Here is a 144,179-nt window from a genome sequence, read left to right as displayed (position 1 = left end):
ATATATACATACATATATCTTAAGGTGGTTGACATACCAATACTCTTCCCAATTTCCCCCATAATAACAACTCTGTGAGGTGGGTTTGGTTGAGAAAAAGTGACCCAGAATCACCTATCCAATTTTTCATTTGCCATGGAACAGAGAATGGTAGTGTCATTCAAAAAAGAGAATCAGCTTGGAAAAAGTTGGTGTATTTTTAATTTCTCTGTGATACTGCCTCAAATCCTATAATGGCTTTCTGCATCTAATTCATCTATTGGTTTTTCTTTCCTGCTTCTTTCCACTCTGGCTTCTCTTCAAGAGTTTTATCTTTATCAACTTTCTGAGCTCTGCCTTCTATGAATGATCCTACAGTAATTAGACCAAATGTTCCTAATTTTTTTGTCATCGTATCTCCCTTTAGTGTAATCTTAATGCTCTCATTTCCAAACACCAAAATAAACACAGATAAACAATGAAAACAATACAAGGAAACTTTGAGTAATGTGAATCTATTGTAGCAATGTAGAACTAAAAGTTTCTTCACATCTCTTCTGGACTCCAAGGGATGTTGGATTTTGATTTAACATGTTACTTAAACTTAGAAATTCTGTTTAATAACCATTGAATGCAGGACTCAGCCTGTTGTAGTTTATTCAATGAACCATGTTTAAGCATACAAAGTATTTGGATGATTTGCTCTCCTTATATTGCAAATTACTTGAATTGCATGCCCAGTCATCATGTCTTGTTAATTGACATACAGATGAACAGAAACTAAAATATCTAGAGATAATCAGAATGGCTACCTCTGCCATACATCAGTCTAATCCATAAAAGATGTTGGTTTTCTTATTTTTATCACCACTTCTCTGTGCACATTGGTTCCTTGGGAGTCAGGCCTCATTTAATCATCTTCTTCCTCCAAACTCTTCTGCTTATTCCAAGTTTGTTTATGTTTTGGAATGAAAATTAATGAGATGTCATGAACTGACTTCACTGGAGGTTCTGCCCATTTGTTTTAAACTAGACATTTACACTTTAATGAAAGGCAATTATTTTTTTCAGCTTTTAAAAATTACTATTCTCAGTGACCTTTTTTTACTTTATTCTACCCTATCTTTTCATCCCACCATAATAAGCTCTTCTGAATCATTCTTTTCCTTGCCAATTTAATCAGATCCTTGGAGAATCAAAACCAGTGGAAGTATAAATGCTTAAAGGAAGGTTCAGCCAATTTGGCTATTCTGACTGATCCCCTTCAGGGAGGTTTCTTCTGAAGGATAAGCATTTGGAAGAAGAGTTTCTTCTAAGGAAGAGTTGTTAGTTTGCTCTCCTGTGTTATTCAGTCAATCAATGGCTTTGAAGGAAGGAAGAGGAGAAAAGAAGAATGTATAAGGAAAGACTGCAGTAAATTAGAGCAGTGTGCAAAGAATGGACTAAGGGATGCTAAAAGTTTGTTTATTGGCTAGAATTTGTTCTCCAAGTGTGGAATTGTCACCCAACTGCTCCAACTGCTGAAGAATCCCATTGTGAAATTATAGAGGTCTTCCTGAATGTATCTTCATTAAAAAGGGGGAAGCAGGCGGCAACTAAGGCTCTAAATAGGCTCATATCTAAGAATCCAGGACCTAGATCAGGGTCATGGCCAAATCAAAGTTAATAGTTCCTGAATCTGTTCCCCTGGATCTTGTCCCTGATACAGAAGTTTGATTCCTCAATCTGCAAGAAGACTATTAGTGGTGTACCAAAATTTTATGGGAAGAAAGTAGAGTCAGGGTAGAACCAGAGGGAGAGTTTTATGGGACAAGTCATTGGCTGAATTTGGACAGAGAATTTGAACACTGCCTGAGAACTTTCAATTTTTACTGTGGCAAACTTTACTGCCCAAGGCTTGTCTCCAGGCCTTCTTTGGAAATAGGAAGGAACTGAAGCTACATATATAGTGCCTTTGAATAAGCTTTCCACCATCTGTAAACATAGGATGTATCAAAAGAACAGTATCCTGTCATCGAAACCCTTTATTAACATATAGATGTGTACTATAATATAATACGTAATATATAATAATGTAATAGATAATTTAATGCATATAAATCTTTTGCATGTTTTATCCTGGATTTTTGCATAAATTTAAATATCCTGTAAAACCAAATTTTAAACTTTTGAACATGTTTCAATTAGCTGGGTGTAATTACTAAGCTGTAAACCATGAGTTCACACAACACAGTCAAAGCCAGAAAAACAGTTACATGCACTAAACTTTGTCTTATGAGAGTAGAAGAAGAGGCACCTTTCAAGAATGATATTGTCACATTTTTTTCTGATGAAAGCTGAATAGAGAAAGCAGAACTAAACATTTCTGTCTCAGTTATAGGTCACTTGTTTCTAACTATAATAAGATTTCCCAAAGGAAAAATGTAAGAGAGATAGAGGAATAGAGAGATAGATTCCAGAAGTAACTCACTGAAAACACAAGTGACCAGGGTCTTGTGGAGCATGGAAATTATGTCAGGAGCATTTGCGTAAGAAAACAAAAGGAAAAACAAAATGTCACCATGGTAGAAATTTATTATATTAATATCTATTGAAAAATCTAACTATGTCAAGAAGCAAACCAATGCCTAACCTCTTTTGCTCACAACTTCATTTGTCAGAGTACAAGAAAGAACAAAGGAGGTCTGCCATCCATGACCTTTTTCCTAGAAACAGGAAGGAATTAGTTAAGGAAGTGAAGGTAAATAGATCCTTAGGAAAAACTCATCATGTTTTCCCTAAATTCATGATATCAAGTTTAGGAGGAATAAAGAAGATTCAGATTTGTATACTAGATCTCAGAAAAAGTAGATGTTAATGAATTCAGTCAGAAAGTAGGTCATATTCAATAGCTTAATATTCTGACTGAGAAATGGGAGAAAGGGAAATCTTGCAAGTTAAGCTACTGAAGGTGCAATCATGTACAAGATACATGCAACATAGTCACCAGAAACTGAAGGAGAGACAGGCAAGGCACCAGAATATAAACTGACAGCAAACAGCATTCCTTATTAGCAGTGATGGTGTTACCTAGTTAGGGTAATGAAACATTTGCAAGAAAACAACCAAGCTCAGAAAACACAAAGGACTCCTGAAAAAACTTTGTCAGATAGACCTAGCAAAGACTTCTGAAAAAGGTTCCAAAGGACTTTTAAAAAATCCAGGTATTTCATGTCAAAACAAAGGAGTATAGATAGAGAAGGGCAAAGAGTATATCTGTCTGTTATAAAAGAGTGAATTCATAAATGTTTGTCTGATGTATATCTTTGTTACACTGGTTATCTAGATTTTTGAAGTGCAAATATAGCAAGTAATCTTGTTTAGTGATCTAGGTATTCCTGTGACCCTGAATAATTTAAGACGAGGGGATGAAATAGGAAGAGAATTCATTCTATGGGTCTAGAGCAGAGGGCTCCAACCTTTTGGGCACTAAGGACCAGTTACGTGGAGGAAGGTTTTACCATAGACAGAGGGGGCATGGTTTCATATGCTGCCTGTATCCCACAGATGGGGCTTCGCTTTTTTTGCGCAGACCAGTTGCTGGCATACCGCAGACTGACCGGAAGTTGGGGACCCCTGGTCTAGAGTGATAGAGATGTACATACTAGGATGGAGGAAAAAGTCACAACTCAATAATAAAGTAAATCTAGAAACAGCAATAGTCAAAAGGCAGTAGAAAAGCAATAGCCTCTTTCGATAGAAATTTTCAGAAATTAAGAGATGGTAGATTTCAACACAGATTTCAATTTTGTCCAGGGATGAGATAAGAAACAATGAAATATATATGCCATTTGCAGGTAATAAAAATTACTCTTTTCATCTAAACAAATCTATGCCATAATTACTTAGAAGAATTGCAATGTTTTAAGCAAGCATTGGTTTCCATATTCTAATTCTTCTGTCTGTCTGAATCTGAAAAACCCAGGATTGCCAAACTAACAAGTTCTACTCTTCTAGGTAACCTAGACCTTGAGAAATTGGTTCATTTCAAGTTAGTTTTCAAAGTACATTTTCAAGAAAGAAAATGTGTGGTATTCTGAAGAATGCTAGACAATTCTGTCTGAAAGCTCCCAAAGCAAAGATTGCTGCAAATAATTTAGCTGCATTGAGTCAATTTAATAATTCTCAGTGATTTCAATAAATAAATATTCTGAATCTCTTATTTCTGAGAAACCTTCCTGTCATTTCATCTCAGCTGTCTCATGGATAGCTGTGAAAATGGGAGGAAATCCAACTTCCAACTAATCCAACTAATAGCTTTTTCAAATTAAAATCTGAGATTCGTCAACCATAGTTCAAAGAAAAATGCAAAAATTAAGTAAAAATAGATATAAAGATAGAGGTAGCACCTAGTATTAAGTAAATTGTGAATTTAGTGCTGCAATATTTATTTTTATGGATTTTTTACTTGATATTGAATATAATATATTTAGGATATGAGAAGAAGGAAAGATGTTCTGTTGTTGCAGAATATTTCTTTGCTTCTACAGAAAAAAAAAGCCAGGAAAGATTCAGCTATAATATAATAATTGTTCTTTCTCTAATAAAAGACATCATACTAATTAGAAAAATCCTGTATTCTATACAAACATTTGTTTAACACATCATGCGAAGTCACAATATCTTTGATTTGATTCATACCATATGGAACCAGTGATATAGGTTGCTTAAAAACAGTGGTTTCTAAAAAACATGCTTAAATGAATGTTCATCCTCAGATAATGTTTTGTTCAAGATTTGTGACCTTGATATCTTATCAAATTCTATTTCCTCTACACATCTGTACAGATGGTGGAATGTTTGCTCAAGGAACATATATGCCATAAACCACAGTTTATGGCTTTATGTCACTACAATGTGGTATGTACATTAACCACCTCTTTCAAAAAATAAAGGTTAAGTGTAACCTATTATTTGGCCAAACCCTCACATGACACTTCAGTGCTGTTCTCTGGATCAGGACCTCTCATTAGAAAATGATCAATTGTTCCATCAAAGTGTGGCTCAATTCTTTAAATACTTTATATACAGTAGTTCAGCCCCATTCATTTAAGGCAATAAAAATAATCTATTAAATGTAATATGAATAATTATCTCAATATTTAGGTTTCCTGGGCTTGTCAGTTGGAAAGACCCAAGTGCCACGCAATGAGGTGAGCTCTCGTCCTTGCCCCAGCTACTGTCAACCTAACAGTTTGGAAGTATGCAAATGTGAGAAGATAAATAGGTGCCACTTTGGTGGGAAATTAACAGTCTCCATGATGTAATGCTGGCCATATGGCCATGGTCTTTGGACAGCACTTGTTCAATAGCCTCAAAACTGAGATGAGCACCACACCCTGTAGTTGGCAATGACTAGCAAAGTAAAATACACAGACACTCCTTTTTTAAAGGCTTTTTTTACAGTTCTGTAATAAATAATTTACAATAACATCAAATATGTAAAAAACATTATGGAATGAAATTAAAGTGAACTTCCTGTTCCCAAATCTGGCCTTGGAAGCCAACAACTCATTTTGCAGTTTCATGAATTTAAGCTTTAAAAACCCTCATTTGGGCAAATGGAAAAGAAATTAAATTAGGAAGGATGGAAAACCTTTAGCTAGTGTCTGTGTATGCTAGAGTCTGCTAGTAGTTGCACTCCAATAGTCATAACTACTTTCTTTATCTTTACTATCATCTGGTCATATCTCACCAGTCCCCAATGATATCCCAATGATAGTCCTCTCTGTAGATCCTTGACAGAAGGATCTGGGTAGGTGGTTCAGTGAACTGATGTTTCATTTATTCATCCATATAAAGGAGGTGGCTGATTGTACTATCACTCTTGAACTTTATTCATGTCCAGTTCTTGGGGATTCAAGCCTGTGCAGAACAGCAGTGGAGATAGTGCATCATTTTGGTATATGCCATACTTCATGGCAACTTAAGTCAGCTGTCTTGAGTTGACTTTCAGCATTGACTTCCATAGTACCATTGAGCTCTGGAGGAAGGTCTTTAGTATTCTGTTGACTTTGTATAGCACAGTGGTAGTCAACCTGGTCCCTACTGCCCACTAGTGGGCGTTCCAGCTTTCATGGTGGGCAATAGGGTTTTTATCAGATACTGAAGCACTTTCCTTTTTTTTTAATTTAACTGACTTTTTAAAAAAAATTCATAGCATTATTTAAAAACATTTTCATTAAGTTTTCATAAAATTCTCCATGACAATTTAAATTTCTGAAAATATACTATTTGTATCGCCCACGCATAAGTTTAGTTCATGTTACATAAGTGAAACTAAATGGTGCTATAGTGCGACTGCAAACAAAAGAGCCTCGCCCCAGAATACCTTGTGCATCTCCCTCCACCCCACCAAGCTGTAACAGATAAGCAGAGCTGGTAGCCGGCGCACCCCCCCGCAAACCCAATCCACGATGCACGAGAGACATGCACAGACGATGATACAAGGCGCATTACTTTGGAACCGGTGGGTGGTTAGAAAATTTTACTACTAACAGAGATACAAAAGTGGGCAGTAGGTATAAAAAGGTTGACTACCCCGGTATAGCATCACGTATTCACAGTACCATTTGTATGACTTTGAGTCATAGACATTCCTATATCAATCCAGTCTGCATTCAGATTGGTCTGTTTGGTCTTGGGCAGCTATACTGTAAGCAGCTGGTCTTTTGAGTATTGTTCCTGATACCCTTTTGAGCTTTGCTGTGAATTTGGTCCTGTAGCTTGACAACTATGATGTCTGATTGGACTTTCCATGTTGTGAGGAAGCAAGTTATTGACCAGTAGACTGCTAATGCTGTTTCCCTTGTGGGTATATTTCATGATCAGCACTGATGTTTCTTGTATTAGCTTGTCTGTGTGGGAGGTTGCCACTAGCAATTGGTTCATCTAAGCTAAGCATCCATGTACTACTGTTAGTTTCTATAGCCAGTAAGGTGCTGTCCAGCTTTCTTGACTGCTACTGTGATAGTGACTATTTCCTTTTCTTGGAGATTGCTATGGTCTGCTACTGCTTTCAGACTTTGCAATCCCTTTGTACTGATGCCTTTTCTATATCTCATGTTCTTCCACTACTGTTTAAATTCTGCTGTTTGTGGTTATGCTGTTGTTGCCCTGCAGTTGGGAGTATACCTTGGATAGTTCTTTGGAGAACAGGGCATTTATTTTCTTGGCCTGTGTTTCTGTAGTGTATCTCCTTAACCTGGTAGCCAGTTCTGTGAACCTTTGCTTAGCAGTCTTTAGGGCTTTGGGTGGTCAGGTGCTTGTTTCTTTTTAGTAGCAAAGTTTTATTATTAATCTTCACACCCTTCTTTAGCTTCATCAGCTGACTAACTTCTCTCAGACTTGCCTTGATTGTAGGCCCTCACTTCATTTTCCTTGATGGGAGGTATATATAATTCTTAATTATGTAGCCAATGTCAAGGTTCCAGAAATACCTCTTCTGCGTAAAATAAAGACTCAGAAGCATTTTTCCCTTTTCCTCTCAGAGTCCTTTACTAGCATGAGGAGACTGGCACACGATGAATGCAATTCCCAAAACTGAAGTTCCGGATTCGTTTCCCCAGTTATACAAACCCCAATAGTCCCACCCCCCTGACCCCTCTGATAGTCACACGGTCCCACGTTCCTCCAGTTCATTCGAGTAACTTCTTGCCACTCTTCCTGCAGACGTGAACACCATCCGACCTTGACCCGTTGAAGAATGCTACCCTATCCCTCAACCCCCCCCTCCTCCCCTCAGGATAAAAATGTGGCAGCGTCTGGAAACCTAAAGTTTAATATGGTTTCCAGGCCTGACAGCCAAGCATTTATAGCAGCTATAGCATGCTGTTCAATAGTTTGAGTTAGGATGGTAATAGTGGTGGTAATAGGGATTGTCTTGAGGACAGCCATGGTAATTAGTCTCAAGGGTTGACTGTAATTAATTTATCCATGATCTTACGCCTTGTAACAGTTGTTATACTCTATAATGGAAGGGGTGACACAGCATTCCTGATCCAGTTGTTTTCCCTGGTCTTCTTGAATCTGGTATGTGATGTTTGGTTGGCCTCAAGTTCTGAGAACAATTTCCTCTTCACTATGTTGAAGTGTTAAGTAACTAGCTGTTGCTCAGGATGGATGCAGATTCTCTGTCACACACATCCATCTTTATTGGGCAGTTAGCATCTGATTTCTTTAGATAGATAAAAAGACAATTGAAAGCTTAAAAAGGACAAAAAGTCTTCCAACCAGAGACTTAGTTGTATTCTTTTTTTCAAGGAATCAGTATTGAATAAGAGATGGACTTGTGTTAAGTTCAAGCTCAGCAACAACACTATAGCAATCTTTGATTGATGATTGATGAGGCTAACATTTTAATTCTAGACATCATCTGGCAAATGCTGCCATTACATACATACTTGATTCTGATATAATCATTTATGGTTTACATTTCTACCACCTTCTCTCTTACTCTGTAAATGCCCATAAATCCCAGTACATTTAAAGGATATCGGGCTAAGAAAGACTGCAATGACATATCTATTAGTAAATGCTACTGAAACTATCAATTCCCTAAAATCCATTATAAGTGGATATGGGGACAGGTTTATTTGTACTTTTTCCAAGCTGAGAATCCTGAGCTATCAGGCTTGTGTCTTTCAGAACTTGCTAGATCTTGAAAATTGCTTCCATCTCATTTCTCTTGTTTCTTTCTTGTCCATTTGTGTGTGTGTGTGTGTGTGTGTGTGTGTGTGTGTGTGTGTGTGGGGGGGTATGCAGTTGTCCCATAAGTACATAGTATTGTGCATCTCCAGTGCTACATCAGACTTTGAGGGGGAAGGAGAATAGAAATGGTAACAGAAGTAAAATTATTTCTTTTTGTATTCTGCATTTTGTCTTTTATTCTATTAAAAAGTACAAACTTTCTGTGGTTATCCATGAATTAAAAATGTGTTGAGAATAGTCTTTTCTCTATCAACATGACCTCTGCTTTCCAAACTTTATATAAAATGTAAAAGAGAAAGACCTGATCTCTGTTTATGAATGCAGGAACACACAATGAATATTTGGTACAGATGGAAACAATAGAACTGTATTGAATTTAATTCAAGAGCTTTATATTGTGTGGGGAAAATAGGAGGCAGGAATATTACATATTTGCTGCCTTTAGGTTTTTTTTATTTATATATATATATATATATATATGTTAAAATGGTGGAATAAAAATCTAATAAAAATAATACATTCAATCCATTCAGCTTCTTTCTCAACTATCTGATTACAATTTCCGTGAAATTCAAAACCCTGCAGAATTCTATCCTGGTCAACCCTTACCAGAGTAGTATTGAAGCACTGATATAATATTCTCATTCTCCATCCTTTCAGAAAGAATGGACATCACCAGTCAATGAAGAAGATGTGATCTGGCATAGCAAATGTGTGTTTCCTGTTAACAATGTTCCCGTACAATCCACATGCTCAATTTCACTCTTTTCTCTCTGTGTCATTAATGAAGCTGATGAGAAGTGAAGAGTAATTGCATTTGCAGCTGACAAGAGTTAGAAGAAGCACATTTCTAGAAAGGGCTTCTGTTTGAAGGTGAGGGAGGGCAGTCAAGCTTTAAAATCAAGGCAAAATGGCACTGTCAAAGTAAGTTTGTGGTACAAATCCTAGGGACATGATTAAGGACACATATTTTGTGTGCAATATGTACTGGAGAATATATGTTGGGTTTACAGTGTGGCTTTTGTTTGCTTCTACTTCTTAAGTAACTTTATCTTGTAAGGCGACATTTCATTGCTAACTGTTTGCTAATTCCAGCTACTTTTCTTTCTTGCCACACTTCAAATTTCATAGCTCCTGGTGGAGTTTGTGGTTCCCCCTGGCCCTTCTTAGTTTCAAGGCTGATCTGATCCTAAATATTTCTGCACCAGGGGACCAGCAAATGATATTTCCACCCAGCTCCTCACTTTAGAAAGTCTCTATTCAATAAGTACATTCAACTAAAGTGCATGGAAATTTTCATGCAACTCCTCCAATTTTTTCCCCAACTCCAGTTTCAAGAAGAGCTGATTTTGTATCCGCTTGAAATAGAATACTATTCTCTACACAGTCCAGGACTTCAAGTTCCAAAACCAACTTTATAGTTATATTTATGAGAAGATTGATCCATCAGCTACCCTATTGTATGGATGGAGATTTCATAGAAAAAAGTTAGGGATTATGGGTTTTCTTCTGCTTTTTGAGTATATATATCACCCATCTCCTCCCACTCATGACTGTTTGACTGTAATCTTGTTGCTGATATCCCTAAGATTTATATTGACTGTTTTCCTATGTCTTTCATTATGTGTTGTACCTTATGATTCTTGATGAATGTATCTTTTCTTTTATGCACATTGAGAGCGTATGCACCAAGACAAATTCCTTGGGTGTCCAATCACACTTGGCCAATAAAGAATTCTATTCTATTCTATTCTATTCTATTCTATTCTATTCTATTCTATTCTATTCTATTCTATTCTACTTTGATCACACCCTGAGTCTAATTCCTGACACCTGACTCTAATAAGTATTCACAGAAATTAGATCAGGTTTAGAAAACGGCATTGGAATAGATAAGGGTAATATGGTAACCAGAAAATTAAAGTCTAAGATCTCTGTAAATAGACTGAAAGACCAGGATATAATTAGCCTGGAGAAAATATGACTGATACAGGAAAGGATGTCATATCAGGGGTCCAATCTTGTTTCCTCCCATGCCAAAGTAAATTGACATGTAATAATTAGTTTAAGTTTGAAAGGAAAAAAATCTAATTCAATGTTAAAAAAAAAATAAACCAGAAAGTTTAACAATGAAATCAATTAGCCAGGAAGATGGTGGAATTCCCTTCACTGGATGAGTTCAAACAGAGGCTAATATGTTATCTATCTGAGATGTTCTCCTTTAGATTCCTACACTTAGCAGAGGTTGAGTTCCATAGCTTAAATGCCCAACTCAACTCCATGATTCAATGTATCTTACATAACTAGGCAGCAGGCAGACATATTTGTGTCTAGTAGATTAGCCAATAGAGAAGGAGAGGTAGGCAGGGGATAAAAGGAGAGCATCTTCCAGCACCATTCATTCTGAGGTAGATTCAATAAATGCTTAATCATTATAATCCATAAAGGACTGGGGAGATAGGTACAATTTTCCATAAACAAAGAAATATCTGCATAATCCTAAAGTACAGTGACGCAAGTATAAGTCTCCTGGTCATCTTTTTGATTTGTTTGCTTATTTTTTAATAATCTGTGTTGTTGACTTTAGCTGAATATAACATAATATATGAATCATATATCTCCTTCTCTGGAGTGGAAATATATTTTATATAGGATTCTGTTTAGAAAGTGTTACACAAATTGCCTGTCAAAATTCTTTGGAATCAATACATAGTAGCAAAGGTTCTTTTTCCCTATGATGATGATAATTTGTTTTAATTATCAAGGAATAGCACAATATAAAAAATAAACAAAATGAATCATAAGTCTGACTGGTGTGCTTTAGAGGTTCGAGTTCCAACCAGGAACCTGCAATTATATCATCATCTTCATCATCATGCATCATGCATCATCATCATCACCATCACCCCCACCATCACCATCGACTTTTTGTGGCTGTGAGAGTTTGTGGCCAAAAATTCAGTCCAGGTATAGACAGCATGGCATGGTACGTTTATGGAGATTCTCAAACATCCAGGTCATGTTTGTCCCAAAGGTGTTGTTCAAAAATCAAAAGGATTTTCATGGTTTCTTCCTTGAAAACATTTCACTTCTCATCCAAGGAGAACAGAACTGAAGTAACTTCTTAGATGTGAAGTGAAACATTTTCAACGAAAAAAAACCAAGAAAGTCCAGTTGCCTTTTGAACAGCACCTTTGGGATGTGGCATGGTGTATGTAAATCTGTTTCATTTCTTTAATTGGATGCACAAATATGCAAAATACTAGCAGAATTTAAATTGTTGTTCTGAAGTTGTATGGCCATGATAATATGACCCTGAAAGGACACAAACACTGCCAGGCTCTCTTAGTCAATAACATTTAATTTTCAAGGCACTCTTGTGCTGTGGCCCATAAAATCAGGTTTAACTTTTTCTTTCCATTTTGTCCTGGTTTCACTGTGAGGCAATTTGACTATTTGTGTTTAAGAAGAAATTGATAATTGTGTAACAGAGTATAACTTCACTTATCTAAATGGCTGGGGGAAATTCAAACACTGGGATAATTAAATTCTCAGAAAATGGAAAGTGTTCTTTATGCTGAGATATATAGGGTTATAGCAATAAGAGGAAACAAGCAGACAATGAATTTAGATAGAAGGCCAGCAAACTAAGACTTTAATACAGTATAGACTCTAGCCATATGGTGGTATTACAGACTATCAGAGAGATTATTATTTTTTTGCAGAGTGACTCAAGCCTTTGTCTAAAAAATTTTCTCTCTCTCTCCCTCCCTCCCTCCCTCCCTCCTGTCTCTCTTGCATCTATAACCAGTATCTATTTACTTTTATGCAGTGTAGGATTACAATTATCACCACAGCTCTTATAGCCAATGGAAGATGCACTGGACATTGCATTGACACAATGTCTTTATTTCAATTGCAAACTATTTTTCTTCCCAATAAAGGTCACACTGTGACTTTTAAATCAGATGACCACTTTGAAAGTTCACTTTTTGTATGATAGCCATGCACTACCATTTTTCCTTTTGGGCAATGATCTCCACCAAGCTGAGAGGGCAAGTATGAAAAACCTAATATTCTGCCAAGCTTTATGCTCTACGTGCAACACATCAGCAAAAATTAATGGGCAGCACATCCTGATCAAAAGCCACCTACGTGGAGGGAGTAATTAAACAAAGAGGAAGTAATAGGTCAAGAGCTGCTTCAGTTCTTCACACTAGCACTGCACACCTGGCTGCTGTGATTGATATTGTTCATCAGCAGTCAAATCAGTAATTGGTTGATTGCTGATGAACTATGCCAATCTTAGCGGTTGACCACACTGTAGTAATAAAGTATTCTACCTATAGAGATAAGTTACTGGACACTGGATGCCAATGATTAAATGCTAAATATTGTCTATAACTGTAAACATTTGATACTTATTAAATAACTGGCAATAACCAGGCCAACTTTCCTTATCTTACTATGCTCCGGATATTTTAAGATTGGAATACTTGAGATTGGATTGCAGTTAAAAAAATAATCTGGCAGTTGAAATTCAACACATTTTTAATCTAGTGGACAAATATGGCACCCAAAGACTACAAATTGGAGTAATTACTATGCTACATAGCAACAAACCATCAACTTTATTTCCTTTAATTGTGGATTCATTGTGAGCTTTGTCATGCACAATGCAGAAGCAAAACTTGCATAAGATAGCATGGAAGACAGGATAGATATAGTGAAAAATATGCTCAATTTATTGTTTATAAGTACATCTACCTGTATGAAAAAATGCTTGCTTTGCTTTTGTATCACATTGAACGGAACATGAAAAGGTGGTATCATTACAAAACTATCCCACTTTGATCCAAGGGCTTGTTAAAGAAGAACAATCATTGACTTGACCTTCCAAAGATGAAAAACAGCCTATTAATTGAGATCTAAATTTAAAATAGGCAACTTTGGCAGAAAAAAGAGGGGCCTTTGTATCTTTCTCTGCTAAACCCAAGGGGCAATTTACACCATTTACAAACACATTGGAAAGATTAACAATGTTTTAAATAGCCATGGAGGTGACTTTTCAGCCTACAATGTAAAAAGGGGTTGGAAAGGAGCAGCCCCACTCATTAACAGCATTGCAAAGTGACAGCTTCTACCAGCCAGCTTCATAAACTCTCTAAGAGATGAAAATGCATGCCCTTACTAGCTATACCTTTGTAGGGAAGAAAATCTATCTTTTGGAACAGCAAAGAATTTGCAAGATGTGACCTTTGAGAACCTAGAAAATGGAACATTCTAACTAATGAGACAAGGTGACATTCTAGCAAGATCCAGAAGTTTCTAGAGTTGTACACTATAACATTTGAGAGGTTGTTGAATGCTGATTGGTTTTCTCTTTCTATTAATGGTCTGGGAAAAAATTGAGGCTATCAGAAGTGGGCTGAAAAATATTTGGAACAGCAGCAAGTGGTCATCTAAATTTTGTGCCCAATTTTGTTGCTCTATATGCATGTTGATGAACCTATGGAACACGTGCCAGAAGTGGCATGCAGAACCATCCCGTGAGGGATGTGCAGCTTCACTGGCTCCTCTTCCATGTTCCTGTGCACACACACACACACCGACCAGCTGGCCTTCGGCGCGCAGGAGTGCCAAAACCCAGAAGAGCAGCATTCTGTCACGCATGCGTGCGCCAGCACTCAAACTTCCGGGTTTATGCTGTGTGCATGCATGATGGCCAGCTGATCATTGGGCATGCGTCCATGCCAGAAACCAAAACTTTGGGTGTCAGCTCGCACATGCATGACAAAACGCTGCTTTTCTGGGTTTCAGTGCTCCCGCGGTGCTCCTGTGTGTGTGAAGGTCAGCGAGGCTGCGCAGTCCAGGAGGGGTGGTTTTGGATGCCATTTCTGCAGGTCAGCACGCGGTGACGTAAAAGATTAGCCATTACTGCTCTATATGATATGCTCAAGATACAAGAGACAGAGCCAGCCCTAAAATATAAAGAAAGTGATTTTAAACATAATAATTGAATAGGCTTTAGATGCTAGTCCCTTAGAACACATAACAATCAGTTACTGATGATTTGTTTACACTATCACTTCTGCCTACAGAGATTGTACATGTGCCTTTAATAGATGTATGTAGGCAGAAATTTAACAAGAGTAGTTTTCCTACCATAGATAAAGCTTAATCTTGCCAATTTCAACTATAACACTGAGAAAGACAGTGCAGAAGCTAAACAAGATATCAACAAAATATTTCTATTTAATATATTTCCTTTAAATCTAGATACTCTTAATCTAGTTGATAGAGAAAAAAAATCTTCAGCAAGTGGAGAGTTTCCCAAATTGAAGCTGAATATTAAGGATATGTTCATCTATATAGTATAATTCAGGTATTTGTGGAAAAGGAGTTGTTTTATATTTTAAATGTAAACTACCGTCTTAAATTGGAGAGCCTGTTTGGGACAGTGGTAATTCGATTGTCAAAATTAGGACTGGGAGATTCGAATCTAGATTTCAACTACACACAAAGGGGGTAGTACTGCTTTGCCTCTCAAGATTTAAATTACGGTTTAATAAAATGAAAGACAAATACCACACAATACTTTCTAGTTGTGTTGATGTCACAATTCTCAGAAACCCAAACAAGCATTATCCCGGCCATAATAAATTTGGGCAGCATCAGCTTTGAGAAGATTGACATTCCTTCATGAAGCAAAGGGAGAATAAAATTACCAGATTAAAAAACAATTTCAATTCCATTGGGTTTTACAATATTCTAAATAATAAAATGAGACAGCTTGGACTAGTGGTTAAGGCACAAGGCTAGAAACTAGGAGACTATGAATTCTAGTCCTGCCCTGGCATGAAAGCCAGTTGGGTGACCTTGGGTAGTCACTGTATCTCAGCCCAACTCACTTCACAGGGTTGTTTTGGGAAAGAGGACGAGGAAGATATGTTGAATATGTTCACACCTTGAATTATTTGTAAAAATAATAAAGGCATATTATAAATAATAAATAAACAAATAAGGTTACCTATTGACTCAGTTTTTCCTACATTAATGTAAAACACCACACAGATTGTGGAAATCAATGTCACTTTGCAGTAATCAAACTTAGCTACTCAAAAACAGATGCCCACCTAATCACTGAAAAAAGAATGTTCAGTTGACTAGATGGAAGCAAAGCTGCTGAATGAGTCTGCTTATAATGTCTGCAGCAATCAAAGGCAATGTTCCTTCTGGTCCTGGAGTTTCAGGAAAAGAGGGGAGAAATGGCAAGTTGCACAGCAATGTAGTTGGGTTGGCTGCTGCTGAATCTTCAAGAGAAAGTTGGATCAGTTCCAGGAGCCATATTGAAGAATAATGGATAAATCCTTCATTGATCATCCCACAGTTGAAAGAGCAACGGTTAAGTAGGACAAACTGAAGTAGTGGGCTGAGCCAAGTACTTTTTGCTGCCCAATATGTGAAACAAATTAACATCCCTGCCCCCACACATTCATTTTCAAACATCAACTGGACAGGGACTCAACATTGGCTATCAGTGATCTGTATCATTCTTGCACCTGAATGGGCATCTTTGCTGAGGAGATATAAGTCAGATAATTCTCTCCTAACACCACTTTCAATATCCAGCATCTTTCATCCAGGGCAATTAACCCATTTTGTCTAATAGTAGGACTAGTTTATCAATAGCAAGATCAATAAAAGTATTATTGCAGAACAGGGAACAGCTGATATTCAAAGGAAGATGTTGGAAAATGCTGCAACATTCTTCCAGTTTCCTTTCAGATTTTCTCAAATGTCAAGTCTCCTAAAAGTTATTTTTAACATCATTTTTTTTAGCAATGATTGGATTTTTTTTTTATTATTTCAAAGACCATATTCATGTTGTGTGTGTGTGTATATATATATGTATGCACACATGCACACACACACACACACACACAATCTTTGTTTGATTTTGGGCACTCCTGAAAGTAAGTTTCTCTTCTATAAATCAGATTGTGATTTTGTTTAAAAAAATTAGCAACTTCATCATACCGTGACAGTTTCATTAAAAGCTCCGAAAGTAATCAATGTTTAAGCATTGGCTGCTAGCTTTAAATTCCAGATCTGATGACTGCAATCTAGACAGATGCAAAACTGACACAGTCATTTTGCTCTGTGTATTCTAAACACATTTTGATAGTTTTATGGCAAGAATGGTATCCTTGAAACACATCCAGGCATTATGAGATGGAGAATTTGTAATCCAAATCCAGATTTCCCAATTTAGGAAATATTAGTATTCATAGGATTTGCATAGTATTGAAAATGCTTTGCATGATTTTGAAACCTTAAAGCCTGTCTTATGAGGTATTAAAACAGCTTGTCCAAATCAAGAAATTGGAAGTTCACTTAGATAAAGGTGGGTGAATGAATGTTCTAAACTGAGTCCATGCCTCAGCAGAAATCTGTGAAGTTGAACAATCCATTTTTAAAATGATTAATGACATGCCAGTTCCTAAGCGAATTCAGCTGCGCCTTGCCACAGCTATAAGGGTGTATAGGAAACAATATTTACTTTTCAGAAAATCAGAGAGGGTGGATTGTTAGCTTTGCTATGGTTTTGGTTAGCAAATAATGCCTAACAAATTTGACAAGCCCCTGCCAAAAGCACTCAACTGAAGTACTCTCATTTTACATTGGAAGGTGGCTTTTTTGATATTTATACCAGCCTTCTGGTTTTTATTATGCATTTTTATGTGTGTCTTCACATGCAAAATACAGCTAAATGTTTATTGTGTGTACTTTGGCAATAGCTTCTATCTGCAGTTACTGAACTTAATACAGAATTGCTGTACTTCATTGCTATCTGTGTGTACCTGACTCATGAAAAATGGAACGTTTATCAAAATAAAAATATCAGGTAAAAGACCTTTTAGTAATCCAGGAGGTAGAATGGATGAAATCCTCATTCTCCAGGTTTTAAACTGGTCAGGATTTCATTGGGTTCATATTTATAAATGAAATAAACTATTTTATTTATATTGAACTAATTACACCTGTGGCTATTACTCAAATGTCCATCTTCTAAAGTCTAAGATAGTCAAAATGCATATTTTATTTATACACATAATAAAGCTATATAAAATGAAAATAAAGTCAATTTCTATGTGTTTTTCCTTCAGCTTGGAATTGATACAAAAGTAATTGAGTGGAGTCTGAATTGAAAATCCACTGCAAATGTTTATGAATTAGAAAGATGTGGATTTGTCCACCTTTTCCCAAGTTCATGGAATCAATAACTTTTTGAAACATATCATACGGAAAGATTATAAGGGTAAAGGCAAGAACCAAATTCATAAAGGCAACATTCCTAGTTGCCATTTCATCAATATATCTGTGATTGGGAAAATGAATAAAAACATTTTTTAAACTGTCTGAACTACATCAACCATCCTGAATTATTTTTGTTGCAAGCACTAGCAATAGCAGGCATACTGCTTCATAGTGCAAGCACTCTCTGAGCAATGCACAGTGTCACCATATTGCTCCCAACAATCTGGGTCCTTATTTTACTGATCTCAGAAGGGTGGAAGGGGAAAAAAAAGATGAAAGGCTGAGTCAACCTTGAGCCTATCAGGATCAAACTCCAAGTTGCAGAGTTAGCCTGCAATACTGCATTCCAACCACTGTGCCACCACGATGTAATGGTAACCATTCATATTTCTTCTATGATTAGGATCAGAGAAAAGGGCTTTGGGCTCCAGGTATAGAATGCTTTGATGATTTCTTCATATTACATATGTTAAGGGGGTGGGGTACTTGTTGTACATCACTGAATTTATGAAAGCATGAATATAGGAAACAGTCAACAATTCCAAATCACTTTTCTTCTAATGCTTTTCTCTCCTAATAATTAAGTGGATTAGCTATTATATTCTGAACACTATTCAGAAACCACCTACTGTGACCCAAGAATACAGAATAACATAACATTATCTTCCCCAAAATGATGCAAATCAGATATGTTGCACTAGAACTCCAATCTTACCCAATCATTGTACTAACAGCCATTGCATACTAGGCATAGTATGCCCAGTATAAGTTTTAGTCCAACATATATGGTTGGGAAACAGTATACTGTATACCAAAACCTCCCCAGCCTCTAGATTTGCCTTAGGAAATGAATGGTAGGATTATTTAGTCATGAATGGACTGATTGATCTGAGAAACATAAAAAAGGTGAGAAATGCTTTCATTCCCTTTGTTCTCTCCACACTGATAAAGCAGGAATTTCCAAAAGTGCTGAATCTAAGCTATCCTGCATGGGCCTAGGTTTCCTTCTCATGCATATTACATGAAACTTCTTTAAACATTTCTGCCTTTTCTTTCTTCCTCCCCATTTTCTCTCCTAATGAATTCAATGTATCTAGGAAGGTGATCTTTTCCACCTTTTGCTGGGAGGAACTGCTAAGGTACCAGTGCATTAGCCGAACTATAATGTTATATTGTAGAGTTTATATAGATAGAAATGGAATAAATATTTTCTGGTTTTCAGACCCAAAACTATGGAGAATTAGGTATGACAAGGGGGCTACTTGTTTCAATAGTGCATAATTATTTCTAGAGGTTAGTTTTACTAGGATTACAGTAAAGTCTATACTTTACACACAGATAAGCAAATTTTTCCTATTTTTTTTTAATCAAATAAGAGACATTCTATTACATGCCATAATGAGAGTGCAGTGGAACTTACTCCTTTAGGCATTTTTTTTTTCAATCTGGAGTTGTCCATGTATGTTTTGCCTGTATTTCTATATTGGTTTATTTGTTTGTTTGACTTATATAATTACCCGTCTTATTGGCCACAACTTTGGGAGGCTCATAACAATAAAAAATTAAACAGTAAACAAGAACCTGGTGCCCTAACTAACGCATTCCAATATAATAAAGTATATTCCCCAGTCTTAAGCCTCTTCTTATCTCAATGTTGTGGGGGGAGAGTTTTTATGGCCTTCTGGAATGCTAAAAAGAATGAGGGCCATCAGATCCCAGGGGGAAGGGTGTTTCAACAAGTAGGGAATGGAAACAGACAAGGCACAGAAAAGGCTTGCTTCCCAGGTCACGCTATATGTCAATATTTAAAAGAAGGGATCTGGAGAACACCAACCTATCAGAACTAGTGGAATAGGCAGATACAATCAAGGAGAGGTGGTCCCACAAATAACCTGACCCAATCCCATGCAGGGCTTTCAAAGTGATAGCCCACATTTGAACCTGCACCCCGTTTTCAGCCTGGACCTACTCCTGCAGCACCCTGCAGGCCAAAATGAGATGGGGTGTGCACATATGTGCGCAGTCCCCTCACACCCTGGTTTGGCTGCCAGAGGCATCGCAGGCCAGACCTTTGCTATTTCCCAGCCAGCCCCAGGGGCCAGATTTAAGCACCCACAGGCCAAATCCGGCCCACTATTGTTGCAGCCTTGAGTTTGACACCCCTGGTTTAGAGTGACAAATTCTAGCAAGACTCTCTTGCTGCTTGGGTTGCTGATGAAACACACTATTTCATGCTTTCAAAACTCCAGGGAAGAGTTCTTTTACATCCCTAATAGATACTAGTTATATGTTAACTCTAGATTATAGAGATAGCAGCTAACTTAATGTAACTGCTTAGACAAGAAAATAAGATTGAGAAAGTGCTTTAGAGTAGACTGACATATGATTAGCTATTGTGGAAATAGCATGCTAGACTAAGCTACAGTGGGTAAATTCAAAACATATCTTCTTATGCTCCTAATATATTGGATTCTTTATAATATTGCAGTCCAAGTGATTTTTATTCAAAAACATACTACGGTTGATCCATCAAATCACATACATGATAGAATACAGCCTTGTGAAAGATAACAAGGCATTCTTTTCCAGTTTTTTAAATCTTTCTGCCTTAATAACTATTCTCTGTCTGTAGTCTGTATCTATATCATCTATATCTGTATCTATCTATATCATCTATATTTATATCTATATCAATATCTATCTACATCTGTATAGATAGACAGACAGAAAGATAGATAGATAGATGATGATGAGATAGATGATAGATAGATAGATAGATAGATAGATAGATAGATAGATAGATAGATCGCTCAAAGGTTAGAAAGTACCTGGATGCTAGATGCTAGATAGGTAGGTAGGTAGGTAGGTAGGTAGGTAGGTAGGTAGGTAGGTAGATCAATCGATCGATCGATCGATCGATCAAAGGTTAAAAAGTACCTGGATGCTGATTGACTAATGTTTGGCCCTGTGCTATTTTTCTTCTCAATCAAAAAGCAAAGACACCTTTTACAAAGATACACAGATTGTGACAGACTTGGAAATAGATCCATTTTACTCATAAAGTTAATTTTCCAAGAGTAATTGGCAAAAAAGGCTCATCTTCGATTCTTCTTCCCATTGCTTTCCTTTTTTTTTTTTACCAAAAGTTCAGTAATCTCTAGACAAAGTTAATAAAATGCAGGGGCCGCCAGAGGAACGGGCTTGTCATAAGGCATTACTATAGACTTTGCCAACATGATTATATTGTCCTTCAACGTTGTCCTTTCCCAGCAAGAGGATTAGGAGCAGGGAAGACTCTGTGATGCAGTGGATTAATGCACTTACCTTCCAAGGTCAAACACAGATCTTCAAGAGCTTTTTGTGGCATCTATTCTTGATATGCAACACAGAAAAACTGCAAGCAGCTGAATCAGGGGTGAAATTCAGCTGGTTCTATCCAGCTTGGGCGAACCAGTAGGGGTGGCTGAGGGAGGCTCCACCCATCCGTGCGAATGTTATGACATCGCTTTTTTGCGATGATTTTAAGCCTCTGCGTACATTTGCGAACCAGTAGGGAAGGTAAGTGTATTTCACCCCTGAGCTGAAGAAAGGACAGTGTTTTTCTGAATACTGAAATAAAATCTTTATATTCCCCATTCCCCTTCCCAGATCTCCTGGATCCCCTTGATTTTTCTACCCTGTTGGATTTGCTACACTGGCAAATGTTACAACAACTTCAATGGAGATTCACTAAATCTAGCGCAAACACATTCTCTCTGTAAGACATTGCCATCCTCAGTCATGAAAGGACCATAAGGAGATTTATGATATTTCTGTGGAAGAATGAAATCATGTGGGCAATGTCAGCAGAAAGGATTATTTCTTTTCTTCCCAATGATCCTCAGGTTTGGGATTCATTTTCGGTTCTAGAAATCACAATTCAGCTGTCATATACTATGCAACTGAAAGTTCCTGTGCTTACATGATGCAGCAGTATAATTACACTATACATCTAAAATGATGCATTATACATCTGCAATAGATTTCTACGCAGACAAACCAAAGCTTCTGAACTGCACAAACCTTTGAAATCACAGCTGTTCTGATACAGACAGAAATTTGTATCTTGTTGTCACCTAATTCCATCTGTCTCAGAGTTTGTTGGCATTTCTAACTGGATAAGATCTTTTGGCAGTGCCTCCAAACTGAATAACAAAGGACTGAAATATGCCAGCACCAAAGATGACAGCAAGAGAGATGCTATTATGAAATAACACATATGTTGTGTTGGAGAACATGCTAGTATAAAAATACTGTGGATGGATCAGCCTGTTAATTTTGTACTGCTTTTTTCCCCCAACTCTTCTAACTGAACATTTTATTTGAGTCAGATGTTTATAAAATGAGTTGAAAATGTTTATCCAAATATTCGCATAGTGATATTTTAGCTTAAAAGAGAGAAACATATTCTAGTCTAGCCAGAAAAGAATCACAAGTCAGCTGAGATCTGAATTTGATTTTCTCAGACCCATTTTGCAATTCTTACAATTGCCTTGACATGTATTGCCATTTCAGGAAATCAGATAATATTTCTGAATGTAGCAGTTAGTAAAAAGCTGTTATTTTGCTTATCCTGTGGCTATCTTGGGTCGAAATGAACACAATAATAGCCTTATGATCTGTTGTTTCCAAGAAAATATGCTTAAGAGCATGAGATAGTAGGCCTTCAATTAGAATAGTAGAAAGACTACAAGAAGAGAGAAAAAGAGAGGGAGAGAGAGAGAGAGAGAGAGAGAGAGAGAGAGAGAGAGAGAAAGAGAAATACATGTTTTTAGATGTCCTTGTCCAAATGATTATCTTATTAAGTTTGATTGTAGAGTCTTACTCTTCTTCTTTGTTGACTTCCAGATATTTTTCATCTGAACTTCACATGTTTAATATGTAGTGTCAGTAATCATATATCATACATAAAGCTACAAAATAATAACAAAACCTGTTTACAGTGCACAAACATATCACTGGAAATTGTTCATCTTCATGCCAAGATGAAAAGTCTCCTTCATGCTTAGACTAATCTTCTGTCTAAGAATTCTGCAATGTTTTTTCCATTTAAAAACTGCAGCATTATTTCTAACTGAGGTACACAAAGCTATTTAAGGGATACTCAATTGTCATTAAATTGAATGGGAATAAGGTGTCTGAATCCCTAAGACACTTTGCAAATGCCATTAAAAAAGTTTTTCTTTTTCCCTGTAGAAAATGAAGACTGGCACATATGGTTACCACAATAACTGAACCAGCTCCTGATTAAATCAGAACCAAGCTCTGAGTAAGATTTATGCGGTGATTCTTCACTAACTTTACTTTTTCAATGTTGCAGCATTGTTGGAAACCACTAGCATTAATTGAGAGGACAACATTGAAGATTGCTTTGTTTTGAGTGTCTTACTGATAGGAAATAATGCATTTTCCCCAGGGGTGAAATCTAAAAAATTTCCCTACCAGTTCTGTGGGCGTGGCTTAATTGGTGGGCGTGGCTTGGTGGTCAGATGGCTTGGTGGGCGTGGGCAATAACAATAAATAATAAAAATAATAAAGTATAAAAAAACAATAAGAGATACCAAAATCCAACTTTCACACTTTACACACACAAAACACAACACAACTGACTCACACACAATGTAAAAGCAGCTGCACTTCACACTTCACATAGCCACAAAAAGCTCAAAAACCAACTTTCACACTTTACACACACACACACCACAACTGACTCACACACAATGTAAAAGCAGCTGCACTTCACACTTCACATAGCCACAAAAAGCTCAAAAACCAACTTTCACACTTTACACACACACACACAAAACAACACAACACAACACAACTGACTCACACACAATGTAAAAGCAGCTGCACTTCACACTTCACACAGCCACAAAAAGCTCAAAAACCAACTTTCACACTTTACACACACACACACACACACACAAAACAACACAACACAACTGACTCACACACAATGTAAAAGCAGCTGCACTTCACACTTCACACATCCACAGAAAAAATCAACTTTCACACTTAACACACACACACAATATGCCACATACAGCTTTCTGAGATTTTGTGTGTTTGTGTAGTCAGAGTGAAACACTACAGAAACATACCAAATCTCAGAAAGCTGCACAAATATTTTATTTTATTATTTTATTTTATTTTATTTTATTGTGGACTTCAAATCCCAGAGTTCCTCAGCCAGCAAAGCCAGCCAGTTGATCACCGAGTAAATAGATCGGCTGAGCGATTGATTCTGTCTGGCTGAAACTGAAACTGCTTTCGGGCTGTGGCCATGTGTTCATCAGTAATCAGGTAAGTGCCTTAGAATCTCTACTCTCACAAGTAAGAGTACAAGTAAGGTTCTGCTGTTTTTTACTTTTAAAGGCCTGTTTCAGCTGAAGCAAAACCGGCTTTTAAAAGTAAAAAAAAAACCTCTGCAGATGGTGCAGCTCAGCAGATGCGGGGGGGGGGGCAGGGATTTTTGCTACCTGTCCTCCGAACCAGCAGCCGCCATCGCTACTGGATTGCGTGATCCCGTCCAATCCGGGAGCATTTCACCCCTGATTTTCCACCATTTTATACTGTAAGAGCAAGCTGACTGCCTTAAACTAGAGGTCTCCAACCCCCAGGCCGTGGCCCACTACTGAGCCATGAGCTGTATAGAACCAGGCCACCCAAAGTGGTGAGCAGCACACACTCCATTTGCACAAGCGGTGGGCACACAGATCTACCTCTCATGCAAATGGAACAGTGTATATGCTTACTCACTACTCACTTGGAACCATCCTCACTCCTCAGTCCACAAAGCCAGAAAGGTTGGGGAACTCTGCCTTAACTCACTAAAATCTGGCTGAATGAAATAAGTAAGAGTTCATTTTTCCCAAATGTATCATTTGAGATTCTTGTCCAAGATGGACTTGATTAGCAATATTAGGAATGGTAATCATGATTTATAGCAGGAATGGAGAATCTGTGCCCTTCCAAATGTTGCTGGTTCACAAATCTCAGCAGTCAGAATATCCATTGTATAATTATTGAGAGTATTTTGAAGGTTGAAAGTTTGTCCCTCTAGACCAGTGTCGGCGAACCCATGGCATGCGTGCTGGAAGCGCCATGCAAAACCATCCCGCGAAGAATGCGTGGTCTCACTGGCTCTTCTTCTGAATTCCTGTGCTCAAACACACGCCGGTCAGCTGGCCGTCGCACGCGCGGGACCAGCAAAACCCAGAAGAGGGCCTGCCGGCACACATGCACAAGCCAGCACCCAACCTTCCAGGTTAATGTCGTGCGTATCCGCGATGGCCAGCTATTTGTGCTGCCATGCTGGTATCCAGGTGTTTGGGTGCCAGCTTGTGCATGCGCAATAGACTGCTGCTCTTCCGGGTATCGCTGCTCCCATGCACGTGAAGGCCAGTGAGGCCACGCATACCTCACAGAATGGTTTTGCGTGCCAGTTCCGGCACACAGGCCGGTACGCAGGAATGCCAAAGGTTCACCATCACGGCTCTAGACTATAGAGATTCCATCTTTTAAGGAATTGTGCAGCTCATCAGTGTCAAGTATTTGAATTTATAATTGTTTGCCTGGGATACTGATAACATACTTGCTCCTTAAACTGACAGAGAAATCTTGACAAACGTTGAGTCATCTTATATCAGCACAAGGATAGCGTACCCACTATTTCCAGAAAACACATTTACAACTCATTCAGATTTTAATGATGATCATGGCCTTGTCATATTTGGACCTACTCATGAAGCAAAACAGGTACTAGATTTGATATTCTCTTTCACTGGGGTCAGTGAACTGAAAGTGGAGGAGTTTTCTGTAGTTGTACTGTATGGAAGATTAATCAGATCAATTTTAGATTAGCAGTGGTTATAAAGTTATAAAGGAGTAGAAAACTGATTTAAATGGTCCAGTCAAGGTATTTGATAGGTTTGAATTTTCTTCCTTGTCTGTTAGCAATTAGTTAATCCATGGAATATAGAAAAGGCTTAGGCAACTGATACTATTGCACCTATATACCCATTTCCCTCTAGCATATCTAATGTGTAATTTTAATTTATGAAGCTACTAAAACAGCAATGATGTGCAGAAGTAGAGGATTTGAGCCCAAAGGGTAAACCATGTCAAATATGGAATGGGAACATCTTTCAGACCCTTTGGAAATCTATCCCATAGCAAGGGGTACCACAGTTAAGATTTTGTCTACCCCATTTATAACTACACAGCAAAAAAATCAACAGTGCTTTTCTGTACTGTATGGCATTCCTCTGCAAAAAATTTGGAGATGAGAGAAAAGAGTCCAAAGAGCCAGAGACACACTGTGATTGATTTTTTATTGTACTTTGCAGATAAACTCAATCAGATTTGCCTTGATTTTTATTAATAATGGGCAAGGCATAGGAAAGTAACCATAGCAACTGCTTGTCAGGTTTATATGAGTTCTTTTCTTTTTCTTTTTGTAGATCTCAAGGACATAGTGCATGTGGAGAGATGACAACCACCAGTTGCTTGCTTGATCTTCGCTCATTAAACCCAGACTGGGATTGTGAGATTGGAATAGGCAAAGAGGAAACAAAACACTTGCAATTGGATAGGATTGTTTGTTAAATAATTATCAGGTGCAGCCAAAGTCAGTGTGAGAAATGGACTGCAAGAGGTGTGTGGGTTCAGGTCTGCATACCAGATATTTAGCATTTGTAGAAAATGATCTTTGCATTTATTACAGTTTTGCAGTAAAAATTTCTGATGCATTCAAGTCAAAACCTGAACTTTTTATGAGAGCAGTAGTAGGACCTATAAGAACTGGTCCCATAGTAAAGTGAAGTGATTAATGCCTTCTTGTACCCTGGATGTGTCCTGCATACTTAAAGAAAACTTTACCAAAAAAGCTGTCCCTCCACCCAGAAGATAATTTTCATTATATGCTAGTCTGACATATTCTCCTCTTGGTTAAGGTGATTAAGAAATCATTTTAATGGCATTTATTTCCAGATTCATCGACACAAAACTGCTTTTAATAGACCATTTCAATCAGTGTTATATCTGGTAGCAAGACTACTTCAGTCATCAATATGCCAGAAATTAAATGAGGAAAATGAAGTTTCTTAATTTTAATGAGTCTCACTAGAGGGAGCATTTGGGAAAGGTTGACATTTGGACACATTGACCTATTATGGTATACAAAATACTGTCTTCTTCATCTATATAAAATCAATGGGAGGGATTATTTAGCACTTTAAAAATGGATGCATCAAGATTGCCTGTTCTGTATAACTGGTTATATGAAGAAAACAAGTTAAAATTAAATCCAGGTTAAAATTTTTATGGGTAAGGAAAATGTTGAGTCTATGATTGAGATGAAGTTTATAATAGATGGAGTTGCACAGCTGCCCAAAAAAATCAGTGTTTGGGAAGACTCCTTGCTTCTCAGCAGTCCTTTCATTTGCTGGTGGCAGCTGTGGTAAAGAACACAGTTACATAATTAATAATTAATGGTACGCTATCAGTCATCCTGAGCTGATCAGACTTAGTAAGAGTTATTCACACATTAGTTACAACCTATTCTCAGCTATTTCAGTGTACTTTATATTGATTGGGCTTCTCTCAAAAAGCAAAAGATCCAAATGTGATATCCAAGCTGTTGACGGGACAAAGAGAAAAAAAGAATCACATAATGCCTACAATGGCTACTAATTTCTGATTGGGCAGAATTTAATCTTAAAATCATATAGATTTTAAGCCTGATTTTCTGTAGAACTGTCATCCACTATGAATTTGCCTGGCGATTCACATCAGAGGGAAAGCCTTTCTCAGTATATCCCTCTTCCAAAGTATCTGACAATTTAGAAAGTCTCTTCTATGACTCCTAAACTACAGAGTTTAAACCCTTAAAAAGGTGTTTCTGCCTCCCACTCTCTCAGTATTTAGGAAGATAGTAAAAGTATATCTCTTTCATAATGCCTTGAACTGTTATAAGAAATAAACTATTATTCTAATGGTTAGTTTTAATGTTGGTATTGATCTTAATTGTATTTATTTTGATCTGATTTTCCATTTGATCTAATTTTTCATTTTTAAAATTATTATAAGGCACTTTGAATGTTGAAATAAACAACAAGAATCAGGTATAAATGAATAAATGACCCTATGTGTACATATGACAAAATGTTCTACGTTCTCTTTTTTAAAATGTTACCTTCATGTTGTTTGATGCTTCTTTTGTCTTCTCTGTGTTCACATGCCAGAATGACAAAGTAAGAATTTTGATGCCAGTTCCAACCTGTACATAACTGATATAACGCTATTCATTTCATCATTTACCCTCTTGCTTTCACTTCCTCCCCCTCACACACATTTATGGATACAATGCCAGCACTATCACTGAAATGATGTTGTATTGACCTTAGAAATTATTTCCTTAAGAGAAAACTCCACTGTTATTATGAAGGATCAATAGGAATTATCCAGAAAATTAAAGGAATATTAGTAAGATTTTCTACCGCTTTGGCTCTGTTTACAAAATCCATCTGAATCTGACTAAAGAATCAGATAGTTCAATATCAGACTTCTACATTGGTCAGCTCAGTGTTTCCCAAACCTCAAAAACGCAGGGTGTCTAGGAAGCTGATCTTTTCCTACTCTGGGATAAGGAAGGCTCTAACTTCTTCCCACGGTTGCACTATCCAGCAGCTCTTAACTAAATCATGTCATTTCTGAATAAACAATTGGCAATCACTGATACCCTTATTGACCACAAATTGGTTTACACTAAAACACCTAAATTTAGTGTCACCTCATAGTAAAGAAATGCTGTATTTAGTATCATTTCTGCCTTGGTTTTCTTCTATCTGTATAGGTGTGTAATGTAAGGAATAGTGTGTCTTCTTGCTTCCTAATCTCCTGACAAAACATCTTCTCTTTTACATTTCCCTTTGGCTTTTTCGAAATCTGAGCTGCAAAAAATATGGATGATTTGACTAGTTACCAGCAGCATTCTGTATTTCCTGCTGTTCAGATTTTTACAGCTGAGTTCTGGAAGTCTTATTTCCAAGAAGCATGTTTTCTTTACAAAATACTACTACATGTTTGTTTCTTACTTTGGTGATGTTCCCATTCCCATTCCTTTTATGAATACTATTATCATTCAGCCTCTTACATTACTTTGTATAAGTAGTCTCTGCATTGTATTTATATCTTTTAATCTGGATTATTATTTGGCTTCTATAATTTTAGTAAGATTTATTACATTATAGTCATTCTAATTTGATTATAGCACTATACAAGTTCTTCATTTTATGGTACAACATGTTGCAGGAATACAGTCATTGTCTTAGGATAATGCAGAAACTAACTGATCTTGTTAACTATCAATTTGTTTGGGCACAGTATGGTGTATAAATAAAGCAATTATGTTTTATTAACCCTGTTTAAGATTAACTGCATTATGGAACCCAAGCTACAGATTTTAGTAACAGTTCCATACTTTTCATATTTGGTGAGCCTTGGCTTGAAAAAAAAAATAGTTCTGTATCCATTCAGAAAAACTAAAGTAAAATGTTGTTGTTATTTTCTACCAATGTTTTATATTTTCATAAGGAATCATACATCCTGATACATAAAAGACAATTTATTCTCTTTACACAAATTGTATTGCCAATATTCTAATTATGATGCCAAAAGTGGATTTAGATTAGTAATTTAGAAGTACCCCTAATCTTGATACTATGGAAACTCTCCTGGGCACTCTTGTCATGCTAAATGTACTTTTCCAATTGAGTGTACAAAATAAATTTTGCAGTACAAGTTCATGTATGGAAGATAAAAGCCCTTGGGCCCAGAGAAAGTGTCCCATTCTATAAGTGAATTTGTCTTGCACTTTAGCTTCCACATATTTATAGGGATATGAGAATCTGTGTAACAAAACGTATTTCTGAAAAGAAAAACATAATTGGAACAAGGTGGCTAAGATTAATTTATGTTATCAGATGTGGTTACTAAAGCAGTAAATCACGGCTGGACATGAGAATTTATCCATATTTCCATATTAATACACAGGAGTCATGAGGTCTTATACATAATAATCAGATAACTGGCATGCTGAACATAAACTTATGGACTTCTAATCCATCTACCTTTATGGAAGAAAGGGTATTTCATTCTGAAGGATGCATATAACAGCATTTACTCTTCACCTTCTACCGTTACATAGAAAAGTCCACAGTGTTCATATATTTTCTGTTTTGTATAGTTGAGGCTCTGAAATTCAGAATCTATTCTGTAAAACTACAATTTATTTAACTGCATTGGGGACACTGGGAAGGAGCTTCATTTTTATAGGTTAGCTATATTTTTGAAATAACGTAATAATGAAAGCAAGTTTGGTCTACTGATTAAAGAACAGGCTAGAAAGAGAGAGACTGTGAGTTCTAATCGTGCCTTAGTCATGAAAGCCAGCTGAGTCACCTTGAGCCAATCAATCTTAGCACAACTCACCTCATAGGGTTGTAGTTGCAGGGAAAATAAGAGGAAAATGTTTGTTGGATATATTCGCCATCCTGAATTATTTATAAAAGTAATAAAGATGGGATACAAATAAATAAACAATGTGATGAGAATTTAACAAGTGGAGCAATTATCAAGACATCAAAATATTTCAGTTGAAAAACTGAAAGAGGGATGAATAGTGAGGCAAAATCCAATATTCAGTTCATTTTTAAAAAATATGAAAATATCTGAAAATTTTATTTCAATGTGTTTCAGTTTTTTTAAAGATATTGCTATTAAAGCTATTCTGCATTGCTGCAGAATGCCCTGGAATTAAATAAAATATGGATAAATAGCCAGTTGATACTGTTGTCAGAGCAGTGGTGGATTGCTACCGGTTCTCCCCGGTTCTTGTGAACCAGTAGTAAACATTTTGAGTAGTTCGGAGAACCAGTAAATGCCACCTTTGCCTGGCCCCGCTCCCAATCTATTGCTGCCTCCCAACTCCCAGCTGATTGGCTAGAAGGAAAAAATTCAGGACTCACTTGACAAAGAACAGGGAAAAAAAACAAGACACCGTGGCTTTAAATTGAGAAGCCAAGAAGCCTCCCAACTGATTGGCTAGAATGAAAAAATCAGGACTCACTTCTCAGCCAGGAGATCGCTTGGTAAAGAAGAAGGAAAAAAAAAAGACGCTGTCGCTTTAAACTGCCGCAGCTGCTAGAAGGATGTTTTTACTTGCAGAAACAGTTCGTCTCTGGGTCAGCTGAACAACAAACTGGATAAGAAGGGGAATTCTTATATGGTTCAATGTTTTTGAAGTTTTGGGGTTTGTGAAACATGGGCTTTGTGTTCCTAAAAAGGTTTGGGTGATTTCCATTGTAAAATATGCTGTCTTGAATGAGTTACTGCTTGCTTGTAAATGGAGCCGAATTTCTGGCTTCCACTTTATATTATCTCTAAGCACTGGTAGCTGTTTTCTGCTTACAAAGTTTCCTTTATGCAGCTGGCAGGAAAGTGGAGGGAATAGGGATTTTGAAGTAACCTTCCCCTGGAGTGGGGAGGGAATGGGGATTTTAGGCTAGCTGTCAAACATCAGCCATAATACTAATGACTGTTCTGAACAATATGCAGGTTGTATTACATGAGTGGCTATTTTATATGTGAAATTATGACTGAAACCTATATTGGTTCACACTGTCAGTAACTTTCTCCTTAGTTTTAGGTTGCTTCTCTCTTTGTTCAGTTTCCATCCATTGCTTCTTGTTTTGTCTTCTGGTGCTTTGGAAAATACATTGCCCCCCCCTTCTTTCTGGCAGTCCCTTAAAAGCCTGTTGCCTATCACACTCTTGGGCAAAGCATGTGAGCCATTTCCTCCTTTCAGTGGTCCATGAAAGTGCATCTATAGTATGTAGATAATAAAGTTGAAAAAAGGTGAACGTTTTTGCAGAACTATAGATATGTTGAGGCTGGGTGTGACAAGGAATGGCTGAGAGGGGAGGGGCCAGGTGAGGAACCTCTTAATGTGAGTGACATTGTGTTGGCCTACCCAGTCACATGACCATCAAGCCATGCCCACTATCACATGACCATCAAGCCACGCCCATAAAATAAGCCACACCCACAGAACTGGTAGTAAAAAAAAATTAGAACCCACTCCTGTGTCAGAGGCATACACAGAGTTGTCACAAAAGATACAATGGCAGTCAAAGTCACTCCTCTATGCATCATGTATGAAACACATATAAAAAGTGGAAAGGCTTTGTTCTCCCAGTTCAAGCTTCCAACTTGTTTTTTTTTTATTCTTGACTGTTGTGTTGTACCCATTTGCAGGAATGAAGGAAATACTTCCTTCCTTCCTTCCTTCCTTCCTTCCTTCCTTCCTTCCTTCCTTCTTTCCTCCCTCCCTCCCTCCCTCCCTCCCTCTTATTTTCATGCTTTCTTGCTTTCCTTTTTTCTTCTTTCTTTCCATGTGTATATGGCCAACAATCTTCCAAAGCACTCTGGGTAGTGAACAGTACTACTACTGATATTGAGACTAGCTGGATACAAATAGCTTTTCAAAATAGCTTTTCAAATTGGATGTATGTTTTGTCAATATTTTTCAAGGGAAAGAAATTCCCCAACAATTTCTCAAAAGCTGCACTCCTTCATATCAGGGACACCAATCCCTCATAAAATCTTCCTGTGGCATTGAATTCAATGATGGGCACTGTTAGATAGACAGTTGTACATAAAAAGGCAGAATATTCACCTGCACATTTTTTGTACCTGCTTAAGGAAATGCAAGCATACTCTACTGAGGGAAAAAAGCAGCTTATTACTACTGTTTTCTTTGGGGGGGAAATAGGAGCTTTCTCTTATTCTCTAGCTGTTAATTCAGGCTCATCCCAAACAAATTGCTGAATTTCTTACCGCATGGACACATTTGATAACAAAATCTCCCTCATATTTCTGGCAAAACTATGTGGGAAAACATTAAGATACCTTTGCACATCAATCTAATGTTCATTCCAGAATTATGTGACTCAACCAATTAATTCTCTACATATCTGCAGGGCTTTGAAGACAATGTTTTATTCAAAAGCAAAAGCTGGCATCCTACCAGACCATGAAATAAACAAAAAATGTTATGGAATTGCATAACATTTTCTTTGTGAATAAAGTTTTCCTTGTGAATAAAGTAAAAAGGAAGTTTGTCCCACTCTCCCCAAAAAGAGATGACTTATTGAAATTGTAACAGCAAAACAACCCCTGGGGAAAACCAACAATTGGGTTTAAACAATCATTTTATTCATCCATAGGTTACAATGTCCAGGCGAGCCCTGAGCTGAGTTTGTAATTCTATGCAGATGATATATAGAAATTTAACCAAGGGCACCTTAAACACAAACACACATCCGTAAAGAAACACCATAGATTATAACTGATTAGGATACAGAGTAGCATAATGGAAACATAGATGTGCAGGAACATAACAGGAATATTCCTGAACAACAATATAGTAGCTTTCATACACAACTTGCATGAAAGCTTTAATTATTTTAACAGGTTGTACTGTACTTTCCTGCAGAAATAAAAGAAATAGTTAATAGTGTATATTGTTGAATCTTCTGCTTCTAAGGTTCTAATAGTTATTCCAGGCACAGTTCTCCTTTGTAAAAATCATCAGGAGATGTTACATAAATGTATAATATTGCATTAATAAGGGTAAAGATATGATTTCCTTATTGGGTCACATAATTCAGCCTGAATCGTGTTCCAGCTCTTCACAAAATGTATCTTAGTTTTTGCTGAACTATTTATACTAAAAATATAAAAATATAAATGCAAACAGCTCCAGTTTTCAGCCTATTTGCATTAAAATATGATGGGCAATTCATGGGATAACTTTGGTTTTCAGCCCAGTAGTTCAGCTACTTAACAGAATTAACTGAGTTGGAAGAGACCTTGGGGGTCTTCTAGTACAATATCCTCCTCAAGCAGGAGAAACTACACTATTCTGGACAATGCCTGTCCAACCTCTTCTTAAAAACCTCCAGTGATGGAGACCCACAACTTCTGGAGTTATGCTGTTCCACTGATTGGTCTCATTGTCATGAGATTTATTTTTGTCCTTCTCTTTGGCAGCGAAAATTTAATGTCCTCAATCTAGTATATATACAAATGTTAAGCAAGGTTGCATTTTCTCTAATCCACTGAGCTGCATGTCAACATCAGCACTGTGGCCTGGGAAATATTTAATTCCACTCCTTTTCCAGTTCTCAGAGAGAGCAAACAAAGGGATATTTGTTGAAACACAGGAGGGCTACTATGAATATCTTCTGGGATTTATTCATGTTATTTGAACATGAATAAATTGTACCAGCCTGATTTATTAAGAAATGTTCATACATTTACCAAACTAGAGAATTTCTATGTGTGCTCTAATGGTATAATAATTGTGTTTAACACAATGCATAGTGTGAACAGAACATCTGTATGTTAGAATTTTTATATGCTTCAATCACATGATGTTGCTTTAGAGTGACACTAAGCATAAGCCTGTTCGATGTGCCTTACTATTTACCTTCATACTACTTTTGTCAAACATTGTGATATAGACATGGTGGCTGATACATGCATTTCATCATACATACAAAAAAGATTTTGTAGTTAATGACTGTGAAACTGCCACAGTTCCAAAAATAACTACCCTTAGTGATTTGATGCAACCAAACCTGATATTATTCCTCTCCTTCTTTTTTTACCCTGAGATACGTAATCCATTAGGGTGGAGATAAGGTACCAAGATAGACAGGAATGACTGTGATTTGCAGTTCTGTCTGAAGCCCCCGAAGAATATAGCTCAGGCTTTATAAAATAAAAGCTAATAAGAATCATAACAATATTGCTTTCTCTGCAGCCTGCAGAAAAACTAGCAGAACATGGGAATTGATAAATAAAGGCCATCAACGTCTCCTGGCACCGCCAGACTACTGCCTCCCACTGCCTGAATTCTCCTCTTCTGCTCCAAATTGTTTTGAAAACATTGTACCTCCCATGCCTATTTCATTTTTGCAATGAAGTCATCAAACATGATGACAGGGACTTTCCAAGAGTGAAATCAATCAGTAGCTTTCCCGTTTTGCTTTTTCTACTCAGCGAGGAAATAGGTGAATAAATTCTAAATGAGACAAAGAGATGGCAGAATGGGCACCAGCAGGCTTTGTAGAACAAAAAGCAGGGAAAGAAAAGGCCAAATAACACACATACACACCCGAGGCAGGAGCTTGTTTCAAAGCATTCCTTCCATAAGCCATTTGAAAGCAAAAGCCAGACCTAACATTTTCCAAATGTACAAAAAGAATTTCAATCTCCTTTGCTGAATTTGAGTCATTGCACATTGTAAATACATACATGAAAAAAAAACAAAAACAAAACCACAAAGTGCCAATGCTGAAATGAGATTGTGACTAATCCAGCCATTTTTTGTAAGTGAGCAGACAGTCAGAGTCAATTTGGCCATTCCCTCCCAATTTGGAATTGATTAAACATTTTTTGTTTCAGGTAAAATTGAAATACTCATTCCTTCACTGTTCCTTCATTGATTTATATTATGTCTTTCTACAAGGAGCTTAGACTCTTGCTCCTGCTCCTGCTCCAACTCCTATTTTCTATACAACAACCTTATAAAATGTGAGATACTGTCTAGCTCAAAGTCATCCCATAAACTTCACAGCAGATACATCTGGGCTGAACATATCCTGTCTCAGGTCACAAAATAGCAACTCCTGGCAAGATGTATCATCCTCATTAAATTATCTATTGCTATCTATTACCAGAAAGAGGTAGGTATGTAAACCTGAAAAATATTCCATTAAATGTCACGTTCTTCATTCATGTAGAACATCTATGCCTTCTACTGGTTCAGTAGCAAACTGGGAGTCCTTGCAATGCCTTCAAATCAGATGGAATGTATTTTTTATACACTGCATTTCAAGAACCCACTCTCAGCATTTTACTTTAACTGCAGCCATTTAGAAAACCTCAACTATAGTGCCTTGTATAGCACAATGCAGTAATCCACTCCTTAGATTAGTAATTCATAAATTTCAGTGAACCAGAGTATCCATCCAATGGTCATGGCTGGTAAATTAGTTAAAGATAGAATGAAGGCACTCTTTTCTATATGGACTGCTTGTACCTCTATCAATGGTGATAGCTTTAGGAATTTTCCCATCATACATGTCGGCTCTTTCAAGAAGAATATAACAGCACCCATAGTATCTAGCTTTTAGAATACTTGGATTACTTATCTAGTCATCCACTAGATATAGTGTCTATATATTAGTTCAAGGCTTGTATAGTTTTTCAGTTTCATTTAATACAGAAAAATAGATCTGAGCATTATTGTTATATTACTACTTCCAAGAGGTTCATGTTGAACAGCATTGGGACAGAACGGAAACTTGTAAAATTCAGCAGCTTAACTAAAGTATGGCCATCTTATACTGTCTTCTCAATTTAACTCTCCAAAGATCTTGCCAAACACCTGGGCAGATCACAAACCAGTAACAGTAAAATGGAAAGGCCAGAGGAAAAAAATGAGATGGACCCTAAACCAGAGAATAGTAAAAGAAAAAGCGTATGTACAAACAATGGGAAAGGAATTGAATATTTTCTTCAAGGAGAACAGGAAGGAACAAACAACATTACAGAATTTATGGGATACCACCAAGGCATATAAGCGGGGAATAACAATAACTTATGTGACAAGGAGAAATAAGAAGAGAAGCAAACAACAAATGCTACTACAGGAGAAACTCAAAAAATTGGAAACTGCCCTGCAGGAAGAGCTGCAGAATGATAGAATTAAGGAAGAAAGAGACTTAATGAAACACAAAATTAACTTAATACAACAAGAAGCAATGATACGGATATAAAAATGACAAAATAAAATTATTTTAAAACAGCGAATAAACCGGGAAGATGGCTGGCCCATAAATTGAAGAAGGAAAAAACCAAAAAGTTGATACAGTACCTATTGGATGAACAAGGGAATTTACATCATAAGATAGAAGGGAAAATATTATTCATAACTACTTTCAAATGTTATATAGTCAAGAGAGTATCTTAGAAGAAAATATTACAATGTACTTACAAGAGAGAGATCTACCTAACATATCAGAGGAAGCTAGAGGAATGTTAAATGATAAAATAACTTGAATAGAGATGAAGGAGGCAATTAAGAAACCAAAAAATAATAAAACACAAAGTCCAGATGGGATCCCAGTGGAAATATATAAAAAGTTTCAAGAACTATTGGAGGAAACTATGATAGCAATGTATAATGAAATATTAGAACGAGCTATAATGCCAAATTCATGGACCGAGGCATTCATAACACTAATTCTGAAAGAAAGTAAAGATAATCAATTTATTAAAAATTATAAGCCAATCTTACTTCTGAATGCCGACTATAAAATCTTTGTGATGATCATAGCGGAAAGACTTAAAAAATATTAAATAAGATTATTCATTCGGACCAAAATGGATTTTTAACCAAAATACAAATAAGAAATAACACAAGAGTTATAATGAATGTATTAGAGTATTATGAAGCCCACCTTGAAAAACAATTAGCACTAATATTGGTAGATGCACAAAAGGCTTTCGATAATTTGAATTGGCAGTTTCTAATCACACAATTAACTACTATGAAATTCAGAGAAAAAATTATTAGAATGTCAAGGCAATATATTCAAATCAAACAGCGAAAATAATGGTAAACGGAGATCTAACAGAGAAAGTCACCATAAATAAAGGGGTTAGGTGAGGATGCCCACTATCCTCTCTTCTATTTATTCTTTTCTTAGAAGTTTTGTTGACACAGATTAGGGAAAATCAGGAAATAAAGGGGTTAAAAATCAAAAAGGAGAGTACAAAACACAGGCATTCGCTGATGACATGGCTTTTATAATAGAAGACCCCCTTGAAACAGGAGAAATATTAATTCAGGGATTAGAGAAATTTGGAAAGGTTGCTGGTTTAAAAATAAATAAAAACAAAACAAAGATAATAAGCAAAAATCTTACACAAGGCCAAAATAAGGAATTAGAGAGGATATTGGAAATTCAAGAAGTGAAAAAAGTAAAATACCTTGGAATCTGTCTGACCGCAAAAATTTCCTCCATAAAATAAGATAATTATTTAAAATTGTTACAAGAAATGCAAAAGAATTTGGAAAATTGGGCAAAACTACAAATATCCCTGGTAGAAGAATTGCGACCATAAAAATGAACATCTTACCAAAAATTCAACATCTATTCCAGACTGTACCCATAAAATTAGGGAAAAGGTTTTTTAAAGAATTAAATAAAATAACTCTAAAATTCATTTGGTTGGGGAAAAAAGCTAGAATCAAATTAAAACTCCTACAGGATTCCAAAACCAGAGGAGGCTTTGGTCTCCCGGACTGGGAATTTTATTACTGAACGACAGCTGTAGCATGACTTAAAGAGTGGATAATTCTAAAAAATTGAAGAATATTAATGATAGAAGGACATGATTTAAAGTGGTGGTGGCATGCTTTTATTTGGGAGGGAAAGAATAAAGCCCATAAATATTTTCAGAGACACCAGGTGAGAGATGCCTCATTAGAGATTTGGCTGAAAATTAAAAGAAATTTCTATACAAAAATGCCTAGATGGATATCAACTATCAAAGCAATGGTTTATCTCAACCTAATTGACTTGAACAGGATAGTAACTTACAAGGAGCTATTAGATGGGCAAGGGAAACTCAAATCAAATCAGGATCTAAAAACACAGGGAATTAAAATAGACTAGTGGCCATACCCACAGATTCAAACAAGATATAAAAAAGATTCAGAACAATATGGGTTTCAAAATGAGCAACAAGAATTGGACAAAATATTAACAAGTCCTGATGAAAAAAATGATTACCAAAACATATAATAGCCTTCTTAAATTTAAAATGGAGGAGGAAACTGTGAAAGAAACAGTGATAATTTCGGCTAAAAATTTTGGGTTTAATATTCAATTGGAGCATTGGGAAAAATTATGGGGGAAAAAACTATAAAATTATGTCGGCTGCATACAAGGATAACATTTACAAAATGTTTTATAGATGACATTTACCCCCAGTGAGATTGGCCAAAATGTTTCACAACAGACTACCAAATTGCTGGAAATGCAACCACCAACAGTGGACCTACTACCACATGTGGTGGACATGTCCCAAAGCCACGGATTATTGGACAAAAATTAAAAAAAAATTAACAGTCAAAATCAGATTCGCCCAAAACTGAAAGAAAACACTCCATCAAACATAATGATTATAAAAAAGGTGCTAGAATACACAGAAATGGACAAATTAATGATGGAATTAAGGGACAGGAAACAATGTATTATGAGACATGGAACAGATGGTATAACTGGCTTGAAAAGAAGTCTAAAATTAATGTATAGTGAATGTATAGAAAAGATAATAAATGGATAAAATGTATATTTTAGAGTATAGTAGACATGTAAATATTGTAAGTTAAAGGTAAAGGTTCCCCTCGCACATATGTGCTAGTTGTTGCCGACTCTAGGGGGCAGTGCTCATCTCCGTTTCAAAGCCAAAGAGCCAGCGTTGTCTGAAGACGTCCCTTATATAGGACGCGGTGGCTCAGGGGCTAGGACATTGAGCTTGTTGATCAAAAGGTTGGCAGCTCAGCAGTTCGAATCCCTAGTGCTGCCGTGTAACGGGGTGAGCTCCCGTTACTTGTCCCAGCTTCTGCCAACTTAGCAGTTTCGAAAGCACATAAAAATGCAAGTAGTGGTGGGAAGGTAACAGCATTCCGTGAGCCTTTGGCATTGAGTCATGCCGGCGACATGACCACAGAGATGTCTTCAGACAGCGCTGGCTCTTCGGCTTTGAAACGGAGATGAGCACCACCCCCTAGAGTCAGCAACGACTAGCACGTATGTGTGAGGGGAGCCTTTACCGTTACCTTACAATATTTACATGTCTACTAGACTCTAAAATATACATTTTATCCATTTATTATCTTTTCTATGCATACATTGCATTGCTCCTAGAAGCATGAAGCTGTAAACACCAGCCTGAAGATGACGAATGAGACTTTGTTGAAATGTCGCCAAGACACTTCCAATTTTATGCGGGAGAAAACCCGAATAACCAAAGACATATATGTGTGTGTGTGTGTTTGTGTGTGTGTGTATGTATATGTTTTCATAGGTTTTCACAGGTATAGGTAGGTCTTGGCATATTCGGGAAAAGACCCGAATATGCCAAGACCTACACACACACACACACACACACACACACACACTAAAGGGGCGGTCCCCTCCACTCTACAGATTTGGAACAGAAGGATACAATGATCAATACTATTAAAGGCTGCTAAGAGTTCAAGAAGAAATTTTCCCTGAGTTTTGTTTATTCCTGAATAATGTCCATGTTTTTGTAAGGTAAGGATAAAAGTTTCTCCTCCCCTGATTCTAGGGTGCTCATCTCTTTAGCCAAGCGTTGTCTGAAGATATTTCTATGGTTATGTGGCCAGGCAGGACTCTATGTGGCCAGCCATGGAACACTGTTACCTTCCTACCTATTTATCTATTCACATTTGCATGGTTCTGAACTACTAGGTTCAATCTGCTAAATTCCTATCTGTATCTCTAGGTCCCAGTTTGAAATTGATTCCATAAAATCAGATTGGATAGGACATTGGACATGCATTTAAATTTGCATTAAATGTAAGACTCGGGTCAGCATGGAGTTGATATTCCAAAATTCTTGTAACTAACTATAACAATAGCAAAGCACAACATAATTGCTATATAATTGCTCTCACATTACTAGACAACACAGTATCAACAGTAGAGACCTTCAAATTTCTAGGTTCTATCATATCGCAAGATCTAAAATGGACAGCCAACATCAAAAACATCATTAAAAAAGGACAACAAAGAATGTTCTTTCTGCGCCAACTCAGTAAGCTCAAACTGCCCAAGGAGCTGCTGATTCAGTTCTACAGAGGAATTATTGAGTCTGTCATTTGTACCTCCATAACTGTCTGGTTCGGTTCTGCAACCCAACAAGAAAAACACAGACTTCAGAGGATAATTAGAACTGCAGAAAAAATAATTGCTACCAACCTGCCTTCCATTGAGGACCTGTATACTGCACGAATCAAGAAGAGGGCCGTGAAAATATTTACAGATCCCTCGCATCCTGGATATAAACTGTTTCAACTCCTACCCTCAAAACTAAGCTATAGAGCACTGCACACTAAAACAACTAGACGTAAGAACAGTTTTTTCCCGAAGGCCATCACTCTGCTAAACAAATAATTCCATCAACATTGTCAAACTATTTACTGAATCTGCACTACTGTTAATCTTCTCATAGTTTCCATCACCAATCTCTTTCCACTTATGACTGTATGACTATAACTTGTTGCTGGCAATCCTTATGATTTATATTGATATACTGACCATCAATTGTGTTGTAAATGTTGTACCTTGATGAACATATCTTTTCTTTTATGTACACTGAGAGCATATGCACCAAGACAAATTCCTTGTGTGTCCAATCACACTTGGCCAATAAAAATTCTATTCTATTCTATTCTATTCTATTCTATTCTATTCTATTCTATTCTATTCTATTCTATTCTATAAATGATAAGGACAGCTGCTTTAAAAATGGGAGGTTCATATTGTATTCTTGGTCAAAACCTGACTAAATTCTACCCTTCAATATGTGTGCATCTTGTCAGGAGGCAACCACTTCAGACTATGTGTGTCTGTTAAATAGATTGTTCAAGGCATTATACAATTTTCTTTGTTTTGAGGAACTGAGGCTTTTATTGATGTGTTATGAAACACTAGAATGTGACAAGTGCTGCAGGTAATAAGTTTCTCCTTCCAGTCTTCAATTCAGAATCAATATGCGTATGTGGAGGTGGCAGCTGGTACTTCTTGGCTTCAGGGGAAAAGTTAGGATTAATGAAGAAACTTAATTTTAATAACATGTGTGGTTGATTTGCAAGACATGTAAACAAAAGCTGAGGTTCTGACTGAATATTTGTACTTGACATAACCAAATTGTTCCACTTCAGAGAGAAAAATGTATCCTTTTTGGGAAAAAAACATACACATTTTTTATGGAGCAGATTTGTTTTTATTCAATTTCATGAATAAATCAGTTGTATTTTCAGAGGTCTGCTCCAATGTGCTGGCAAACAAACCATGCAGATGAAAGGGATGATGGGAACAGCTGCAATGTTATAACCTATGGCTTTGTACAAACACACAATGCTTAGTATCACCAGAGACAATGTGCATGCCTTTATGGCTGCAGTAAAATAGTAGGGCAAAAAGAGGAATGGAAGGAGCAGACAGAGAATCTCACTAGTCTGCCTATCAGTATTCTGATTTTTTTATTATCACATGACAGATGTACAGGAACAGATGTATAGAATTAGAGATTCAGCAACTTAAGAATCTCATTTCTTTAATGAATTAAAATACATACTTTTCTAATGCTTAAGAAAATGATTGCATGTTTGAAAATATCCAGACAGTGTGTGATAAAAAGTTAGAAGCAGAAGGTTCAAATCAGGATTGTTAGACATTATGAAGACTTGTTATCTCTGTCTTAGTCTTTCTTTATTCTTGAATATCAGTGATACTGTGGTTACAAAATAAAGGAGGTCCCAAATAGAAACATTGCTCAAGAAATGTTTAGAAGCTAAATCAGAATCTACCCAAACATTTCATAATAGATTTCTCTACAGTGTTCCATAATGTACTTTAATGAAAAAAAATACATACAAATAGTTTTTGTTTAGTGATTTTCTTGTTTAGCAATTATTCATAGTTACAATGGGGCTGAGACAAATAATTTTATGGCCAATACTATATTTACAATCTTTGTAAGTCTGTAAAGCAAACAACCTCCCTGAAGAGAATGAATACAGTTGTTGTGTAACTTAGCAAGCACTTCACTTAATGATCCAGCAGCCAGTCCCAATTATAGTCATGAAGAAGTACTTTTAAAATATGTTCATCATTGTAGGGTCTTTTTAAAAAGTTTGCACTGAAATTCTGTTTTTCACATGATTCAAAATATGAACTCTTCTGAACACTAATCCTTCAAACTGGACTCATTCTAAACATTTCTGAATGAAAATGGATCGAGTTTAGCAAATTCCTTTCATTCTTTGCCAATTCTAAGGGTAAAGTCTATTTTGATGGATCATGCTAATTTGCTTGAATTAAAACCATGCTGGGTTTCTTTTGTATTTGTAACTACTTTCTAGTATGTTTCAAAGCAAAACAGTATTTTTTTGATAATAACACAGTAGATCACATGCAAAATGTTGCTGTATTGTCACTGAAGTTGAACACTTTTCATAACATATCTGAAAAAATACAAATTCATGCTTGGCAGTACTGAAGACCAATTCTTCAATAAGGTAAAGTTAAATTAATTTTTTTTAAAAAAAAATCATGTTTAGTCTATGTATCTCTCTCCCATATATGAACATAAAATCAGCAAGCAGAACAATAGACATTTTAGAGAATTTTGTATCTCTCTTTCTCGCTCTTGTAATCTTATAGTAATCTAAATGTATGTGTATTTAATTATTTATTGAATGGAACAGAACAAAATTTGTTATGGTCAATAGTCAGTGCAAAATCACTTGTAACAATAGTAAATAATTCTACGAAGTTGCTTTATACCCAGTCATACTATCATCTCATTTTACCCCATGTTTCTCTATGAGGTCAACTGCCTTGACCTCATCTTCTGCAACAATCCAAACTCAATTTACGGACTACAAATTAAAGAACCTTTTTCAAACAGTGACCACTGCATGATTGATTTTCGTCTCAATATACGTCCATACTTAAATCGTCATAACACCAGAACTCCCAACTACAACTTCAAGAAAGCCAATTACGACCTTATAAACAACGATCTTTCATTTCTGAACTGGCAAAATCTGTTTGCAACCTGCATAACCGCTGATGACCTCTATAGAGTCTTCCTACTTGAAATCAATAGAGTCATTAAATTATATGTACCACGAATGACTACCATGTCCAAGAAAAACAAACTACCCATATCAATAAAAAGCTTCAATCAAAAAAATCCTCTGGAAAAGAAACAAAAAGGCTATGTTACAAACTTCAGAAACCGCTACAGAAACATATGCAACCAAATAAAACTGAATGCACAAATTACCACACCAAGCAAGAAGAAAACCTTCTACGCACAAATTCCAATCGTGCCTTTTATAATTTTGTCAACAGTAAACTTAAAGATTCAAGATCCATCCCACCACTAAAAGATTCTAACAACAAAGAATGCAATGACGAAACAGTCAAAGCAAACCTCTTCAACATTTTCTTTGGCTCAGTTTTTGTTAACTCCGATAACACATATCCAACATTCCACAAACGAACCAGCAATGACTATGATGATTTAACTCATATAGATTTCACAGAAGACAACGTTGGTAAAGCTCTTCACAACTTAAAACCATCGCTTTCTATTGGACCTGATGGTCTATGTGCATATTTCTTAAAAAACTTTCCATTAATATAGCTGAACCCCTAAGTATTATCTTTGATAAAGCTTTCACTACCAGTTCTCTTCCCAAACTTTGGTCACTAGCCACAGTCATCCCCATCTTCAAAAAAGGAGACCCCAGCTTAGTCGAAAACTACAGACCGATCTCCCTTTGCTGCGTCACCTGCAAAGTCATGGAATCTATCATCAATCAATCCATTACCTCACACTTAGAAACTAACAACCTACTCTCCAACAAACAATTTGGTTTCAGGAAAAAGTTATCATGTAACTTACAACTTCTCCACTGCAAAAACATATGGACTTCAAATCTAGATCAAGGCAAATCAATAGATGCAATCTACATAGACTTCTGCAAAGCTTTTGACTCAGTAGTACACGATAAACTTCTCCTTAAACTAACATCCTATGGCATCTCAGGACCCCTCCACAAATGGATATCTGCTTTTCTGTCTAACAGACAACAAGTGGTCAAAATTGGCAATGCTTTATCAAATCCTGTTCCTGTCAAGAGTGGAGTTCCTCAAGGCAGCGTCCTTGGACCAACACTCTTTATTCTATACATTAATGATCTTTGTGACCATATCTCAAGTAATTGTGTTCTCTTTGCTGACGATGTCAAACTATTTAACACCACAGACAACACTTCTATCATTCAAAACGACCTTGACCATCTAACCGCTTGGTCTAAAAATTGGCAGCTCCAAATTTCAACCAGCAAATGCTCAGTCTTACATATAGGAAAAAGAACTCTAAAACTAAGTACATACTAGATGGACATTACCTTACAGACGACCCCATCCCGTTAAAGACCTTGGAGTTTTCATGTCAAATGATCTAAGTGCCAAAGCCCACTGCAACTACATAGCAAAAAGCTCTAAGAGTTGTAAACCTAATTTTGCGTAGCTTCTTTTCCAAAACACCACACTACTAACCAGAGCATATAAAACATTTGCTAGACCAATTCTAGAATACAGCTCACCTGTTTGGAACCCTCACCACATCTCTGACATCAATACAATTGAACGTGTCCAGAAATATTTTACAAGAAGAGTTCTCCATTCCTCTGAAAACAACAAAATACCTTATCCCACCAGACTTGAAATCCTAGGCTTAGAAAACTTGGAACTCCGTCGCCTTCGACAAGACCTAAGTTTAACTCACAGAATCATCTATTGTAATGTCCTTCCTGTCAAAGACTACTTCAGCTTTAATTGCAATAATACAAGGGCAACCAATAGATTTAAACTTAATGTAAACCGCTTTAATCTAGATTGCAGAAAATATGACTTCTGCAACAGAATCATCAGTGCTTGGAATACTTTACCTGACTCTGTGGTCTCTTCCCATAATCCTAATAGCTTTAACCAAAAACTTTCTACTATTGACCTCACCCCATTCCTAAGAGGACCATAAGGGGCGTGCATAAGCGCACAAACGTGCCTACCGTTCCTGTCCTATTGTTTTTCTTTTCTTCTTCCTATATATGTTTATATGTGTATATACTATATAATCTTTTTGTATGATGTTGTGACAAAATAAATAAATAAATAAAAATAAATATATTTCTACTATATTGAATAGCAGCAAACGGCTTTCAGGCAAGCTCTTTTTCAGCTATACTAAAAGTTATCGTGGATTGAAAGTAGAACAGGACTCTATTTTTTCATTGAGTCATGTGCTATAATTTGGCCGTAATATCAGTGCATTACTCCCTCTAATTAGTGATCTTTTCTCTGATTATCTTTGCTCATGAAAACAAGCATGAAAATGGGATAGCGATTAGATAAATTGGCACAGAATATATAGTCTATAATATCAGGATATATTTGTCTTACAATGTGGTGAAATAGATTTCATTGTTTTCATCTGCTTCTTTTTATTACCATATCTTTTCAGTGACCTGAGTATGAATATATATATATATATATACTCTTTAAATATAACATTTAGTGAACATGTGGAGTTTCATGTATCACAACAGCTGGAGACGAGGTGAAAAGGAAAGAAATAATGTATTAAAGCGTAGTTTAATGCTTTTTACAATTCATCAGTTATTGTATTGGAAATTTAAACGCTCCAGATAGTACCATGGTTAGGCACAGGAGCAATTAAAAGACAATTGACTCACACAGCAGCAACAGAAGCTTGCCCCTGCCGCAGTGTTGTGTTTCTTAATCTTGCTAGGTGATTTTGTTCAGGCCCAGTAAAACTTTAAAAGCCGTTAGGTCTCATACTTTTTGTTTCTGGATTCTCCAAAATTAATTCGGCAGATCTCAGCTACCACCAGTAATTCCTCATCTCAAAAGAAATACAGGTTCTCCTTAAGCATTTTCTGCTTGACCTATTCCTTTCTCTGCTAATGAAAAACAAGGTCAGTGAGTTGGCATTGAGTGACAGTAGCACCGGGGTAGCCGTTTTCCTAGTGCCCTTGGTGAAAATTTCTTTTCAAGAGAAATGATGAGATCCACCAAAACAGAATCTACAGAAGACAAATGGACAGGTAACTCAGAGAGTCAAGTATGATGAATCTGAAGAGATTTCTCAGCTCAGAAATTGAATACAAATATATTTATCTTTGGAGAAGGTGACAGACACAATGCATATATTTGTTTTTCCTCTTTTGGGAAAGAGATAATTAGTCTAATCAGCACTTACTTCAGAAGGCACTTGCAGTAGAAGATTGTGAAAAGTTTTATTTTATTCCCTGTCTTTTTTGAAGAGCAGCTTATGAGCAAATATCTAAAGAAGTTGTGTTTTCCTTTGAACACTTCCCTGGGAATTTGATTCACTTTATACTGGCCTCAGAGAGTAACAAATTAGAGCTTGAAAGTAGACTTGCATTATATGCTAATTTTGTTTACATTTGGTGCAATGTTGATTTGCTCTGGTTCTTTGTAGCAATAAATTACAATTTTGTAATTCTTGCAGCTCATTATATAAAATAGAGAAAATAGTCTGGTTGTCTAATATGTAAGCTTACAGCTGTTGCAGATTTTCTGTATTTTAAAGAGGCTTGAACATGAAGCGTGTACCCTTGTGAGTGTGACTTCCAAGTTAACATAGGAAAATAGATAATCTCTCCACAAATCCATCAGTTGCAGCCAGCAAAACTATTTCAGATAATTAATTCCAAGTAACAGTAGTTTTCAAAGGCAGTGGCAAACTGATGAGCTTTGTTTGATAGCCACATGGGTTAATTTAATTTATTCTTTCAATGCAGTGTGTTAAGACAGCAGTTACTCTATTAGTCTGGAATTTTAGCTCTTTATATGCTACATATTCTGCATATTTTATAGCAGTCCATTTTTATCATTGATGGAAATAAAGATATATGCTACTGCATGAAGATATTATATACCTATGCAATAATTTTAACAGATGCATTTTGATAAGCGTATATGTAAACCAGGCAATTATGAGCTTTTTTAAAGAAAAAAATCTTAAACTATTATGGAAAACGTATTAATAGGTTTTGTCCATTACATCAAGCCCCATATTTTGGCAAATGCGAGTAATAAAATTGTCAGATGCAAATTTCTAGAAATATTCCTACTATGTATCTTTTAACTCAGTTATTCTTTATGTGATCCAAGAATTGGCTGTTTTCTATAACTATATTATTATTTACATAAAATTCGTATTATTATTTCTCTTTTACATAATACTCTAAAGATAAATATCCAACTTTCCATTACAAGAAGATCATTTAAACCAGACATATGCCACATAGTTTCTACTGGTAGCTACATTCCCCCCCCCTCCCAAAAAAGAAGAATACAGTGTATAACAAAGAAGTGGTTGATGTTGGAACCTGAACAAAATCTAGATCTCTTTTTATTTAATTGATTAAATAAATAAAGTTGTTGTTGGAGCGTATGCACCAAGACAAATTCCTTGTGTGTCAAATCACACTTGGCCAATAAAGAATTCTATTCTATTCTTTTATTTATTTATTTATTTATTTATTTATTTATTTATTTATTTATTTATTTATTTATTTATTTATTTATTTATTTATTTATTTATTTATTTATTTATTTATTTATTTATTTATTTATTTATTTTATTTATTAAATTTTTATACCGCCCTTCTCCTGAAGGACTCAGGGCGGTTTACAGCCATGATAAAACAACAACAGGGTACACATAAAACCATAATTTAAAAAACTTATTTTACAAATGGCCGAATTAAAACATTTAGAATAAAACCCAAATTTAAAAATGTTAAAACATTGAAACTAATTAAAATCCTATTAAAATCCTATGCCAGTCCTGCGCGAACAAACAAATAGGTCTTCAGTTCTCGGCGGAAAGTCCGAAGGTCTGGCAGTTGCCGAAGTCCAGGGGGAAGTTCGTTCCAAAGGGTGGGAGCCCCCACAGAGAAGGCCCTCCCCCTGGGGGCTGCCAGCCGACATTGCTTGGCGGACGGCACCCTAAGGAGTCCCTCTCTGTGCGAGCGTACAGGTCGGTGGGAGGCATTCGGTAACAGCAGGCGGTCCTGTAAGTACCCTGGCCCTAAGCCATCGAGCACTTTAAAGGTAGTCACCAACACCTTGAAGTGCACCCGAAAGACCACAGGTAGCCAGTGCAGACTGCGCAGGAGAGGTGTTACATGGGAGCAACGTATGGCTCCCTCTATCACCCGCGCAGCTGCGTTCTGAACCAACTGGAGCCTCCGGGTACTCTTCAAGGGGAGCACCATGTAGAGAGCATTACAGTAGCGGCTGCAGCTGACTGTACCGGGGTGCCGGCATCCACAGCCACTCCGTCTTGGGGGGATTGAGTTTGAGCCTGTTTCTCCCCATCCAGACCCGTACAGCTTCCAAGCACCGGGACAGCACTTCAATGGCTTCGTTGGGATGGCCTGGGGTGGAAAAGTACAGCTGCGTGTCGTCAGCGTACAGTTGGTACCTCACCCCAAAGCCATTGATGATCTCACCCAGCGGCTTCATATAGATGTTGAACAGGAGAGGCGAGAGAATCGACCCCTGTGGCACCCCACATGTGAGGGGCCTCGCGGTTGATCTCTGCCCTCCTGCCAACACCGTCTGTGACTGGTCAGAGAGATAGGAGGAGAACCACCGATAAACGGTGCCTCCCACTCCCAAACTCCCCAACCGGTGCAGCAGGATACCATGGTCGATGGTATCAAAAGCCGCTGAGAGGTCTAATAGGACCAGGGCAGAGGAACAATCCCTGTCCCTGTCCCTCCAGAGATCATCAACCAACACGACCAAAGCCGTCTCCGTGCTGTACCCGGGTCGGAAGCCAGACTAGAATGGGTCTAGATAGACAGATTCCTCCAGGTATTGGGGTAATTGATGTGCCACCACACTCTCAACAACCTTCGCCACAAAGCGAAGGTTGGAGACAGGACGGTAATTTCCTAAAACAGCCAGGTCCAGGGAGGGCTTCTTGAGGAGGGGTCTCACCACCGCCTCTTTCAAGGCGGCGGGGAAAACACCCTCCATCAAAGAAACATTTATAATCCCCTGGAGCCAGCCTCGTGTCACCTCCTGTGTGGCCAGCACCAACCAGGAGGGGCACGGGTCCAGTAAACATGTGGTGGCATTCTATTCCAGTAAACATGTGGTGGCATTCCAGTAAACATGTGGTGGCATTCTATTAGAACTGACAGTAAAAACCTCAAAGTGGTGGATAACGTCTGTCTTTCAGGCTCAACCATTAACAGTAAAAGAATAAGCAGTCAAGTAATTGATAGACCATGAATGCCTTAATGGTAGAAGAGATAATCAGATGCCATGATGTTTCTATTCCTACAACACTCAGAGTAGTCATAGCATTTCTTATGACACAATATGGTAGCAAAAGTTGGACTTTAAAGAAGTAGGATAGGATGTTTACAGATACTTTTGAAAAGTGAGGTTGGAGAAAATTAATGAGAATACTATGGACAGCCAAAGAAAGAAAGAAAGAAAGCAAGAAAGAAAGCAAGAAAGAAAGAAAGAAAGAAAGAAAGAAAGAAAGAAAGAAAGAAAGAAAGAAAGAAAGAAAGAAAGAAACCAGTGGATCATTGAACAAATCAAACCAGGATTTTCATTCAAGACACAAATAACTAGACTCAAATTATCCCATTTTCACACATTGTGCACAGCACTCTGGAAAAGGCTCTAATGCTGTGAAAGGTGGAAGAAAAGAAAAGAGGATGACCAGGAACAAGGTGGATGGACTCAATTACTGTAGCAATGAGTCCACCATTGGAAGACTTGAAAGAGCAGAATAGGGATAGATGGTTGCGGGAAAAAATTATCTTGTTGCTAGAAGCAGAAAACAATTTTATAGCACTTAATCAATCAATTCTACGGGACTTTAGTAATATTACTTCCAGGAGATACATTTAAACAGTGACTAGAATTAGTGGAGTAAGGTAATATTCCTAAAATTGAAAACTTAGGTAATACTGTTAAGAGCATATAAATATAAAACATGGAAACTATTCAATAATTCAATAATTTTCAGATATTTCCAATTTTGTATATCTAAACTTTCATGAAGAAGACTATACATTTATAATTGCTTAGAAACAAAATAATGTATAAAGAATTGGAGATTTTCAGCAAACAGCAAACAGCCAAGCATTTTTAATAAATAGTTTAAAAATTGGTATACTATACTGCAATTCATTTTCTTTTGATTTTGCTGTTATTGTGGTTTCAATGTCAACATCAATATCAATATCGACAACTTAAAATAATAATAATAATATCAGAGTTGGAAGGGACCTTGGAGGTCTTCTAGTCCAACCCCCTGCCCAGGCAGGAAACCCTACACCATTTCAGACAAATGACTATCCAACATTTTCTTAAAAATTTCCAGTGTTGGAGCATTTACAACTTCTGGAGGCAAGTTGTTCCACTGATTAATTGTTCTAACTGTCAGGAAATTTCTCCTTAGTTATAAGTAGCTTCTTTCCTTGATTAGTTTCCACCCATTGCTTTTTGTTCTACCTTCAGGTGCTTTGGACTCTCTCTTCTATGTGGCAACCCCTGAGATATTGGAACACTGCTATCATGTCTCCCCTAGTCCTTCTTTACATTAAACTAGGCATACCGAGTTCCTGCAACCGTTCTTCATATGTTTTAGCCTCCAGTCCCCTAATCATCTTTGTTGCTCTTCTCTGCACTCTTTCTAGAGTCTCAACATCTTTTTTACATCGTGGCGACCAAAACTGAATGCAATATTCCAAGTGTGGCCTTACCAAGGCATTATAAAGTGGTATTAACACTTCACGTGATCTTGATTCTATCCCTCTGTTTATGCAGCCCAGAACTGTGTTGGCTTTTTTAGCAGCTGCTGCACACTGCTGGCTCATATCTAAATGGTTGTCCACTAGGACTCCAAGATCCCTCTCACAGTTACTACTATTGAGCAAGGTACCACATATTCGGTACCTGTGCATTTTGTTTCTTTGGCCTAAATGTAGAATCTTACTTTTTTCACTGTTGAATTTCATTTTGTTAGATAGTGCCCAATGTTCAAGTCTGTCAAGATCTTTCTGTATCTTGAGCCTATCTTCTGGAGTGTTGGCTATTCCTGCCAGCTTGGTGTCATCTGCAAATTTGATGAGTTCCACATCTATCCCCTCGTCCAAGTCATTGATGAAGATGTTGAAGTGTACTGGGCTTAAAACAGAGCCTTGGGGTACTCCACTGCATACTTCCCTCCATGTGGATGCAGTTCCATTGAGGACTACACGTTGAGTGCGGTTGGTCAGCCAGTTACGAATCCATCTGGTGGTGGTGCTGTCTAACCCACATTTTTCTACTTTATCTAGTAGTAGGTTATGGTCTACTTTATCAAATGCTTTACTGAAGTCCAAGTAAGTTATATCGACAGCATTCCTCTGGTCCACTAATTTTGTCACTTTGTCAAAGAATGCAATAAGATTAGTCTGGCATGATCTGTTTTTGTCAAATCCATGTTGGCTTTGGTTATTACTTTGTTTGCTTCTAGGTGTTCGGTGATTCGTTGCTTGATTATCTTTTCCAGAATCTTCCCTGATATTGAGGTTAGGCTGATAGGTCTGTAGTTTCCTGGATCTGTTTTTTTTTTCCTTTTTTGAAGATGGGAACTACATCAGCTTGAAGCTGTATATTTGTATATTTATATACAGCTTCAAGTTGTATACAACTCGAAGCTGTATATTTCAAAATATACTTAAAGGCTAAAAAAATCCTCTAAGAACTGGATTGTAATTACTTTTATTAAGCTGGCATACTATCATTTTTATTTTATCTCTATATACAGTTACTGTTGATTGCAAATTTAATCCAGGTTTAATCCTATTTATCCAATAGGTAGTCAAAGGCACCTTCTACTAAATACAATTTATCATTTCATCCTATATCATATCTGAAATATTTTAAATTATTTAGAATAACTGTAGTTTTCTTTAAGCAAAAAGAATAATTTCTGTTGCTTTAATAAAAAAGATGGTGAATTCAGAGTTACAGAAGCACTATACATTGTGAAAGAAATCTTTTGGCAATAAATAATATTTGAACAGAAATAAAACTATGAATACTAAGGCATTACCAGCATGTTCTGTTGCTTATGATGTGATGGAACAATATACAATATCCAACTTCTTATATGAACAGTCATTTTAATACGACTTTCTGAAACATGGCCAGTAAAAGCTTTGTCTCTCTTTTGTCTTAAGAAATGTCAGCATTTTTTTCAGCATTGTTACAGACTAGAAATTGGGGGCGGGGGGATATATTGGAGAACCTAGAAATTATTGCCCAATCTGCCATACAGCCAATATATTTGATTTCTATCACTTTCTTTCTCCCCCCAGCTCTCTTTTTGCAGAATGAGCTTTGGTAAAGTGCAAATTTTCTCCAATTTACTTCATTAAAATGATTCAGCAGATGGTATTCTAATTTATTATTGGCTATCTGTGCTGATTTTAAGCAGGTCACTAATATGAGTACTTGAGACTAACAAACTGAGCAGTGTCAATTAGTTGACATTAACCACATAAGGCTAAGCAATAATTTTCTTTTGCCAAGCTCACTTGATCGATGTGTATATTTAAGTCCTTGGTTAAAATATGCCTATTCTTAGCATGGGGCCTTGACAAATGGTCTTGCAGTAGGAAAACACAGGAGTAATGAATCTACAAGAGGCTTAAGCATGCTCTTAATATTACTCAAGTGAGTAATTCATCCGCATTCAGTGAGGTTACTGTTAGAGATTTCACTGAGTTATGGATTCTGTAGATACAGAAGGCCTTTTGAAGCATTTGAAGTACCTTCTACACAAGAGGAAATGGAGCTCAGACATAGTAGATTCTATTGTGCACGTTAAAGACAGATATTTGATTTGATTTGATTGTTCCATTGCTCCCTCCCATCATCCTTCATATATATATGTAACAATTGTCGATCAGTGAAGACTTTCTAATTTAGAACTCTAGTTTTCCAGGATTCCAAATCAGAGAAAATACAAGAAACCAGCTGTTGAGCTGTTGTGTATGTATGTATGTATGTATGTATGTATTTGTTTTCTGAGGTTTTCACGGGTGTTTGTATATAGGTCTTTGGTTGTTCGGGTTTTCTCCCGTGTAAAATTGGAAGTGTCTTGGCGATGTTTCGACGAAGTCTCATTCGTCATCTTCAGGCTTCAGCTTCATGCTTCTGGGAGCAATGTGTTATTGAAGCTGTTTCTTCCTTTTAACTGCTAGTGGGGGTTTGAACTGATTGGGTGGGAGCTTGGCTGTGCTCTGATTGGATGGAGGGTTTTTTGTGCTCTGATTGGATGGGGGTGTGTCCTGTGTTGGTGGGGGCTTGGTTGTGCTCAGTTTAGTCTGTGTTGCAGGGGGATTTGAGCTGGTGAGCTGCATAGCTGTTGTTTGGCTTTGTGGTCGTGCTACATCTTCATAGTGGGTGTCAGTCTGCTGCATGTATGGATTGGAGGGGTTTGAAATGGCTAATGTTGCAGCTGCGGTCTGGCTTCTGGTCCTTGGTCATGCTTCATGATCAGTGTGGGTTTGGGTCTGCTTTCTGGGTGGATGTGCGGTGGTGACATCCTGTGTGGACCTCGTGAGTGTGGGTCTGGTGTCATTCCTCGTGTTAGGGACTCGTTTGTCAATAAGGGCGGGTTTCAAATGGCTGGTAGGCGGAGGTGTCATCTCGCTTGTTCATGCTGTGTGGGCGTTTTCTATCTCAATGGCTTCTCTGATTATTCTGTTGTTAAAGTGTTCAGTTTTGGCGATAGTTCTGGTCTTTTTAAAGTCAACATCATGTCCTGTGACTTTAAAGTGTTGGACCAGGGAAGAAGTTGGTTCCTCTTTTTTGAATGAGTTCTTGTGTTCTTCAATGCGTGCTCTTATTCTTCTGTTGGTTTGTCCAATGTATGTGGTGGGGCAGGCGGTGCATGGGATTTCATATACTCCTTGATTTTCTAACTCAATTTTGTCTTTGGGGTTTCTTAGGATGGTGGATATTTTTCTGTTTGTGCAGAATGCTGTCTTGATGTTGTGTTTGTGGAGGATCTTGCTGATTCTGTCTGTGGTGCCTTTTATATATGGGAGGAGGGCTGTGCCGTTTTCTTGTTCTCTGTCTTGGATTTTAGTGGGGGGTTCTTTTTGGATTAGCTTGGTAATCTTATTTGTTTGGAATCCATTGGATGTTAGTACGTTAGTGAGAGTGTCTAGTTCGGGTTTTAGGTGTTGTTCATCAGCTAAGCATTTTGTTCTGGAGATGAGTGTCTTGGCTACGGAGTTGATCTGTGCTGGGTGGTGGTGTGAGAGTGCATGCAGATAGCGGTTTGTGTGTGTTTTCTTCTGGTAGATGGTGTGTCCTAGGGAGCCATTGGGTTTCCTATAGACTAAGACATCCAGAAAGGGAAGTTGGTTATTAACTTCTGTTTCCATGGTGAACTGTATTTTGGGGTGTAGGCTATTGAGGTGTGTGAGGAAGTTGTCAAGTTTTTCTTTCCCGTGTGGCCAGATTATGAAGGTGTCGTCTACATATCTGAGCCAGAGTTTGGGTTTGTGATCAGATTTCTCTAGAGCTTGGGTTTCAAAGTGTTCCATGTAGAGATTGGCAATGACAGGTGAGAGGGGTGATCCCATGGGTGCTCCTTCTACTTGTTTGTATTTTTGTCCATTATAGATGAAGTATGTGTTGGATAGGCAGTGGTTGGTCAGATCTAGGATGTGCTTGGGTGGGTTATATTTGTTTTGGATAGCTGTCAAGGCTTCTTTGATTGGCACTTGGGTGAAGAGGATATGACATCAAAGCTCACGAGTAGGTCGCTGGGCTGTAAGTTTTGTTTCTTTATGATCTCTATGAACTGGAATGAGTTTTTTACGTGTGAGGTGATGGATTCTGCATAGGGCTGTAGTTGTTTGGCGAGAAATTTGGCTAGGTTTTGTAGAGGTGAGCCTATGGAGCTGACTATGGGTCTAAGTGGGGTTTCCTTCTTTGTGTATCTTGGGAGACCATAGAGCTTAGGGCATCTGGATGATTTCTCTCTGGGAATGATTCTTTGTTGGATTTCTTCGCTGATGGGGGAGGCTTTTATTTTGGATCTAGTGGTTTTTTCTAGGTAGGTGGTGGGGTCTGTGTTTAGGGGCTTGTATGCAGGGTCTTGGAGTAGGTTGGTTAATTTGGTTTGGTAGTCAGATGTGTTCATAACCACCGTGGCGTTGCCCTTGTCTGCTGGTAGGATTATTATGCTGGTATCTTTTTTCAGGTTAAGTAGTACTGTCTGTTCCTCTTTGGGTAAGTTGCTTTTGGGTGGCTTGCTGGTGCAGAGGATGTTGGAGATCTCGAGTCTGATTTTGTTAGCGTCATCGGGGTTGATTTTGGTCAGGCTGGTTTCAACTCCGCATATAATGGTTTCGGTGGGAATGTCAGGCCTGGAAACCATATTAAACTTTAGGTTTCCAGACGCTGCCACATTTTTATCCTGAGAGGAGGAGGGGGGTTGAGGGGTATGGTAACATTCTTCAAAGGGTCAAGGTCGGATGGTGTTCACGTCTGCAGGAAGAGTGGCAAGAAGTTACTCGAATGAACTGGAAGAACGTGGGACCGTGTGATCATCAGGGGGGTGGGACTATGGGGGTTTGTATTTGGGAGTGACTGCAAAGTTGAATCCTTTGGAAAGGACATCGGTTTCAGCTTTGGTGAGGATCCTATCTGAGATGTTATGCACTGTTTGTTTCATGTGTTGCCATCTGGAGAGCCGAAACACAGACCACCCTCAAGACAGACACACACACCAACAAACTCCGAAGACTACAAGAACGCCAGAAACAAACCCCTCCACCCTCACAGCAACACATGAAACAAACAGTGCATAACATCTCAGATAGGATCCTCACCAAAGCTGAAACCGATGTCCTTTCCAAAGGATTCAACTTTGCAGTCACTCCCAATACATCCCCACCGAAACCATTATATGCGGAGTTGAAACCAGCCTGACCAAAATCAACCCCGATGACGCTAACAAAATCAGACTCGAGATCTCCAACATCCTCTGCACCAGCAAGCCACCCAAAAGCAACTTACCCAAAGAGGAACAGACAGCACTACTTAACCTGAAAAAAGATACCAGCATAATAATCCTACCAGCAGACAAGGGCAACGCCACGGTGGTTATGAACACATCTGACTACCAAACCAAATTAACCAACCTACTCCAAGACCCTGCATACAAGCCCCTAAACACAGACCCCACCACCTACCTAGAAAAAACCACTAGATCCAAAATAAAAGCCTCCCCCATCAGCGAAGAAATCCAACAAAGAATCATTCCCAGAGAGAAATCATCCAGATGCCCTAAGCTCTATGGTCTCCCGAAGATACACAAAGAAGGAACCCCACTTAGACCCATAGTCAGCTCCATAGGCTCACCTCTACAAAACCTAGCCAAATTTCTCGCCAAACAACTACAGCCCTATGCAGAATCCATCACCTCACACGTAAAAAACTCATTCCAGTTCATAGAGATCATAAAGAAACAAAACTTACAGCCCAGCGACCTACTCGTGAGCTTTGATGTCATATCCCTCTTCACCCAAGTGCCAATCAAAGAAGCCTTGACAGCTATCCAAAACAAATATAACCCCCCCAAGCACATCCTAGATCTGACCAACCACTGCCTATCCAACACATACTTCATCTATAATGGACAAAAATACAAACAAGTAGAAGGAGCACCCATGGGATCACCCCTCTCACCTGTCATTGCCAATCTCTACATGGAACACTTTGAAACCCAAGCTCTAGAAAAATCTGATCACAAACCCAAACTCTGGCTCAGATATGTAGACGACACCTTCATAATCTGGCCACACGGAAAGAAAACTTGACAACTTCCTCACACACCTCAATAGCCTACACCCCAAAATACAGTTCACCATGGAAACAGAAGTTAATAACCAACTTCCCTTTCTGGATGTCTTAGTCTACAGAAACCCAATGGCTCCCTAGGACACACCATCTACCAGAAGAAAACACACACAAACCGCTATCTGCATGCACTCACACCACCACCCAGCACAGATCAACTCAGAGCCAAGACACTCATCTCCAGAACAAAATGCTTAGCTGATGAACAACACCTAAAACCCGAACTAGACACTCTCACTAACGTACTAACATCCAATGGATTCCAAAACAAATAAGATTACCAAGCTAATCCAAAAAGAACCCCCCACTAAAATCCAAGACAGAGAACAAGAAAACGGCACAGCCCTCCTCCCATATATAAAAGGCACCACAGACAGAATCAGCAAGATCCTCCACAAACACAACATCAAGACAGCATTCTGCACAAACAGAAAAATATCCACCATCCTAAGAAACCCCAAAGACAAAATTGAGTTAGAAAATCAAGGAGTATATGAAATCCCATGCACCGCCTGCCCCACCACATACATTGGACAAACCAACAGAAGAATAAGTGCACGCATTGAAGAACACAAGAACTCATTCAAAAAAGAGGAACCAACTTCTTCCCTGGTCCAACACTTTAAAGTCACAGGACATGATGTTGACTTTAAAAAGACCAGAACTATCGCCAAAACTGAACACTTTAACAACAGAATAATCAGAGAAGCCATTGAGATAGAAAAACGCCCACACAGCATGAACAAACGAGATGACACCTCCCGCCTACCAGCCATTTGGAAACCCGCCCTTATTGACAAACGAGTCCCTAACACGAGGAATGACACCAGACCCACACTCACGAGGTCCACACAGGATGTCACCACCGCACATCCACCCAGAAAGCAGACCCAAACCCACACTGATCATGAAGCATGACCAAGGACCAGAAGCCAGACCGCAGCTGCAACATTAGCCATTTCAAACCCCTCCAATCCATACATGCAGCAGACTGACACCCACTATGAAGATGTAGCACGACCACAAAGCCAAACAACAGCTATGCAGCTCACCAGCTCAAATCCGCCTGCAACACAGACTAAACTGAGCACAACCAAGCCCCCACCAACACAGGACACACCCCCATCCAATCAGAGCACAAAAAAAACCCCATCCAATCAGAGCACAGCCAAGCTCCCACCCAATCAGTTCAAACCCCCACTAGCAGTTAAAAGGAAGAAACAGCTGTGATCACACATTGCTCCCAGAAGCACGAAGCTGAAGCCTGAAGATGACGAATGAGACTTCGTCGAAATGTTGCCAAGACACTTCCAATTTTACACGGGAGAAAACCCGAACAACCAAAGACGTATGTATGTATGTGTGTATATATATATATATGTATGTATATGTATATATGTATATGTATGTATATGTATGTATATGTATGTGTGTATATATATATATATGTATGTATATGTATATATGTATATGTATGTATATGTATGTATATGTATAATCACATTCCACATGTCACATGTATGTATGACTACATACATACAAACAAACAAACATATAGGATGGAGTAGCATTTTTGAATTTACTCTTGCTCTCTTTCCTCCTAAAAGTACAGGTAGTTGAAGTTATGACTGACCGCCCCATCCCCCCAAAAAGCTACTTATGATTTGATTTCAAAGTTATGATAGCGGTATCACCTAGGGTCATGTGATCACATTTTGGGTGCTTGGCAGCTGGTTCATATTTATGGCATTTTGCAGCATCTTGCAATCACATGAACACAATTTTTGCTTTTTACCAGCTTCCAGTCTTTATTTCTGGTTTCTGGGAAAAACCACTCATTGACTAAAAATGATTCACTTAACTGTGGTGTTCCTTTAATAGCTACAGCAAAAAAGCGTTTAAAAAGAGGTATGGTCATGCAACAATTTGCTAATAACCATGATGACTCATGATAATAATTCTGAGCTTAATTATGGGCATAAGTCGAGATCTGACTATAGCAGTAGTAAAATTATATAAAAATTCAATTTTTTAATATATTAGTTTTGTTCAACACATAGCTCTTGGAAATCACAAAGTACAGTACATAAAATATACAGATTGAACTGTTTTGATCATAAAATCATAGAATATATGTTATTAGAGAGACCTTATATGTCATTTAGTCCAACCAATTGCTCGGTATGAGAATCCATAAAACATTCCAAACAGTTGATTAGCCATCTTCAGCCCCTTCAGTTGATGGAAACCCAACAATGGAAAGAGTTTTCCTTTATTAATCGGCTTTACCATTAGGACATTTATTTATTTATTTATTTATTTATTTTTCAAATTTATATACCGCCCTATCTCCCTAAGGACTCAGGGCGGTTCACAGGCAGTTAAAATACATATAAATACAGATTAAAAAACAATTAAAAAACTTATTCTATTGCCCCAAATTTAAAATAGTATAAATAATAAAAACCCCTTAAAACCCATAACTTTAAAATCTAATCCAGTCCCGCGCAGATAAATAAGTGTGTTTTAAGCTCGCGACGAAAGGTTCGGAGGTCCAAAAAAATTAGTACCATTGCGGAGGCTGCGGCCTACGTGGAGGAACATAAAGCCCTCTTGGATTTAGATGATCCAGGAATTGAAGAAGGGGAGGTTATAGACCATGGGGCGGAGGCGGCTGCCGCTGTTGCGGCCCTGGAGTTGGGTCAGGCTGGACCCAGAGTTCTGAGATCCAAAACTAGGAAGTGACAAAGATATTTGGTATTGTGTTGGTTTTCCTTATTTTCTTTCGTATGATATTCTGATCATTTCTGACCCTTCTTTATTGTGTATGTAAGATTGAAACTTAGCTACTTCGTTTCACCTGCTTGCCATATGGCTGTTGTATGTGTTTAAAATTTTGAGTAAAATTCTTATCATGTATAAGAAAAATGAAAATTTACCATACCTGATATGTATTTGCATAAATCTTTTTTGACCAATAAAAACTTTTTTTACAAAAAAAAAAAAAAAAAAAAAAAAAAAAAAAAAAAAGAAAGGTTCGGAGGTCCGGAAGTTGGCGAAGTCCTGGAGGGAGTTCGTCCCAGAGGGTGGGAGCCCCCACAGAGAAGGCCCTTCCCCTGGGTGTCGCCAGACGGCACTGCCTAGCTGACGGCACCCTGAGGAGTCCCTCTCTGTGAGAGCGCACGGGTCGGTGAGAGGTATTTGGTAGCAGTAGGCGGTCCCGTAAATAGCCCGGCCCTATGCCATGGAGCGCTTTAAAGATTGTCACCAGCACCTTGAAGCGCACCCGGAAGGCCACAGGTAGCCAGTGCAGTCTGCGCAGGATAGGTGTAACACGGAGCCACGAGGGCTCCCTCTATCACCAGCGCAGCTGCATTCTGAACTAACTGGAGCCTCGGATGCCCCTCAAGGGAGCCCCATGTGAGAGCATTGCAATAATCCAGGCGAGGCGTCACGAGGCGTGGTGACCGTGCATAAGGCATCCCGGTCTAGAAAGGGGCGCAACTGGCGCACCAGGCGAACCTGGTGGAAAGCTCTCCTGGAGACGGCCGTCAAATGATCTTCAAAAGACAGCCGTTCATCCAGGAGAACGCCCAGATTGCGCACCCTCTCCATCGGGGCCAGTGACTCGCCCCCAACAATCAGCCGAGGCCTCAGCTGACTGTACCGGGATGCCGGCATCCACAGCCACTCTGTCTTGGAAGGATTGAGCTTGAGCCTGTTTCTCCCCATCCAGACCCGTACGGCTTCCAAATATTTAACTTAATATTCAGTTTAAATCTTCATTCATTTCACTTTATTGTCCTCCCTTGAGCAAGTTCTCCTTGTTTGTGACAATATTTTAGATATTTGTAGATTGCTATTGAAGCTCTTTGCAGATTTTCATAAGTTGGATTTGTCCAGTTTCTTTAACTATTTTTCCTTATTATCTGAGAAGCTTTCCTCTGAATTTATTGTAACTCCTTTTAAACTGCTATTCCCAGAATTGGACAATCTTATCAGTACAGAGAAGAATGGAACTATTACCTCACACGAGCAAGATACAATGCTTTTAATACATTGGAGCACTGAATTGACTTTTTTTAGCACATAAATCACACTACATATTCATGTTTAGTGGGTGGTCCACTAGTACACCTAGAATCTTTTCACATATCTAGCTATTAAACCAGGTCCTCCAAATCTTGTATTTATGCATTTGATTTTACTTATCCAGAAGCTGCATTCAAGCATTACAGAGATCATTTTCTTTCTCTCTAAGGAATTAGCCCAGGGATTTGAAAACATTGTGACAATGAGGCACACTAAAATTATAAAACAAATTTGTGTGTTTCCCCTACCCACCCTATCAATAAAATTAACACTTTCATTGGGGACTAGGTTTGGTAAGAAATAACTGTACTGGTTTCTTAATTAAATTTCCATCTATAGCTCAAATAGATCAACAATAGAAACTTATAACTTTATTAAAGGAAACTGTATATTGGAAATGATAACAGTAAAATGTAAAACTATATTTCTAATGGAAATACAAGTTTGCTTACTTTTGTATAATTTCCTAAACCTAAGGTTTATCCCAGCAGTGGAATTACTATACTGTCTCCATCAAGGTATTTTACCTTACTACTGGAGGCCCTGTTTCACACTTCTACTTCTTTCTGAATAAATGCTTCTCATTTGATGATAGTGGGAGAGAAGAGATTATCCGCTGTAGTTTACTCCAGGTTTCAGTCCTTCAATCTTTTATTTCCTTTTAATTGTTTATAAAAGGATATGGGAAGAACTGATCGGTCAGTTCAGGTATGACATCAGTTTGCTGATGATATAAATTTGCACATCATTACCTTAGTGAAATTATCCAGTGTCTAGAGGATATTAAGGTCTGGACAGGATGAAATAGGTGAAGGTCAATCTAAGCAAGAGGGAGCAATGCCTTCATACATCAAAGTTCTTTGTCAGTTTTGGTTTTATCTCTTGCAATTCATCTGAACAGGGAGCTATTGCTGGATTAGTAGGCGGAGACCATGAGCAGAGTCCATGGACAGAATGGCTTTTCCTGAGTTCTAGATGATGTGTCAGTTGTAGTCATACTTGAGTGAGAGGACCTTACAATGGTGACTCATGCCCTCGTGATTTTTCAGGATGTCTGGCATGTGCCTAAACCAGAAACAATTATTTTTTTTTAAGTTCAATTGCCATAATTGTTTTTAGCCACATTTATAGAAATGGATGAGTAACTGAACTATTTTCAATTTTGAACAAATATATCTTTGGAAATATTAGGACAGAGACCTTCTTATGATGAACTCTTAAGGAGGCAGCTCTATTCATTGCTAATGAAGAAATGGTATATGGCAGTTTACGTAATTGTTTCTTGACTATCAATCTGGAAATCCACCAACTTATTGCATTTCTCAAGATATTGCAACATATGTGTCAGCCTTTAAAGCTGTATGGAAACTACACCTAATCCAGTATACAATGAGGCCTTTTATGGCTGGAATGAGCACATTGTACAAGAGTTCCATTTCTATTTGGTTTCTGGATCCAAACTAAGTCCTGTTATAAATCTTTTTTATGACTTGGCATTGATGTAGTTGAGAGGTTATTCCAAGCTAGATCTGACCCATCCATTTCAACTCAAAAGAAACTAATAGTGCGCACCCACTTTCGCAAAGTGAAATGAGCATATTTCTCAGTAGGACTTCTATGTTGTGTTGTAGTTTCTCCCTGGAAATCAACCTAAATCCTTTATTGGTGGCTTTTAAAATAAACTTATAAAAAATAAGCTGTTTAGAGCAACCTATCAAGGATGAACTGATGCCACCTGCTCCTATTATCAGAATGGGGAAACTTAACACAGCCAGTTTGCTGTGGGGACAATTCAAATGGCTCAGAGCTCAGCTTGGAGGCAGTGATGGCAATGAGATGGTGTGAAAATGGGAAGCTCCCAGCATCCTCTGCCCACCCCCCAGTCCCTGCCCTGTCCACTCTCACTGCCCCTGAATGGCCCAAATACAACAACTTCTGCCAAACGATCCAAATTTTGAATAGCTCAGAGCTCAGCTCAGCGACAGTGGTGGCGGCAGGGTGTGTGAATGTTTTTAAGAAGAAATTAGACAACCACTTATCTGAAATAGTATAGGGTCTCCTGCTTGAACAGGGGGTTAAGACTTCCAAGATCTCTTCCCACTCTATTCTGATTGAGGTAACTTAGTGGTTGTGAGCTGGCTGTGCTAAGCTGGCCATGTCAAATTGTCATAGACTCTCTTGTTGTGGTTGTGTTTCAGTATTGTATCATTGTTATTTATGCCCTAGATGTTTTATATATTGTATTATGTTAATATTCTTACTGCTAAGACATTTGTAATTGCAGAGCACCATATACAAGCAATCAGGCAATCTCAAAGCCTTTCCTCCAGGGCTATCTTGAACTTCATCATTATATGCTCCCTTTTCCCTAGGCTGCCTGGCATTCAGACACTCACCCAGTTATAGAGTTCCAGTCAAGAAAGGTATATTGTATGGGTATTCTGGGAGTTGTCATCTCAACACATCCTGCTAAGTGGGATCTATAAAAGCAACTGCAAGAAATAGAAATTCTGCACAGTGATGATGCAAATGCTGCATTACAGTTCCATTATGGTCAACAAGTTCTTTCACAGTAATTGTTAGTGCTGTGAAATCCTATATTATACATGTTTGTTTTTAAAGCCAAGAACTTCATTGCGACATCTACTTAATGTTACAAAATGTGAATAATACAGTTATTGGCATAATAGTCACCACCACTTAAGCTGAAGAAAAATGAAAAGCTAGTAGCCTCATAAATCTTTCACCTGCTACATAATAAACAAATATACTGCTTTTATCATGCGCTATTGTTACATTTCCTTTAAATAAGCAAATATATTTCTATGATCAACTTCTAAGAAAGGTACATTTCATCAAGAGCTGACAACCATAACTTTATTAAGAATCCTCATGGTTATTTATTAGAAGATTACCATAATAAGATGTAAGGTTATTTCTTTAAAATTTGACTTAGAAGTAGATATAAAAAATATTATTCATATTTTTGAAACAAAATGCTGAGGCCCCCAACACTGTATTTAATGAGAGTTCTGAAAATTTACAATTCTATAGTTTGATTATAAGCTGCATTAAACTCAGTGGAATTTGTCTCTGAATAATTTGTATTTTAGAAACCTGTTTTTAAAAATGAGATTTAAGTAACAACTAAAAGATTTTTGAGCTAAGGGGGCTTAGAGAAGAGGGATGGTGTTTCTATGTCAATACATTGCTCTGCAAGTGAATATTCACAATAGAATACCTTATGCCACCAAACTTTAAATTTTGGGCTTAGACAACTTAGAATTACACTGCCTGCCTGACCTAAGCATAGTACATAAAATTATCTGCTACAATGTCCTACCTGTCAATGACTACTTCAGCGTCAACCACAATAATACACGAGCACACAATTGCAATAGCACTTAGACTTGTATACCATTTCATAGTGCTTTTACACCCCTCTCTAAGGGGTTTACAGTCAGCATAGATACAAACTTATGGTAAACCTCTCCAAACTCAATTGCAGAAAATATGACTTCAGCAAAAGAGTGGTCAGGGCCTGGGATGCACTACCTGACTCTGTGGTTTCTTGCCCAAACCCCCAAAACTTTAACCTTAGGCTGTCTACTGTTGACCTCACCTCATTCCTAAGAGGTCTGTAAGGGGCATGCATGAGCGCACCAACGTGCCTACTGTCCCTGTTTACTTTTTTAAAAGAGTGGAAGCCCTATATAGAGGTTTTGCTGAAAATGGATAAAAATGAATTGAGGATTTGAGGATTTGTTGATTAAATCCTATCAAAGGACTATGATATTCAATGAGGTAGAGTAACGATGGAAATGGCTACGTTTGTAACTCCTGAAAAGAACATAGGAAATATATTAGACCAGTTCCTGCAAGTTATTGTATCATACAATCAGGACTTATGCAATTATTATTGCCTTATATAAATATCTTTAATGTTTCTTAAGTAAATTGTCTTAATATTATCATTAATGATTATATAGTTTTTGAAGAATTAAGATCTTATTATAAAATCTGTACTGTACAGCTACCATACTTAGGTTCCAAAATATAGATAACTGAGAATTTTTGTCCACAATTTTACAGCCCAAATTGAATAGCTCTGCTATAACATTTATTTTCTTTTTTATTAATTTATTTTCTTTTTTATTAATTAATTTGTTGCAGAGAGAAAGATTTCTAGAGAAATATATTTGCCTCTAGCCGATTTTTATAATGCAGGACTCATTAAAAGCTTGTCACTTTCTTTCTTCTTTTTTAAAATAATACTTTTAAAGGGAGTAGACTAATTTCATTTTCTTAAAAAAATTACAAAACAACTATCAGACAAGGCAATACTTTTTCAACTATATACCAATTATTCTGAAAGGCAACACTTTCACTCCATTGAGAAGAGCTGAGAAAATTCACCAAAATGGAGTTTTTTGCCAAGTTTTAGTAAGGAGATATTTCAGTTTAGTTCAGCTGCAAAATAAATGACATATTAAATAGTGTTATTTGGAAGTTAAGCAAAATCAAACCAACAATTGGAGTTCTCTCTCTCCCTCCCTCCCTCCCTTTCTCTACATGTGTGTGTGTGTAATTTATTGATTGGTACGTTTGATTTTTTTACACATTACAATCAAGTGAGAAATTTTGCCTATACATATCAGCATGATATAACAATGAGATCCTATTGGGAATAGACAGGGTCAGTAATGTTGCTTTAAAAATCTTATTGTTTATCTTCTTTTAAGCTTGTGTTGTAGTACAGGATATTTGTTAGGCCCTACTGGTTTGTGTAGTCAACATGATATTCAAACCCCTGTCCTAGAGTCTTTTTTTCATTCTGGATGTACATTAAAAATTATCAGGGGGAAAAAATGCCAAGGCAAACTCTAAACCCCTTTGGGTTTACTTCATAATTTAAGCATTCATCTGAATTTTTCTGTTTTATCCTGTGGAAAATTTCCCTAGTTAATATGTAGGGCAATATCCCTGAGTTGTATTCTAACACCAAGCAATTACAGGCAAAAGAATGGCCAAGTGCTAGAGAAGAACTGGGAATAGAAGTAAACCTTAAACTGGAAAAAAGTTTCTATCTTCCTATGATGGGATAAAATGCAACAAAAAAGTGGCATTCAGGCATCCATGTGGCTTGCTAACTTTGAGTAAGTAATTAATAGAAATATATCGCTAACAGCATTAATTTGTTGATGAAGGAAGTGTTCATGTAACATCCCAAAATATTTTTATTTATTTATTTATTTGTCAAGTACATATTACGTAATATATATAAGTATAAGCATGAATTGAATACATAAAATGAATACAATAAAAGGGAACATTAGGACAGGGACGGTAGGCACACTGGTGCTCTTATGCACGCCCCTTATATATAGTTTATATATAAAGTTTAATATAGTTACAAAGAGACTGCATAAGAAATTCACAAGGATATGCACTATGCCTGACTATAGCTGTCAGACCTTCAGTCTGAGCACAACGATAAATCTCTCTTTAGGAAGACAAATATGCACTTATGAGCTTACCAGCAAGAGTCAAGGACGAATCTCAGATAAGTTGCTTTTATTGTAGATGCAAAAGAAGCTCTTGTAATGATAAATATCAGCTCCTGCATAATCGAGAAATCTAACCATATTTATGTGTCAGTTCCAGCATTTAAAGCCAGCATTTCTCTTCTTCCACCTCTACAAATTTTTTCCTAACCCATTCTTTCAGTCTTGGATATTGAGAGCAGTTGCATGATACTTGGATAACAGTGCTATTGCATTTCTTATTTTTGGATTTGCCAGCTTCATCCTTCACAAGAGGCATTTCTTCTTATTCTTCTAAACCATTGTTGCTGGTGAATTCTATAAGTTTTTTTTAAATAAAACTTTATTTTATTTTAATATAAACATTTTATCATTCATTAAACAGTGTGTCGCCGGGATACAATTTTTTTATGTCATAACAGTTTAAGCTTACCACCATATTCATTATTTATGTCTACTCTTTTTTTTAATACTAATACATAATACTTAACGTATCATTATAACATTTCTCTTAACTTATTTAAGTTTATAATACCTTGCTTTCCTATTTATTATCTAACCATTGATAAAATAAATCCCATATATTATACTAGTCAGATTTTCCTTTCTTTTAATTGCAAGTGTTAATCTGTTCATTTCTACACATTCTAATATTTTCTTAATCACATTTTCTTCTGTAGGGATCTCTTCATCCTTCCAATTTTGTGCAAATACAATTCTAGCTGCAGTTATTACATGAATAATCAAATATACATTTTCTTTACTATAAATTTCTGGTAAAATCCACAACAGGAGTATCTCAGGTTTTAAATCAATATGCTGCTGCATCATCTTCTCCAACCACATATGAATTCTTTTCCAATATTTTTTTGCTTCCACCACATACAATAATATGAGCCCAGTGTCTGGTGACATTTCCAACATTTAGTTGATTTATCTTTAAACATTTTTGCCAATCTTTCGGGTGAATGAATTCTGTGAGTTAAAGCTCACACATCTTAAAGCCGTTGATGTTGAGAAACACTATCATGTTGTGTTTATGTCACTATATGTCATTATATCACTATAATTATGAGTGCACATGTAATTTTCAGTAACATTATTATTGATAATTCTATGTACCTCCTAGTTGATTTCATCAGTCTGCCTGTCTGTATATTTATTTATTTATTTATTTTATTTATTTTATTTAATTAAACTTTTATACCGCCCTTCTCCCGAAGGACTCAGGGCGGTGTACAGCCTACATTAAAACAATTTATATACACACTAAAATAACAATTAAAAACTTATTCAATAAAAGGCCGAAATTAAAACCGTCCAATTGACCATATAAAATACCCAATAAAATTACAATTAAAAAATTTTAAATTTAAAATTTAGAATTTAAAAATCAGGCCAGTATTATTACCTTTATAACCTACTTTCCTTCTGAAGCATACAGATTTTTCTCCTCCTTAGGTTTTCCTCCTTCCAATTTATTTAGATAATAGATCTCAAAACAATTTAGAGATTTAGATAAAAGAAACCAGCATGGATGCATAAAGAACTATCTGACAAATTGAAAGACAAAAAGGACAAATATAATAAGTGGAAAGAGGGACAAATAACTAAGGCAGAATATCAGCAAATAGCCCGAGCCTGTAAAGATGAAGTGAGGAAAGCTAAGGCTCACAATGAACAAAGGCTAGCGACAAAAGTAAAAAATAACAAAAAAAGCTTCTTCCAACATGTTAAAAATAAGAAAAAAGTCAAGGAAACAATTGGCCCATTGCTGGGAGAAAGTGGCAAGAAGATGACAGGCAACAGGGAGAAAGCAGATCTACTTAACTCATATTTTGCATCTGTCTTTACACAAAAGGAAAAAATAATCCAACCTATCAAAAACAGCACTACAGAAAACAGATTAGAAACACAAGTTAAAATAGGGAAGAAAATGGTAAGTGAACACCTGACTACCCTAGACGAGTTCAAATCACCAGGACCAGATGGATTACACTCCAAGGTTCTGAAGGAACTGGCAGACGTGATTTCAGAACCACTGAACTATATCTTTCAAAGATCCTGGAGCACAGGGGAGCTGCCAGAGGACTGGAAAAGAGCTGATGTAGTTCCCATCTTCAAAAAAGGAAAAAAAAACAGATCCAGGAAACTACAGACCTATCAGCCTGACCTCAATACCGGGGAAGATTCTGGAAAAGATAATCAAGCAACGAATCACCGAACACCTAGAAGCAAACAAAGTAATAACCAAAAGCCAACATGGGTTTGTCAAAAACAGATCATGCCAGACTAATCTTATTGCATTCTTTGACAAAATGACAAAATTAGTAGACCAGAGGAATGCTGTCGATATAATTTACTTGGACTTCAGTAAAGCATTTGATAAAGTAGACCATAACCTACTACTAGATAAAGTAGAAAAATGTGGGTTAGACAGCACCACCACCAGCCAGATTCGTAACTGGCTGACCAACCGCACTCAACGTGTAGTCCTCAATGGAACTACATCCACATGGAGGGAAGTATGCAGTGGAGTACCCCAAGGCTCTATTTTAGGCCTAGTACTCTTCAACATCTTCATCAATGACTTGGACGAGGGGATAGATGGGGAACTCATAAAATTTGCAGATGACACCAAGCTGGCAGGAATAGCCAACACTCCAGAAGATAGGCTCAAGTTACAGAAAGATCTTGACAGACTTGAACATTGGGCGCTATCTAACAAAATGAAATTCAACAGTGAAAAAAGTAAGGTTCTACATTTAGGCAAAAAAAAAAAAAAATGCACAGGTACCATATATGTGGTACCTTGCTCAATAGTAGTACCTGTGAGAGGGATCTTGGAGTCCTAGTGGATAACCATTTAGATATGAGCCAGCAGTGTGAGGCAGCTGCTAAAAAAGCCAACACAGTTCTGGGCTGCATAAACAGAGGGATAGAATCAAGATCACGTGAAGTGTTGGTGCCACTTTATAATGCCTTGGTAAGGCCACACTTGGAATATTGCATCCAGTTTTGGTCGCCACGATGTAAAAAAGATGTTGAGACTCTAGAAAGAGTGCAGAGAAGAGCAACAAAAATGATTAGGGGACTGGAGGCTAAAACATATGAAGAACGGTTGCAGGAACTGGGTATGTCTAGTTTAATAAAAAGAAGGACTAGGAGAGACATGATAGCAGTGTTCCAATATCTCAGGGGTTGCCACAAAGAAGAGGGAGTCAGGCTGTTCTCCAAAGCACCTGAGGGTAGAACAAGAAGCAATGGGTGGAAACTGATCAAGGAAAGAAGCAACTTAGAACTAAGGAGAAATTTCCTGACAATTAAAACAATTAATAAGTGGAACGACTTGCCTGCAGAAGTTGTGAATGCTCCAACATTGGAAATTTTAAAGAAAATGTTGGATAGCCATCTGACTGAGATGGTGTAGGGTTTCCTGCCTGGGCAGGGGGTTGGACTAGAAGGCCTCCAAGGTCCCTTCCAACTCTGTTATTATATTATATTATATATTATTATATTATATTATTTTTCTAACAACAGCGTCTGGTACATTAGGTTGAGGTGGTTATCCAAAGAGCTTAACACTGAATGGGGATCTGACTCTTTGTCAAATCTGGAATTCAGTAAAATAATCACTATATTATAGTACTTCCTTTCTCAACTCCCTTTTAAGTAAAATAAAACTTGATAAAGTTAAACTGGCAATTCCTATTCCAAATCTGAATGGTGATATCTCTATAGCAAGTTTCATCAGCAAAAATGTGGGGAAAAGACAGGAAATTCTCTAACTTTCTTTCTTGAATGCTAATTTTTAAAAAGTGATGTAAGACTCTTTACTTAAGGAATATTCACAGGCTAGGGACACATATAAGATTATCTTAATTGCATATTTTAATTTGAATTTAGCACAGTTTTATATAATTTTAATGAATGTTACTCTCCAGAGCTTAAGGAATATAAACATTGACTAATAAATAAAAAGAAAACTATATCTGCACTTTTAATAGCCTGAATGTACAAACCTTCATTCAATTCAAATGGTGTAATCCTTAAAATTAAAAGAATCTCATTAGTTTGGACTCCTTTAGAATCTCTTTAACAGTAAACAGTTTTTATAGGTTTTGTCCTTGCATTAGTTAAGTTATTCAGATACAACACTCTTAAATAATGGCTTTTTCTTGTGTTGGAGATACCTGAAATATTTTTTAAAATGTTGCTAACAAGACCAGAGTATTTCTCAATACAGAAAGTCATTGTATTTACCATAGATAAGCAGTTTGTGTCAGGGGCCTACAAATATTGGCCCCCAAAAATCTAGACTGTAAAATGATTACAGGAGTCTGTCCAGAAGTTTATGTACAAAATACAGAAAGCACATTTTAATTGGTGTTTGAATGTAGGGTATCTTCAGCAAACTAAATTACTTACTGATGACAACTATTTTTATTCCATCTTTCATCTTATGATACAACAACAGCTTACAAATCATATTTGAATCACACTATCAGTTTGATCAATGTTATGGTCCCAAGAAAGCTGAATGAGAGTCAAGATCCAATTGGGTAGCCCAAGGAAGGTGATATTACTCACCTCTAAAGGTATAATAATGTCCCATCTCAATTACGCTTTACTTCTATCTTATCAGGAAATATGTATTTTGTTCATCAGATTATAGGCATTATAAGTGTACTGATTAAATATTTGAATAAAAATGTCTCTTTTCACTGAACACTGATGTTCAGATGTGTGACATGAGATCCTCCAGGTGTTGTTCCATTCCCTCACTAAAACCTTAGTTAGCATGGGAAATAGGATGAGATGTTGGAAACCATGATTCACAATACTGGAAGAACCAGAGATTTCGGTACTATACCATAGGTACTATGAGGACCTAGATTGTTGGGGGGGCAATAAGTTGACTTTGTAAAAAAATGTACAAATAGAATGAGACTATTGCCTTATACATTGTAAGCCGCCCTGAGTCTTCGGAGAAGGGCGGGGTATAAATGTAAACAAAAAAAAACACTATACCATAGTTCACAGCAAATAAACATATGTATCCATCAAGCCACTGAATCTTAGAAGAAATCAACAAATGTCAACTTCAACTTAGAGCTTCACTATCTCTTGCAGTCTCTTCCTTTTCTTTACTTGTTACAAATGGTAAAGAACTATTGGCTTACAAGAGAATGGATTATTTTCCCTTCTCTTCCATTGTCTATAGCCAATAACCACTACTTAAGCATTTGCCTTTTCTGAAAATATTAGAGATCACTGCTTATATTTACTTAAATTCTTTTGTCTGCTATTTTTCAATTAATATCTTACCTTTTTTCTTAAAAAAACATATTCAAAATGTCTAAAGCTGCCAGAATATAGTTTTTTGTTCACACAGATTTGGGGCTAATTTGATAGACATGAAGTTCATTTTTACAGAATGCAGCCTACACTGACTCTATAGACTAGACTTCAGGCAGCCCATATTCTGTTTGTTATCTATTAATATTCCACACATTCTTATATAAAACAAAAAAAAGTACACAATTTCCAGGCTCTTCAATGATATTCCATTGTTCAATGATACCTTCCATGGATCTATGCTATCATCATGCTAATATAATGCTTTAACAGCTGGGAAGCATGCCCAAGTTGTGCATGCCCAAGTTGTGCAACCTGGTTTGGAAGACGCTGTACATAGCAGCTTGATCAGAAATATATAAATCACAAAAATGGCAAATCACCAAGTTCTATATAGCACAAATGACATGTATGAGAAATTGAGGTTTATGAATAATCCACATCCTAGACTTTCCTCTAGGAGTTCCAGTTCTTACTCAACCACTTCTCACAAAATTCTTTACAACGTATAGCAAGATATTTTTTTGTAAATGAAATGCTCAGATGTTACCAAACCCCAAATCTACCCTTATAAATCATATGTGAAACCTAGCAGACCTGTACAAAACTTTAGTTGTGCAATGTAATACACACACACACACACACACACACACACACACACACACACATATGGAAAACAAAACAGATTGAAACAAAACAGACTGAAATCATGACCTGAAATTAACTGGACTTATTCCCTGGTTCCATTAGGTGAGGCAGGCTCCTCTGAAGGAAGCAGAAGATTTGCTACAGCATTGCAAAAAGTGCTAGTGAAGAAACTCCCAGCTGCTTGGCAGACAAAATTGGCCTGTGGCACTACCACTGCTGTCATTTGTCATTCACCTTACTTGCTGAATAAAAGATAAAGGATTTAAGGTTATTTTGAACCCAGAAGCAAGGAAGTCCTAACTCTCCAGGCTGCCTCTAAGCAAGTTCCATTTGTTTTCTCCAGGGATGAGCAAATCAGACCACTACAGCTTCTCTCAAACACTTCAGGCAAAACCCAACATTTGCCTGAACAGAAATAGAATGGTGGTAGGGAGGGGATGTACCCCCACAGTTTCACACATTTAGCAGAAAGGTTTCTATAGGCTCATTCAGAAAACATGAGTCTCTGAAATCAAGAAAACTAACTTACCTGTTAAATTAATAAAGCTCTGTACATATTTCTCATCTATTAATAGTCTTAACTTAGAATAAAAGATTAAACTCTGTACATATAGCAGGATCTCTCATGAAATTCAATGGTTGACAAAAGGATTATGAATGAATGACAAATTCTCCAAGATTAAACCCTCCCACACTCCCCCAACTTTCAATCCCTGCAGAAGGCTTGGATAGAAAGTAGTGAATTCTCCAGTCAGTCAGTAGGTTTGATTAGCTTTGTCTTTACCAGCAGAAGGAAATGGTCCATTAACACTTCAACAATCCAGGAAGAATGAAGTAAGAGGTGTGAACTGTGTGATATTTCCTATTTACTCCTGGTAGACCGGCCCCATTAGGGGGGATCTTCACACCTAGTTACTTGGTAAATGTCTGAGACATGACAGGTTATTATGTGATGGGAAAGAACAGATAGTGTGCCAGAAAACTAGATTTTTAATGACCCTAGAAAAAGTCAGAGTGAAAGATCCTTAACCTAACTGCAGGAATGTATAGAGATAGAGATGATAGATAGAGATAGAGAAATAATAGAGAGATAGAAACAGACAGAAAAACATCCAGACATCCAGACAGACAGGCAGACAGACAGACAGACAGAGATAACAGGGATAGATACACATCTTTGTTTTTCAGTTTGAGCAAGGAGAAGTATACTATAAAATTGAATTTGAACCAATGTGTGAAAAGAATGTGGAAGCTATTAATCCTTTGTTATTCTCTGAAATGAACATCATAAAATACCTCAGGTTGTTTTAATCAGTCTTCCAAGCAAATCAGGAAGAAACACTAGATACACTAAATAAAGGGTGTCAAACTCACTTCATCAAGGTGTCGTCACGTGACGTATTGGGACTTTTCCCCCCTTTGCTAAATCAGGTGTGCATGGCCAGCACGTGACACACCGGGCCTGCGGCCTGTGAGTTTGACAGCCCTGCACTAAATCTAATTTATTGTAAGTTATCAGAATCTTGCAATTCTGAAGGTACAGATTTTTCACCATTACTTTTAATCATCAGATCAATTAGGATGGTTTTTCCTGAGTTTCTTTCACTGACTATTTAGCTACTGGGAATCTTGTTTTTCTTGTCTGATTTTTCCTTAGGCAGGATTTTTTTCCTTTATCGCCAAGGTTCTTCACACAATCTTTTACAGTTTCCAGGGTTACTAAAAAAAGCGAAAGTTATAATATTTTGGACATATGATGAGACACCCAGAAAAATACAGCATACTTCATTTAATCATTAAGGAAAGATGGAAGGCAAATGAGGTTCCAGGCAGAAAAAAAACATCATGACTTCAAAATATAAGGGACTGGTTTGGACAAAACTCTACAGAAACTTGTGGCTGTTTATAAAAATAGGATTGCCAAGATGATTGCCAACATTCGATGACGGATATAGCACAAGAAGTAGAAGTGGCATACTCACATATTTGACACTAGAATGTATCAGGGGGCAGAGCAGCAGCCACAGCATCTGGCCCAACCACTCCACCACCAGCCTGCCTTTGTTACTGCACCAAGCAACAACCATCAAACCAGTCCACTGGCAGCAATGACTTGAATCCACAAATGTCCAGACAGATTCCCAATCATCTTTGGCAGATAAGAGGTTCTGTCTTTTGTCCCCAAGTCACAAAATGTAAACAAAGGTCACTTTTAGTCAGTTGGGTTTTTCAAATCTCTACAGACAATGTACCTGTAATGGTTTGTGGGTGTGACCTTGGCAGATATAAGGAAGGACTGCAGACTAAACAACCATCATGTATCTCAGCCCATCATGGAAAAGGTATCTCAGCCCATAGAGGCAAAAGGCCTCAGAATGTACCATTCCTAGTTTTCTGGAAAGTGAAAGTAAAAGGGAGAGAAATGCTTACAGATTTGTTATTGTAACTCTACAAGGAAGGTAGTGATGGTTACTCATTGTTTGTGTTTTTTGCCTGGACTACCTTGAAGAGTAGTACTCTTTCTTGTCTATATCCAAGGGTGAATTTCTCCCCCTAGCCTTCCTTGATATACTTCTGAGTGTCTGCACACAACCAGTTCACCATTTTGAATGAATGCAAAAGGGAAGAAGCTAAAAAAAGATTCTTTTCCATTAGCCATCCTAACAACTTTGCAGCATGCCTTCTGTCTCTCTTTTCTGCGCTTATTATATTTTGATGTAATAATTTTTCACATAGGAAACACCATTATAGTTTTTATCCAAAATATTTTCCCTATAATCACCCAAGGTAGATGACAATCATATTTCTAAGCCTAAAATACAGAACTGTGAGCTTATGCATGGAAGACAGGCTATGCAATGTAATTTTAAAAAAAAATCCTGAAGTTTAAGACAAGGTTTTGCCAAACACAGAGCTTATTGCATTTATTAATATTAATTCTGTTTCTATTAATATCAAAAGTAAGTGCCTACTGAAGAAAAAGAGATGTGCTTTAAAAAATAATGAAATGCCAGAATGGAAGAGTGAGTGCAGACAATTTAGGCATAATAATATCTGCTTTAGGATGAACATTCTATATTTTCTAATGCCTGCATAAAGGAAATCTCTCGATGGCCTTTTTCACAAGTTCATCTTTTCTTAGAATGAAACCTACATGTTTTTTAAAAAGTAAGTTATTGCCTTTGGAATGGAAAGGAAATGGAGAAAATCTGCTTAATCTATTGGAGGATGAGAATATTTTTGCTTCTCTGACATCAGGTTAGGACAAATATAAGATTATTTCCTAGCTTCAGTAAATTAACTAATTACTTACTGAATGAATGAGTCTGTGGAAAATTACACCCTGTGTTACAGTATATATGACTCATTTTCAGAGGCAACATCAGTAGCTAGCATATGGACTTGTTTCTCAACTGCTGCCAAACTCCTGTGTAGAAATTGTAAGTGTTGGGCAAAATACTCTCACTAATGCTTATTCTGCTACTATTCCCCTGTAGTTATAGCAATCTGCCATGCTGGGAAGGCTGGTGTTTTGGAATAGATCATACTGATTTGCAACTGTATTAGAGCAACACAGTCCAAGAATAAATATACTGCCATTTTCTGATTTTTTTTCCTATCATTACATGAAAATGGCAGTTCAGTTTTTGTTATTGAAGAAGGACGGCTTCTGACTTACAAAGGAAAACTAATCTGCAAGTACTACTAAACATTACAGGGGTAAAAACCAATGGTGCACAAGTCACATATTCCATCAGTTCAATTTTTACAATTCCCAGAACACCCACATGGTACTACAATAAAATAGCAGTTCCCAGAGGCATGGATTTTGCCCTTTTTTTTTCTCCTCCACAATTAAATCCTATACTAGATACACATTGTGCTCTAGGACCATGATGGTGACCTTATGGCACACGTGCCATAGGTGGCATGCGAAGCCATATCTGTGGGCATGTGAGCATTGCCATAGCTCAGCTCCAGCACACATGCGAACTGGTAGTAAAGGTAAGTAGAACCCACCCCTGTTCCAGTCCCACCAGAAGTCAGGAAATGGGACATTTTCAGCCTCCAGAGGCCTCTCGGGGCAGTGGGGAAGACCATTTTCACCCTCCCCAAGCCTCTGGAGCCTGGGGAGGGCAAAAAACAGGCCTACCAGGTCCACGGTGCCATCACATGCCAAAAGCAGAGGGAGCATGGAGGGGTCATGTGTGCATGCACTGGGGGGGTGGGGTGCATTAAATTATGGGTGTGTGCATGCACACTTACACCCCTCCTGCACTCCCCCCACTTTCGGCATGCGACGGCCAAAAGGTTAGCCATCACTGCTCTAGATTTAAATAGAGGCTTCTATTTCCTCTAAATCTACTCCAAAGATCCCAAAATTATAAATTGTTTTAAAATGTCAGACATGGCTATTCAAATGCCCTCATCTTTTCTTAAGAAATGGCACCTATTCTTCTTGAAATGGCAAAAAAAACCAAAAAAAAAACAGCCCACCCCATATTCCATCATGACCACAACAGTTTAGTGAAAAAGGACACATACCAATTTGTAGATGATATGTGATAAACATATCACATATATGTAGTTTCGACAAAAATGGGAAGGTAATAGTATTTTATTCATTTATATTTGCTGAATTATTGATGATAAACATTCAATTATACTTGTTGCATTAATAATTAATTAAAAAAAACATACCTCTTGAAGTCTTTGGAGAGCTAAATAATCATAAAAAGCCTCCAAAAAAATGGAAAAATGTGACATTTGGTCACTTTTTACTTTTGTCATATATAAAAACAAGGTTGTTTTTGTAGCATGCTTTACAATACCTGCCCTTTCCCCTAGCTGGTTCTACTGTATCAGTAGTTAAATGATCAAGTATGTTTGGATTAACTTTTTGCAGCAGTCAGGCAAAATCTTATTGTTGGAATCAGTCTATGGAAGGAACTCTTAGCCATATTTCAAGAGTACAATTAATGTGTAAATCAGGCACAAATCATCTTTTAAGTGCTTTGATTCAAGAGTTATGAATCAAGTCTTATGTATTTATTTATTTATGGCATTTGAATATGACCCAATTAACTATGTATTTTGGATGATTAACAACAAAAGCTATTACAAAAGTCAATCAGCAAAGCTCTAAAAGTCATTCGCTCCACATAAGGACTGGAAAAATTAGTCTGCTCTGTTAGGTTCACATGTAATAAATTAAGTTACGAAATTGCCTCCATTTAATTTAAGCCAAAATATGAAAGTTTACAATTGTTTTCATATGTATTTCTCCCTAATATTTTATAAAATTCCTAATCTAGAGATTTTTAGAAACTTTTCCTAAGGAATATATGCATGTTGAATACATCTTTCTTAAACACATATCTCTTTATTTTGTTATTCAAGGAAAAGTAGAGTCTGAAAGATTGCTGTGCTCCAGAGTATGTATTCATTTGGAAAGTCTGGATTAAATTAAAATGCTTAAAGAAGCTTAACTATATTAAATTAATTAAAGAGTAATGGAATTGTTCCTTTTTCTAATTATGTCCATCAGTATTATAGTGCAGCTTTTAATGACAAATTGGTTTTTTTGCCTTAACAAAACAGCATAAACCCAGTGTGTTGGGTTAAACCCCATTGTTTCCACTATGTTTCTCTAAAACCCCAGCTGTAATTCAACTGCACTCTAAGTCATGGGAGAAATCCGTTCAGTAATGCTGCCACAAACCACTTTGAAGACCCAGATCACAATCTCCAATGAACATCTAATACAATCCTTCTTCTAGTTTTCTGTATTCCTTAGCTTGCTGTTTTAGCCTCTGATCTCCACCCCATATTTTCCTGTGTTGGGATATATTTTGTTAACTGGCTTGCAGCAAGATCTAGAGGAAGGGTTCTGTTAGAAAGAGAAAAGGTATAAACAGAAATGAGGCCTTACCGTCTCTTTTTAAAATGCCACCCCAGAAATAAACAGTCTTGCTGTTATTGGCTCCTCATAATTTGATTTTTGCAGCCTTCAAGTGTCCCCCAATCATCTACCAGGATTTGTTTTAACACCTTCTGTGTCTTGAACTCTTGGAATGGGAATTCCAAACCTCCAAAGGACTACAGCGCATATTGTGCTGCAAAAGGATACTCACTAAAGGTCTTCCTTCAACAAGCAGCCACAACTGTAAACTAGTTCTGTGAAATGATTGAAAAGGGAAGTGTCAGCTGACACTTAGGAAATTAGGAGTTCTAACAGGTTTCACACCATATTTTCAATATTCACCAATTATATATTTTGAATGTTACTGAAAATAGTTCCACCAGCTATGCAGTTGGGCAGCTGCAACAGCCCCCCAAAAAATTCTATTACTTTACAACAAGTTCAAGACTAGGTTAGTATGGATTATGTAGTCCTAGTAGAGGATCCCTGATTTTTCCAGGAGCAACTTCTGGGATTCCATTTATGTATTGCAGCTTTACTCTCTGATACGCAGTAAAAGGCCATCTGGTTTTGCTTCTAAGCTTCTGGGTGAAAAGAAGGAGAAGTAATTGGTCAATTAAAAGTTTTAACCAATATATACTTTGTACTGGATTGGCACTATTGGTCTCAAAGGACTTATTGTAGGAAATAGCCCTTCACTAATTGAAGGGGATGGGGGAAAGTCACACACTCTGCTTTAATGAGGAGAAACATGGTATTGAATCTGCCTTACAACTACTGAATCTAAGAATGCAACTGCAGTCACCTTCTTTACCATCTTTATTGGGACATTAGTTCTAAATGGATATTCCACAACCTTAGATATAAACTCTGTCATATCCATTTGAGAGTTGCTGTTATTAAATTTGTTTGCTCGTGAATGTCATGGTTTACAATAATAAGATATACAACATAATAAAGTGTTTGTGATACTAATTAACCAGTTAACTCCAAAATAATATCACTGTATTAATAAAAGTAAAATAAAATCCTAATAAATGCCAACTACAGCATACATGTACCAAAAAATAACATGGTGAGCTTGCAATATCCAAAATTCACCCAGGAGTTTGATTTTTAGCCCTGTTGACAGGTTGGTATCAAGGAGGACAATCTAGCTTTTAGGGGGAGGCTGTTCTATAGTATTATACCATGATACAAAATTAGCGCTTTCTGGCTTCAGTCTTAAAGTGGTGTACCACCACCAAATTTTCCCAGTTTAACATCCTTAAACATATTGAATGAGGTTGGAGCACTTAGTCCTGCAGTTTCCTGGGTTCCAGGTTGTATAAGGTTTTATAAATCAAAAGTTGGCACTTTCAATTGTATCAAGCCAGAATCCACTGAAAATGTATTATATGATCATGGGGATGAGTTCTAGATAACAGACTACTGCATTTTGAACCAATTGCAATTTCTGAGTAGACTTTAAAAACAACCCCAAAACTACAGAAGTCCAGGCCAGAGTTGAAAATTCACTATAGTGAGGGAGGACCATAGCTGGTGATAACAATAGCAAACCGGTAGCACCGGGTTTAGAAACCCACCACTGTTTTATAACCCATGTCAAGATACCAATACTATGTCAACTTTCCTCAAAAACAATGAGAGCTGTTAAGCAATCCTGGATCCAAGCAGGATATATAACATATCCTCTTTCAAGGTTTCTGGTAATCTCTCCCTAAATAGAAGGGTTGATCTGTCCCAGATCCAGCTCCTTATTACCTCCTTACTCTTTGCAAGACGGGCATGGATCAAAATGTGGCAAAATTCATAGAAGGCAGATTTCTAATCAATTCTTCAAAGTCTTCAGATCAGAAGAAGTCCCAGACATAGTCACACATTGGTCCCTACCCATAAACTAATATCATGATAAGTCTGAATTACTTTATTGACAAAATGCTGGGCAAAATGATTGTGTGAACAGGTAAGAAATGCCCTACAAGTACAGTATGTCATCTTATCACCATGTTTATATTTGATCTGAGATTGTACTCATTTTTCTCTACTATGACATACTACTACTTTGTCATTTCTCCCCTTCCGTGAATCTAAAAGAACTTTGAGATCAGAACTTTGAATTAGCACACAGAAAGAAGGCTTCAGTGACAAACTTTTTGAGAGTCGGGATTTCCTTCTGCTACCAGAGGCTAACAGATAATCAATGGAACTGTCTTTCAGATAACTTAGAATCTCTTTAAGTGCACTTCTGTAGCCATTACATGGCTGGGGTAGACACTACTAATGGGTACATTACTCCTGCACAAGTTTCAAGTTGCAGTAAATCTCTATTGGACCAGACAGTTGCCTAACAATAGTAGTGGATTAGATGTAAAACCCTGTATATTCTGTTCACAGCTCAACTATTATAGGGTAAAATGGGATCAAACATACAGTATATCTACCAGAATTTGAGGAAGACAGCTATTACTGGGACAAGTCTATAATAGCCATGAAACTGGCACTCAGGGAAAGGGTATTAAAATTATTCAATTTTAGAAGGTGAGTACTATTCCAGCTTGGATACCTTTTCAAGGAGCATGAAGAGAGATCAAAGTGGGAAGCAGAGCAGCTAATATACCAAGGTACCAGTTTGTCCCTAAAGCCTAACTTAACAAGCAGGCAAAATTATAAAGTCCATTGTGTTCCAAAGTGCTATGTGTAAAGATCTCAATATAATTTTAAATGATAAGGAGAAATGTGAAACTGAAAATAGATTGAACAACAACAGAAACATGTGGGCATACTCGTCCTTGGGTGGGCAGGCATTGTCTGAGAGGCATTGAACTGCAGAAAAAATAATTGCTACCAACCTCCCTTCTATTAAGGACCTGTATACTGCACGAATCAAGAAAAGGGCCGTGAAAATATTTACAGATCCCTCACATCCTGGACATAAACTGTTTCAACTCCTACCATCAAAACGATGCTATAGAGCATTGCACACCAGAACAACTAGACACAAGAACAGTTTTTTCCCAAAGGCCATCACTCTGCTAAACAAATAATTCCCTCAACACTGTCAAACTATTTACTAAATCTACACTACTATTAATCTTCTCATCATTTTCATCACCAATCTCTTTCCACTTATGACTGTATGACTGTAACTTTTTGTTGCTATCATTAAGGGTTAAATTGCAACCTATGACCATCATTTGTGTTGTAAATGTTGAACCTTTGATGAAGGTTTTTTTTTCTTTTATGTACACTGAGAGCAAATGCATCAAAACAAATTCCTTCTGTGTCCAATCACACTTGACCAATAAATTCTCTTCTATTGTATTCTATTATCCAGAGAAAAGTAACCAATCTAATAAGGAACCTGGAAAGAAAAACCTGCGATGAGCAGTTAGAGACTACAGAAGAGCAGATTGCAGAGAGACATGACATCTGTTTTTAAATACCTGAATGCTGACATGGAAAAGATGTGTAGTATTGTTCAGAGTTGTCTGAGAAGATAAGAAAAGAAACAATAAGTTTAAATTACAAGGAAGCAGATTTTAAGTGGCCTTTGGGGAGAAAATTCTAACAGTAAGAGCTGTTAAGCAATGAATTGCTTTGGGAGGTAGTGGCCTTTCATTCACTTTATGATTTTAACAAGAGCCTGAATAATTTTCAGAGACATTGTAAGGATGGATTCTTAGGCTGAATAGAAGACAAACTAGATGTTCTTCAAGATCCCTTCTAAATCTTGAGGTTTTATGATTGTGTGAAAAAATTTTTTTTTCAAATTTGGATTGATAGCTGTATTTAAACTATGTTTAACTTAATATGCTTTTTTGTTTCTTTTTGGAATGTAAATCCAAAATTTATATTAGGGTTTCTTGGCAGACAAAAGGAGGAGCTATTTCAGCAGCCTGCATTTCTCTATTTATATAATCATTTCATGGTTCAATAAGAAAAGAATTTGCTTTAAGATCCTAACCAGAACCTTTCTTGGTCCTCCACATGACTGTACTGTTTCACTCTACCTAATTATAGAAATATCCCTCTCCTACTGTGAAAAGTGAAGTTCAAGATTTAAGAAAGAGAAAGAAAGAAAGAGAAAGAGTAAAAATAAAAGTAATACTGTGGCTAGAGATGCCATGTAATGTTAAAATCTATGCCCGAACTAATAGCAGGCAAAAATGCATAAATTACTCTAGTAAATTTTATCCCATACAGCAGTAATTATATTAAAAGCTTCACCAGATGAATTATTTATATAAACATTTCCAGAAAAAACAGGTCAGAATACAGAAGAAAATGGCAGGCCTCTTTAACATATGATAATAGGAAACAATGCTCTTAAAAGAAAACGCGAAAGAAAGAAGTGCTAAACAAGAAACCAAATTCAATGTGATTTCTTGGTTCATAAAACTTGTTAAGAAAGTGGCTGGCTTCCCACTGCTCACTGGACAACAAAATATTTAATTCCATATTAAGTAGTTTAGAATGCTATGACAACCCACACAGCTAGCTTTAAACGATAGATGTAGTACTGGTTGCTTTGCAAAAATAGGAATCACATGGAGTATTCAGCATAGACATAAAAGTTGTGATTATCCATGTTTTTGAATTCATCCACAAATTTAAGTATCCTCCTTAAGGCCATTTTTGAGTTTTTGGCTTTGAATGATGACCCCACATGGAACTGAACCCATCAATATAGTTGATTTTTCAGTGCTATGCAATTTGTGGTTCTGTCTTTGTGTTGAGGTAATATTCAGTACCATCCTAAGAATTTCCATGGCAATTTTCAATTGCCTCTCAAATTTGCCTCCCTCTCCTGCTTTTATAGTCTGTGTATTTTTGGTGAAGCTGATCAATTATCGGGTAACCCGATTGTTAATGTCAGAGTTTAGGCAGTGTAACTAGTATTAGAATAGAATTAGAATTAGAATTAGAATTAGAATTAGAATAGAATTTATTGGCCAAGTGTGATTGGACACACAAGGAATTTGTCTTGGTGCATATGCTCTCAGTGTACATAAAAGAAAAGATACGTTCATCAAGGTACAACATTTACAACACAATTGATGATCAATATATCAATATAAAATCATAAGGATTGCCAGCAACAAGTTATAGTCATACAGTCATAAGTGGAAAGAGATTGGTGATGGGAACTATGAAACGATTAATAGTAGTGCAGATTCAGTAAATAGTCTGACAGTGTTGAGGGAATTATTTGTTTAGCAGAGTGATGGCCTTCGGGAAAAAACTGTTCTTGTGTCTAGTTGTTCTGGTGTGCAGTGCTCTATAGCGTCGTTTTGAGGGTAGGAGTTGAAACAGTTTATGTCCAGGATGCGAGGGATCTGCAAATATTTTCACGGCCCTCTTCTTGATTCGTGCAGTATACAGGTCCTCAATGGAAGGCAGGTTGGTAGCAATTATTTTTTCTGCAGTTCTAATTATCCTCTGAAGTCTGTGTTTTTCTTGTTGGGTTGCAGAACCGAACCAGACAGTTATAGAGGTGCAAATGACAGACTCAATAATTCCTCTGTAGAATTGGATCAGCAGCTCCTTGGGCAGTTTGAGCTTACTGAGTTGGCACAGAAAGAACATTCTTTGTTGTCCTTTTTTAATGATGTTTTTGATGTTAGCTGTCCATTTGAGATCTTGCGATATGATAGAACCCAGAAATTTGAAGGTTGCACCACAAGGCTAGTCGTTCGACCTCTTGTCTATATGTGGATTCGTCATTGTCTCGAATGAGACCAATCACTGTTGTGTCATCTGCGAACTTCAGTAGCTTAACAGATGGATCGTTGGAGATGCAGTCATTGGTATACAGAGAGAAGAGAAGAGGGGAGAGCACACAGCCTTGGGGGGCCCCTGTGCTAATTGTACAGGTATTTGATGTGATCTTGCTTAGCTTCACCTGCTGCTTCCTGTTTGTTAGGAAGCTTGTGATCCACTTACAAGTCTGTTCCGGTACCTGTAGCTGGTTTAGCTTAGTTAGAAGAATGTCTGGAATGATGGTATTGAATGCTGAACTAAAGTCTACAAAAAGGACCCTTGCATAGGTCTTTGGAGACTCAAGATGTTGTAGGATGTAGTGCAGAGCCATATTAACAGCACAGTACACAGCACACAGAGCCTTTTAGTTTAAACTAACAGTGGTTTTATATACAGTGAACTATACAAACCTATATGTGGTTAAATACCTTTACGGCTACTGACACAATGGAAAGAACAAGAACTATCATACACAAAGAAAAGGCTTGAGGAAGAAAGCTTGAGGGAAAAAATACCCTCTAATGACTTCCTTTATATAGGCAGATTCTGGCCCATTCTGCTGCCTCATTCTGCTGCCTCAGCTTCTGGCTGACTCAGTTTACAACTCAGCTTACAGTTCTTAACTCTTTCATCCCTCACAGTTAATATTAGGAAAAACTCCTAACAAGGCTCCTGAATATTAAATAAAATATTTATTAATATTTACTGTTTAAACATAGCACACTTTAAGGGACTTGGCAATTTATATGCTAGGTGTTACCCATAGCTTCCATATTTATATGTATAAATAAATTGTTCATTGGAACTATGAGGAAGAACAAGTCAAATATAAAGGCTAGCTGGACAATAGCCAGATCCCATGGTGTTTCTTCAAACATTTCATTCAGAGATTTATCAAAATCATTAACAGAGTAAGTAAACTATAGCACCATTGACCAGCAATGAAAGAAGTAAGTACAGAATGAGCTGCAGTGCACTTTAGTGCTGCTTGGTTAACTTTAATGATTTTGAATGATGCCGTGTAGAGTACAGTCAATGAAGTAGCAAGGTATTAATGGCACTGATAATAGCCTTGATGACTGCTCAGTGGGCAATATACTTTATAGCAATAAAGTAAGTAACAGTGGTGACATTTTATTATGGACTTGGAATCCTCAACAGCCAACCTGCCTGAGACATAGAAAAGAAACAAAAAATTCTCATAAAGTGGCCATACATTTCCATATTTAGCCACAATAATATTAGAATGATGATTGGAGTACTATGACATCTTTATACAAATGATGCAATTATGTACTTGACACATGTTATCTGAAACAAGTACATAAATGGTGCCATTTATAACACGGCATCATGGTTCATATGTCATAATTTACCCCCACCTTCTCTGTAGACATCATTTAGCATTGAGTCAACCCTGACTTCTATCTACATGCATCATTTTATCATGCACCTGGGCTAAGCTAGCAAGGTATATAACTCTAAGGGAGTGCTTTCTTTCAGATATTCAAAATTATCTTCCAGGTTGGCAAACAGAAAAAAAAAGATTTTTCTGCTGCTTATCAGTATAGAAATTTCATTTTCCATTAGAGGTGGAAAAGCTGATAGATGAGCAAATAAGTACCAGACTTTATTTGCCTGATAGGAATAGAGAAGCAGCTGTATTTGCATATCATTTTCACTAAGGCAGAGGTTCAAATTGGCAGCCATATACCAAATAGTAATTGGCTATATGGGAACCTAAAATATTGCAGCCTTTCATAAACTGTAAAGATATTCATTCTGAGATATCTCTAGGAAAAAGTTGTGTAGTGAAGGATTGTTTACTCATTGAACAAGAAAGTAAGAGACCCAAATTAATTATAGGCATAATGTAGGTGGCTTTTACAATTTGCAGCACTTTCATAGTCTTTACTTCTAACATCTTATTTTTCTTCTACCTCTGTGTTTTGCTTCTTGCACATTCAAAAATTCTCATAGTCCAACCTTAATAATGGTTTAATCTGTAGCAATTCTAGTTGTTTTTAGTAAGATTTACCATTTGAAAAAAAAAGTAGATTATAGATAAGCAGTTTTAGTGAGGAGTTCTGTGTTGAAATAGGAAAAAAAATGAAAATGTAACTCTTGTGGAGGTTTCTTAAAGCTCTTGTGGTCAAAAAAATTTCCTATCTCAAGAATCAGGTAAGGTGGAAGTTGAATTGGAAGTAGATTGCTAATTGACAGCAATCTTTGTTTATTTGTTCACTTAGTTGAAATTTACTCTGTTTACTCATAGTTGTTGTCTTGCTAGGAAGTCACAGAATTAAAACTCAGTTATAAACCCATGGTTTATATAATTATATTTGTACTTTATCTTCTGTTCCTTCCTGGAAAAGGGTGTGCTGTTATCTGCCATGATACAAGAGTTTGGGGTTTGCCAAAGAAAATAAAAATAAAAGAAATGATGCACAGTGATAGTTGCAAATAAAGTGGCCTGCTGAATTTGCCATACTGATCCATTTTTGGACACCAGTTATTATGTATCTGAAAGAGAGATGACCTAAATTTAAGATACTTCCTTGCACGTTCAGCAAAGAATATAGAGAATATGCATACATCAAACTCCTGCATCTTGTCAACTTAGTTGAAGCCAAACCATGAACAATTTCTTTCTCCAATAAATAGTTTCATCTCGCCTACTGTATCTGTGCATGCATATGCATGTATTCATATCTATATCTATTAAGACTCTACAGTGCTTTGGTTAAATAACCCTTTTGGAAAGTATAGAAGCAGAAATGTAACACCTGTCTATGGCTCTTAAATCAGTTTCTAGGATTGTGTTACTCAGGGGAAACTTCTGAAAATGATAGACTTGCTTTAATCAATTGTACCGAAGTGCTACATTCATATTTGTGCATAGTTCAAGTCATGTTTTCTGAATAAAATCTTAAACACTGTTCAGCCCTATTATAGGTATCTACTATAAACCACACTCAGAAAAGAAAAAAACCAGAGCCAGAACACCCTCCTTCATTAACAGAATTAGTAACAACTAATAAAAAGTAATTGCCTATTAAGTAAAGTGTCCCATTTACAAAACTGATTGATTCTTATCTGCATACATCCACAATTGTCTCTTGGATCTCCCTCCCTCCCTCTCTGTCTCTGTCTGTCTGTCTGTCTGCCTGTCTGTCTCTCTCTCTCTCTCTCTCTCTCTCTCTCTCTCTCTCTCTCTCTTTCTCTCCCTCCCTCTCCCCCCCACACGAGTTCTCTTGTAAAAACAAAACAACAAAAAGAAAAAGAAAAATAGTTGGTATTATCTGAAGGAAAGGGAGGGTAATTACATTAGGAAGGGAAGAAATGGGAGGTTCAAACTTGAATGAGACAAGTGACTGGTTAAAAAAGAGACAGAGGATCTGTTTAAGCATTACAAAAAGAGTTAGCATTCAATAGGAAAGCAACTAATATTCAGATATATCCTTGTTTTTCAGCAGTTTTATCAACAATCACCTTCATCTAATGGTAATGTTTTTGCTTACATCTTCTTCTATTCTAATCAGCTGAAGGTAAAAGGATTCCACTAATTTAGAGCGAATTCTTTCTGGGTAAAATCTTTTCTCCTTGTCAGTAAATATACAGTAGTATTGTATATACAATCCTAAGAAAAATGGTCCAACTGGGAAATTAAAAAAAAAGGAGTTCCTTATGTTCCAAGATCAGACTCAAAAAAAAGGCAGGAACTCATTCTTAACATGGTAGTGAACATTCATCTGTAAATTGACATAATTCAGGTTCAGAAAATATTCTAAAGAGGAAGACATCTCTATTAATGTTAATTACAAATTTATGGGAATCTTGATTGTGACATTTTAAGGCCTTTGTGGAATGAAAATAAGGCAGGGCTGTCAAACTTATGGCCTGCAACCTGGATGTGTCATGCGCTGGCCATGCATATGCCCAGTTTAGCAAAGGGGGAAAAGTGTCATGTGATGATGCTATGATGATGCAAGTTTGACACCCCTAGAATAAGGGAATAAGCTTTTTTTCACCTCCAGAGTTTGGGCAAAGATAAAAATAACTTAGAAATATCATGAGAAAAACTAAAGCTGCACACTGCCATCATTGGACTCTTTGCCCATAGCTCAAAATGTTATTGTGGTCATGAGAGACAAGATAGAAAGCATTTATTTAATGATACTAAAACATCACAAAATAATGGATATAAATCATAATGATTGGGAATATAAATATTGAGAGAATAAAAATGGGGTTATCCATCAAGAACAAAAAATTGCCTCTGCTATTTTTTCAGTCCCTTCACCCTCAGCTTCCTATATATGAGTTAATTCTCAGGTTTTTGTGTTCCAAGCAATCCATCTATCAATACATAAAAAGAAGACAATAAAGATGTTTTTTTTTTAAAAAAACATTATTTATACCAGCTTCAGTTCAATATACTTTGTTGTAGTTCAATCAAATCCATTTAGAAACTGCAGTATGATCCACCAGTCATTCTATCCAAATTTAATTATGAAGTGTTTGGATTCAAATTGATTGTTTTCAGTCTTTGCTATTGACTGCAATGAACTTGCTTTATTCAACAATTTTTGCCTATACATAGAGACTTAGTGCAAAAGATCTGTTCAACTAAGAACTTTAGAACAGAGGTTGCCAAGGAGGTGAAAAGGTATTTTAAATACAGGCAATTTTCTTTTCTTTTCTTTTTTCTTTTCTTTTCTTTCTTTCTTTTTTGTTTCCTTCCTTCCTTCCTTCCTTCCTTTCTTTCCTTCTTTCTTTCTTTCTTTTCTCTGTGTCCCCAGTAATTGTTTATTCTAAGGATTATATAAAAGAAATAAGATTCTCTAGGGTGGGATCTTACAAAATGTTTGAATACAATTTATTCAGATCTTCATGATTCTGCAACTTTGATGCAAAATGACAAACACTTTTTGCTTAAACTTCTTTCTCTCAGTTTTGCCTTTGAAGCTGTGTCAGACAATAGACATGAATTCACTTTGGTAGAATATATTCTTAATTTATTCCTGCTCCAGGTCATTGACAAATGAAACCTTGCTTAGAATGGACATACAAATGGAAATCAGATTCATGTATTATGTCCAGCACCTCATTTCTGGCTTTTGGATAAATAGGCAGATCAGGACTACTCAGTTCAAAGGTACAACAAATGGAGAGAACGTTATCCTGAACAGAGAGTTTTTTCTCAGCTTGATTGCTTTTAGGTGAGCTTGCTATATGGATACATTTTTTTTATTTTAAATTTAATAAACCAGTATACCTTCAGAACGCTGAACTGTAGTGTATTGATATAATAAGTAATAAATCCCAATGTTAAATGAATATTTTTCCAAAAAAGTTTACTGACACATTAAGTTAGCTGATTTAAAATTCAAGTTTCTTTCAAAATACAGTTTTATGTAGGAATTATAGACTTTCTTGGAAAAAGAACAAATGTGAACCTAAGCGTTCTGCCAAGAAATTGATGTTTACTTTTAAAATTACAATATAGCAACATAGTCTCTATTTTCACCTCTTTCCACTAACACTCAGAAAGTACAAGTTATGATATGACATGCACATCATACATAGATGCCTGCATTATGCAATAATGGATTCAATGAATGCATGCTTTCAGCAGAATATCTCTCAAACTGCCCTTGTACAACATCGTGTGTTGTATGCACCTCGTGTAAGATAACTAGTGATACATACTGCTATGTATCCTTTATATATAACAATTATTTTTCTCTTCACGTGCCTTCTACTGCTTTTGTACAATAGGCAGACAATAACAGATTTGTCAGCAAAATGGCTTTGCTCTCAAATAATAAAAACCAACTTGCAAGGTGACATTTAGGTGGAATTCAATTCACTTCTTGTTGTTTTCTACTCTTTTTGTTTTATGTATGATATCTTTCTCTCTTTGATTCTCATTCTAAGGTCAGCAGAGCAGAGGCAGTTGAGTCATTATTAAAAGAGAAAGACTTATTTGGTTTGGAACAGACTCTTGGGCAATGGTGAAGATTTCTCATTCAGCAGCAAGTGCACCAATCTCTTTTAAGATAAACTGGAAAAACTGTCCATCTTGCAGAGATTCAGTCAAATTAAACTTAGGATTTATTTGACACTATGATGAAATATATCACCAGGTTTCTGTGAGATTTTCACACATTAGTTCCAACTGGCATTCTATCTTGTTCTTTGTCTCCTTAGTAATAAATATAATAATGTAGGAATTGTATTTTTAGTTCCATATAATCTATTATTCTTTTTGATGTTGGCCATCTCTTATGAAGTGTGAGGTACAGATAACCTGCACAGAACCAATTCCATTCATAAGATTCAACTTTACATCAATTTTAGTCATTTCAATCTAATGTTACAAATTCCCAAAGCACCCCATCAAATGTATGATATAGTAAAACAACAATTTGTTATGTGATGGGATTATTAAGAAAATGGAATTGACAAATGAACAATATCTTCTATAATATGAATTTAAAATGATTTCATATTCATTTGTTCAAAAATGTTTGGAGATTCATACATTAATCTTTTCAACTATGTTTTTCTACTGATCAAGTGCCCATTTAAAACAAATTGTGTTGAACTTTTAATTTTCTGTACTTTCAGAATAATTTTTCTTCAAGCTTAAAATAGTGGACAATGATAGATGGTGGGGATGCTATGTAGCTACAGAAGTTTCTGGAGGCAACAAACTACTTTGAGTCTTATTGAGAATAAGATCTGGCCTGGGTCCAGATTTAGTCGGAGTTGCTATAATATCCAGTTTAATTCTTCTGCAATTTTTGATACTGTTAACCCTGATATCCTCTTGAATCATAACTGTAAATGGAGGTTAGGGAGCTTTCTTACAGCAGTTTGTTCCTATTTCTGAGGGCATCTCAGAAAACAGAATTGGGTGACTGTACCTCAACACTATGGCTGGTATGCTGCAAATCCCCAATATTGTTAAACAGCTATTGGAAGCCACTGAGGAAATGAAATCAGGAGTTTTAAAACTATCATGTGTGGACATAATGATGAGGAATATACAGCAATTAAGGTTAAATTCTCACAAAACAAATGTTTGTAATAAGTGGTTCTTGGGTATGGAAATCAAGGACTTGCTTATTAAATGGAATTGCACTTCCAGATCATGCATGTATTTTGGAAATATTGTTGAAGTTGTCATTCAATTGCTCAGGAACAAGGAGATACTTTGCAAGTTTTGATAGGTACTGTATCCTAGTGACATATTTTCCTAGAAAGGGACCCATACCAATATCTTTTCCTTCTCTCCTATAAAGTACTTCAGTGTCAAATTACCTCACAACAGGGCAGAATTTTGGTGATGTAGTTACTGCATAAAGAAGTTGGCTGTCAATTAACTTTCAAATTGGATTCAAACTTTTGCTGTTGACATATAGAACTTCAAATAACTTGTGATATTATTCCTGGCAAACATGCTCGCTATTTCAGAGCAAATTGATTGCTAAGATGATTGGAGAAAATGTTTGCTGCCAAGAACTTCCCAATCCTAGCTGATTTTCTCAGTTAATGGTATCTTCACTTTGGTATGCTTTCTATCTCTTAAATTTTGTGAAGCACAGTGGAAGGACAGCCTAACATTAGTTAGTCCTCTTTTTTTTCTTCCCTTCTGAGCTAAATTAGCTGACTGGATCTATACCCTAACCTATTGCAGTGGATATAACATTTTTCTGGGGTGGGAGGAGTTGCATTTTGTGTGCTGGATAGCAGGAAAAGACTGTACCAAACCTGTATTTTCCCTAAGAGATCCTAAAATCCCTTCAGCAGCTCTCAAGACTGAGGCAATTAATACTTGACTGAAAAGACTAAAAGCACCAGCCAATAATCAAGGCAGCTAACGATTGACTAAAAAATGGTTGGAAGTCAGACTGAGGAGTGGCCCTACAATCTACAGTGGAAACAACTGCCAAGGACAGAACTAGCTAAGGCTGATAAGGTTGAATCTTATCTATTAAATCCTATCTATTAAAGAAAAATGTGGAAAAGAAGTTACTGAAATTCACAGAAACCATAAATAAGATTTTTTTTATAATTAATTTCATAGTAAATATTGACATTGCTAGTTCAAGATTTGATTAAAATATCTCTGAGGAAACAGAATAAATCTAACAAGCATGCCTGATAAAACCTGGCAGGATGAGCTAAAGAGCTAATGTTAGATGTGGATTCTGAATAAAGTTAATGAGTAGCAAATAATTTTGTGACTAAGGGAGAGGTTTAGAATTTGATTCTAAAAGTAAGAAGTTTTCCTTATTTTATGATCAATTTTAATCCATTCTCTTATTCTCAGTGATCTATCTTTCTCCATGTATTTTTACTTTATTCCAATAAAGATGAAATCATTAAGTTTCTAAAGGGTGGACTAGTGCATGCATCAACTGGATTGAATGATCTGTTTGAAATTCTTATTCTTGCTTTCTTTGGAATAATGATTTAAAATAGGGTGTAATAATCCAAAGCCCAGGGCTGCATATGGCTCTTCTAGAACCTTGAAATACCAAAATTACTATTTGGAATATTGAAGAAATGCAATTTGTTATTTTTTTAATTAATTTTTAAATCAAGTGGACAACAACATGTTTGTTTGTTGTTTGTTGTGACCTTGATCAGACCTATGTTTCTGAGTGTGGATCCCAAGGTGTTGTTAAGGCCAAGAGGTCCTGAATTCTCTAAACATTTAAGGAAAATCAAAAATCAAAAATTCTAGCCAGGTCATAACAAAGAACAGAATAAACAAGGCTATGATTCCAAATTGGAATCTGTGGCTCAGACTGGTAAGACAGTCTGTTATTAACAGCAGCTGCTTGCAGTTACTGCAGGTTCAAGCCCCACCAGGCCCAAGGCTGACTCAGCCTTCCATCTTTTATAAGGTAGGTAAAATAGCTACCGGGGCCGGAATAGCTCAGGCTGTAAGGACCCTGTTATTAGAACACAGTAGCCTGCAATTACTGCAGGTTCAAGCCCGGCCCAAGGTTGACTCAGCCTTCCATCCTTTATAAGGTAGGTAAAATGAGGACCCAGATTGTTGTGGGGGCAATAAGTTGACTTTGTAAATATACAAATAGAATGAGACTATTGCCTTACACACTGTAAGCCGCCCTGAGTCTTCGGAGAAGGGCGGGATATACATGTAAAAAAACCCAAAAAAACAAAAAAAATGAGGACCCAGATTGTTGGGGGCAATAAGTTGACTTTGTATATAATATACAAATGGATGAAGACTATTACTTGACATAGTGTAAGCCGCCCTGAGTCTTCGGAGAAGGGCGGGATATAAATGCAAATTTTTAAAAAAATTGCTAACAAAGCAATGGGGTTGGATAATATAGGGTTAATCCACATGATGAGGTTGTCCCAGTATAAACGGAGGAAACTGACCATGGTTGGATGCTAGGAATGCATAATGTGATCCTCCATCTACCCCCAAATAAGCAACCTCCACCTGTCTATTTCTCCTAACCATCAAAGTAGCAGTTTATAACTTCTATTGATCCAAGTAGAGCTATCTGGTTAAACCTGTCATATTTCATTTTATTGTAGACAAATTTCTCTTCTGCAGTTAGCTATTGTGTACTAGTCATTTAGCAGAAACACTTCTTCCATCTGGCTGCTGGCCTCCATTGCCATTTTTATTTTATTCTTATTATTAAGATTATTAATATATTATTATATTATATTATAATATTATAATATATATTATATATTATATTATATTATTATGTTATTATTATATTATTAAGAACTTATTAAGATTATCAGTGAAACTGGACTTTTTTCCCCTTTTGACAGATAGAAAATTAGGCAATGAAATGGCAGGCAAAGAGTCCTCCTCCTCCTCTTCCTCCTCCCCCTCCTTACCACTAGCACCACCACTGTCATCACCAGATACCACTTTCCCCTACTTCAAAGACAGAAAAAATGTCTTTGACAATGTTTCTTTTTACTAATTTACCAATGAACTCATAAACCAATAAAGTATGAAATATGAGAAGGAGCATCAGTTGAAATCACATGTTCTGCAGAACCAAAACTAATTGGTGCTTGCTTTCCTGACATGGCAATTGGAATGATTGGGAAATGATCCAGACTAGCATGGTGACAAAAGCTGAGGAAAAGATTGAAATCTGAAAAGGGGATTCTTAAACCAGCTTCATTTCTATGTGGTTTACATTTGGGAGTCAAGCAGCTTAAGAATGCAGAGTGCAAAGCTTATACTGTACTAAGATTTTGAAGAGACAGTATTATTTATTTAGTGCACATGGCTGAACTGTCAAGTTTACTGTATTCAGTTTTTTTAAAGCTTAATAGATGCATCTACTTTTGGGGAAATCTTCTATTTCTAAACCTCTCAGGATAGGAATCAGAGCATCGGTATACTCTAATAAGAATCAAAGTTGTTTAGCAAATTTTTAAAAAATATTCTATCTATCCACAGGTTGTCACGTGATGCTTTTCCCAATTGCGGTGTGGTCTATGGGCAACACATCCGGCCTGTGGGCCACCAGTTTGACACTCCTGATCTAGTCCATCATGGAACCTGATTTTTCTTCTGATAGGAATGAAATAAAATGTTGCTTTTTGGATTAGAATGGTCAGGAGTCATGTTGACCAACAGCAAAGGAAATAATGAAATCTCTGTAGAAGAGCTATAATATTTGGATTTAGACGAAGCTTCATTTCATCTCCAGTTGAAACTTCTGAAGAATCTGTAAAAGACATGTTGCAATTACAGCTGGTTGAGAAAACGTGCTTCTGTTTTTCTCAAGCCATAAGTCACTGCCAGTTATCTTAATTAAAAAATATCAATGCTGGGAAAATGTTTCTGAAAACTTCAACGTTACATTTTTCTCTCTTTAAAATAAATTTTTAATTGCCACACTTTCTCTGTCTAAAGCAGTATCATTCTCCAATGAGTGACCCCATCCATCACCCTCCTTCCTTCTACTTTTCAATATGCAAAATCCTTTATTATTTCGCACAGACCAACAAAGGTGTTATTGCTTAATTAGAAGAATGGCCTATGAAAGAGGGGAAAGGAAGCAAACCCAGTACTACTATCATCACTGTCTCCCAGAGAATTACTGTCATATTACCTAAATGCAGAGCAAACTACATTTTCTAGTTCATATTAGCTCTTTAGAACATATCTGTTCAACACCATTTGAGTAAAGGGCCCATAATAAGATCTGCAGGAGTCTTCTTTATTTATCTAACTATAACATTTTAAAGTTGCCCTTCATCTTTATGGGTATCAGAATAATCTACAAATATAATTACATTAATACACAGTACAACCATCCTGTCATGCTAAAATAACAAAGCAGACAGTAAATAAAGTTAATAATGAAACAGATAAGATCAATCAATTAAAAATTTAAAGTAACCAAAATATTTTTCAGGTGGCACTGAAAGTATTTCACTATTAGTGCCACACATTCTTCCATAGATCAGTTTTATTAAAAATCACATTTAACCATCAATAGACTCAGTAGTTTAAGAATCATATAATGCATGAAAACTCTAGTATTATGACATGATGTGGATGTGGTTAGTCAGACTCGACATTGCTTCTTTATGTCTATGGAAATTCTCAGTCATCCATGTCATGGTTGTCCCAAAGGTGCTTTTTCAAAAGGGAACTGTACTTTCTGGTTTTTCGTGGAGACAATTTGCTTCTTATCGAAGAAGCTTCTTCAGCTCTGATTGCAGGGAATGGAAGATTTATACTGCTTGAAGACTGCTAATTTGAAAGAGGAGTCAAAGTGACCATCTATGTCAAAATAGAAAAGCCCTCCCTCAATAGAAGGGGGGATACGATTTTATCTATCTCCAATCTACAACACAGTCCTTTCAACAGTTCTTAGAATGCTCCACACTCATTTGCACCACTCAGGTGACCCTGATGATGCAGGTAAATCTCCAGGCAACCTTAACAACCCTTAACAATGCAAATGTCCAGCTGTCTGCAAGGAATATAAATCCTTCCATTCCCCACCATCCAGTCAGAGCTGAGGAAGCTTCTTGGATAAGAAGTGAAATGTCTTCAAAGAAAAACCAGAAAGTCCAGTTGCCTTTTGAAAAAACACCTTTGGAACACTGCTTTCTGTACTTATTTCTTTTATGATTATTGTACTGCATTTTCTATTCTGTTGTAGTCATCCATAATCAGTCTGAAATTGTTGTTTCCTAAATTAAAAACACTGAATAAAATTAAACTAATGATTATTGAAATGCACTGAGGACAAAATTGTGTCTATGTGGAAATGAATATATTTGTAATATCAACAGACTACAAAAGCATCACATTGAGGAAGGTCAGTCTAGGTCCTCTGCAACATTCTACCACTTGCTTTATTCTCCATTTACTGTCTGGTTTACATTATCTTTTCTTGTGATACTTGACTACTTTTCATCCCATCTTAATCCTGATGAAGTTTATAGTAGTCCAAGTTGTCATAAATTCTCAGCAATCCATGAATCCTAGGCTTGTCATAGAGCAACACTGATGTTCTGCTTCCTCTAACAGAAAGAACATGCATTTCTAAGGAATTACTTTACCAAATCTGGCTGTACCATCAGAAAAGGAAAAGGAAAAGGAAAAGAAGGAAAAAAATAATAAAAAGTTGCACAAGACCATAGCAAAAAACCAGATTTTTCAGTTCTGATGTAACACCAACATTCATAGAGCAATCTTTTGGTACTGATGAAGCACTGATCTTTAGATGGAAGATGATTCTGAACAAATTGAAATAAAAGTTCTAGAGATTGCCACACCAACTGATACAACTGTGAATGGCTTAATATTATTCAATTCTATGCTGAACTGATGATTGCAGAGGCATGATTTGAATTGCTGTGGCTTTTAAAATCCTTTTCTAGTATCACCTAGAAAGTATCACCTTCTTGTTTTTCTTAAGCAACACTCAAATTATTGAGGAAAATGTGAAGAGGGACTACCAGAATTTACAATCCCCAGACTGGTAGTCTTCCATGTTTTAGGGGGGAGAGGGAGGGGGGGAGGGAGGGAGGGAGGGAGAGACAGAGCCGGGCAGTCATTCTCTTTCAGCCCTAGGAAGGTGCCAAGAGCAAGCCATTTCAGAAAAAATCTTGCAAAGAAAACTGCAGGCAATGGTTCAGGTAGTTGCCAAGAGTCCATACTGATTTGAAGGTACCCCCCACTCCCAAAAAAGTGCCACTTTGTCCCCAAGTCTTGAAAAACAGCATTGCTACCCTCAGTTGTGAATACATAGTTTCCATATCTAAGCTTGCATCGTTTTGACACATACGTTCCACTAAGGAGTCAAGACATGGACCAGCAGGGACAAGACCTGAGGGAGAAGCTTGGCCTCAAATTTAAAAGTGAGTTCAAATATAGCAACTTTTATTTTATTTATTTTGTTGTTTTATTTTATTCTCACTCATTTTGTGGATGTTCTTATTTTGTTTGTGGATTCTTAGTTTTAAAATGTTGGCTAGGATTGTTGAAAATTGCAAGTGGCCTGAGTTTATCTAGATCTTTGAAAGGATCTGTGCATGAGTAAGTGCATGAGTAAGAATGGGTATATTCGCATTCTTCTATAAATGTTGGAAATTTATTTATATTGCAAATGTAATATATTTCCATAGTGAGTCTGTCTTTCCTACCTAGGAATGTTTATGGTGGTTCTCCTTTTTCTGTGGCACCTCCAGTTTGTGTTGACAGGAGGGGAGAGAGTTTGAACTCACAGCCCTGATTTGTAGAGCATCATTGGGCTTGACCGTCATGTTTAATATCAACATGAAACTGTTGGATGAGGTCATTTTTCCACACAGTGTCAGGCATTCCAAAACACCCAGCTTTACATCTTTCCCCAGTTTACCAAGTGATGTTGTCAATGTCATTTTCCAGTGCCTAGAGGATCTTGACATTTAGATGATGAATAGGTTTGAACTCAATCTGATAAGACTGAATGCTTGTGTACACAATTCTGCTGGTGCTGTAATTTTTCCTGCTTTAGTTCAGAATGGGGCTGCACTTCCAGTTCTATAATTTGGATGTTGACCTGCATTCCCACTTCCTGCTTAAAGTGACAGTTGTGCTTGATCTTTTCTAAGGCTCATCTGGCAAGTCAGTTGAGCCTTTCCTGGACTAGGACTTTCTTCTCACAATCATTCACACCTTATAATTTTTCATGTGATTTGTTGCATACCTACCTCATCCTCTTTCATGGATTCAATGAGTATAGACATTGTATTAGTTATCATCAGTGCCATGATAGTGGGAATTAACGTTCTACATTGGGAAATATTTGGATATAAATCATCTATATAAAATGGAAGGGACTTCTGAATAACAAAGGAACCCAGCAACTGAATTTTATTTCTTGTGATTTCCTTCTTACACTGATTCTTTATTATTCCTTTCTGAGATGAGATCATATGGATGGATGAGGAGCCATCCAAGGGAATTCACTTAGATGTAGCAAATCCTATATTCTTGTGTGCTAACAAATAGCATTCCATATTCAGCCACATGTTCTGATAGTCAGTAAGTAAGCAAGCAACTAGGTAGGTAGGTAGCATGTAAGTTGCTAGGTAAGCAAGTAAATAATACTTGAAATTAATTGCTCTTATTACATGCCATGGACTGGCAAAAGGGAAAAAAGGTTTCCATTTACTAGTGATGCAAATCAATTTTCATACGATCACCAGATATTATGTGCTTCTGTCAAGGTCTTATGACAGGTCTTGGTATCTTGAATCCCATTCTAGTCAGTATGAATGGCAGGCAGTACATTGCTGGGTGACAGTCTTGTCATGTCATTCTGCAATGAGCCTGTAATGAACTCTGGCTAGCACTGATCCTTACAAATAAAGCTGCTTTATCCAGAATAACTTTTTTGGTTTTGCTTTGCAGGACAAAGCATTCAACTATTTTTATATAAAATTACCCAATTCACTAAATTTAGACTACCTCCTTAACATTTTTGGGGTGTGTATGTGTACAAGTGTGTGTGTGTGTGTGTGCATGTTGTAGGGATTAATAATTGTACTTCTATATACAGTATGTATTGGTCTAACCATGTCTGACTATGTTTCTCCTTTTTAAATTCCTTACTTTAAACTCCTAGTCATTGTGTTTTGTTCTAAAACTAAAACCAAGCAATTGTGCCCTATAAATGTGGAAAGATTTGGGAAGAACAAAACTGAATACACTCCAAATTAATTGCATTAAGTTTGGAATGAGTTTATGTGCACGTGTTTGGAAATAAGTCACATTTAATTCAGTGGGATTTCAAAATCCTGTTTTACTATTTGAAGAAATGAGAACCATCTTTTTTCTTTTCTAATATGATATAGTTCAATGGAAAATAAAGTAGTTTTATTCAACGGTAAATTGAATAACTGAATTTTATATAGTTTATTCCTATAAGTATACATAATTCTGTGATCTTATTTGTCAGCAGCCCTCACATTCACTATAGCTTTTTAAATTATTTACATAGCCAATTACCATTGTTTACATTACATGTTTTACTATCAATCCATAATGCTGGTAAAAAAAATACATGCTTAATCTTAAGTAAAAGGAATACTTTGTCTTCTTATCTGTCATTCATAAACTATTCAAGGATGTTCCATACAAACTATACGTTTGACATCTCTTTATGTTTAAAAAAAATAAACTTTAAAGTAATATAAGCAGTTCACATTATTAAATACTTCCATTAAAACTTCCCAGGATAAACTGCTCATTTAGCTATGAATAGATCTCAAAGTTCGTTAGACCACTGTATAGTTATTTTATCCTTGTCATATCTGGCTTTTTATAATTATAAGATCAATATCATTTTCCCTTTTTTGTCTTAGGTTCCATTTTATGTAATTCAGAACATGAGGTCTATAAGAACCAGTTTTTAAAGACAAAATGAATAAGTGAGATAATGTATAGATTAAAAAGTATTGCAGTGCTGTGGCCTAAAGGTGAAGATGCTTGCTTCCCACTCGGAAGGTTGAGAGTTCAATCCTAGGAAGCAGCAGATATTTCTCTATCAGGGCACAAAGAGAAAATATCTGCTGTGAGTTTCATGTAGGAATCAGGAAGGGTATCCGCTTAGTAAATGGTCAGCTCTATTCAATTACACAGATTCCACCCTGAATAAAGGAATTAAAGGGCCATGAAAAGAAAAAAAAATGAAGTACTATATTATGCCATAAGACCATATCATGTGATTCAGTGTTACAGCTTGGAGCAGCATAATTTCAATAATGAACTAAATCTCTCAATTCGTGCTCCAAAAGATATGGGCATACCTAGTGAACATTGTGTTGAATTAATAATAATTTAATGATTATAGATATTTAGAATACAAATACTTAAAATAAACTTTTGAATTTTCTATGCCTATCTGTTGAATGTCTAATAGCATAGTATATTTCAGCAATTACTTGTAAGTAGTCATCATTTGGTGAGTGAATGTTCACATTCATATCCAAAGGTTCTTTTCAAAAGCAACTGGATTTTGTTTTTCCTTGAAAATAAAGGAAAAAAATCCTGTTGCCTTTTGAAAAAGGACCTTTGGGAAAACCATGACCTGGACAACTGAGAATCTCCTTAGACATTCACAATCATATTGATGAAAAAGGAATTTTCTCAACATTCCTCACATTTATTATCATTATAGGCCTGTAAAGCAAAGAAAAGTTGAAGTAAGATCATAAGCACTATCACAGTTTCACTTAGCATCTACTCTGCTTAACAACCAAGTTTCTGATCCCAACTATGGTCACTAAATGAGAATTACTTGTATAAACTGTAGTACCAAGCAAATTATTTATAGATAGTCTATTAAAAATGTATACATAAGGAGAATTCTGCTGCACTTAGAGCTGCAGGTCCATATCTAGGGGTCAAAAGTAGTTTCACTGGAAATAGTTCTACCTCACACTTTTTGACAAAATTATATTTTTGTTACAGCTCCTTAAGGATTAAAATCTGCATGCATTATTTGTGCTCCAAGCTTACTTCACATTCTGAGGACTTAGTTAGCACTTTTCTAGTTTTGCACTAGTTTATCTGAAAATGCAGCAAAGCTAAATTCTTCCAAAATTAGAGCTTTGGGGATGCTTTTCTTTCTTTGCTTGTTTTCTTTGTTCTTGCTTTATTGTGCCATCTAATTCCTAGTTGTGAACAACCCTTTGCTCAATATATTTTACAATAAGCACAAGAATAGAATATACACAAATAATAAATGATTTGACTCATTATCAGTTTCCATTCAGTTTTATAATTTTTATGAAACAATTTTTCAACTTGATTTTTCTTGTTTATCTTACCTCACTCCAACATTCAGCCTTTGGGCTTGGGTAAGTCATTGCTCCCTATGTCCATGCCATGCACCACGCAAAACGGCTCTCTGTGGCAATCTACTCTACAATCACACCTAGGACTATTGCAAAATATTAGCTGCCATTCATGTTAGTACTCATTTGGCAATGGGGAAAAGTTATAGATCAAGCAGTACTGAAATATGGAACTCTACCTTACTCAGAAGATAATTTCCCCTTATCCTTTACTTGGAGCAAGCAGAAGACTCTCTAGAAATTTGAACATTGGCTATATAAAAGAAGAGTGTGTGTTAAATACATAGCAGTCATTGGATGGCTTCTTAACATTTCTATAATTAGAAAATTATTAGAAAAAACATAAAAGATATTCAGAACAACCACCACCACCACCAAAACACTTATTTCTCCAATATAGAATGGTTATAAATTAAGATTTAAAAAACAGCAAAGACATAAATAAGCAAAATTGAGGACATTTTTGCAGGCAGAGGTCTTTGGATACTTAGGTTCAAAAATTGGATAAGAATACCTGAAAATTTAATCTTTTTCTAATAATTAATTGGGATGCCAACCAAGTTTTTCTGTCAGGTTCCTCTTTAATAGCCCCATTACAGGGAAGAACAGCAGAGTTTTCTCCACGCTGGAAATAGCTGTTGTATTGTTTGGCAGGCATAGATGAGAGAAAATGTTTACCGAATCATTTAAATCAATGAGCTTATCATCATCTGCAAATTTCTTCATAGATGCACACTTACTGCACTATGCTATTTTAGCAAATTCGTTTTAAAAACTGAAAGAGTCTTGGTCAACAGAGATGCTGTTGCATAAAAATTAAAATAATTTTTAATAATCTCATGTACTCTGAATATTGGCCCCAATATTCTAGTATAACACAATAAATTAACCATTTATATTTACTTATCATTTCTTTTCTGTATAATGCTTCTTGTGCTGAAAACCACAAAGGTGTGTTCAGACACAAACTAAATTTGTATCTATTCCATATTCTCAGAATGGTGCATTTAACATAATTGTTGTTAAAATCTGTATTAACTTTAGTTTTATTGTACCACAAATATCTATGCTATTCAAATCTCAAATCATATCCTTCTAAATGTAATAGTCTTCTGTTGCTCAGAAACACCCACTCCTTCATCCAAGCTAAACAACAACCATCAAAGTATAGTTTCAAATCAGGTACTGTAAATCATCTTTCCTTTACATCATTTAATACATTATATTTAACTTGTGGGTTTTTCCCCCCTGTGATTAAATATCCTTCTGCCGCTGTTTAAGTGGTATTTTTTCCTGCACTCAAGTGCTTATTAACTGAAAATAAAGGAGGCTAAAAATATTTTGTCAGTCAACTAAACAGTATAGTAGGTTCTTGGTATGTGTAATAGTATATTTTTTATCTTTATTTCTTTATTAAATCTATTTTGTTACTTCACTTTTTTATTATTCCTGAGAAAAATTGTATTGCGTATCATAAAGAGATTGCCCTACACCCACTCAATCCCTGTGCAATTCATGTAGGATGTCATGATGGTCAGCAACTTGGATAACTTCAAAGAAGGGATTATTAAACAGAAGATAAAAACATCTTTGATTTTTTATCAGATTGCCTGGATAGTATTTCCAAGCAGAATGTTTCTCAAAACTTGTTACTGGAGGTAACTGAAGGTATTGAAGAATCCCCAAGGAATCACAAGTTGCCTTGTTTGTTCTTAAGTTTGAGAAAGAGGAATAAAACAATTTTTACACACACACACACACACACACACACACACACACACACACACAGAGGCACACAGGCACACACTTTCTTTATTAATCAAAGATCATTTCACTTCTGTAGAGTCAGAATAGAAATGAAAAGTTTCAGCCAGAGCAGAGCCACTTCCACTGTAACTTAGACTTGAAGTTTAAGAAAATCTTTGAGTCTTTATTTAAATAACAGGGAAGAAAAGTAATGAACCAGATTTCCATGGCCAACAGGAATAGTCAAAAAAAGTCCCCTCTTACCACTACAAAGAAAACGTTAGCAATAATTCATTGCTTTTTTAAAAGAGAGAGAAAATTGGACTTTTGAAGACCTAAAATGAAAATCCTCTTCAGGTAAATGTCTATGAGTGAAATCCTGATTACAGCCTCATCATCTATCTGCCTACAGTCTTTCTTCCCCCATTTCATTCAATAGTCTGTCATGCTTGTTACTGGGAAATGAATTCCCTTCACTCTGACATTTCATATACTTACTGATATGGCATATAATGAACATTCTACAAAACTGTCAGCTTCTAACAAAATTAACTTTTTTTATTACATTATTTTTTTTTTACAACAACCCAGCCTTGGAGCTAAGTTCATACTCATAGTAAATATTTAATACTGAACAACATAAACATTTCTGCTCACAAATCAACTCTATTCCCATACAACCTTGCCTTTTTTCTTTAGAGTCTTCTTAGAGCTATCATATAGGGCCATGACGGCGAACCTATGGCACGCATGGAGCCATATCAGTGGGCACATGAGCGTTGCCCTAGCTTAGCTCCGGTGTGCATGAGCATGCCGGCCAGCTGATTTTTGGGTCTTCCAGGCCCACCGGAAGTCTGGAAACAGGCCATTTCCGGCCTCTGGAGGGCCTCCAGATGGGTGGGGAAGGCCATTTTTGCCCTACCCAGGCTCCAAGAAAGTCTCTAGAGCCTGGGAAGGGTGGAAAACAGGCCTACTGGGCCCACTGTGCCATTGCGCACCAAAAGTGGGGGGAGAATGGGGGGTCACATGCGCAGCACGGGGGTGGAGCGCATTGAATCATGGATGTAGGCATGAGCATGCACGACTCCCCCATGCTCCCCCCGCTTTTGGCATGCGACAGCAAAAAGGTTAGCCATCACAGATATAGGGTCTTAGTGGGAAAAAAAATCTTAGTTATTTTTCTAAAAGTAGTTCATTTCAACAACGTTGAAACAAGGGGAAGACAGCAATTAATTACATCTTTTCTTTATTTTTTTTAATTTTTAAATGGATTTTTTAGTATAAGTTATCTCCTGTTGAAGAGCTTTCTGCTCCAAATATAAAGGACTATAATTTTTTAAGAAGAAAGGAAGACGATATATAAACCTCACTATTCTTAATTTATCAGCATTCATTAAACATTGTAGAAATTGTCTTAGCTTCAATGCACCCAACCACCAATAAATTTGGCCCAGGCATGAGTAATTTATGGATTATTAAAAGTAAATTCACAAAATTCGGTCTCTGTTTTTTTCAGTTTACCCTAAATTTTAAATTGTAATAAGAAGACTTATTTCTTGCCATATTTTTGAGTATTTGCCACCTTGTAGTTTTAGGCTGGATATCTGTCAGCAATATGGGATGAAAATATTTGTATAGATTGAGATTCCATCCACTGACATTCCCAGTAAATTTGCCATGCTCTTCTCCTTGGTGATCACATTACATGTCCTCTCGGTCCCATATAGCTAATTTTGGCAAATTGATTCATCATTCCTTTTCCCCTTTTTGTGTTTTCAGCTTCAGCTGCCATCCATTATGAATGAAAAACTTGCATTCCTCCATATGTTGAACTAGCGCTTCAACTGGGGGCTGAAAGAAAGCAATATGATGGCCAGACAAGCCCCTATTCATTTATCTGTCCCACACTGATAGTAATCTTTCTTAGCACTTTGAAACTAAAAAGAAAAGTTTTGATCTGTAGCAGATTGAAGAAAAACTGTTTTGTTCTATTTAAGAATGGGGCTGTGAGAACCTGAGACGTGGTTTAACAACTCTTTATTAACAATTTGTGGAAAACAACTCAACACATTAACTCCTGACAGCTGCTTAAATAGCGAGCTGTCAGGTTGGAACAACCAATGAGGCAATCCCTCAGTTCCCGCTCCTTTCGCTGGCCGCATCTTATCCAATCAGCGAAAGGTAGCAACAGGCAAACTCAGCGGCGGTCGTAACCGTGAGGACTTAACACCCTTCACCCCTCAGTTGGCACATGCGTAGTCCGACAAATACGCCGGCCTACGTTGGCTCCACCCCGATCTTCTTAGTTCAGGGGGGGCTATTGGCGGAGAAGGAGGAGGAGGGCCCACGTCCTCCAGAATGGCTGGAGACTGCGCACTCGGTCTGCAAGATGGCCTGGGCGAAGAGGGCACGCCAGAATCATCAGGTAAGTCTGCCGGCGAGAGCAAAAAAGGAGCAGAACCCTGGCTTGTTCCCGGCTGGGCTGGCGAGCCCCCAGGAGGTGTTTCAACAGTCGTGGTGTGTGTGTGTGATCCAGGGAGCGGATCGGTCGACCCTATGATCCTTCTCCGGAGTTGGTTTATGTGCCTGCGCCAGGTGCGTCCAACGTCCAGCTGGACCCTATAAGAGTAGGGCCCAGTTAGTTGTGTTACATGTCCGGGTAGCCATTTTGTGTCAGCTCCATAGTTGTTTTTTTTTAGTAAAAAAGTTTTATTTCCATTTTCCAACAACCTATTCAATATACAGTCTCTTATTCAACATTAGTCATTAATTTTCATTTGTTACTTATTCGGACCTGCCCAGCTACCACTTCCTTCCTTAACAAACCTTTCCTCCTCCCTTCTCTACTTTCTGCTACTTTCTTCATCCTTCCTCTCCTTCGCTTTTCTACATCCTCTCCTCCTTCCTACTCTTCTCTTCCACCCTTTCTAACCTCTCTCTTTCCCTTTCTTCTTCCTCTCCTTTCCCCTTTTCTACCTCTCTCTTCCTACCTACTTTCTTCCTTCACTCTCTCCTCTCCTTTCCATTCCTTCTGAAATGGCAGCTGAGCAGCCCGATTTCATTTCAAATTATTTCTATTTCTTAATTACATATCTTCAATCATTCCTTTACATTGATCCTTCATCTCCCCTCTCCCCCTTCCCTCCCTCCCTCCCACCCCGAGATTTCCCAGAACAAAGTACAGGGTATAAGATTAACAATCATAAATTAAAATACAACATAAGTCATAATCCATAGTCACTCCTCTCTCTAAGACCTTAACTTCCCTTCCAGAAACAAAAAAGTACATTCTTCTTCCAGTCCATTATATATCAGTCCATTCCACTCCTAAAATCTTCAGAATCTTCCAATTAAATTAATATTTCCAGTTCATCAATAAAATACATAGTTTTCAATATCCAATCTTCATCAATTAACACCAAATATATATCAATCCATTCCACTCCTGAAGTCTTCAGAATCTTATAGTTTTTAATATCCAATCTTCATCGATCAAGACCAAGACGATATTCCATATTCCAGTATTCATCAGAAATTCTTTTATAATATATCTTTCTTCCTTAAACAGTCTCCCAAATATAATTCATATTTCCAGCTTAAATTCTTAAATTTTATCCAATCTCCAAAAATAAACAATATTCTATCTTCTCATATCTTTAATATCACTTACATAAATCAAATAACATTGCTAATATTAATATTTCTTCAATTTACCTTACATCTGTCAAATAACATTATTAAAATTATAACTTATATCCAAAATATATCAATTATAACAATTAAATTCTATTTAACCAAATACCAACATTACATCCATAAATTTTTCTATCTGTCCTCCAAAAGTTAAACAATATTCCATCTTCCCATTCCTTTATACCTCACATATATCAAATAGTAACACCTTATACCCAAAATAAGTCAGTTGTAAAAATTAAACTATATATATATATATATTAAAAAAAAACCCATCAAAATAACATCTTAAGCATTCTCCTTCCCCTTGTCTTCTATCTTACACATTTTCCACCATCTGCTCACCAATCAGCTTAACATCTAACAATAAAGAATTTCTAATCTTTAATATATTGGTGTAAAAATCTCTTGTTTAAAAACTTATTAAGAAAAGATAAGCCTCCAAAAGTTCCTATAAAAAAAATAATTCCATATTTGAAGTGAAGAAGTTTCCAAGATTTTAGTAGATAGTTCTGTTTGCTTAAGAGCCATTCTTAAACTGTAAAATCTACCAAAAAGAGGGGAAAAAATTCAATAAACTTTTCTTCTTAAACATTGTGATAAAGAAAAAGGTAAAAAGAAAAAAAATCATTAACAGTTCTTATTCATTCCATTTAAAAAGTAGCTTGTTATGTTCTTCTCTTCCTTTGTCCTTTTATAGTTTCACTTTCCTTTGTATATTGCAAACGCCATTTTAAATCCACTCAAGTTGAAAGTTAGTTCAAAGGAAAGCTATTTAAGAGCTGAAGTTAAGATTTATTACTTACAAATTCTTGCTAGTCCTCCTACTTTGTTCTGTCTGTGTTGAGTTCTCTTTAAAAATAAATCTTGGCACAGAGATGGTCATGGCTTCTCGTTCTGTATAAACAGAAGCACCCTGGGCACAGAACTTCGTCAGGCTAAATGGGAGCTCTCACCCTTCGATCCCCTGGTTAAATTCCAGGGGCTCCCGGGGAGCTCTACCCAAACCTGAGCACTCTTCCCTCCCCCTTCTCCTGGGGGAGTGAATTCCAAACTGTTTGACAGCCCATTTACACTGTCAGGGACGGTTTGATGAAACCCAGGGCAGACGATCCCAAAGCAACGTCCACGAAGCCTGCGTTGCCAGCGGAAGTCTCCTTCTCAGCTCCATAGTTTTGTGCATAAATCAAGTCCCCCAGCCTAAAAGCTCTGCCTATGGGGCCAGGCCCCCGAGGCTGTTCAGGAGCGAAACTAGGATGTAGGCGGGCTAAAGTTGTCCGGAGGCGTCATCCCATAAGCATCTCGGCCGGACTGTATTTGGTCACAGGGCACGGGGTCGTATGCTGTGCCAGGAGGTACTGGCTAATTGAATGGTGCCAGTTGGAGGCCCCCAGGCGGCTTAGAGCCTCTTTAGAAGACCTAACGGCCCATTCTGCCAAACCATTTCCGGGTGGAACGGAGCCATGGGGGCATAGCAATGCCAAGCCTTGCCAAAAACTGCTTGAAGGGTGCCGCTGTGAATTGGGGCCTGTTATCAGTCACTAAAATGTCAGGTAGCCCATGGGTAGCGAACAGGTGATCGAGAACCTTGAGGACTGCCTCTGTAGTGGGGGATGGCGTTAGGGTGATCTCGACCCATTTCGAATAAGCTTCAATTAAAAATTAGAAAGGTCCAACCTAGGAAAGGGCCAGCGAAGTCCATGTGGAGTCATGCCCACGGTGCCCTGGAGACTTCCCACTCCCTGGCAGGGGCTGCAGGCGGAGCGGCCCTGGATGATTGACACTGGGGGCATCTAGCCACCCAGCTTTCCACCTCTTGGTCAATCCCGGGCCACCACACTTAGCTGCGGCCCAACGCTTTCATACGGACGATGCCCAGATGGGCATTGTGCAGGCGCACTAAAATTCAGAGCTGAAGGAAAGAGGGAACTACCACCCTATTGCCCCATAATACGCAACCCCTTTGTATGGACAGCTCCTGTTGCCTGCGCGTATAAGGCAAAAACTCCGGGGCTACCAGCCCATAAAGCCAGCCCCTGTGGACCCGATCTAAAACTCTGGACAGGACGGGGTTCTTGGCGGTTAGGGTACTAATGTCCACCACGGACTCGGGGAGCTCCAGTTCCTCGACAAGGAATGCCGAGGCCGCCGAAGCCGGGTCTGCACCCTCTGAGGGAGGGGGCATTGGCTTAGGGCATCTGCATGCTGATAGATTTGCCAGGCTTATACAATAGCTGGTAAGAGTAGGAGGCTAGGAACTCCACCCACCGCGAAATGTGAGGGGATAGGACTTGAGGCATTGGGCGGTCCCCCGCCAACAACCCCAGCAGTGGCTTATGGTCCATTACTAGGTAAAAGAAATGGCTATACAAATAATCGTGGAATTGCTTGATTCCCGCCACAGCCGCTAGAGCCTCCCGATCAAGCTGGCTATAGTTGCGTTCTGGGGTCGAAAGAGTCCTAGAAGAGAAGGAAATGGGGGCCTCTGAGCCATCAGGGAACAGATAGCTCAAGACAGCACCTACACCGTAGGGGGAGGCGTCGCAGGTCAAGGAAAGCAGGAGGCTGGCGTCGTATTGGACGAGGACAGCCTCAGATGAAAAGGCCTCTTTTACTGCCTTAAAGGAGGCAGCAGCCTTATGGTCCCAGCGCCATGGTGTGTTAGCATCCAGAAGCCGGTGGAGAGGCTCAGCTAGCGATGCCTTATGGGGCAATAAAACAGTGTAAAAGTTTAGGAGCCCCAAAAACGATTGCAGCTCCACCTTATTAGAGGGGGCCGGGGCATGCCGAATAGCTTCGACCTTAGAGGGTGTAGGGCGAATGCCTTGGGCATCGACCAAGAAACCTAGAAATTCCACCTGGGGAACCCCAATGTGACATTTTTCTTTTTTGAGCTTAAGCCCCATGGCTCAGAGGCATGTTAGGACAGCCCTCAGCTTCCCAATAAGGTCAGAATGGTCATTGGCCGAGACTAAGACGTCATCGAAATAAGGCACGACGCCAGGAAGCCCTTGGAACAATCATTCCATAAGGCTCTGGAAAAGTCCAGGGGCGATACTGACCCCGAATTGCAGGCAGTTACACTTAAAAGCTCCACGGTGGGTGACAATTGCCTGAGCCATGGCAGTGTACTCATCCACCAGGAGCTGCTGATAGGATTGTGCTAAATCTAATTTAGCAAAAACCCGTCCCTGACCCAAAGAGTGGAGCAGATGCTGCACCACCGGGACAAGGTATGGATTGGCCTGCAGAGCTTTATTGATGGAACATTTGTAATCGGCACAAATTCTTATGGACCCGTCCTGCTTTAAAGGGATAACTATAGGGGTCTCCCAGTTAGAGTGATTGATTGGCTCGAGGACCCTTGGGTGATAAGCTTGTCCAGTTCCTTGTCTACTCTGGGGCGGAGAGCTAGAGGCACCCTTCAAAATTTAAGGCGGATAGGCACAACCTGGGGATCCAAATTAAATGACATAGGTCACCCTGTATATTTACCAAGGTGGCCATCAAAAACATCAGCGAACTCCTTGAACAGCTGGGCAGGAGCATTTGGACTGGTTGCATGGACCCCCGAGACTTCCAGGCGCAGCGCAGCAAACCAATTCAAGCCAAGGAGGCTTGGAAGGTTGTCTCTCACTATGATGATAGGTAGACGGCCAGAGAAGTGCTTATAGGAGACATTAAAATCGGCACAACTGATTGTGGGGATTGGTCTGCCCTGATAATCTTTTAGCTTGATATGACAAGGCTTGAGGTGATGCTTGTTGAGCGAAGGCAGCAGACTGCGCAGGGTTGGCCATGATATAATGGACTTAGAGGAGCCCATGTCTAAGTCCATCATGCAAGGAACTCCCTCCAGATTTACCGTAAGGTAAATCTTGTTGACAGCGACCTCTGCGGAAGCATGGTTGACGGCAACAGCTGCGATCTCAGCCTCGCGGCTGAGGGCATGACAATCATCTCGGTGGGCCGGTTTCTTTTCCACACAGCTTCTGTTCTTGGCCGGGGGAGGGGGCATGGCAGCGCTTGGTAGTGTTGCCCGGCAAACTCTCGAGAGGTGACCTCTCTTGCCACAATGCCTGCAAATCGCAGATTTAAACCTGCAGTTCGATCGGTGATGGTTGCCCTCACACCCCAGACATCTGTTTTGCGTGAAGGCGGCTGCCTTTCCCCAACTGTCCTTGGGCTGATTTTAGGTGGCTCACCTCATGGTTATCATTGGAAAGGTCCTCTTGTTCGGACTCCTCATAGTGGATGGCTAGCGGTTTACAGACAGAGTTTGGTCCATTGTGGAACCGCTGAATCTCGGCAGCTGATTTGTCCGACATCTCGGATGCCCGTGCTTCATCCATGGCTACTTGGAGGGTTAGCTCCGTGAGGGCTAACAGGCATCTTTGTAGATGCAGATCTCTAACCCCGCACACTAGCTGATCAAGTAGCATATCGTCAAGATCGTGAAAGTTGCATTGCAGTGCCGCAACATGCAGGGATGCCATATAATCATTTATGGATTCACCCTCTCTCTGGAAATGCTGCCGAAATGCATGTCGCCTCGTGATGCGGGAGGGAGTAGGAGAGTAGTGGTTCTTCAGCTTGTCTAGCAGCATTTCCCAGGGCACGGAAAAAAACGGCTGGGGGTCAGTTAAGGCTCTAGCTGTGGCGAAGATCTCACGGCCACAAGAGCTCAAGAAATAATCCCGTTTCTGAGTGCTAGACAGTTCAGCCAGATCATTGGCCTGAAGGAAACACTGGAAGCGTTCGAGGTAGGCTTCCCAGGCTTCGATGGCGGGCTCAAAAGGGGTAAATGCTGGAAGCACGGTTGTCATTTTGGTCAGCTGAGGGAATTGCCTTTCTGACTCGTATCTCTTCACTGACTAGAACCAGCGCCTCAGGGTATCCCGTCCTCGTCGCCAGTGTTCTATTTAAGAACAGGGCTGTGAGAACCTGAGACGTGGTTTAACAACTCTTTATTAACAATTCGTGGAAAACAACTCAACAAATTAACTCCTGACAGCTGCTTAAATAGCGAGCTGTCAGGTTGGAACAACCAATGAGGCAATCCCTCAGTTCCCGCTCCTTTTGCTGGCCGCGTCTTATCCAATCAGCGAAAGGTAGCAACAGGCAAACTCAGCGGCGGTCGTAACCGCAAGGACTTAACATGTTTCACTTGTCCTGATATACCGAATGAAAAATTAATCATATTTTATGATAAGATAGCATGCATAAATATAAAAGTGGTGTCACTTTATATGTTACATATTATCAAATTAAACATTTGAGCTAGAAAAGATAAACCTGGCAATCAGTCAATTCAAATCACATTTTCTCCTGTTTGGCTACCATTTGCTCAAACAATTCCAATTGTAACCCTGTTGTTTTAAAATGGTGACCAGAATTTAAATACATATGAACAACTACTAGCCTAGCTGTTGGGGAGGCAGCTGTTGGGGAGGCAGCTGTTGGGGAGGCAGCTGTTGGGGAGGCAGCGTGGACAGGCTGTTGGGGAGGCTTCACGGCACGACATGTTTACTGGACCCGTGTCCTTCCTGGCTGGTACTGGCCACTCAGGCGGTGACACGAGGCTGGCTCCAGAGGATTATCAACGCTTCTTTGTTGGATGGGGTTTTCCCTGCCGCCTTGAAAGAGGCGGTGGTGAGACCCCTCCTTAAGAAGCCCTCTTTGGACCCAGCTATTTTGGGTAATTATCGTCCAGTCTCCAACCTTCGCTTTGTTGCGAAGGTTGTAGAGAGTGCCGTGGCGCGACAGCTGCCCCAACACCTGGATGAAGATGTCTATCTAGACCCGTTCCAGTCCGGCTTCCGACCCGGATACAGCACGGAGACAGCTTTGGTCGCATTGGTGGATGATCTCTGAGGCCAGGACAGGGATATTCCTCTGCCCTGGTCCTATTAGACCTCTCAGCGGCGTTCGATACCATCGATCATGGTATCCTGCTGCGCGGTTGGGGGATTGGGAGTGGGAGGCACCGTATATCGGTGGTTCTCCTCCTATCTCTCTGACCGGTCGCAGACGGTGTTGACAGGGGGCAGAGGTCGACCGCGAGGGCCTCACTTGTGGGGTCCCACAGGGTCGATTCTCTCGCCCTGCTGTTCAACATCTACATGAAGCCGTTGGGTGAGATCATCAGTGGTTTCGGGTGAGATACCAGCAGTACGCTGACGACACTCAGCTGTAATTTTCCACCCCAGACCACCCCAATGAAGTTGTCAAGTGCTGTCCCGTGTTTGGAAGCTGTACGGGTCTGGATGGGGAGAAACAGGCTCAAGCTTAATCCTCCAAGACGGAGTGGCTGTGGATGCCGGCACTCGATTCAGTCAGCTGCAGCCGCGGCTGGCTGTTGGAGGCGAGTTACTGGCCCCAAAGGATAGGGTGCGAACTTGGGTGTCCTCCTGGATGATCGGCTGTCGCTTGAAGACCATTTGACGGCCGTCTCCAGGAGGGCCTTCCACCAGGTTCGCCTGGTTCGCAGTTGCGCCTTCCTTGATCGGGATGCCTTATGCACAGTCACTCATGCGCCTGCTACCTCTCGCTTGGATTACTGTAATGCTCTCTACATGGGGCTCCCTTGAAGTGCGCCGGAGGCTTCAGTTAGTCCAGAATGCAGCTGCGCGGGTTATAGAGGAGCTACGCGTAGCTCCCATGTAACACCGCCTCCGCGCAGACTGCACTGGCTGCCTGTGGCCTTCCGGTGCACTTTAAGGTGTTGGTTATGACCTTTAAATCGCCCATGGCTTAGGACCTGGGTACTTACGGGACCGCCTGCTGTTACCACACGCCTCCCACCGACCCGCACGCCCCATAGAGAGGGACTTCTCAGGGTGCCGTCCGCCAAACAATGTCGGCTGGCGGCCCCAGGAAGGGCCTTCTGTGGGGCTCCACACTCTGGAACGAACTTCCCCGGTTTACGCCAAATACCCGACCTTCGGACATTTCGTCGCGAACTCAAGACTCATCTTTTATCCGAGGGCTGGCTTAAATTGGGATTTTAATGTTTAAATTTATTAATTTTAAACGGGTTTTTAGTATGGTAAATTTTAATCATTGGGCTAATTTAAAATAAGTTTTTTAAATCGTATTTTAAACTTGTATATTGTATTGTCGGTTTTATTATGCCTGTACACCGCCCTGAGTCCTTCGGGAGAAGGGCGGTATAAAAATCAAATCAAATAAAATAAATAAAAAATAATAAATAGCTGACTTTGGTCTCAACAGCTGTCATGGTAGACAACTCCACCATCCCCCAGCTCCTTCACTAAAATCCTGGGCTTTTATGGCTCTCTGGGCTGCTCATTTTATTCAGGCCTCTGTGAGGCCTGTTTCCATGGAAACAGGCAGGCAATCTGCAGCTATTGACAGGACAGGATGGTTTTATTTTTAAGATGTTTGGACACATAACAGGTGCATTCTTACCCAGTAGGTAGCAAATAATATTGAAAATGTAGAACAGTTAGATAATGGGATAAGCATCTAGAAGAAGCATCATTATAGAATAGGCCAAGCACTTTAGCTGCAGGATCATGCTGGGTATAAACTATGCATCTCCACCACAGCCTGCAAGAGCAGTTGAAACTCTGTACATGATATTCTCTTCACTTTTCTCTAAAGAGGCCCCAATTAAACAGGTCAACATTCTTTTGCAGTTGATGCCAAGGTATAACAATTAATGAAATGAATACACATACCTAATTCAATAGACTAAAACTGGCTGAATTCAATGTGATAATGTGATAAATCATAAACAAACCTCAGTATGACTTAGCACATTGGGAAAACATAAGCCATTTACATTTAAATGTTGATGGGAACTGCTTGCTCAGGGCGGATCTCATTGTAAATGACCTAATGTTGTCATCTGTCTTGTGCTTTATTCATCACTTGACATTTCTTATAGCATGTCATCAGGAAAATATTAGAATTGCCAGAAGGCATTCCTCAATGAAAAGAAGCATAGAGTGTTCTGTTTAGTTCAATGGCTAATGTGAAGTTAGGAAGTATGCTCACTGAAATGTGTTATAGTTTCAACTGAATGCAACAAAGTGTAATTGTTGTTTTGTTTCTTAAATAGCATCATTAGCATCAGCTACATGCATTTTAAATCATAGAGTCACAGAAACAGAACCATAGGGTTGGGACCTTTAAGGTCATCTTGTCCAACTTTCTGCTCAATACAACATCCATTAGATTATCTCTGACAAATAACCTGCCAGCTTCTGTTTGAAGAGCCTGAAGAACTCTGAGGGAGGCGAGCAATTAAAAAAGTAAACAAACAAACAAACAAAACAAAACAAACCTAATATAACCTAAGTATTACACTAGCTGATATTTCATAGTTGGGAAGATATTCCTGATAGCTTTTTAAGTTTCCTCTCTTGTAATTGGTCCTACTATACGTCTACCTCTTTTTTTGTATAAAGCCCTTCAGCTATTCAGTGTCCAACAGTCACTTGCCACTATTGTTTTGGTGTCCAAAATAGGGCCTCTGGTGGCTCAGGCTGTTAAGTCTGTTATTAACACAGCTGCTTGCAATTACTGCAGGTTCAAGTCCCACCAGGCCCAAGGTTGACTCAGCCTTCCATCCTTTATAAGGTAGGTAAAATGAGGACCCAGAATGTTGGGGGCAATAAGTTGACTTTGTATATAATATACAAATGGATGAAGACTATTGCTTAACATAGTGTAAGCCGCCCTGAGTCTTTGGAGAAGGGCGGGATATAAATGCAAATAAAAATTTTAAAAAAAATTGGACATAGTACTCTACATTCATTCAAACCAAGGCAGAATTAAGTGAAACTGTTTATTTATTTGTTTATTTGCAAAGATTTAAAATGCCCAACCCCAAACCTCTGCAAGTGTTATTTCTCATGCTCTGAATTTAATGATCCTGTTAATGAGTTCCAAGGTAGCATTTGCTTTCTCAACAGCTGCATCACACTGCTGGCTCCTATTTTGCTTGTGGGTTGCAAGGATACCTAGTATCCTTTCATATGTATTTCTGTCAAATCATGTTTTCTTCAGCCTATACTTGTGTCTTATAGTTTTCCTACTCATATGCAGAAATTCAAATTTCTTCCTATTGAATTTCATCTCATTCATTTTATCCAATTGCCCCAGCCTAAAACTGGCTGAATTCAATGTGATAATGTGATAATGTGATAATGTGATAATGTGATAATGTGATAATGTGATAATGTGATAATGTGATAATGTGATAATGTGATAATGTGATAATGTGATAATGTGATAATGTGATAATGTGATAATGTGATAATGTGATAATGTGATAATGTGATAATGTGATAATGTGATAATGTGATAATGTGATAATGTGATAATGTGATAATGTGATAATGTGATAATGTGATAATGTGATAATGTGATAATGTGATAATGTGATAATGTGATAATGTGATAATGTGATAATGTGATAATGTGATAATGTGATAATGTGATAATGTGATAATGTGATAATGTGATAATGTGATAATGTGATAATGTGATAATGTGATAATGTGATAATGTGATAATGTGATAATGTGATAATGTGATAATGTGATAATGTGATAATGTGATAATGTGATAATGTGATAATGTGATAATGTGATAATGTGATAATGTGATAATGTGATAATGTGATAATGTGATAATGTGATAATGTGATAATGTGATAATGTGATAATGTGATAATGTGATAATGTGATAATGTGATAATGTGATAATGTGATAATGTGATAATGTGATAATGTGATAATGTGATAATGTGATAATGTGATAATGTGATAATGTGATAATGTGATAATGTGATAATGTGATAATGTGATAATGTGATAATGTGATAATGTGATAATGTGATAATGTGATAATGTGATAATGTGATAATGTGATAATGTGATAATGTGATAATGTGATAATGTGATAATGTGATAATGTGATAATGTGATAATGTGATAAATCATAAACAAACCTCAGTATGACTTAGCATTGAAAACATGCCATTTACATTTAAATGTTGATGGGAACTGCTTGCTCAGGGCGGATCTCATTGTAAATGACCTAATGTTGTCATCTGTCTTGTGCTTTATTCATCACTTGACATTTCTTATAGCATGTCATCAGGAAAATATTAGAATTGCCAGAAGGCATTCCTCAATGAAAAGAAGCATAGAGTGTTCTGTTTAGTTCAATGGCTAATGTGAAGTTAGGAAGTATGCTCACTGAAATGTGTTATAGTTTCAACTGAATGCAACAAAGTGTAATTGTTGTTTTGTTTCTTAAATAGCATCATTAGCATCAGCTACATGCATTTTAAATCATAGAGTCACAGAAACAGAACCATAGGGTTGGGACCTTTAAGGTAATCTTATCCATTTGTGTAATTCACAAATCTGTTCACAATTATTTCAACCTCTTCATCAAGTCACTGATAAAAAAAATTGAACAGCAGAAGACCAAGGCAGACCTTGGTGGCGATTCCAAAATGAACCAGAGACATCAAGGAGCTACTTTGAAAGTAGTCATTCAACCAATGGGGAGTTTACAAGCATCTAGCTTATATTTTACAGTTTTATTAAGAAAAATGTCATGAGGCACTCTATCAAAGGTTTTTCTGAAATTCAGGTATGCCTGACCTTCTAAGCTAGAATGCTATCAAAGAGGATATTAGTCTGGAAAATTTGTGGCAAATCCACTCTGGCTCTTGTTAAGTGTAGCATGCCTATCCAAGAGCTCACATGCTCACAAAAATGCTGTTGGTAATCTTTTTGAGAGCCTAATGCAATAAAGGGATGAAGTTGACAGTTTGTAGTTTCATGACTCTTTTTTCTTCCTCTTTTTAAAGATTGGGATGCCTTTTCCTTTCCTTTAGTTGTATGGTATTTTATCTATTCTTCAGAATATTGCAGAGTGGTTCTGTGATTATTTTCATTCCTTCCTTCAGTATTTATTGGACTCATCAAGAAACTCTGGACACTGGACACTGGACACTGTAACCTCAGATTTCCACAATCTGGCCTGAAAATTTGTATTCATTTAAATTAACTAAGTTTTTTTGTCTATCCTAGGAGACAATTCCCCCATTCTCAAATTTACTCTTATTTTTGATATATCCAAAGAATCCTATTGTGTTATTATTGCTATTTTTCAAAAGCCTCAGCTCATTTTTATATGTAGTCTTTCTAACAGTTCCTATAGTTTCTGGGGACCATTTTGTACTTGTCTTCAGTTGTGTTGTCTTTCTTTCATTTTATGCACATGTCCTTTTTTATTTTAGCATTTTAGAAAACTGTACACGTATCCCCACTGACTCTTTCGATTTCTCCCGTTTTTCTTTTTTTTTTTGGGAATTGTTTGTGAGTGTGAATTTTATAGAATTTCCTATCATTCCTGGATGCTTTTCTTTTTTAAGATTTCAAGTTATTAAATTCAACCTATCTTCCTCAGAGTCCATCAAAATCAATTTTTGAAATCCAATATGTACGTACGACTCTTAGTTGTTTTTTGGAATATCACAAATCGAAGAATAACATAACCACTGTATTTTCTCCTAATCCAAGTGTTTTATAATAAAAATCCTACAATAGTATCATTCTTGTTACTATTTTTTTTTATTTGCATTTATATCCCGCCCTTCTCCGAAGACTCAGGGCGGCTTACACTATGTTAAGCAATAGTCTTCATCCATTTGTATATTATATACAAAGTCAACTTTTATTGCCCCCAACAATTTGGGTTCTCATTTTACCTACCTTATAAAGGATGGAAGGCTGAGTCAACCTTGGGCCTGGTGGGACTTGAACCTGCAGTAATTGCAAGCAGCTGTGTTAATAAGCTGTGTCTTAGCAGTCTGAGCCACCAGAGGCATACTTTCACAGTGATGTCCCAATGGTGCTTTTTCAAAAGGCAACTGGACTTCCTTTTCTTTTTCCTTGAAGATGTTTCACTTCTCATCCAAGAAGCTTCTCCAGTTGCCTTTTGGAAAAGCATCTTTGGGACAACCACTAACTGGATGACTGAGAATTCCCATAGATATTTCACAATGATGCTTTCCTTACTGCACATGTTATTCAGAGTTTTCCCTGCCAATTCCCCCAATCAAACTTTTATATAAATTGTTCCTGTTTGTTTGTTTGGAATGTGGGTCCCAGAAGTTGCAACTCTGGTGAGGATTAACATGTACTAAAGGAAATAGACTGGCGAGAGAGGAGGGAGGGAGGGAGGGGGAAACTCATGTTTAACTCCTGTTTGCTTTCAATAAAGAATAATTAATTAATTATCTCTGAATATTTTAAAAATTAAAATTTCTATGTTTTAAAGAAAGAATACTTATAGTTCTAAATAATAAAGATAAATAAAACATCCGCAATATTTTGAAAATATTAAATGAATAAAGGATATCACAAAAATGTCAAAAATGATAACTTTGCCACTTAAAAAAAAGAAAAGAAACTTACATGATTTAAAATGTAATCTTATCCATTTGTGTAATTCACAAATCTGTTCACAATTATTTCAACCTCTTCATCAAGTCACTGATAAAAAAAATTGAACAGCAGAAGACCAAGGCAGACCTTGGTGGCGATTCCAAAATGAACCTGAGACATCAAGGAGCTACTTTGAAAGTAGTCATTCAACCAATGGGGAGTTTACAAGCATCTAGCTTATATTTTACAGTTTTATTAAGAAAAATGTCATGAGGCACTCTATCAAAGGTTTTTCTGAAATTCAGGTATGCCTGACCTTCTAAGCTAGAATGCTATCAAAGAGGATATTAGTCTGGAAAATTTGTGGCAAATCCACTCTGGCTCTTGTTAAGTGTAGCATGCCTATCCAAGAGCTCACATGCTCACAAAAATGCTGTTGGTAATCTTTTTGAGAGCCTAATGCAATAAAGGGATGAAGTTGACAGTTTGTAGTTTCATGACTCTTTTTTCTTCCTCTTTAAAGATTGGGATGCCTTTTCCTTTCCTTTAGTTGTATGGTATTTTATCTATTCTTCAGAATATTGCAGAGTGGTTCTGTGATTATTTTCATTCCTTCCTTCAGTATTTATTTGACTCATCAAGAAACTCTGGACACTGGACACTGGACACTGGACACTGGACACTGGACACTGGACACTCAGATTTCCACAATCTGGGCCTGAAAATTTGTATTCATTTAAATTAACTAAGTTTTTTTGTCTATCCTAGGAGACAATTCCCCCATTCTCAAATTTACTCTTATTTTTGATATATCCAAAGAATCCTATTGTGTTATTATTGCTATTTTTCAAAAGCCTCAGCTCATTTTTATATGTAGTCTTTCTAACAGTTCCTATAGTTTCTGGGGACCATTTTGTACTTGTCTTCAGTTGTGTTGTCTTTCTTTCATTTTATGCACATGTCCTTTTTTATTTTAGCATTTTAGAAAACTGTACACGTATCCCCACTGACTCTTTCGATTTCTCCCGTTTTTCTTTTTTTTTTTGGGAATATCACAAATAAAAGAATAACATAACCACTGTATTTTCTCCTAATCCAAGTGTTTTATAATAAAAATCCTACAATAGTATCATTCTTGTTACTATTTTTTTTTTTGGGAATTGTTTGTGAGTGTGAATTTTATAGAATTTCCTATCATTCCTGGATGCTTTTCTTTTTTAAGATTTCAAGTTATTAAATTCAACCTATCTTCCTCAGAGTCCATCAAAATCAATTTTTGAAATCCAATATGTACGTACGACTCTTAGTTGTTTTTTGGAATATCACAAATAAAAGAATAACATAACCACTGTATTTTCTCCTAATCCAAGTGTTTTATAATAAAAATCCTACAATAGTATCATTCTTGTTACTATTTTTTTTTATTTGCATTTATATCCCACCCTTCTCCGAAGACTCAGGGCGGCTTACACTATGTTAAGCAAAAGTCTTCATCCATTTGTATATTATATACAAAGTCAACTTTTATTGCCCCCAACAATTTGGGTCCTCATTTTACCTACCTTATAAAGGATGGAAGGCTGAGTCAACCTTGGGCCTGGTGGGACTTGAACCTGCAGTAATTGCAAGCAGCTGTGTTAATAAGCTGTGTCTTAGCAGTCTGAGCCACCAGAGGCATACTTTCACAGTGATGTCCCAATGGTGCTTTTTCAAAAGCCTCAGCTCATTTTTATATGTAGTCTTTCTAACAGTTCCTATAGTTTCTGGGGACCATTTTGTACTTGTCTTCAGTTGTGTTGTCTTTCTTTCATTTTATTTACCATTAATGGACATAACAATTTTGATTTAACAGCAAACAAAAAGATAACAATATTCTTAAAAGCACAGGTCAGAAAAAACTGTCAAATACAGGATTATATATATTCCCTCAGATATTCAAAGAAGATGCTATCATAGCAGATTGCAATCCCCAAAGGCACATATATATAAAATTCTGTCACAGGGTTTTTTCTAGGAAGAAAAAATTAAAATAAAAAATGAATATAAAGACCTTTTTAAAATGGTATATATCTTTTCTGAAATTGGGAAAAATGAATATAAAATTGGAGAAATGAGAAACTTACCAACCTATTGATCCATCCCTTTCCTATTATATACCTTCATTTTCTCATCTTATGGTTGGCACAATGCCTAAAAAATAGATTTTGTATAGAAGTTACAACCTGAGCAATATGAAAAGACCACAAAATTGTTTCAGCCATCAGTGTTGTTTGATATTTAATGCTAAAATACATGCTGAATGATGCAACATTGCTTCTTGTTAGTTTCTGTTATTATTATTATCAACTTTTTTATTCATTAAACATGAAACTCAGTCAACTGAACATTTAAAAATGTGTCAAAAATATGATTGACTGGTGCTAATGCTTGATACAGGTTGCTGCCAGCATCTTAGGTATCAACCAAGTATCTTCTTACTGTAAAATATATGATGTTCAGAGTAGCGCAGTTTTTTGCAGTTCTGCTGGTGTTATTGCAGGAAGCTGCAATTTCTTGATGTGTTTAGTAAAATTCTTGGACATGGTACCAAGTGCCCCAATGACAATGGGTATCACTGTTACATGTTTCATCCATAGCCATATAGTTTTGATGGCCAGGTCATGATAGTTCGTGATTTTTTTCCAGTTCTTTTTCTTCAATTCTGGCCTCTCCTGGTACAGTGATATCAATAAACTGTACAATTCGGCCCTCAATACCCTCAATAACTGGTGTGTTATGTTCCAAATGTCAATCCATCTGTATTCAAAAGTCCCACAAGATCTTCGCTGTCTCATTTTCTATAACTTTTTCCACTTTGTGCTCCCATGAATTTTTGGATACAGGTATGACCTTTTTTTACATAATGACCAATGGACTAATTTAGCAACTCAATCATGTCTAGCTTTGTAATCACTTGCGCGATTTTGCTGCACTCACATATTAAGTGTAAAAGAGTTTCAACTTTGTCGTTGCAAAGTCGGCAGTTTGGATTGTCAGTGGATTTTTGTATCTTTGCTTTCATGGTATTAGTTTGTAGTGCTTGTTCTTGACCAGCAAGTATTAAACTTTCCATTTCTTTCTTGATGGTTCATCTCTTAAGCCATGCCCAAGTCAAGTTATCACACTTTCCTTCAATGTTTTTCAAGTGCTGTCCAGGCAGAGCTTTGGTTTCCATCCATTTAATCTGTCATCCAACTGTTTTTCCTTATATTCTGCCTTTGTTTCTGTTGTTTCTATGATGTTATCCATTTTCACAGCCTGCAGCAATCTTTCTTGCTTTAGTTCATATAATCATTCAAACTTCTTTTTCTTCTTCTACAGTTTGATGGATTTGCAATAGCCCACTGCTCCCTATTCTTCTTGGCAGGTACAACCTGTCAGTGTCACTTCGTGGATATAAAGTGTGGTACATATTCAAAAGTTTGAGTGTTTTCCAGTCCAAGTTTTCCAGTTCAGGTATTATTATTATATACTTTATTCATTAAACATGAAACTCAGTCAACTAAACATTCAAAAATGCATCACAAATACCATTGATTGGTGCTAATAGTTGATACAGGTTGCTGCCAGCATCCTAGGTATCAACCAAGTATCTTCTTAAGATGTACGATGCTCCAAATAGTGCAGTTTTTTGCTGTTCCGCTGGTGTTATTACAGGAAGCTGAAATTTGTTGATGTATCTTATAAAATTCTTGGACATGGTACCAAGTGCCCTGATAACAGTGGGTATCACTGTTACATGTTTCATCCATATCCATGTAGTTTCGATGGCCAAATCACGATATTTCATGATTTTTTCCTGTTCTTTTTCTTCGACTCTAGTATTTCCTATCAATAAATTGTATGTTTCGGTTTTTGACAACTATGATATCTGGTGTGTTATGTTTCATATGACGATCCATCTGTATTCAAAAGTCCCACAAGATCTTCACCTTCTCATTTTCGATAACTTTTTCCACTTTATGTTCCCATGACTTTTTGGATACAGGCAAGTTATATTTTTTACATAATGAGCAGTGGATTAATTTAGCAACTCAGTTGTGTCTAGCTTTGTAATCAGTTTGTGCAATTTTGCTGCATTCACATATTAAATGTGAAACAGTTTTGACTTTGTCCTTGCAAAGTCGGCAGTTTGGTTGTTGGTGGATTTTTGTATCTTTGCTTTCATGGCATTAGTTTGCAGTTATTATTATCATTATCATTATTGAGAAAATCTACATACACAATGTAACCTTAAAGAACCTGTTTTCTATTCTCTAACAAGACAGGGTTCACTTTACGTCTTATGTCACTTGGGTAGAAAAATCAGCTCCTAGGTGATAGCAGAGAATGCTTATTACAGAAAACATGTATTTGTAAGTTCAACAAAAATATAGCTTGCTTGCAGGAAATTACCCTGCCTGTAAGGGGATAGATAAGCCAGCACCCTGCAGAATGATGGAGAAAAATAAAGATTGAGAAGAAAAAGATTTGAGCAAATCAGATCACTACTTCATTGCAAAACAATTCCAGGCCAGCAATAGTGACAGCAGGTAGCCTGTTTTTCTGTTATTGTTTCAGCAAAAAGTCAGAACAGTATCTCTACCTTCTTAAAACAGTTATAAAAGGTTTTCAGATTTTGATAATAAAATCTATCTCCTGATGGAGTCTTTCAAACACTCAGTGTAGTCATATGCTATTGTTAGGTTACTCATATAGCACTAGTATATTTCAAAAGTTTTTAAAAAATGAAAATAAAATATTTAGCAGGAGTTGTAAATCTACGTAGTTGGTATCTATGCAGCACCTATCATAAAAAGCAGGCTTCATTCACTTGGAAATATACAGGACAGGATCCTGACCAGCAATAAGAACAATCAGTTGTAACAAGCCTATTGCAAGATAATGAAGATCTCAGTCTTAAAAAGCAGAGCTTGATGGAATTTGTCCTCTTAAATTTATTTTGCTGCTTCTTTTCCTTTTGGGGAATTATCCTAGTTTATTTTTAATGTCTGACTTTGAAAATAAATATAGTGAAGATAAAAATATTATACGAAAGAAAAGAAAAGATCTAGGAAAAAAAGAGGAAAGTTCTTCTAAAACATGCTGGCTCGGGAATTCTAGGAGTTGAAGTCCACAAGTCATAAAGGGGTTATTCCCCACCTCTGTTCTAAAACATAATACATATGAGGGGCATCAACTTTAGGTAAAACAAGTTAGCTCTCTCCAACGAGAGATATTGCAGGGAAAGACATCAGTTCTCCATTGTTTTCCTAAACTTCCTCTGTGATGCTCTCAGTAAACTAGTCTGCTGAGCTAAGTGTAATGTGGGAAACTGTCCAATCATCAACCATACAATTTGAAATAGCTTTCATTTGTTAAGTCTGTCACTATGTGAATGCTGTAAAGAATAGGTTATGTAGTTTTTTTTCTTTGCCTTAGGTAGAAAAATTTGTTGAGCCAGGATTTTACAATCACAAACATTTATCACCAGCAAAATTATGAGTGACAGCCCTGGACTAACTGCCAGCAATTGGAATCCTACATACAGCTGCTGTATTCTGCTTAAGTTGGTGCCCTAAGCAACTGCATAGTTTGCTCGTAAGTGTGGACCAAGACTGCCTATGAGCAAGGCTTCATTCTCTTCTCTCTGTATACCAATGACTGCATCTCCAATGATCTATCAGTTAAGCTACTGAAGTTCGCAGATGACACAACAGTGATTGGTCTCATTCGAGACAATGACGAATCCGCATATAGACGAGAGGTCAAACGACTAGCCTTGTGGTGCAACCAAAACAATCTGGAACTGAACACACTCAAAACCGTAGAAATGGTGGTAGACTTTAGGAAAAACCCTTCCATACTTCTATTCTATTCTATTCTATTCTATTCTATTCTATTCTATTCTATTCTATTCTATTCTATTCTATTCTATTCTATTCTATTCTATTCTATTCTATTCTATTCTATTCTATTCTATTCTATTCTATTCTATTCTATTCTATTCTATTCTATTCTATTCTATTCTATTCTATTCTATTCTATTCTATTCTATTCTATTCTATTCTATTCTATTCTATTCTATTCTATTCTATTCTATTCTATTCTATTCTATTCTATTCTATTCTATTCTATTCTATTCTATTCTATTCTATTCTATTCTATTCTATTCTATTCTATTCTATTCTATTCTATTCTATTCTATTCTATTCTATTCTATTCTATTCTATTCTATTCTATTCTATTCTATTCTATTCTATTCTATTCTATTCTATTCTATTCTATTCTATTCTATTCTATTCTATTCTATTCTATTCTATTCTATTCTATTCTATTCTATTCTATTCTATTCTATTCTATTCTATTCTATTCTATTCTATTCTATTCTATTCTATTCTATTCTATTCTATTCTATTCTATTCTATTCTATTCTATTCTATTCTATTCTATTCTATTCTATTCTATTCTATTCTATTCTATTCTATTCTATTCTATTCTATTCTATTCTATTCTATTCTATTCTATTCTATTCTATTCTATTCTATTCTATTCTATTCTATTCTATTCTATTCTATTCTATTCTATTCTATTCTATTCTATTCTATTCTATTCTATTCTATTCTATTCTATTCTATTCTATTCTATTCTATTCTATTCTATTCTATTCTATTCTATTCTATTCTATTCTATTCTATTCTATTCTATTCTATTCTATTCTATTCTATTCTATTCTATTCTATTCTATTCTATTCTATTCTATTCTATTCTATTCTATTCTATTCTATTCTATTCTATTCTATTCTATTCTATTCTATTCTATTCTATTCTATTCTATTCTATTCTATTCTATTCTATTCTATTCTATTCTATTCTATTCTATTCTATTCTATTCTATTCTATTCTATTCTATTCTATTCTATTCTATTCTATTCTATTCTATTCTATTCTATTCTATTCTATTCTATTCTATTCTATTCTATTCTATTCTATTCTATTCTATTCTATTCTATTCTATTCTATTCTATTCTATTCTATTCTATTCTATTCTATTCTATTCTATTCTATTCTATTCTATTCTATTCTATTCTATTCTATTCTATTCTATTCTATTCTATTCTATTCTATTCTATTCTATTCTATTCTATTCTATTCTATTCTATTCTATTCTATTCTATTCTATTCTATTCTATTCTATTCTATTCTATTCTATTCTATTCTATTCTATTCTATTCTATTCTATTCTATTCTATTCTATTCTATTCTATTCTATTCTATTCTATTCTATTCTATTCTATTCTATTCTATTCTATTCTATTCTATTCTATTCTATTCTATTCTATTCTATTCTATTCTATTCTATTCTATTCTATTCTATTCTATTCTATTCTATTCTATTCTATTCTATTCTATTCTATTCTATTCTATTCTATTCTATTCTATTCTATTCTATTCTATTCTATTCTATTCTATTCTATTCTATTCTATTCTATTCTATTCTATTCTATTCTATTCTATTCTATTCTATTCTATTCTATTCTATTCTATTCTATTCTATTCTATTCTATTCTATTCTATTCTATTCTATTCTATTCTATTCTATTCTATTCTATTCTATTCTATTCTATTCTATTCTATTCTATTCTATTCTATTCTATTCTATTCTATTCTATTCTATTCTATTCTATTCTATTCTATTCTATTCTATTCTATTCTATTCTATTCTATTCTATTCTATTCTATTCTATTCTATTCTATTCTATTCTATTCTATTCTATTCTATTCTATTCTATTCTATTCTATTCTATTCTATTCTATTCTATTCTATTCTATTCTATTCTATTCTATTCTATTCTATTCTATTCTATTATCGGGATTTTATTTAGAGTTTATTCTCAGGATTTCGTTTAGAGTTATCCTAATACTTCTAATAAGCCCAAGTGACCAAGCAATGTAATGTTGTGGGACTATAACTCAATAGTAGAGCACATACTGTCTTAGCATCGTTTGCAGGCCTGTCAAACTGGTGGCCTGTGGTCTGGATGCATCACATGCAGGCCACACCCACCCCAGCTCCACAAAGGCAATCGTGTCATGTGACACGATCAAGTTTGACACCTGTGATTTAAAGGAACTGGATTAATAAAATTGGAAAATTCTGCCTTAACCATGGGTAGGTAATTGCCAATAGTCAATGTTAAATTGGCTGTCCTGGAAGCCATAGATCAACACAGATTGTTTAATGTTTCTTAAGGTAGCATTCTTTTCTTCAGTAGACACATTTTGGTTTGTTATTGTCTGGTTAAAAACAACATAATGGCTTTCAGAACAATATTAAAAGATGGTGTAAATTGCCCCAAATTATATTCTATTGCTGTTTCAGCTGCATCTCCTAATGGAATAGGAAGACCTATTTTATGTATTTATAATATCATGGTAGGTCAGAAATAAGGATCTAATATATTAGAATGAGTCATTCAGCTTAGTGGCAACCACTAAAACTCCTGCATTTAATTTTCAGCTTTCTTTATTAGCTTCTGTAAATCTGACTCAAAGTAAGAATACCCCAAAGCCACTAGTGCTATTTTATCACTTATGACTAATAGTAGAAAAGGTCAGTATTAAACATCTGACCCAAATCAAACCCCTCTTGTAATTTCTGCCTCATTGAGTTGCCATCTCTTTTCATCTAAAAATATACTTTTTTTCCCTTTGTCCACAGTCATTAATTTATTTTCCCATATTATTATTTATGCTTAACCTCTGAGATAGTGGTTGGCATGAAAAGTACTCAGAATGAAATACGAATTTAGTTAGATTACAAGGCCCATTATCTTACTTTCCCAATACCTTTCATCAAATATACTTCCTTTTTTCTGGCTCACATATCTGTGTTTTTTAGACTGTTTGGTGAATTAGGGTTTATTTATTAAAATAAAGTGGATGACTCCATTGATAATCAATCCTGATCATGCAGATTTAGATTCTTAATATCTATATTTGCCAAGTGCTGAATTGTATCCTAATGTACTAAATTATGTTGAAAATGCCACTGAGAACATTTCAACCCACTATGATTTTATATTGCTACTGTTATATACTTGCTTTGAAGATCAACCTGAATATTTCACCTGGGGACCATGCGGAACAAGTAGATTTTATTTCTTACTGCCACAGCAACCAAAGCTAGCAAAGGAAATCTTCAGGCCACATGTGGCAATTACTCCAATTCCAGGACTTGAGGTCATTCAGCTCTCCAGCTGTTTTGTTTTGTTTCTTTTCTTTTTCTTTTTAACTTTGGACCACATTTCTATGAGCAATTTCCTTTTAAGATGTCAGCATGTGCACCTGTCCTTATTTGGCTCTGCCATACTTGGGTTTAGGTTTTATTCTAGACATCAGTGATTATGATTCTCTATCATTTTTTGCAGTCTCCATTTTGTTTCTCTATGAATGAATGCACTTCACTGAAGAAAAATATCCCTACTCTTGATCTAAAAAGTACCTCTTTTTTTGCAGGAAGACTTGGATTTAGCGCCTTCTTTCCAATAAATTGGAAGAGGCATGAGTATCAATGTGTGGAGGAGGGGGAAGGAATGGTAAACCATGCATGATAATGTTACCACTCAAAAGCCACAACTGATATACTTATGTCAGATTTCTGGACACAAGTGACATAACCATGACTTCTAGAAGATGACATCATTGGCTCATATATTGCCATAGGAGTTTATTTGATGCCCACTGAGAACCCAGGGATTTTGTGAAGGAAAACACCACACATTCAGTTGTAAAGCTCATCTGCTAAGTTTGGGAAGGCTTATTTGACTGACTATATGAGATTCTGCTAAGAGACTGGATGTCTGCTGATCACACAATCCGAACACTTTATATGAAAGGAGAAGCTCACAGATGCAGTTGATTAACTGAAAAAAGGGAGAGCAGCTGGAAAATGGTGCCACATTGCTCAGTTAACAACTCAGTCTCAGGCACACTTTTAAGAAGGAAAAGAGGCAGTTGGGAACTCCTGGCCACAGCAGGGGAACAGATATATGGGAATTTTGTGAGTTGAGCAAGAGACAAAGAAAACTGATTTCCTTTCTGCAGAATAAATGATCAAGGGATGTTCAGAGACTGTGAGGATGCCAGGGTTCCAAAGTCTGTGAAACATAGAGACTACCTTTTATCTGTACAGTTCCTAAGTGAGAAAACCAACTTATCAGCAATAAAGCAGGAATCAGCAGAGAACAGAATATTTTATAGTTGGTTGAGTATTATGAGTGCTTAATATAATAAGTTTATGGCATTCAGATACCAAGTTTACTTCCTTGAAACAAAGGTGGTTGAACTGGAAACATCTTGAGAGTCAACGAAGTACATAAACAAGACTTTCCAGGATGTTATATCTTTATCCCATTCTTAGGAGTGACAGTTTCTTTGCTGTCAGGATTATATTATATTAGGCCTGAAGAATATTTTGGGACAAGGGAAATAATCGCAACTTGAATTCAAACTGAACCAAAACTCTATTGTATAGTAAACAAAAAAATAATAATTTATATTTGGGAGAAAGTCAGCAGAATAGCATTTGATCTGAAAATATATAGATGTTGCTTAATGTACTATAGTAGGCTGGCGAGAAAATATCAGATTCAGGAAACAAAAAAACTGAAAAATGCCAATATTTGAAATGTGATTGTCAAATGCTAGAAAATCTCTGAACTAAAATGTAAAAAGACTTAATATAAGAGAAGCCTGGTACAACAGAATCAGAGGAATAAAGTTATCTCTGAATACAGACTTGATAAAAGGTCAGAGCAGGATGAGTTGCAGATGTTTGTTTATATAAAAAGAACATGAAAACTGCCACAGAGGAAGATATTAGGTTTAATTTCTAAATTGCTATATATCTGACATACATTAGATGTAGGAATATTCTATTGTTCACCTAATCAAAATACCAAATTAATTTTTAGATAGTGTAAGATGGAACAATGGTATAATAATATTCAGTCACTTGAATCACATACTTTAATATTATGCACTGGCCTCAACAGCTGTCATCAGAGAAGGAAGAGCACCAAAAAAAAGTATTCTCTGAAACAGAAACTTGTGTGTGAAACCAACAATAATCAACTGAGTTATAATCAGACTCAGTGTTATCTTCACACCACCACATTTTGGTTTCCAAAGGACATGTTGCTGGGAAAGAGTTATTTGTTCACTTCCAGCTGCGTGTATCCCAGAAGCATCTGGTTGGCCATTATGATGTACAAAATGGTAAATTAAGATACACATGAGCTGATCTAGCAAAGCTTTACTTATGTTTTTAAAAGATTGGCTGATCTTGAACCATTCATAGGCTTACTAGAAATTACATTGTGAGATAAATTCTGATGTTTACAGGCAGGAAGGAAAGTTATAAATACAAAGGCTAACATTTGAGATTCAGGAATATTTGAGATGATTAGATGGATAATTAGATTTTATGCAAGATATTGAGAATAATCAGTATCTTTTAATATCCACATACTTCCATTTAGTGGATCTTGATTTCAAATGTAAAAAATGGAGAAAACAATTACCTTGACCTAAGATACAGTGAAAGAGGAGCTCCAATAATAATTCTATTTCTAGCTTCTCATTGTCTTTAAAAGTTACAGTGTGCAAGTTGTAGCCAAACAAATCAACTAGGAAAACAAAAGTATGGCTTCTGAAATTCTTTCCAGTCCTTGTTTCAGCAGTGACTATGTGTTTGTATCTATGTGTATAACCCATGCATGTATGCATGGATTATCCTCTGCTTTTCTTATAGTTTATAACAGATTTCATCAATAAAAATATTATCTAGTTAGGCAACCAATCTAAAGAGAGCATCAAAGAACTCCGCAATTGAACCCTGCACTACTTTACATATATTCTCTTCCATTGGTTTTTTTTATAACTTTTCAGGGCTCCCCACCCAACCCCTAATAATTCTTAGCTTGATTTAGCCCTTTTGTGTTAAATCTATATTTTGCTGGCTTCTCTACATCAGGGGTCTCCAACCTTGGCAACCTTGACAACTTTAAGCCTGGTAGACTTCAACTCCCAGAAGCTTTGCTGGCTGGGGAATTCTGGGAGTTGAAGTCCACCAGGCTTAAAGTTGCCAAGGTTGGAGACCCCTGCTCTACACCATTACTGCCCAATCTAATTGTATTCTAGTTAGGTTTGAGATATTTATTTTGGTGATGGGAAGATAGATAAGAGTCTCAATTCTGTGTGTAGAAAAGAATAAAAATCTGTCATAGGTATAGGTTCACACACACACAAAAACATGTATATTCTACAAAACATTTCCTGTTAATCTTGTAAACAGTGACATCACACAGAATGTTGAGAGTGAACTTTGGAGAAAACCATATAGACATAATTACTTTTCCTTAGCCTCAAGCCCTTCTGTAAGACTTTCATTGTGAAACAAGATAAAGATGCACAAATTTCCCCTTTAGTTATCAAACCATAATCTTAAATCCATTGTTTTCTTCATCATATTTTCTTCAGGTAACTCTATCCTGAGCTCCTTGCTAATGTTGTCAGATATCAAGAGAAAGATATCCTCATTGTTCTGATTTCTTTAAAGAGTCTCCAGTACAAGCAGAATATTTTTTTAAAAAATCCAATTTTATTGCTATGGCATGCATGATTTCACAACATAATCAACTTATTTGCACCTAAAATACAGGATTTGTATCATAATGACACAGCAAATATTTTATCATTGCTTCATTATTGAGATTTGTTCCAGACACTTATGTTGATCTTTTGTAAACATTTGTTTTAATATGTTAAAACAATTGTTTTCTATAATGTTCAGTAGTTTCACAGATAATAAGTGATTTTATAATCTTTGAGGTCATGTCACTATTTCTTTTTTAGTTGGTACCCAAAGTTACAAAATTAGAAAAATCAACAGATGCTTTTTCAGAAGCAATTTAAACTTGATGGGAAAACTACATAAACAATGGAATTACATATCTGCCCATTACTGGTTTAGACTCTAAATAAAAATAGACCATAAGTGATAATGTTATTATCGCTGGAGATAAATACAACCAATAAATGTACTTTCAGTTGAATGTACTGAGGTTGCAATTCCACTGAGTAGTCAAGAGGCAGCAAAAGTGCTAAGTTGCAATTAGTGAGCCCCAGGAAAGATGTACTGAAGTAGATCTAAGGATTAGAGACTTCATTTATGGGCATTTTGGGAGAAAATGTAGCATGTTTCATGTTAATTTGAAAGCATATTTCTCCAATTTATCATTTACTCCTTTTGACCTTGGTATTTGACCTCCTTTTGCCACTTTCCTGGGGCTTCCTCTCCATTTACTGTCCCAGAATTGGCATTTTTTCCCTTCCCCATAATAAAAGCTGTTAGCTGAAATGAAAAAGAAGTATATCGTAAATATATTACAAGTGATTGCATGTTGCATGAAATTTTGCATGAAAAAATGTTGTTCTCAACTATCAATACAGAAATGAAATTGTCAGAGCAAATATTGTACAGTGTAGCTTACATGAAACATGAGACTTTGATAGAATTTAATATATTTTTTTATCTTTTTCATTCAAATGAAATGAGAGGAAGTGTATCTAACAGTAATACATGCGATTGTATGTTGCATGAAATTTAGCATAATGACAATGTTGTTCACAACTACTAATACAGAAATGAAATGGTCAAAGCAAATTCTGTACATTGCAACTTTCCTAAGATATGAGGCTTTTATAATAGATTTTGATAGATTTTTATGTTTTTCATTCAATTAAATAAAACTTGTTTTATAAAATAAAATTTGTTTGTTGCTTTTAATTTATTCTCAAAACAAAGGTCTGTAAAATTATTGACGATAACATGGAAGGTTTTTGACCTTACCTTGGCTTTTGCACATAATCTCTTCAGCTGCCTGGAGTTTGTAAACTTTAGTAAATTCAGAGAAAGACTTCATAAGCAAATTTGTCCCTGTCATATTTTTTTTCTTTTGGACCAGAAAGAGGTGCAAATAGGACACTTGCAAAAGATAATATTATTTTGCCACATTGAGAAATTAATAGAAGCTCACAAATATCAAATAAAATTCTGAATAAATTCAAATGTACTCTGAAAATGAATAGAGCAACTGAATTCTATTTCCCGGGGAGGCTGGGGGGCGCAAAAAACATGAATTGTTAAGACAGTTTTTGGAACAGCAATTTTTTCTACAATGTGTATCCATTCGCTACTGAAGTGAGAAATGTCTATAGTATGAGTGGTATTGCAGATCCTATAGTTTCAGAATTGGATTAACAAGAAAGCAATATTATAGTTTGCAGAAATACACTGAGGAGTCATATTATATCTGCAAGGTGAAGAATGTGTTTCAAAGCAAATCCAGATAATTTAAACAAGTTGTGGAGCATTGACAATTAGAAGAAAGCAGGAAGCTTTGCCAATATAACTTTAAGGGTAAAAACATCTTGAATTCTGACTTAAAATCAAATAAAATGAAGAAATATAGTTATTTCTGGATATTCCTATGAGGAAAATGTATGCTATGTCTTCTGTCATAAATAAGTTATGCAATCTATATTCATTTGTGGTGATCCCCCTGAGATTTCCGAGGGAAAAGGGGGGAAACTCAAAATGTTAAAGATTAAAATTGTTTCTTGCTTCCAATAGATTATTTATAGAATTCTTCTCTAACTTTGTACTTTCCAAATGCTAAGGTTCACCTTTTATCATTTCTATCAGGCATGAGTAGTACAGTGAAAGAAATCAGCATCATAATCATCATCAATATCATCTTCACATTCCTCTTCATATGCTGAAGGAAGGATAAAATATTGTAGGTAGTCCTTAATTAACAACAGTAATTGGAAGCAGAAACTTCATCATTAAGCCTGTGACCATAAAGCACAACATCATGTGACCACTCTAACTTTACAGTGACAGTTGTAGTAGTTTCAGTTGTGATCATTAGGCAAATTCAACAGTCATTAGGTGCATCGATATGTGATTGCCATTTGTGACCTCTTCTTCACTGACTTTGTCAGAAGCCAGTGAAAATCACAAATGGTGACCACATGACCCTGGAACATGTTGAAGATAATAATTGTGAGCTAGTTATCAAGTGCCCAAATCACAATCATGTGACTTCAGAGATATTGCAACAGCCTCAGCTCGAAGGACCAGTTGTAAGTCTCTTCATACAGGCCATTGCAACTTCAACTGGTCACTGAACAAGTCATTAATCAAGAACTACCTGTATAAAACCTGTGAAAGTCAAGTTGGCTCAAGGAATAGTTCTGGATGTCAGAATGATGGATGAGTAATAGCTCATGAACAGAACAGACTAAGGTATCCAGAACTATTCCCTATCTATTTCTTTTATTTTAAAAAAAGTAATGACCTTAAACATTTTTAAAATGTTTAAGAATTGAGACATCATTATAAAAGGGTAGGTAGCAATTATATATTTGATTAATTGTAAAAATCCAGTAGAAGCTCCAATGAAATATTAAGCTGGTTTCACCAAATGTATTGGGATCAGGACTTTCCAAATTTACAGACAGTATATGTTGTAGAAGTTATAACTCCAATACAAATGGAAGCTGTAGTCATAGCATATCAGGAGAGCATCAAATTTAAGATGCTGCTCTCTCCCCCACCCCCCAATAGATTGATGCAGATAATCACAGTCCACTTTCCTGTCACTTGATCTTCCAAGACACAAAAGCTGTGTCTGGAGGTGATAAAGTGATAAGAATGTACAGTAGCTGAGAATGAAACTTTTTCTTTCATACAGAAAGAAAACCTCTCATTATGGGCAAAGAGAAAATTAAAGTGAACTAAGAAACTGATGAGAAGCAGCTGCTGTTGGAGTTGCAGATATAAAGAAAATAATGGCTGGCAAAAGATGGTTGTAGCTGTGGAAGAAACACTGGTGGGCTATAAAATATTGAAGAAAGTTCCTGAATAAAGGCAAATTGCCAAAAATGAAAGAGGATCATTCTTCAAGGGGATCAGCCTACCCTGCTGAGAATAAAAAGAAGGTGGTCTAAAGATCAATATTCCAGTAGATGACAAAGGTTGCCAGCTGAGTTTTCTTTGAACTTCTTGATTTGCTTTAACATGAATTCAAAAACACAAAAATGTTATTTAGATATATATCTTAAGTTAAGCATGCAGATTCCAAAGCCATTTCCTAACTTTGCAGGAAATTAATTAAATGTTGGATAGCAATAGCAATAGCACTTAGACTTATATACCACTTCACAGTGCTTTACAGCCCTCTCTAAGCAGTTTAGAGTCAACATATGGCCCCCAACACTGGGTCCTCATTTTACCAATCTCAGAAGGGTGGAAGGCTGTGTCAACATTGAGCTGGTAAGACTCGAACTGCCAAACTGCTTGCAGCTGGTGATCAGCAGAACTACTGGATTCTAACTACTCACCACTATGGTTTTTGGATGGTCAACCTATCAAAATAATAAAATGTTTTTATAGTAAAACACCAGTAGTGGGGAACAAGTAAAACACCAGTAGTGGGGGACATTGTCATGAAGCAAGCCCAAATTATTTTCTCACTTTTCTACATACTCCCAAAGGAGCAGGGACTTACATTATAATGCCATGACACAGCTTTTGTCATTCTGATGAAAATAGTTAAGATAGTACAGATGCCACTGGCTAATCTCCTAAGAGCAGAGAGAGAAAGAAACTGAAGAGACTGTAGCCACATGTTACTTACATGCTTTCTGGCTGTAAAAGTCAAACTCTTAGAAAAATTGAAGTTTGTTTTTATTTATTGCAAGGGCAATGGTATATATAATACTGGTCTACAACCCTGGTGGTTTTTCAGTCAAAACCCAAGCATTCTGCCTGTGACTCCACTATGTATGTATATCTATCAATCTATCTATGAAACAGATAAATAAGGAAATCATCAGCCTCAACAAAACATTGTCCCTGGATGATTCAATGAATTGGAACCAGAATAGAGCTGGAAGGGACCTTGGAGGTCTTTCAGTCGAACTCCCTGCTCAAGCAAGAAACCCTAAACAATTTCAGACAAGTCTAGTCTCTTCTTAAAAACCTCCAGTGATGAAGCAGGCAAGTGGTTCTACTGGTTAATCGTCTTCATTGTTAGGAAGTTTCTCCTTAATTCCAGGTTGCTTCTGACCTTGATTAGTTTCCATCCATTGTTTCTTGTCCTGCCCTCTGGTACTTTGGAAAATAAATTTACCTCCTTCTCTTTGTGGCAGCCTCTCAAAAACAGGAATATTGTTTTCATATCCCCTCTAGTCCTTCTTTTCTCTTATCCAATCCTGCAACTGTTCATCTATTTTATCTCCAGGCCTTTAATCATCTAAGTTGCTCTTCTTTGCACTTTTTCCAAAGTATCAACATCTTTTTTATAATGTGGTGAATGAAACTAGCATACAATAGCAGCCAAAAAGATATTGGGAAATCCTAGAATACAAAGTATAAGAGTCCTTTTGGATTTTATGAAGAGAAGGACATTGACAAGTAGCAAAACTATATTTGCTGACAACAATGTGTAGTGAGAACTGGAGGCCAAGATAACAAGCGGGGAGAAAATCACATGTTAATTAAATTATAGTTGAAGGACAATTGGGAAATGCATCAGTAGCTGAGAAAAGTGAGAACAGTTTGTGTTTTTGTTTTTGTTTTTTTTAATTAAAGGGAAGGAGACAAAGGAGAGAGCAGGATTTAAGATTGGCAATATGGATCTGACTGCAATAGATAAACGATAATGATTTAAGACTCATGAATAGAGAAGAGTGAACTAAAGAATTAATGTATATTTGGTCAGTTTAAAAAGGAAGCTATGGGACTGGATGTAAAAGAATAATGAACCAATTTGTATTGACATAAAGTTGTGGGAATTATTAAGGAACAAGAAGCAATAAATGATACCTGCAGATAGAAAGCAGATTGAAGTTCACATTGAATTATAGAAATGCAAGCATGTATGTATCAACTAATTTAGGTGTATGATAACACCTAAAGAAGACCATAAAGAGATGGAAATTAACATATTTGCCACTGAATTCAAGCTGCTAATTTTAATATATAAAGCCCTGTTAAGATCTGAAAGGAAGGTTTTTTTCAAATTGGGGCGCAGTAGCGTTAGGATTTGCAGTCATTTGAAAGATAAATTTTTTTATTTATTTTATTTATTTATTTTGTCACAACACTATATATAAGCATAAGCATGAAATAACTATATGACATATAAGCATATATATAAGTATAAGCATGAAATAATTATACGAGTTGGATATAATCAAGGGGAACATTAGGACAGGAACGGTAGGCATGCTGGTGCTCTTATGCATGCCCCTTACAGACCTCTTAGGAAAGAGGTGAGGTCAATAGTAGATAGTCTTTGGTTAAAGCTTTGGGGATTTTGGGAAGAGACCACAGAGTCAGGTAGTGCATCCCAGGCATTAAAAACTCTGTTACTGAAATCATATTTTCCGCAATCAAGATTGGAGCGGTTCACATTAAGCTTAAATCTATTGTGTGCTCATTGTTGTGATTGAAGCTGAAGTAATCTTCAATAGGAAGGACATTGTAACAGATTATTCTATGAATTAAACTCAGGTCCTGCCAAAGGTGGCGGAGTTCTACATTTTGTAAACCCAGGATTTCAAATCTGGTGGCATAAGGTATTTTGTTGTATTCAGAGGAGTAGAGAACTCTTCTTGTAAAGTATTTCTGAACACACTCAATTGTATTAATGTCAGAAATGAGGTGTGGATTCCAGACAGGTGAGCTGCATTCAAGAATTGGTCTTGCAAATGTTTTGTATGCTCTGATTGCCTTTTTAGCAATCTAGTTGCAGTGGGCGTTGGTACTTAGATCGTTTGATATGAAAAGTCCAAAGTCTTTAATGGGGTGAGGGTCATCTACAAGGTAATGTCCATCAAGCTTGTATTTAGTGTTCTGATTCTTTTTTCCAATGTGTAAGACATAGCATTTGCTGGTTGAGATTTGGAGTTGCCAAATTTTTGACCATTCTGACACAAAGTCAAGGTCTTTTTGAAGGGTAGCCGTATTGTTGGTAGTGTTAAATAGTTTAACATCATCGGCAAAGAGAACACAATTACTTATAATATGGTCACAGAGGTCATTAATTTATAATATGAAGAGTGTTGGTCCTAGAACACTGCCTTGGGGAACACCGCTATTGACAGGAGCAGGATTTGATAGGGCACTGCCTATTTTGACAACTTGTTGTCTGTTTGACAGGAACGCTGTTATCCAATTCTGGAGGGGACCGGAGATGCCTTAGGATTTTAGTTTTAGAAGAAGTTTGTCATATACCACTGAGTCAAAATCTTTACAGAAGTCTATGTAAATTGCATCTATTGCTTTGCTCTGACCAAGATTTGTAGTCCATATGTTTTTGCAGTGAAGAAGTTGTAAATTACAGGATAATTTTTTTCTGAAACCAAATTGTTTATTAGAGAGTAGGTTGTTTGTTTCAAGGTGGAGGGTGATGGATTGGTTGATGATTGATTCCATTACTTTGCAGATGACGCAGCATAAAGAAATTGATCTGTAATTTTCAACTAGGCTGCAGTCTCCTTTTTTGAAGACAGGGATGACCGTGCCTAGTGATCATAGTTTAGGAAGGGAGCTGGTCCTGAAAGATTTTTCAAAGATTATGCTTAGGTGTTCTGCTACATTAGTGGAAAGTTTTTTTAAGAAGTATGCACAAAGACCATCAGGTCCAATAGATATAGATGGTTTCAGTTCGCAAAGAGCCTTTTCAATATTATCTTCTGTGAAATCTATTTGTGTTAGGTCATTGTAATCATTGTTGGTACGACTGGGGAATGTTAGGTATGAGACATTACTGTTAACAAAGACTGAGCCGAAGAATGTGTTAAAGAGGTTTGCTTTAGCTGTTTCATCATTACATTCTTTACCGTTAGATTCTTTTAGGGTTGGGGTGGATCTCGAGTCTTTAAGTTTGTTGTTCACAAAATTATAGAAAGCTCGATTGGATTTTGTGTGCAGAAGGTCTTGTTTGATGTAGTAATTGGCACATTCAATCTTTATTTGGCTGCATATATTTTTGTAGTGGTTTCTGAAGTTGGCTACATAGCCAGTTTTGTTTTTTCTTCAGAGGGATTTTTTTTTTGATTGGAGCTTTTTTATTGATATGGGTAATTTGTTTTTCCTGATTTTGGTGGTGGTTTGTGGTACGTATAGTTTAATAACTCTAGGGATTTCAAGTAGGAAAATTCTATAGTAGTCTTCAGCAGTGGTACAGTTAGAGAATAGATGTTGCCAGTCAAGAGATGAGAGGTCAGTGTTTATAAGATCATAGTTGGCTTTTTTGAAATTGTATTTTGGAATGCCATTATTATGGAGATTATTGTAAGGGCGTATATTGAGACAAAAGTCTATCATGCTGTGGTCACTGTTGGAAAAGAGTTCTTTTATTTGTAGTCCATAAATTGAGTTTGAGTTGTTGAAGAAGATGAGGTCAAGGCAGTTGTTGAGTCTCGTATTGTTAGTTATTAGTTGATCATGACCTAGATTTGTAAAAACATTATAAGGGTAGTATGGATGGGTTCAGTTGTACATTTATTTGTTATCCAGTTAATAAGAGGTAGGTTTAGGTCAGCCAGGAAGATGAGAGGATAAGGGCAAGAGGCATCCCATGTTAGTAGTGTGGTTAACATGTTCACATGTGCAATGTCATAGTCAGGGGCTCTGTAGCATAGCAAGAAGCGAAGTGTGATGTTAAGAGACAGTTCACATACAATAGTTTCAGGAAGAGCGAGTTTATGTGCAACTTGAATATTTTTTAGATTCAGTGATTTTTTGTAAAAGATAGCCACTCCACCTCCTCTGCGGGTTTCGCGATCGGATCGGAAAACATGATACTCTTTGTCTGAAATAATGGAGTCAGGGAGGGATGAGTTCAGCTATGTTTCGCATACAAATATAATGTCAAATATACCAGTATTTAACAAGAGGAGAAATTCAGGTATTTTGTTTACAATACTTCTTCCATTTATCAGTTTGCATATAAGATCTGCAGTGGTTGGTGTAGACGAAATTAGAAGTGTGCATACCTAGTTTTGGATGATGGCTGGTTGGTGCACTCATTGAGGTCATTCCATGACATTCCATGATAAGGGAAGACACTTATTTTCATCAGGATTTTCATTAAATGTTATACCTATATAAATCAAGATGTTTCAAGAGATTTTTTTCTTAGTAACAATGGCCTTTCAGTATGTATTTTATTATTTTTAAAAATATATTTAAAGTTCTAATGATTGTAGGCTTTTTTTATAATGAAAGGCAGAGAAAAGAAAGGCTCTTAATAAACACAATTTTCTAGACCTTGAACAAGAAATATTCTCTTAGCCTGAGCAATCTTGAATGGAAATGGCTATTTAAATTCAGTCTAATCTGGCTTCCAGTTCAGTTTGGGAGAGAAACTGCCTTGGTTGATTACTTGAATTGGAAAATGTTAGTTCTGTCTTAAACTGTCAATCCAGAATTTGGGCTGAGGGATCATCAGTAAAGGATGCTAAACCTAAGGAAATGCTAAAATTCATGCTTTTGAATAAATTTACCAAGTGTTTGCTTTAAACCAAGCAATTATAAAACAGCTGTCTCTGAAGTTTCTGTTTTCCTTTATCTTCTGTTATGAAAATATTAATATTTGCATTTAGCTATCTTCATTAATAGAGGTCATGTTTTATAAGTGTGCAAGCGACATTGATGTAGCACAATAGCTATTATTGTCCTAAGTTAAAAAATTTAGTCAGTTTAAAACTAGATTATCATGTATTTAATGTTTATCTCTAAAGAGATTGTTAGAATAATCTGATAGGGTTTTTTAATTTGCCCTGCAAAGTGCTAATTAAGCCTGTGAAAAGAAGAGAAAAAATCCCTCAAATTAAAAAGATAAACGTGATAAAGCCGGCATTTAAGCCATTTAGAACCAAGGATGATTTAAAATCCTGCTTTGGCCACAATTTATTGTATTTCTGTGGGAGATTCACATACAGTATTAATTATGTCTGATAAGTGCAAAGCAAAATACAGCTATACCAAGGACCATTGCATACTGACACTTTTCAGGGTCAGCTTTGTTTTTCATAATTAATACATAGACATGATGGCTTTCTGTAATGGTTCAATGTTATTTATCCCAATTTATATCTTTCTACTTCCCTAAAAGGGTTCAGGTATGAATTATATGTTTTACCAAGTCTTTCCCCTTGATGACTGTAAGTTAGACAGGTTATCTTAGCTAAAAGAAATCCAAAGGAGTCTATAGTTCCACCTTCCATAAAATCTTAAAAGCATGGAGATACAGCATATGTTCTTGAGTTAGTTTCCCTTCACACTGGATAGGTAGCAAATCTTATAGCCCTGCTTCCTACATCCATACATCCGACCCATTCCATATGTAGAGGATGAATCCTGGGAAGAAACTATCCAAATCTCAACAAATAAATGCTCTGTCCTATATTTTGGCAATAAAAATCAGAATACCAAATATAAGTTGGGCAGAAACAACCTTGTAGACAACCCTCATTCTGCCAAGGACCTAGGAGTACTCATCTCAAATGATCTAAGCCCCAGAGCTCACTGTAACAGCATTGCCAGAAAGGCATTAAGAATTGTAAGCCTAATTTTCTGAAACTTCTTCTCTGGTAACATTGTATTGCTAACTAGGGCATACAAAACCTTTCCCAGACCAATTCTCAAATACAGCTCATCTGCCTGGAATCCACACTGTATATCAGACATTAATATGATTGAGTGGGTCCAGAGGTATTTCACGAGATGAGTACACCACTCCTCTACTCACAATAGAATCCCTTATGCCAGGGAGAACTGGACCGGATCCCTCTTGTAAAAGTAGAGGCACCTTGGACAACCAAGAGGAAAAGGGAAGTTCCTCGGAGGTTGGAGGAAACTCTTCGGTCTGACAGCAGGGGGTGGGGGGCGCCATTACAACTGTCATGAAGCTGGGGCAACTAGAATAAGATTTGTGCAGGAATGGTATTTTGGATGGAGTATTGGTCCTGGGTGAGTGATTGGCCAACTCACAGTTAAAAAATAACTATTTGAAAATTTTTAAAAGAAGTCCCGGTGAGGAAATAGCAGCTAATTGGCATTGTGGAATGTTAATGGAGGGAGAAGAACAAAACAGAAGTTAAAGCACTAACGCCCAAATGGAGCTTGATATTTGGATTGGAAATTGGATTTGGAGACATTAAAATTATTATAGGAAAAAGAAACCCAAAAAGAAAATATTTTCTGAACAAGATTGGACATAATTTTAAAAGTTTTGAACTTTGAAGGAAGAATAAAGAAAAATTCAAAATAGAAAAGCCCTGTAAAGGAAATTTTTCAATTGGATTTGAAATTTGATTTTAAACTGGAATTTGGGATATATAAAAT

Source organism: Ahaetulla prasina, chromosome 6, assembly GCF_028640845.1.
Source record: "Ahaetulla prasina isolate Xishuangbanna chromosome 6, ASM2864084v1, whole genome shotgun sequence".
NCBI lineage: Eukaryota > Metazoa > Chordata > Lepidosauria > Squamata > Colubridae > Ahaetulla > Ahaetulla prasina.
Note: the sequence above shows the minus strand (reverse complement) of the source record.